The sequence below is a fragment of the Hoplias malabaricus genome, unplaced genomic scaffold (assembly GCF_029633855.1).
Source record: "Hoplias malabaricus isolate fHopMal1 unplaced genomic scaffold, fHopMal1.hap1 scaffold_52, whole genome shotgun sequence".
In the NCBI taxonomy this organism is placed as follows: domain Eukaryota; kingdom Metazoa; phylum Chordata; class Actinopteri; order Characiformes; family Erythrinidae; genus Hoplias; species Hoplias malabaricus.
This window is the reverse complement of record NW_027100972.1, coordinates 5001-109839: the sequence shown is the minus strand read 5'-3', so window position 1 is coordinate 109839 and position 104839 is coordinate 5001. Positions and strand designations below refer to the sequence as shown.

The following is a 104839-nucleotide window of genomic DNA, read 5'->3' as shown; positions in this document are numbered from 1 at the left end:
ACAGCGACACTGACGGTGTGATCCTCTACACGTTTTGTTCATTTTTTAAACATTCATTGGGAGTGGACTTTGTAGAAAATAGTCACACATCTGTATCAGTGAATTTGAAATCACCGAATATTCTTCCTCTCCCTCAAATATAACTTAAGAGTTACACCTTCACAAAGTCCACACACAAAAGAAAAACCTACACAGTTTTGCTACAGTTGCAGCACATTTACACACTCCCAATGAAAAAGAAATTTCTGAAAGAAATGAAGATATGTGAGATATAGTCAGGAAATAAGTGTTTATAGATGTATTTATACAGAAGTGTTTCCAGCCATGACAGTACATTTTATATCTGGTGCTGTTTACATCCCATATTTCATGAAGCTTGCAATGGACTGGCGTCTTGTCCCGAGTGAATGTGTGGCAGTGTCACCAGGTCGGATCCAGACCAGCATATTTTATGAAGTTATTAATAATAACAAGAAAAATAACAACAATGCTGTTAACACTATTATCACCACTAATAATAATCCTTAAAGGTCCCAAAAACTAAATAAAAGAAGATTCAGAATGCAGTGCATTGGTTTGATTTTATTTATTGAATTAGCTTTTAAAAAGAAAACTGGTGCCATGTTGTAGTTTAAAGCATTGTTTGATCTACGCAGTGGTCTTCCTCATCCTCATCCTCCTCCACCTCGGACAGTGCTGGAGAGCTGGACACACGCAGAGGGGGCATCGGTGTTCGAAATAACTTCAAGTTGACACCGAGCGTCCCACAGCGCTCCGCCATTGACCTGCAACAGAGTCTCCTTCTGCGGCCCATCTGCAGGGACTCAGGCAACGTCACCTCAAACACTAGTGGAGCAATTTAAATTGAGCTTCAGTGGTCTGGACCCCCACAGAGCAGGTGTGGTTTGGGTGGTAGGGTTGTTCTCAGAGCTGCAGTGACTCTGATGTGATGGTATTATTGAATTACATTAAAACTGCATTACTTCTATCCTCTTCTATTTTTCTATTTTCTATTTTTTGCACTTTTATTCTGTAATGGCACTTTAGTTATTTTCTTTTATTGTATCATTTTAAATTGTTTTAATCATTTAATCATTTTACTCTTTTTACGTAATTGTTTTATTGGACTTTTATGATTTTTATTCTGACTTTTAATTTAACTGTTTTTTTCTTCTGTAAAGCACATTGAATTGCTTTTGTTTGAAAGGTGCTCCATAAATAAACTTGCCTGGCCTTGCCTTCTTTTCATGCACTGTATATTAAAGTAGCACTAGGCAACAATGTTGATTTAAAACATAAAATATTAAAAAGTGAAAATCAAAGACACATAAACGTGTTGTATCAAGTATATCGATTATTTTCATTACACATTATCATCAGTACTAATACTACATTCTCTGGCCATTGGGGCAATGTTTTTCACTTTCCCCACCAGGGGGCAGTAAAAGGACATTAAAACAACATTTATATTCCAAAGCTAAGCTTTAATTGGCCATACACGGACAGGTCAGTAGACTGCTTTTTCCAGATTATAACAGAGATTAGGGAGTAGTGAGAGAGGAATGACAAGTACTTAGTTGGGAGTAATGAATAGGAAGGGAGTAGTGATCAGTGAGTACAGAAATGATTAAGATGAACTGAGCAAGCAGTGGTATGTAGAAAGCAGTGAGCCCAGAGTGGTGAATAGGGAATACTGAGTAGTTAGCACAGGGTAGTGATTAAGCTGTGAAATGTAATACATAGTGAGTAATAAGTGGTGAATAGTGAGGTAGAGGAATGTGTAATAGTGAGTAGCAGGGTGTAGTAAGGTGTATTGAGTAGTATGTAGTGACAGTGTAGTAGGGTGTAGTGAGTACTAAATAGGATGTAGTGAGGGTGTAGTGAGTACTAAGTAGGGTGTAGTGAGTAGTATCTAGTGTGTAGTGACAGTGTAGTAGGGTGTAGTGAGTAATAAATAGGGTGTAGTGAGTAATAAATAGGGTGTAGTGAGTACTAAGTAGGGTGTAGTGAGTAGTATCTAGTGTGTAGTGACAGTGTAGTAGGGTGTAGTGAGTACTAAATATGGTGTAGTGAGTACTAAGTAGGGTGTAGTATGGTGTAGTGAGTAGTATCTAGTGTGTAATGACAGTGTAGTACGGTGTAGTGAATACTAAGTAGGGTGTAGTATGGTGTAGTGAGTAGTATCTAGTGTGTAGTGACAGTGTAGTAGGGTGTAGTGAGAAGTAAGTAGTGTTTAGTGAGGGTGTAGTAGGGTATAGTGAGTAGCATGTAGTGATTGATATGTAAGATGTAGTGAGGGGTATGCAAGGTGTAGTAGGGTGTGAGTAGTGAGGTAGTGATAGTGTGTACTAAGTAGTGAGTAGTATGTAGGGTGTAGTGAGTAGTGAGGTAGTGATAATGTGTACTAAGTAGTGAGTAGTATGTAGGGTGTAGTAGGGATTAGTAAGTAGGGTTTAGTGAGGGTGTAGTAGGGTATAGTGATTAGTATGTAGGTTGTAGTAAGTAGCATGTAGTGATTAATATGTAGGATGTAGTGAGGGGTATGCAGGGTGTAGTAGGGTATAGTGTGTAGTGAGTGTGTAGTAGTGAGTGGTAAACACAGGTTTTTATAAATACAGTGAATAGTCTGTAGGGGGTAGTAAGTAGTGAGGTAGTGATAGTGTGTACTAAGTAGTGAGTAGGGCACGGCCAGTAGTGACTCTTGAATAGACATTATCTCACTGAGCCTTGATGGGCGGGGTTTGTTTGGGAGGTGTCCTATAAAAAGGCCTGCCCCCACCCCCTCCTCACTGCAGCAGGTAGACAGGAGGAACCCGCAGCTCGCCTGTCTCTCTCTCTCTCTTTCTCTCTCTCTCTCAGTCTCTCTCACTGCTCTCTCTGAGTGTGAGTGTGTGTGTGAGTGTGAGGAACATGTCTCTCAGTATGAACTCCTTCTCCAGTACGGGATTGCCCGGCTCTCCCTGGGGGTCTGTCTCTGGAGGGGACAGTAAGGAAAACCTCAGGGGTCTGAACTCACGCTTGGCTCTTTACCTGGAGCAGGTGAGAGAGCTGCAGGATGCCAACAGCAAACTGGAGGCACAGATCCGAGAGCGAGCGAGCAGCAGGAGCTCAGAGAGGAGAGACTGGAGTCAGTACGAGAAGACCATCGCACACCTGAGGGAACAGGTCAGTATTATTATTATTATTATTATTATTATTATTATTACTGGTGCTGATGTTGGATTATTAGTTCTGGATCACAAACCCCACTCCAGCTCATCCCAACGAAACTAGATGGAGCTCCATCACTTTAGAGAACACAGTTCCACTGTACACAACAAGCAGGGACTCTCGGAGTGAGTGTTCTGCCACACCCTAACAAACCTCATACGAATGTGTGGGGGCAGTTTCATCTTTACATATTAATACAGGGACAAAGTCTAATTAAACAATCAAACAAAAGGCAATGGAAATACACTAGGGCTGAACGACTTGGGAAAATATCTAATTGAGATTTTTCTGACCAAACTGCAATTGTGTTTTTTTTATAAATGAAGGTCCAGGCTTGTGTCTATAACCAAGACGACCAACAATATCAGCTGTGTGCTGAATACATGGTGTCAGGCTGTCACTCAGTTGTGGCTATGTCCAGAGCACAGTGCCCAGCTGCCTCTGATTGGCCTAACTCTGCTAGAGAAGCTGTAAATCCCCATGTAAAATGTGTAAAGATATTGTTCCTGATAATGCAGACTATAGTTAAACTTGCAGCTCTGTCAAACTGTGATTTTCCTATGAAAACTGTTCATAATGAAAGGCACACCAGATTATTGAGGTCCAGTTGTACACCTTTTATTTAAAAATAAAAGTAGGGTGTCCGGAGTTAATGGAACGCTGCATGGTACAGTTGTTTCGTACCGAAGATCTCAAGGTCACTGTGATGGTATTCTTGATTTAATGTTTGCAAGAGACAGTTTGATTGTGTCCTGAAATGCACAGTATATAAATTTAACTTTTCATTGCCCACTGTCCAGTTGAAAGATCTAATGATGGACAACGCCCAGCTCATGCTACAGATCGATAACGCCAGGCTGGCTGCTGACGACTTTAAAAATAAGTAAGATGATTTGTTTATTCCTTATTGATGTATTAATTATAAATGTAGTCTGTTTAAATCAGAGAAAGTACATTATTATTGAATTATATATAAGTAAATAAATATATATAATGAAAAAAATGTAAAGTGAAAGTAAAAGAAAAAAATGGTGTGTGGGGGGAGATGGAAAGCTGTGGTTGTGTACTTTCTTCTAGCGCTCCTATAGGATTCCAATTGTGTGTTAGCATTGAGCTAACAGTGATTTACATGAACACGTTTTGCTCATTCAAGACCAAACACTGATGTAGGAAGGTTTTAAAATAGGTCTCATGCTTTATTCTGAGATTATAACATAAAATAACATATATTTGATGGTGTTGCAGTTTAACAGTGACTCCTTCAGTAAAGTGGCCAGAAATACAGCTTAAGGCACTGGTTTACATTTCTAACAATGGCCAGAAACCTAGGTTACACTTTGGGTCCTGTCCACATTCAGTGAAGTATCTAGAACTTCAAGAAGACCTGGAGTGATGTTTTATCCCAGAATTGTGGTCACACTCACTGTAAATCAAAATGTGATTGGTTGATACCAGTGTCAGTTAATTGTCTGGTTGGTAGTTAATATAATGTGTAAGGCCTTCTGTTCGGCTCCTGAAGGCCTGAGTAACGGGAGTTCTCACTTAGCTGTATCTCTCAAAATATTCCAAACAAACAAACAAATAAAAATACTGAATGCAGGACTTAATCTGTTTGCTCCCATTCAAAATGAACAGGGAAATGAGTGTTTACTACAATACTTGCATCTTTAAAAAAAAGAGATGTACGCTTTGTTTCCACAGAAATCCTTAGACCTGTTCTGAAAGCCTTAAATCTCAGTGAAGATCTGGGAATTCACATGAAGCTCTGTGGTTTTGAGGACAGTTGAGTCATATCTGTAATATCTGTTTGTAGATTGTGCCGCACGGACAGGAGGCGGTGTGCTCAGACTGAGATTAGTCCCAGATGAACTAAAAGGGGATTGTAAATTGAAGACCCACACAGACAGTGTAATTAAGCCCAGTCCAGGGTTCAATCTGTCTGGACAGGCCTGTAATTACACCTGCCCCCGGGTTACCTGCCCCTGAGGCAAACGCAGAGTTAGATACAGATGGATGATTGTGGGGAATTGAAGTGCCTTTGTGTTTGTTGTATTTGTTTTTTATTGTTAGGTTTGAAGCAGAGCATGCCGTGTGGCAGGGCGTGGACCAGGACGTAGCCAATCTCCGGAGGCTGATCGACGAAACCAACATGAGTCGCATGCAGCTGGAGAGTGAGATCGAGTCCTTAAAACAGGAGCTGATCTTCCTTCATAAAAACCACGAAGAGGTAACGTGTAAAAACCTCAGAGCTACAACCACACTGTGGTTAAAAGGCAGAGAATGATCTGAGTACTACAACTACAGCCTCGCTGCCCCAACACAGGCCCCCAGGGCTTTGGGAGAAGATAAATAATAAAAACACTGTACGTTTGAGCTGGAGTTAATAGAAAAACCTTAACTCATGCTGAGTTATTTTGGACGTTTTTTTTTGGTCACTGAAATTCAAGCAGAATATAAACACCGCCCTAATTTCACACAGAAACTTCAAATATGGAGATACAAGGTTTTGTTCTATCCACTCACTGGCCACTTTATTAGAAACCCATCTGAATTTGCAGAGCTTCTTTGGGTCTTAAAGAGGTTGTTCAGCTTAGAATCTCTGCTTTAGAAAAAGTTTACAGAAGTGAAAACCATCCACTGACTTCCATCCCAGTTCCAGACCATCTAAATCTACTTATCGCACCTTTAACCACTGTCCTAGAGTGTGTGCAGAATATCGCCACTGTCAGAACAAAGCCTTGTATCTCCATGTTTGAGATTTCTATAAGAATTTAGGGCGGTGTGCCCTTTATATTCTGCTTGAATTTTAGGTTGAAGTGACTAACAAAAACCGTCCAAAATGACTCAGCATGAGTTAAGGTTTTTCTTCACTGAGCTGTAAAAGGGAGAACAGAGCCTCTGTCGCTGCTACTCTGGGCTCAGCACTGCAGAAACCGCACTATGCAACTTTGGGAGGAGGGTAGGAAACCACACGCCCTCCCCTCCCCCCTCACTGATTTAGTATAATGCAGTATGAATTACAATGAAGGGGAATTACAGAAGAAACAACCGAATCTTACCTAGTATTCCTTTAAGGACAAGACCGGACATGTCCTGTTGTCCAGCTCTGTCTTTGATTTTAATTCTTAAAATCTCTAATAATGTCATGTGTTTGTGTAGTTTTGTTTATCTTACCTTTAATTGTAGTTTAATACCTGATGACTTAAGTTTTCTACGTAACTGTAAACGTAAGTGTGATTTAATAGTTAATACACAGCAGTCCAACTAAACTGTTCACACACCTACAAGTGTAGACACACACACAAACACACTAGTGCACTAGGTGCAGTAAACACACATATACACTCAGAGCAGCAGACAGTTATCCATTGTACACAGATACGTTATTTACTGACCACACTCAGCAGGTTTGCTGTAGATGAGTCATTATTATTAAGAGACTCACCTGCTCTGACCTTGTGTGTCCTCTGAAAGGACTTGGCGAACCTACAGGGCCAGATCCAAGGCTCCAGTGTCGATGTGCAGATGGAAGCGAGGCAGGGAGACGACCTCAGCGAGACCATCGGGAAAATCCGGCAGCAGTACGAGAAAGCTACGCAGAAGAGCCGGGAAGACATGGACGCCTGGTACCAAACCAAGGTCAGGGAAAAGAATCCTAGGTCTGGACGATATACATATTTGCAATCTCACTTTGTGAAGTGGCTACAGATTATGAATGAATGAATGAATGAATGAATGAATGAATGAATGAAAACGCTAAACCAGGAATTTACTAAATAAATACCGTTACAGCGCCATGTAATGGACAACCACTAAGAGTTTGACACCACCATCAAGGTTGTGATGTCACAACTAAAAACACATTTGCAGATTTGCTAATGTAGCCCCACCCTTTGCTGCCAAAGTGATACGGAGTGTTGCTCCTGCGGGCAGTGCCAGAGTTACTGGAGCAGAAGGTGTAAATGTTGTGCTGATGTCAAGAAGCATATGGGTGATTGCAGCTTTACAACCTTAACAAATGATTCTACACTTCAGCATGGGTTGCTTAAGTCTATTTAAGAACAAAGCTCATTTACATATATTGGTCTTAAAGGTACAGTCAGTTTAACTGTCAGAGAAAAAGAGAGGTTGCAAAATGGAAAAATTATTTATGCCCATTTTTCTCAAAAAATAGATACAAAAAGATATGTGCAGATTTTGTCTGTGTTTGTGCCCTTGTGTCCTCATCTGTTTATGTCTTTATTTGTCCTCTGGAGCAGTTTGACACTATGACGTCGGAGGTGAGCAAGAGCACGGAGTCTCTGCAGCAGGGGAAGAGCGAGGTGAATGACCTCCGCAGAGAGAGACAGGCGTTAGAGATCGACCTCCAGGCCCTGAGAAGCATGGTAAACTACTCACATTGCACCTCTGAAACACACACTGCCATCCCTCCCAGAACTCACAGCAGTAAAGCCCCCGCACCACAGAAACGTTTACCTGACTCATGCCCCGCCCATCTTTACTTACACACCTGGGGCTCATTCAGATCTTCTCCAGCCTCCGGAAACAAGATTACAGACTGAAACATTAGATTAGGACTTGGATTCACTCTTCGGGGGAAAACACACATTGGATCCTTCCACAGTGACGTCACTGCCATTGTTCGAGTGTTTGATTTAAAAAAAAAGACCAGATGCACTAAATAACACTGCACAAGTCAACTAAAAAATGTTGCACAAAGTGCACAAATCTAGATAAAACAAATAGTGCTTTAGCCTCAATGAATGCCTTTTCATGAACAATATGGCGACAAATTATAATGAGCAACATTAATGCCGCAGCTGAGAGGGGTATGTGATATGTGTGTAATATGGATGTTGCAACTCAGCTGAGTCCAATCGCAAGGCTTTATTTGAATTTGTTTAACAAATCGTCCGAGTAATTTTACAGAAGGATAAAAAAATCTATTTACCTTTCAGTGGAAGTCAATGTAAAAAGTCATTGTCATTCCATGTAAATTTGGAGCATTTCTATTGGTCCATTCATCAAGAAATGTTCACAATGTAAAGGACACCTGCTGCGTTCAAATGATGTAATAAGCAAGAAATTACACAAAAAAAACATTTTCATATAACGTCCTGAACCCTGGCGACGAAGAGGGTGAGCTCAGGTTGGCGTTGTCAGTTTCGGCCGGCTGTAACTGGATGAGGGCAGTGAGGTTTTATTTGACCAGTGGAAGCCTGGAGGTTATGTTATTGTGTTTATAAACCAGCGAGACCTGCACAACAGGTTTAAGATTAAAGAGATCCAGACCACATTCAGAGAGAGAGCTTTCATTTCCTGAACACAGTGTGTTACATCGGTGAACACAGGTCAGAAAGCATTATTCATCCCAAAGTGTGTAGAACCCCCGTGTAATTAGCACCATGGGGTGACTAAGGCCACCACACCCAATGCCAAGTGTTGGCAAGAGAGCCATGGAGCTGTGTTCTCTCTACCCAACATCTCTGAGATGCATTTCACAACAATCCACTCTGATAACTGTGTTTACATTTCAGCCATTATGTGGGACATCTTGTTAACTCTGTAGTAACCAAAGTGCAGATGTCCTTTATGGTGTGCCGGTGCAGTTAGTAACTTCACACCACTGTGGAGATGAGGGTTTGTGTCCTTCGGGCTGTAACAGGTCAAGTGCTGTTGATATATCTGCCCTGAGTGTCCTGAGGGTTAGGATTGATATGGAAACCTGAGCACTCGTCCAAACACAGCCCACATTTATTCCAGCTGGCTTTTTATTTCCTCGTTCCGCTTAAACAAAAAACTGTGGATGAACATCATGACATCAGCCTTGGGTTATACCACATCCCTGTAATAACTAGTGTAGTTATACATTAACAACAATTAAAGTAATGTTACAGTTACTGACAGAATTCTGTAGTACAATTTATGCAGACACACACACACACACACACACACACACACACACACACAGATACATATGTCAGCTTCAAGTTTAACTTGTAATCACATGTAATCACATTAACTTGTAATCATATGACAAATATAATCATAGCTAATTACACAAACAAGTAATAATATTATTTTTAATGTAATTACACACAATACATATTCTATAAATACATGTAATTACAGACAGAAAGTGTATAGAAAATTATATGTAATTACACATAATGTGTATAAAATAATTACATGTAACTACACACAATATACGTTTTCTAGCTGCATATAATTACACACTATATGTATTAGAAATTACATGTAATTACTCTGTATCTGACACATGTAATTACAGACAATGGGGTAACAGTTATATGTGATTATACACTATAAGTGTAACATAGTTACATGTAATTAGATCAGCACTTCATAATTACATGTAATTACACACAAAATGTATAACATAATTACATGAGTAAGAACTGAATTGATGCATATGTGTAGTTACCTGAGCTGTATATCCTTGTTTCTACTCACTGTCCATTCTCTAAGCTCCACTGACCATTGTCTGTTGCTCTGCATACTTTTTGTGGAGTACATCACATGCAGAGCAACAGACAAAGAGTACAGTCTGTAACTGTAGAACTACAGAGTGCTCCTGTGTGGTCAGTGGAGCTGAGAGAGTGGGACATGAGTGCAGAAACAACAGGGTGGCTGTAATGTTTTGGCTGATTGGTGTATATGAAAACGTGATTTTTAAAATGCATTTCAAATACTTTTTCTTGAAACTAAAGTTCCTCACCCACCAACCCTGCGCTCAATTACTCTAAAGTACATTGTCTGCATAAATGCACAAGGTGTGTCTGGTGTAAACCTATTTTGAAGCTGTTTTCATCCTCTTCCCATGTCACTCTGCAGAACCACACGCTGGAAGACAACCTGAGGGACACGACACGCCGGTACGCCCAAGAAATGAACCACCACAACGCCACCGTCCAGGAGCTGGAGGCGGAGCTGGGGGAGGTTCGCGCACACGTGGCGAGACAAGGCGCGGAGTACCAGGCTCTGCTCAACGTCAAAACCAAACTGGAGCAGGAGATCGCCACCTATCAGCAGCTCCTGGAAGGTTCATGTTTGGAAGGCAGCTTCGGGGACACGGATAATCACAGAGGTGGCAACGTCAGGGACACCGGCACACGTGAAGACACCGACTTCAAAGGCGCCGGCACACGTGAAGACACCAAATTCAAAGGCGCCGGCACACGTGAAGACACCTACTTCAAAGGTGCCGGCACACGTGAAGACACCAACTTCAAAGGCGCCGGCACACGTGAAGACACCGACTTCAAAGGCGCCGGCACCCGTGAAGACACCAAATTCAAAGGCGCCAGCACACGTGAAGACACCGACTTCAAAGGCGCCGGCACACGTGAAGACACCAAATTCAAAGGCGCCGGCACACGTGAAGACACCGACTTCAAAGGCGCCGGCACACGTGAAGACAGCTACTTCAAAGGCGCCGGCACACGTGAAGATGGGAACGTCAAGGATAACAGTGCACCTGAAGATGCTAATGGCAATGTGAGCGACACCGGTGTGCCTGACGATGACTTGTAAGTCAAACACAAATCCTACTCCCATTAATAGCACCACAAAGTCAGCGTAAGCTTACCCCAAGTCGTCAGTGAGTGAGGGAATGCAGTTGGCTTCTTTGGGGCAGAGTGTTTATATTTCCTGTTGCAGTTTACTCAGTTTTTCCCTTCACTTTATTCATTCGCTTCCACCCACTGACTGCAGGCATTTTCACACTCGTCCAGAATAACTGAGTCCACACCCAGGACACATTCTGGACTTGTTTGAGGGAGTGTGTCTCTGTGTGTAGTCCTAGGTCCAGGTGAGAACTGTAGTGTGATAATGCAGCAGCTCGCATGCTTATGCTGTGGACATAAAGTGGTTTTCCACTTGGTACACGCTCAGAAAAAAAGATACATTGTTGATCACTAAAGGTACAAACAGTGTAGTGTATCTCTAAAAGTACAGCAGTGGGGATAGAGTCCATCTGTGTTCCCTAAAGGTTCATTACATTCTCTTCTCCAGAAGGAGAGGGGGATCTCTGTAATCTTTCATTATACAACTGTGGAGAATAAAAAAACACAATAAAAGTCCTGGAGATGAAACAGGGCGCATGTACGAATATTATAATAGAATTAGGTACGATTATGTTCCCTAAGTTAAGTTACAGAATATGAACCCTTGAGGATGCCACCGCTGAGACAGTTTTTCTGACAGTGTATCGACTCAATGCAATTTTCCCTGTTTTGTTTTCCACTCCCACAGCTCTCACTCCTGAAATATATTGGGTGACGTCTCTAAACCCTGTCTCTAACAGTGGGCTTTAGCAACGGTAACATTAAGCGGTGTTTACTCATGGTGTATTGGCGAGTTGTTGTTGTTTGGGACTGAACACAGCTCCGTCATCAGTTCAGACAGATCAGTAGAGTTTGTTCCTTCCTTGTTGCAGCGTCCAGCTCTCGCTGGATTCTTTCGTCGGCCACCGATCCGAGGAGCGTTTGAACCTCTTCAAAAAACCACGGCGTCATTTTACGAGCTGCCGTCGTGAGTCGGATAAAAACAAATGTGATCTCCGCTGCAGCTGGAGATTTTACAGATGGAGAGTTGGTGCTGGTCGTCTGACCAATCAACGCTCGGCAGGGTTTACACCGGTAGGGAAAAGATTTTTCTAGTTGAAATGAAATAAAGCCAAGCTGAGCAGGTACCATTTAGTGGAAAAGCACCAGTCTGAAGAGCAGCAGTCTGATGTTACCCCTAGAGCAGCCATTGCTTTAATGTTAGAGAAGAGGGCGTGGGGACTGAAAGTCACTGGTTTGGCCCCTAGGAGAAGCAGGAAAAATGGGAGGGGAATGACAGAACAGTGCGTTCTGCTCCCTCAACATTCACAGCTGAAGTGCTCTTGAGCACGGCAACTAACCCCCAGGTGCTATGGCTGGCTGCTCTGGGTGTGTGTGGGTGTTTGTTAGCTTTTTGTTTGTTTTTGTTTGTTAGCTAGGTGGTTAAATTCAGAAACACAGTATTGTGGAGGTTTCCATGAGGTGTGTAAGTGAATGTAAGAAGGAAATGTAAGTTAAGGAACTTGAATAAAGTAAGTTGATTTAAATTCACCTAACACTGACCTGCCGTTTCATGTGTAAAGTGTGAGAGTGACGGCTGGATGAATAATGACCCAAGGGGCTGGAGGCTGGTCCATTCAGCCCTGTCCACACTCACAGGACTGGAGATAAAAGCAGAGGATGGTACAAAGAAAGATGAGCTAGATTTTATCTCTGAAATAAATACCTGAGGAAAACAAGCTACAGCGTGTCCGACCTGTCACTGCAGATTAAGACCAACGGACCACAAACAACCACAAACACACACACACTCACACACACCTAAATCTATGTTTGTTCCCATGCATTGCAAGAACATAATATTGACTTCCTTTCATTGTGTGGAGACGTCTCCTGACCCTGAGTCTGTCCCTGACCTGGACATTAACACACCTTCAACTTAGAGTTTAATGATTTACAGTGTGGGGACCTGCTTTCGTTTCTTATATGGAAAAGAAGAACTTATAACATGAGGATACCAGTAGATTTTGTTCCCCACATCATGGTTAAAACACACACACACACACACACACACACACACACACATAAAAAAACCACCACCACCACACAGAAAACTAAAGGGAAAATGACATATCTGAATACCTCAGCAAGTAACGGGGGAGGGGCCTATCTTTTACCCTATGTCCAGAATATGGCCGCCATCTTGAAAGCTGCCATATTGGGTCAAGGGCAAGTTTTTCCAATGGGAAGGTGGTCATGTAGCATACCAATAAATAAAAGGGTGTCCTGCAACATTTGACTCACCCTGTGTTTATACAAATAGACATTATTGTCTTTAAAGGTATAACAAGTCCATTTCTGAAATAAACCTAATATAATAAAAGTCCTGGAGATGAAGTAATGCATATGAAATGAACACAACTTTATAATCTACTATTAATTCAGAACATGGCACAGTAATGAAAAGTAAAAGTACTGAATATGTTCCCTTCAGTTCCCGCAGTGAGTTTTTCTCAGTGTGTATTTGGCCAAAAGTTTGTAGATACTGGAACATTGTTGTAGGATTTCAGCGGCACTCAAACATCACTCAGGTGACTGATGACGGACGATTAGTTCAGGATCACAAACACACAAAAGGATGCACACTGAATTATCGGGATTCACAAGTTATAAAAGGTGTCTACAAAGTCTTACATGTGCATCTCTCTCTCTCTCAGTGTGGCGTTTTCTCTGGAGGAGGCTCTGAATGCGGGTGAGTATTCGTTTCTGTCATGATACATTTCCCTTGCTGTTTCTCTCTCTCTTGTTGAACTTGTCTCTCTGCCAAACATTCCTCTTGATTTCTGCACCCAGTTAAAATCTTGCGGTTAAACCCCTGATTAAAACGTATAATTAACATTTTTCTCATGCTCCAGCTCACACCTCTGTATCAGGTCGTTAGAGTCTGTCTGATTATTAAAGCTTCAGGAATCATTAAAGCTGTCATCTCTGCACTGATTGATGTTGACGGCAGTGTGCTGTTCCTCTGAAGCAGAAGCCAAACTCATGACAAATGATTAGCAGCATGAGATTCGTTTGATAATAACAGATTTATGGAAATTTATCAAAGCATTAACCACAGTGTACCTTTGATTTTTTTACTTCTGACCACTACTGTTGGGAGTAATGTGGAACAAAGAAAATGTGACAGTAACAGTACATTCTCCTGTAGTTAAATATTATAATGCATTGTGTAGTCACATTAACTGAGGTGACATGAATGAAATATATAGTTAGACTACATGCAGTGCTTTTGGAGACCCCCAGAACGTCAAACTGTACAGTCTTTGGGATGTCACCTCATCCACCTGGATGCTCAACATGAGCAAATCTGCTCCAGACCCCTCTTTACATTCCATCTATGAGGCAGAGAGGAGGCCAGAGGGAGCGACGGAGCAGGTTTATTGAAGATGAGGATGATCAGGAGGCCAGAAGTAACCACAGTGGCAGATTTAGCTGGTCACTGGGGTCACACGAACTGCCCCAGGGGTCTATAAAGACCTCAGAGAGTCAGGTTTCCAACCTCAGTTGGAGCTATTTTACACCCAGGCACTGGGATCCACTCAGCTCCCAGGTACAGCGCCCCCTTCTGGCCTCATTGACACCTCCTCTTAGGAAAGCTTGGGTTGCTTCTGTATGTGGCCCCCCACCCACGTATCCATGTACTGGCCAGGCCCAGACCTGCTTACCGGTTTGATCCCAGGTGATGTCTCAACTGTCCGAGGCCAGAAGTGGGATTCAACTCCTCACCCATGGGTGTCTCATCTGATGTGACAGATTTGGCCAGTTTGCATTCTCCTCCACCGAGTTAAGCTGTCAGTGGTGTTGCATAAAAGGCAGTTTGAAAAGAACCAGAGCGTAAACAGTGGATAAACCATGAGTCTGTCCTGATTCAGTACATTTATCCATGGCTCTGACACTACGCAGGGAGAGGAAGAGTTATTATTAGTGTCAATAAAAGTACCCCATCACGGTTTGATGGAAATAAATAGGAAATTAAAATGTATTAACAACTCCACCATCCTAATTCTGACTAATCTCTTGTCCTGCCCCTCTAGAGCGCCCCGCCCCGACTCCTGAGCAGATTCAGATCATCACTGAAGAGGTGGAGGTGGAGTCTCACGCTGAGCTGAAGCTGAACGCAGCTAATGGCACCGTGGAGGAGCAGGAGAAGGGGAGGGATAGAGGAGAAGGTGAGGAAGGAGAAGTAACTGCAGAGAAAGAGTCCCCTGCAGTGGAGAACGAGGGGGGAAAAGTGGAGGAAGAAAAAGAAGAGGTGAAAGAGGAGAAAAATGGAGACGTGATAGCAGAAGTGGAGGTGAATAACGAAGTGGTAGTTGAATTACAAGTGGGTAAAGAATTGATGGCAGAAGTGGAGGTGAAAAAAGAAGTGATAGCTGAAATGGAGGATAATAAAGAAGTGATAGTAGTGGAGGAGCAAAAAGAAGAAGTGATAGCAGAGGTAGAAGTGAATAAAGCGGTGATAGCTGAAGTGGAGGTGAAACAGGGCGGTGAAGTGGAACATGAGGAGGTGGTGCTTGAGGAATTGGAGGTGAAAGCTTCCCCCAAAGAGGAGTGAAGGAGAATGTCCCACTGCCTGCAGGTCTTTATAGTCCTCTGAAGTCAAGTCATCACTCTGCGGTTGTCGTCATGCCCATATGAGGAGTTCTGGGTCTAAGCTGCTTTTCTCTGGGAGAGAAATGAATATTGCTTTCTAAAACTGCTGCTGAATCAAACCTGATACAGTTTGCCGTATGAACAGTTCTACACCTCACTGTCAGAAATAAGTGTCATGAACTGATACGGTGTTGTTCCCTGAAAGTACAGACAGCGTAAATGTCCGTTCTAAGGTAGAGCAGGGGCCTTAAAGTCCTGTTGTGTTCCTTGAAGGTCCAAGGGACACCACAGGGACAGTTTTCTAAGAGTCAAGGAGGACACACCCAATAAACCTTCTTTTTGGAGTGACCTTGTTAAACCTTTCACTGTCCGAAGTATCACCTCGTATCAAATTGGTTTAACGGCATTATTTGGCATTAGCTCGCCTACCAGCTACTGCAGGCTCTGCCCTCTCCGTGTGCTTTCAGTGAAGAGAAAAGCATGGAGAAAGGTGAGGAATCATCTGTGCAGATAATTCAGTGACACTCGAAAATATGAACCATTTCACCGTTGTGATTATTTAAAAAAAAAATAATTTTTCCATAGACTTTTCAGCCTGGACCCAGAGTTCCTAATATGGGCATGACCAGACAACAGGACGGATTTGAGTCTGATCACTGCCCCAGGGAGAGCTACTTCTCTTTACGCCTGTCTCATTAAGAAGAGCATGCTTTCTTTACCAGTTTGCCATTTACTCAACTCTGAACATGAATCTGTTGTGACAGACAAGTTAATAACATGAATCTGAACGCTGAAGAGCAACAAACGCCAAGGATTAGCGCTCAGCTGTACTTTAAGCAAACAGCACATACACAGGGACTCATTGATACTGAGAGAATTGTAACACTGCAGTGTTTGAGCAGAAGTTTAACAATGAATTTCAAATTTAAGAAGCAACTATTGGCTCAAGAACCTCAGAACTTGCCTTATGTAAACTGTATGTAAATGAGGCACTGGTAGCTGATTCATCAACTGGGCTCAAGCTTCCACTTGCTTCCACATCCAGGTTAAAGGTTCACAAATTGATGAAGAGTTCATCTGTCATTCAGTGCAGGCTGAACTCTGATTTATAAGAGCCATTTGTCCCCAAACTTTACCCAATGTCCTCTCTTTCTCTCCCTCTTTTCCTCTTGTCTACAGTCTGCAATAAAACAAGTGCCAATCTGAGTATGTCGTAGTGTTGTGTTTTTCCCACAATGTCCAAACTATGTTTTTAATAGTAACCCCTAAAATAACTCCACTATTGCTCTTTGTGAATAATTTCACATTTACAGTTTTACTGTTAGGTCTCAAGACCTTCTAGAGCTACAAGGCTAATGTGGCTAATTAAAAAAGGAAGTCAAAATATTATTATCTTGAGGCATTAAAATGATTTGTACAGTTCACACAATGCTAAAAGCTACCAATAAGTGTTTTACAATTACTATATTTCTACTGGAACTTTGAGGCTAACACATAGCTAAAAAAGAACGAAAACACTTCTCTGGATTTAGATTCCACCAACACCTAACGGTAGTTTATTGTTTATAAGCGTGATTAAAAGCCTTATAAGTCCATACAGGCTATTTCCAGTAGGCGACAATTGTGATAGCACTGATTACAGACATTTGACAAATGATGCTTGTTGGAAACAGCCTTTATAGAGATTTATCTGAAGTTAGTTTGTATCTGTTAACTGAGGGCTAATGTGTCATGTAGCCTTGAAGGGTGACTTACGGAAAAATGGGGCTTGAAGTTGGTTGCTACATCTGCTTTTAGCCATCATCAGTCTTTAGTGATTTCCTTTTTTTAGACGCAGTGTTGCAATTCACACAGTGCTAATAGCTTCCATTAGCTGTTAGCTCAACTGCTAAGTATAAAGAAGCAGACATCAGACATCAAGTATGACACAATGGTAGGGTCAAGCATATAACCCAAGTCTAAATTTCAGTACTGGCCAATACATTACGTTTTAACTTGAACAATCATCATCTTGACTCTGGGCTTTGGTTTTCTGGCTAAACTGGCAAACCCTATAAAATTGGATTTTCTAAACAACAGTACTTTGAAATGAAGAAGTGAAGAGCTCTTTTGTAGAAGACTGGTTTATTGACAACCCTTTTCAGACAGACCTGTAATTGCAGACATTGAGGAATACTGCAGAAACCGTTCTCAGACAAAGCTCATCGGATACAGACAAGGCAAGGGAAAAAGAAACAAACTTCCAATTCTATGGGAGACATGTTAGCACGTAAAAATGATTATTTTTCTTTGTTCCAGGTAATGATTTGTCTTAAAGGAGCAATAAGTCATTGTTTACCACCAAACATTAGCCATTAATATGTATAAAAGGGATTTTTATTTATTTTATTTTTTTTTACCATTTTTCTATAAAGTGCAACCCACATGAGATGATGAAGAAACAAATTACTGCAGTCCCTGACTGAAGCCGTTTATACTACATGGACTGGGTCCCCCAGATGGGGGAGGCCATGATAAAATTAGGGATTAGTACATAATCTCTGACACATCCAGGCCACTGTGTGTCAGTGTGAGGGCTGTTTCACTGGAGTAAAATGACTGATTGCTCCTTAAACTGAGTGAAGTAAGGAATTTCTTATTGTCCACTGGTGGTTTTGTGGATGTTTTGAAGGAGACACTGGAGCACTGTGCGGCTGTTTGCTGTTCCACGAGCATTCAGTTAACACCGGCTGGTCTCAACGTGGTCCTGTAGATATGTTTGGTCTCAGCGTTACGTTAACGTGAAAATGTCTTGCCCCTGGAAAAAGAGAGTTAGAGTCAAATTTGAAAAATAATGGCTACAAATAACAAACGTTTATAAAAATTGAGTGAATGAATGCAAATGAAACTGTGCTTCATTTACATTCATTCATTCAACCATTTTCTGTAACAGCTTCATCCTGATCACGGTCGCTGTCGTCCTTTATGTCGTGTTAAAGTTTCCCGATGAATGGACCAAGCGAAACAGCCCAGAATTACTTAGAAATAAGCAATAACAGATCGCCCAGTTCTCTAAGGGTTACTTTTTCATTCTCATCAAGTGATATTTGGACACGTTATGTGATCAATCAAATAACATGTTGGTACTCAACTGTGGTCCATATAATCAGTTTATCCAGCAGCAATGATTGCACCATGTGGCTCTTCCCAGAGTCCGCTGTGTGAGTGTGAATACGGCCTGGAGGCGCTGCTGTTAATAAGCTGTTTGCCACAAAGCCGCAGGGAGTTTTTGAGAGGATGCCAGCGGTAAATCACTGCCAAAAGCAACACGCCCCGTACACTTCGAGGAAAATGTCTTTTACTCGTCCTCAGCCAGTTGGGCTGCTGTGCAGTAAGAACTTTGAGTGTGTTTTTAAAGCCTTTTAACGGCTGAACAAAATGAACGATGAGGAATTTTACCAGACAACAGCACAAATAAGGCCTGGATTAACATTGTATGTCACTGTATGTCAGCGATTTCAGAACTAAATCTTCAATCTCCTTATTTCTTGGTTTTTTGCTACCCTTCCATTCAAATTTAAGAATGTTTTTACTCTTCTCCTGTAAGAGAACACAGCAGGAAGAGTGTAATGTTTATAGCATTGTGCACACAATCAGAGCCCTCACACGTTAATCTCTCTCTCACACAGACACACATTTGCTTAAATCTGAGGAGTAACGCACCGTCAGCTTTAAAGAGCCCAAAGAGGAAGTGCTTTTACGCTCAGTCGGATTCCAGTGTGGAGGGGAGTTTCCCTGAGTGTTAATATTTACTCAGTAAAAAGACCCACTTCACAAACACACATTCCTCCGCATGAGGGTCTTACACCTGAGAGCTTCATTTCAGCTGTTTCTAAAGTCTCTGAGCAGGAGTTACACATTAACACTGAATAACAGTGTGACTCGTCAAGTAAAGGTGGATAGTAACTCTTTTAACTTAACAAGGACATCATATGAAAAATGGCTCATGCATTGTCTCTCCCCCTTCGGTCCTTACCTGTGTGTAACGTGACGCTGTTGTGTTGTTCCTGTGCCACTTTCTGTGTGGCATCACTGACCTTGGAGCATTTAATATGATTTGCAGCTCCTCCAGAGCGTCCAATTCAATTAGTCAGTGCTTTTCTACTGAGGAACATCTTAAATCCTGCATACTTTAGAAATGTGCTGTATTTTGGTTTAATCTTTGCTCTAATTCCGCACTAAAAGTGTTCCCTCAGATACTCACGAGATTGTCTTCATCTCTTTCTTTTCGGCGTCGGGACGGGCACGGTTCAGGACCTTCAGGAAGTCGGAGGTTTTGGCTCTCATGCGGGTGTGGATGTAGGCCTATCACAGATCACAGAATGATTTTAAAACAAAGTAGAAGCCACCTACACTCCCTACAGATTATTAATAATCAGTCAGAATTAAATACATTGGACTTAGAGCACTTTGTATATGAAACAACAGAAGGCACATCGCCCCCTACACTTCCTGTAGTGAATAGCAATCTGTCAGAAATAAAGTTCTTGATAATATTAACATTTTAAAATAAATAAATAAATAAATACAGAATACAGAAGTCACATCTCCCCCTCCGTGTCCTTTAGTGCTGTCGGAAACACCCAAATGAATATGAACATTATAAATCACTTTCTATATATAGGAGTTAGGAATGAGTAATTTGCCTATTTTTAATCTCATTTACAAGTTTGGCTTCCAAACAAGATATGATTAGAACAATAGCTCTGAATAAGGGAGATGTTGCCAAAGTCTATGAGAAACTGTGTTAAATCACAGGCTCTGAGTACTGACCAAAATAGACATTACGGTTTTTGTCATAATCCAACAGAGCTCTAGTAAAGATATGAGTCACATCACTCTTTGAATCCTGCAGTGTAACACAACCTGATTGACACTGTGGATAATAAATACATCACGGAGCATATCAAAGTTTTACCCCCAAAACTCATAACCGATGCCCCAACAACCGTCATTTTGAATAACTGGTGTTTGCAGCTACACACATAGGTCTGAAAAGTGGCCTCCCCAGTGCTCAACCGATACTGTACCCACCTTCACAAACATCCCAGAGATTACACATTAACTGCTCTTCCTCTCTGAACTCCCAAACCCACACACTGGCTACATCAGAGTGCAGTAAATACAAGGTGTGTGGAGGAAGCAGGAGAATCCAGAACTGATTTAAAAGCTTTAACAGCATCGTGTGTTGACGGAGAATTAAAATGAGAGGCTGTGTGTGCGGTGAGCTGACCTTGGAGCACTTTATGTGGTAGTGCAGGTAGTCCCTGAAGGTGTGGATGAGGTTGATGGTGTTGTCTCTGGCGTTGGCATTTGTATGGCGAGGGAACAGGACTGTGGAAGACAAAGATATATCATCACTGCATCGTATTTGGTTGATTTTCAGGTTGGCACATCCTCCACAGGACATTTGAATATGATGTGCATTGGCTTTACACTGAAGACACTTGCATATGAACGTTAAATAATAGTCATACAATAATAATATGGTTAGTGTAGTACTGTACAGTCTTCTAACTGTAGTAATAATAGTAATACTACATGTTTTTCCATTGTGCTTTGTGATCCAAGCAAATATGGCACGTTAATAATAAATAAACCAGAGGACCACCTTAATCAAGTCATCCATAGACTGTGTGTTATTCAGGACACCGTAATTGCAATCAAAATATTAACATTACAGTACGAAACAGCTTGTAATGATTCACAATGGCTGCGTAAACAGCATCCGAACTGTGCACATATTTGCAGTGACAATAAGAACAGAAGCTGGAGATTGTTGGCTTATTAAGGCGTGCCCCTGTGTTCATTAAAGTACGAAGACGGTTCACAGGGGAACGCCCACAGTGCACCTGTCTCAGGTGAGGCTCTGGTTAACATACATTCACAGAACTCAGGGGTGATGGACACTAAATAAAACCAGAAAAACAAAAATACTCCCCTGGCACAGGTACTGAACGAGGAGCTTCCTGAGCAGTGCTGTAGGTATTGGGCTCAAACTAGTGTTCTCCCTGTGTCTGTGTGGGTTTCCCAACACTGTGCTCCCACAGTCCAGGTAGATGGGGTCAAAGTGAGTGAATGACTGGGTGAGTGTGTGATGCCCGGTGTTGGACTGGCACCCTGCCCTGGGTGTGTTCCTGCCTGGCGCCCCAGCCCTGGGTAGGCACCGGACTGACCGTGGACCTTGATCAGCATGAAGGTGTTACAGACGGTCAATGAATGAATGAATAAATAAATAATGTGGGCGTAATTATTCATTCATTGTCTGTAACCCTTATCCAGTTCAGGGTCACGGTGGGTCCAGAGCCTACCTGGAATCATTGGGCGCAAGGCGGGAATACACCCTGGAGGGGGCGCAAGTCCTTCACAGGGCAACACACACACACTCACTCACACATCTACGGACACTTTTGAGTCACCAATCCACCCACCAACGTGTGTTTTTGGACTGTGGGAGGAAACCCATGCAGACACAGGGAGAACACACCACACTCCTCATAGACAGTCACCCGGAGCGGGAATCGAACCCACAACCTCCCCTGGAGCTGTGTGATTACGACACTACCTGCTGTGCCCTAGGCGTAATTACAATCAGTCAAATCATTCACGGTTAGTGAATGCGTAAATAAACGCAGACATTAGACGTGGTTTTACCGTCTTCATTTTACTTTATGAAAGGTAGGATATAGAGCAGTCAGAGGCAGGATACAAACGGCTACATTTCATTTTGCATTAAAAGAGCTCAGTGTTTTTGTCCGAATTGCTTCAGCTGTCCAAAAAAAGTAGTTGTAGAGATGTGCTGCATTTTAAAGAGCCCTGGGACTGCAGGAAGTAAGAGATATACATATTGTTTGCGACTGAATAATCTGCTGGTTGTTACCGAAGGTGATGTATCCGATGTTGTCTCCGACAGCAGCATCTGTGTCCTTCAGCTCCAGGGGAGGCTCTCTGTGACTGAACAGCACCTGAGGAGCAGTGTGACTCGCCCTTCTCCCCTCCTTAAACTCCTGCACACACACAAACACACACAGAGTTCAATCCAGTACATATCTGTAGTGTGTAGTTTTCATAGTCTGACAGTGATGAATGTAGAGCGATTATAGTCCAGTATGAATCCTCAGTGTGAGTGTTTTCAGTCCAGTTTTACACAGCTGTCACAGTCATCCAGGCTTGGACTTCTCAATCAAAGGTTTCTGTAGGATTTTTAGGAAAAATGCACCAGTACTTTATTCCAAATTACCAGCCCAATCACACTCTAATGAACTACACAACACAAGCTCCTCTGGGAAACCGTATAAACCTCCGATAGCTCTGTACTAAAACCAATACAAACAGGTTTAACAAGGTACAATTATCATGATCACAAAGAGCTCAGGGGCCCACTATTTTAACTCAAGGTACTAATTATTTTTAAGCTCAAAAGGTTTAAGCTCTTCGTGTAAACGGTTGTATGTTAAAAGGCGAGTTTCTCAGGAATGAACAGTATTCCTTCCAAGGGTTCAGTTCTGATTGCTGAGGCTGAACCTGCACTTAATACCTAGTATGACACCTTAACGAACATTAAGGGTCCTGAAGATACACACACACATGGTCATTAAAATATTATATTAAAAGGAAAAGAAATAAATATCATTGGACAGAGAATCTCAATAGAAACCAAACTTTCGATGCACAGGTTGGAGTGGAGCTTCCAGGTAAAAGCTATCCTTCCTCCAGCTCCAACCGCACCTGAGTCAGGTAAATATTTGTAATAGTGTATTATATTATATATATATTTTATTATTATTGTAATTATTATTCACCTGCTTCATGTAAACCCTGTCCTTCTTCAATTTCCCTCCTCAGTGCTGCCTATAAATCATGATAAACCCGTTTCTGTAAATGCACTATAAACCTGTTACTATGCTCTCATTTTTCATTTAATTATTATATATTAAGTTTATATTCAGTTAAGCATAGCTGTCTCATCAAAAGCTCATCATTACAGATCTATTTGTTTGTCTAAGGTGTGTATTTGGACCAAGAACTGAACAGAGATGCGCCCTGGTTAAGGAACATCTCACAATCAAGATTCTGTCACCTGTCACACTCTCACAGTGCATTACTCCGGGCTTCATTCCAGAAGAACAAACCCGAAAGGGTTCATCAGGGAGAGACACATGCCCTCATTCTCATCGTGGCCTTTCCAGTGTTGTATAACGTAGCCACTATTTATAATCTCCTCTTTACAAAAACACAAGCCAATTCAGCTCAGCCTCTTCAAAGGCGGACTTGTTATTCAGTTACTTACATTAAAGGCGACATATTCTCTCACGTCTCCACAGTGGAACACAGTTCCAGTTCTTAATGGAGTATGCGACCCTCTTTCTCACAGCAGTGTTCTCCCCCTGTGTAAACAGCCCCTGTTCAGAACGCCTGCTTTCAGATAATGAGCCGCTCGCTGTTCACCCTGACCCTGAGCGCACAGCAGTGAGGAGCGAGGAGCAGAAGCTCTGGTTTTTAGCCGTTTTCACTCTGTTCTCTTTCTTCCCCTTTTTTACTCAGTGCTCTTATTTATCCGCGCTCGTTGTGTTTGTTTTGTTGAGTTTAACCTCGCCTTTGCGCTCTCACATTAATGCAGGTCCAGCGCTGTGATTGGACAGACCCAGACGAAGGGGCGGGGTCATTCTAAAGTCTCTGCAGATCACAGGGGGGGGGGGGGGTATGGTGTCTTGATTCACAGTGTGTGGGTTGGAAGGCTACAGAATAACACAATGTGCACAGATACTAGTGATTTCTTCATGTCCCCTTTAGGGCTTATTTTTCAGTGTAATTGAAAGACAATGACAGTAAACAATGACAGTAATTATCCAGTTATTTCCATGGAACTACTGCTTGTTGTGAAGTTACTAGAATGGAGGAATTAATTCTAGCAAATCAGGATTCAGAAACTGAAAGAAGGGGGTAAACAAGTGAAAAGGTAAACAATCTACATGAGCTTACATGCTTTCCATCTGTTTAAATGACAGTTTAAATGTTTTGATAAAAAAATAAATCCAACCAAAAAAAAAAAAAAACATCTGACTCATTCCCACTACAGAAAAGAGAGCTGGGTCACGCCCGTTATAACTCACACAATCACACAATCTAGAACCGTGAAAGGGTCCAGAGCACTGGAATGGTTCTGTATGTGACAGTATCAAAGGGGCAACAAGCAGAGACATGAAGTAGAAGAAGAAGAAATGCAGTGATCTACTTAACTGGAAGAGAAATGGCAAAACCCTGCTAAGAGCCTGTGTGTGTGTGTGTGTGTGATGTTGATAATCTCCACAGGGACAAACCTGCATGAACACTTTTCCAATGATGACGTCGTCGTCATCTTTAAACACAGTGCTGAACACCACCGTCACGCGGTCCTTCTTCGCCTCCACGTACCTGAAACCACAGGACACCACCCAAAACCCTGTTGTAGTAATGGAACAGTGCTTGTGAAAAACAGCTAGAATTTTCACTCACTGAGATAAAGCCACTCTGAGATAAAAAGCCCTTCAGTAACCAACAACAATGTGTTTCTCTATAAAAAGAGCTAAACAAAATACTCTATGTATCTAGGATCCCAGGGACACAGAGAAGCAAGGAAACATAACAGTATATATCTTATATATCTACCTACAATTAACCTCTGTGTGTGTGTGTGTGTGTGCGCCATTAAAAAAAAGAAACAGCAACCAATGCACCAAAGATTTACACTTTATAGCACACTATATGGGCAAAAGTATTGGAACACACCAACTAATCTTTGAATTCAGGTGTTTTATTCAGTCCCACTGCAACAGGTGTACAAAACCGAGCACCTATTCATGTCTGTCTTATAAAATATTTGTGGAAGAATGGGTCGTCCCCAAAGACCTCACTGAATTTGAGTGTGGATGCCACTGTTGCAAGAAGCCAGTTTGTGAAATATCTTCCTTCCATTATCAACTGTGAGTTGTGTTACTGAAAAGCAGAAATATTTAGGAACCACAGCAACTCGGCCACAGAGTGGCAGATGACATCAAGTTACAGAATGGGTTGCACGATTGCTGAGAGCCACCACGAGTAAAAGTCATAAACGCTCTGCTGCCTGTGTATTTACAATTAAATGTGTGTCCCAATGCATTTTTTCATATTGTGTATTATTAATTACGCATTTTAATTTAAAAATTCCAGTTAGCTTAATTACTTGGCCAGTAAATACAGTCCTAAACATTTTAGACACGGCAAAGACTAATTCAAGTGGACTTCAGTAAGAGACAGTGGGATAAAAACTGAAAGAAACCGAAGATGAGTAGTGACTGAGTAATCACCATCATACATAATGTAACGAGACATAAGACGTCCGTTTAAGGGTCAGTACAAGGTCAAAACCAAGTCACTCACATGGACTCGTCATCTCTGTAGTGGACGACTGCTCGCTGCTCGCCCTCGCGGCCTTCCTCCTGGAACTTGAAGTATTTCTCGAACACAGAAGCGAAGCAGTTCCTCTTCAGCATGCCAGCCTGGTGGACCACTTCCTCCCTGTTGGCAGGCAACGAGTCCAGGTCATACAGCAGAGAGACGTTGTAGCCTGAAACAAAAAAAGAAACAGCTTAATCTGAATCACGATTCTTTCCTGCTGGATATTATCAACCTGGCAGGAGTTTAAGGACAGATGCAAAATACAGCCATAGCTCAGGAATATAATACAAGTTCTCTTTACCCCAAATGCCAGTCTGTTTCTGACGTTCTGGTGTTCAGGAGCCCAATTCGAGCCTCGAGTCTCCTATAGTTTTAAAGCATGAATGCCACCTGCGCTGCCCATAACACTGCACTGCTATTTCTTATGAGTTTAAAGCATGTACTGCACTGTCGTCTATTAGCGGAGTGCTGTATCAAAACTGATCAACTGTATGATCACTTCTTTAGAAATATTTGTTTCAAGTTAACAACAGTTTTTTACCATTTTTGAGTTTTTCCAAATGACTTTGTGTGTGATGAGGTGCCTGACGCAATTCAACGTTGTTGATGTCGTCCTGCCTCATTTATTCTGAATATTCTGAAACCCCTGCCATGATCAATGTAGTTTTATCATCTGTTGCTGCATGTATGCGTTGTGTTGCGCATGGCAAGGGAGGAAGATAAGTCTGAAGCCACTGTTTGAGAAACTTAAGCGTGACTCAAGCCCTACTCTCTGGTTCGACTTGACTATGAAGGAGAAGTTGGAGCTAGAAATTGTGTTATTTTCCCCAAAATGGCGGGCAAACCAAAACCACATCGCTGAAGGGCCGTGCTGTTTGCAGCAACCTGGTCAATATCTATGATGCATTTATATTTTGGAATTTGGCAGACGCTCCAATCCAGATTTGTGATTCAATCTTACTACAAATCATATTACAGATAGTGGAGAGTACAGCGCTGAGTCTTGCCCTTATTGTTATAGGACAGTGTTTCCACTATCTGTAATAAGATTTGTAGTAAGATTAAGTAAAAAAATATCTGGATTTGAGCATCTGCCAAATTCCAAAATGTAATCGCATCATAGATATTGAGCAGGTTGCTGCAAACAGTACGCCCCTTCAACGATGTGGTTTTGGTTTGCCCGCCATTTTGGGGAAAATAACAATTTCTAGCTCCAACTTGGCACGGTGGTGCAGCAGGTTAGTGTCGCAGTCACACAGCTCCAGGGACCTGGAGGTTGTGGGTTCGATTCCCGCTCCAGGTGACTGTCTGTGAGGAGTGTGGTGTGTTCTCCCTGTGTCCGCGTGGGTTTCCTCCGGGTGACTGTCTGTGAGGAGTGTGGTGTGTTCTCTCTGTCTGCGTGGGTTTCCTCCGGGTGACTGTCTGTGAGGAGTGTGGTGTGTTCTCTCTGTGTCTGCGTGGGTTTCCTCCGGGTGCTCCGGTTTCCTCCAACAGTCCAAAAACACACGTTGGTAGGTGGATTGGCGACTCAAAATCGTCCGTAGGTGTGAATGTGTGTTTGTCTGTGTTGCCCTGTGAAGGACTGGCGCCCCCTCCAGGGTGTATTCCCGCCTTGCCCCCGGTGATTCCAGGTAGGCTCTGGACCCACCGCAACCCTGAACTAGATAAGGGTTACAGACAATGAATGAATGAATGAATAGCTCCAACTTCTCCTTCATAGTCAAGTAGAACCAGAGAGTAGGGCTTGAGTCACGCTTAAGTTTCTCAAGCAGTGGCTTCAGACTTATCTTCCTCCCTTGCCATGCGCAACATTACGCATACATGCAGCAACAGATGATACAGATGAGAACAGCCTTCTGCATTTCTTCCACACTTTCCGAGTAGGAACATTCCCGGTCGAGGAGATATTGGCTTTTTCTCAGTGTGCATTTCTGTGTATCCTTCCGTTCCCCTGCTCTCACCTGGCATCATCTTCCACAGCTCAAATTACATTCCATTACCAACAGCAAGACCTGTTAAAAGTAGCTGGACGTTGCTGTTGATCCTCCCCAAATAACGAGGATGAGTCAGTTCATGACTTACCAGCAAGAAGCACCTAAATGTTTCTCATCATTAACTGTGTCTTTACAAATCTGCTCTTGCAAAGTGAATTCTCAAGAACGTTATCTACAGAAAACAAGTCCATTCTTCACACATTCTTGCTGTTGAGACACAGCCACTGTACCCTGTGATTTATCCAACTCTTCAGATCCCAGGGTGTCATACATTGAGAAGAACCTGAGACAAAATGAGAAAAGGACAGAATTTCTTCTTACCATCCTCAGCTGGAACCAAGTAATTTCCGTACACTCTCTTCAGCAGCTGAAACCAAACACAGCACAGGCGTCAGAACACCACCGTACTACAGTATCATTCACACACAGTGTTACTGTGTTTAATGAGATAAATATAGTATAATAAATAGATATAAATAGTATAAAAAAAGAATGCAATATTAATAAGCAAAGTAACAAAGCCTAAATTAACAGTAAATGACAAAAAGTAAATAGAGAGACGTCGGGAAGAACAACATCTTAAAAATATATCATGAAGCCTATTGACATTAATACAATAAACAATGTGTGTTGCAATAATCTGACACAGAGGGCTCTGATAGTGCTCTGATAGGGGGTCATGGGGGATGCTGGTCTGATCGCACTACCACAGATACAGACCCCTAAATAACTAAACTAGTGCAAATATGTCTGTTCTAAAAGAAAACTTAGATGAAGGGAACCCCTGGTAAAGGGAGCTCCAACCTGGAGAAAGAGGGCAGCCTTGCCCTTAAGAGAGGGAGTGCCTCACATCCTGCGCAACCCAAACACAGCATGTGAACGAGGTCTTCCTCCACACACAGTGAACCAAAGCTTTGCTAACTGAGCAAACCTGGTGCATATTCCACCTCTGGAGACTGGACAGCTGTCTCGGGTGTTTGAGTTTCACAGGATGAGAGGTGCTCCAAGGTCACCCCAAGGTCACCAGCACATTTTCTATATTTCAGCACATATTAATTACAGCATCTGCACTCAATTTTAAAGCTAGTTTAAAAATATTAATATTGATAAAGCTAAGAGGCTGTTGTTTGATGATGTCGTCATGTTGCTTTTAGTTCTTGGCTGTTTTTCTGTGGCTTCATTTATTTTTCATATCGATATCGGAATCGATATCGTATCGACCGAAATTAAGAAATATATCGCGATATAATCTGGCCGCATCGTCCAGCTCTCTGCTCGCCTATATGGAAGTGCACATAGACTCATGATGATCCTCGAAACAGAACCAGAATAATCTGTGAATGATGAATTACAACATCTCGAGGAAATCCACTGAAACACTTCACAAGGCTTTAAAAGCAGATGTGTGAGAGTTGATCTCCTTGTGTCTCTCAGCAGCTGAGAGTGTGATGGTGTTTGTCTCTGACACTCAAGAGCGGAAGCTGTTTCCTCTGAATTTGCACATGCTGCACATGTGACTACTTTGCTTGTGAAAACAAAGAAGCGTGGTTTTGAACATTTGTTTTCCTTGTCCATTTACAGCACACCTCCCTCAGGCCAGTTCCGGACCCACAACTCAAAAAAAAAAGACACGAAACAGTGGCTCTGGTGCTGTTATATATCTCTGCTGTCCAGTGAAAAACGTGTCTCTGTGGTCACGTGGTGTATTTATGTATTTAAAAGGCTTGGTGTGGTTTGTTACTGTTCAGTTAAATTATATTGTTTATCGTCTGGCTTTTTATAGAAGAAAATCAAGAGAGAAACAACAAAATAAAAACTCTAACCTCTGGGATTTTAAAATAAATTGATTTAAAACACTTTAAGGGCTTTAATATCACAAATTCCCAGCCTTTTATCAATCACCTTTATAACATTTCATCTTTAATGTTGTTTTAAACATTGTTTATTGTGTTTCCTGTTTGGTTTTTTCATTTCTTTTCTTTTGGACAGTGGAGATACTCAGTGGTGACAGTTTTGCTCAAAGAAAGTCACCATATCGAGGAGACGATCATATCGAGGTAATACAAGCGGTTTAAAACTCTGACTGTTCTTTAGGTTCACAGGCAGCTCTTGTAAATTAAAATGATATAACTTCCTCTATCAGCAGTGAGTCAGAGGCATTTCCCCTTTAAGAAAAACACCTCCGTCCTGAGGTCGACTGCGATCATCAGACACTGTCCATCAGCGGCGTGAAGGAAAACAAGTGACAGAAAATATTTACTCCCCGTTGCTAAATGAAATCATCTGCTGAGAATGAGCTCACATCTGATTGGCTGTGACATCGACCTCAGCAGATGTCCTATCACTTGAGGTGTAGGTTTTGGGGAAAATAACTGATTGCGATATTTTGGGGAAAATAATTGCAAGTGCGTTTTAAAATAGTGATGTGCGTTCGAGGAGACGTTATTAAAGACGCTACATTAAGGGATAGTTTTAAAGAACATATCGTTAAGGAGAATATATTTCTCTGATGAACGTGCTCCACATTCTCCAGCGAGGACGGAGGTTTTTAAACGGCAGGTGCAACATCAGGGCTGTCACTTTAAAACATAAGTCTGCAGCCCTACATTAATCCTTACCCTTTATTTAGTGTTTGTATGTTTCGTTGTCATGCTGTTTATTAACTGTTTATTAACACTTCAATTTAATAATAGTCAGAAACAATTGGTAACTTGTCGTACCTCATCTGTGCCGTGCTCCTGCAGCTCTTTGTAGAACTTGAGGGAGATACTGACCATCACCTTGGACTTGTCACCGTTCGGATTAGAGATGTGGTACAACACACCGTCAAAATCTACAACGTGAGGGGGGGAAAAAATCATTTTAGACATTTTTGGATGGTAAACTAGTGTCAAACTACATATATCAGACATTTTAAATAATAAACCTTAACTAATGTCACCCCTGTTACCTCACACACACACACACACACTCCTATGACCAGTGAGGGTGAAGTGCACATGCTTCTTTCGAAACGTGTGAAGACAAGTACTGCTTCTTCTCAAACTACTACTAACACAATGTCACTGGGCGGCTCAACACGCTCGGAGGAGAATGCTAAAGGGTTTTGCTAACAGGGGGGAAAGGGGAAAGATACGCTCCCACACAGAGAGTGAGGCCAATCAACTCATTCTCTAGGGAACAAATTTTATTGTGAGTTTTTGGAGAAAGAACACCACCACGTGTAGAACGTGCAGTACCATTTGCATGGGCACCGTGTGTGGTTTTATTATTCCCCAATGTTATATATTATAAACAATACAATTAGCAGTGAAATGCTTTCATGAACTAGTTAAGTCTATAGGTTAAGAAGAATTAATGACCAGTGAAAAGACAGCCAAAGTGTGGTGGGTGTGTGATAAAAGCCCTTAAACCCTCCACTCTCTGTTCATCAAACTGGCAGATTTACAAGCTACAAGAAAGAAAATATCCTGCTTCAAAATATGCCTTTGCCTTCATTCCGTAGGCTATGAATAAGCAAGTCCACTCCTCTGGCTCCACCCACACAAACACTGCTCGTCTGCACCTCTAAAGCGCTGCCCCACAAGTTCACAAGTGGTTCTGACGAGTGGTTCCTGCCTGTGGGAATCTGTGCTTTTTTTTTGACACTGAAGTTTCAAAACAGAAACACTCCACTTTTGTTTCGCTGACAACCTCATATTTGACTCACCACCCCTCACACCAACACACAAAGAGTTAAACATCCCTGAGATGCTCCTTAAAAAGAGTCTTTACTGGATTCGTCATGATCTGCTTCTGTAAAACACTATTTTCACATAAAACTTACCAGCAAACGTCACTTCTACGGCTTCAGGCTTGTTTCTGAAAAACAACAGAAAGAGGAAATGTATCAACAAGAATCCCAGCCATAAAAGTGCCTCGGCTGGAGAAGCTACTCTTAATGGAAGTGTACAAGCTTGGGATTGATTGTCTGACTCATGATTTTCAATATCATAACTACAGCTGTCACAGTAACTCAATATTGAACACTACACACTCCCCTAATAAACCAGCGGTTGTTTTAAATGAATAATGCACTTTCTAGCACTTACAGGCTTCCAGAATAGTTTGTTATTGTCACTAAGCACTGTGTCCACTTTAACCACAGCCACAGGATACTGGATCAAACTGACACTGTGATACTATGCTTTGACAAAACAGTGCAGGTTTTCTGCGGGGAGGGCATCTGCACAGAAATATATTTATATAATAAAACATATCTGAAACCTGAGTTGCGAATCGTCCTGAGCTGAGCTTTAACGCTATGCAGCACCGTCCACGCTGAAGCAGAGGAGAGTGGGGCTTTGCTGTTCAAGCAGAGCCTGAGCCGGCCGCTCACGTTCCTCAAACCAGAGTGAATGAAGTTCCACCGGACGTGGAAAATGAGAAACATGTGATTTTTCTTTTTTGCTTCAAACAGCAAACTGCTGTAACCCCTAATTGTCTGCTTCAATTCATCATAAGAGAGGTCTACAACATTCACACACTGTTTGAAAGCCCAAGAACACTTTGCAACAGTAATGACACACACGGTATTATATTAAGACAGCAATCTGGAGGTCTGTAAAAGTGAAATGTACACACTTCGAAAGCACAAGGAGAGACCAATGTAAAAGTGCAACCTAAGGCTAGAGGGTAAACTACTAAATATAACAACCACTGCAGGTGTTCCGGGCTGGTTTTGTTGTGGCTTTTGAGGAGGTTTTAAGGCGGAAGTCAGAAGCTGCATTTAGGGCGGGATCAAACATGCAGAGCAAAGCAGTGCAGCCCAGCCTTATAAGGAAAGGAAGTCTGAGCAACTAGTCATCAGCTTATTCCCCTTAAACAGACCAACTCTACAGAAGTCTGCAAAACTCCACGGCCCTGGTCCAAAGAGTTAACGCATCGTTTCTGCATTGTTTCAATATTAACATACTTTAAAATAATAAAACATGATGTAACTTGAAGGAGTGTGTTCTCTGGGGATTTTCTTAGAAGGTTTTTGACCCCCTACATTTGCATGTATCTGTACATTCTGCAGAAATGACTTTGGCATATATCCATCCATCCTCTGTAAGAGCTTCCTCCTCATCACAGTGGGATGGGTCTGGAGAATACCCATGAATCAATGGGCTAAAGCAGGAACACATCCTGGACTGGGGTGGGGGTGTCAACCTACTTCAAGGCAAAGGCTAAATGTCTCTATACAGTTTGTTTTATAGGTTAAAAAAACACTTGTGACAGTGGTCTTTAGTCACCTGTGAAACTGGGGGCTGACATTTCTGCACACCACTGTAAATAATTAATTACATTAGCAAGAATATGTGTTTAAAGTGTCCTTCAAGTAATGCTTACTGCTGGTGACAACACTTCAAAATAAATGAAGGCGGGCACACGACTTAATAATGGGTTGAAACCACTCAAATATATTGTTGTTGTTATTCTTAACGCATTGAATATTTCGTTCCCATGTCTTATTGTGTCTTTCAGGACTCCCCAAACAATCCCAGGGAGCTGTGTATGTCGTGGTGGCCTTACAACAAATGACAGAATCTTTTGTATTTTCGATTACAGGTTTGAATGAGCTTGCTTTTGGAACTCTCCGTTCCACCTTAAACGGTACAGCAGTTACATACTGGCGTCAGGCTCCAGGCTGTAACTGCCGTACCATTTAAGGTGGAACGGGTAATTGAAACGAGAGGCTACAATGCGTTTTGTACACTTTAAGTCCATTAATAATACACAAACTCGTGTTTTAAAGACACAAATAATGACATAAGACACTATTAGACAGATAACGCACAACATTTAAGACCGAAATCGGCATTTTGTCCTGTTTGTAGCTGATGATTTCTCTGCTCACCCGCTGGCAGCGCTCTCGAATTTCAGCCCCAGCGTTTCCTCAATGATCCGGTTGTTTATTTCCAGTAGAATCATGATGACCAATAATAAAGGCTAAAGTGCGGGTTAAAATATAAAAATAAGCTTTAAATGTTTTTATTTCTATCTCCTCAACACTACAACAGCTGCCGGGCTACTCTCTCAGGCCTTCCGCATTGAGGTGGAGGCTTTAGGACCGCCCTGAAAGTTCTCGCTCAGCCAATCAGATCACAGGATGAGATTTTTTTATTAACATAGTTCAACACTGGACCTACACTACGTGTCCAAAAGTGTGTGGACACACTATTGAATAGTAGACACAGATGCTGAATAGTGCACAGAAAGTGTTTCTAGCCTGATCTCACAGTAGGAAATAAGCAAATAAAACGAGACGCTCTGGAGCAGCTGCACATGAGCCCGAGGTCACCATGCTCAGTGCCAAGCGTCAGCTAGAGGTGCATGAAGCCCATCGGAATTGGAGCAGTGGAACTCTGTTCTCTAGAGTGCCTTTAGTATGAGCTAGAATGGAGGGTGTGATCCAGAACAAATTTTCCAGCAGCAGTATGTGACCTGGTTAGAGATGTAGGTTTAAGATTGGAATGTGTGTGTGTGTGTGTGTGTGTGTAGCAAGAATATATCACATCGTGAGGACTTCCTTGTGGAAGACATGTTTTAAGGTTGTGTTAAAGTTAGGATTAAGATAGTAGTAGGTATTTATAGAAAAGTTTATGGCAAGTCTCCACAAAATGAATGGAAGTCTAGGTAATGTCCCCACAATTCACAAACACAAGATTGTGTGTGTGTGTGTGTGTGTGTGAGAGAGAGAGAGAGAGAGATTAATGAACTATTACTTCTTTTTATCGTCTTCTTTTCTTATACTTCCTCTTCTTCTCACTAATGCTCTGGTGGCTGAGAGCCATCATATCCTCACAGAAATGTTCAAAGATCTAATTAAAGAAGTAATTCCCTGTAAACACTCCTTTTAGAAGAAATCCTGGGCGAGCTTGTGTCTGCACACATTTGGCCATGTAGTGTATATGGAAATAACATGCGTGGAAAAAAAACACAGATTAATCCAGACCCTCCACCCTTCAGTCAGAGGCCTGAACTGGCTCTGATCTTAAATAAACCTAATGTGATGTAAATCAGAGGTTAAAGTCATAGTGGGGTATAGGTTTAGTCCAGTTAAATGGTTAATTGACTCATTGAGACGATGCCTGCTGCACAGGTGTAAAACCCAGCCCTCTGTGATGCTGTAGGTGTTTGGTGTTGATTTGCTGATGCTGATGGAGCCCTGGGGTCTGGGTGGTTCAGATATACGTTTGGTTTAATGAGCAGCGTGGGAAGAGTAGCTGCCTTTGCACCAGTGACAGTGTTTCCCACTCCCTGTCTTTATCATACAGGCAGAAATGTGGAACTGCACGAAACACAGCACCGATTAGTTATTATGTCTGCTGACTCAGAAGAGGTTCAAAATCATACTGCATTTAATAGATAATTGAGTGATGTGTTGATGTGATCATTAACAGAGGACTGTTGTTTGGAGAGATATATAAGGAACACAAAGCTGGTGAATATTTAAATTAATTCAAAATTTTAATAACAGAGCAGCACGGTGGTGCAGCAGCTCCAGGGTCCTGGAGGTTGTGGGTTCGAGTGCCGCTCCGGGTGACTGTCTGTGAGGAGTGTGGTGTGTTCTCCCTGTGTCCGCGTGGGTTTCCTCCGGGTGACTCTCTGTGAGGAGTGTGGTGTGTTCTCCCTGTGTCTGCGTAGATTTCCACCGGGTGACTGTCTGTGAGGAGTGTGGTGTGTTCTCCCTGTGTCCGCATGGGTTTCCTCCAGGTGACTCTCTGTGAGGAGTGTGGTGTGTTCTCCCTGTGTCTGCGTAGGTTTCCACCGGGTGACTGTCTGTGAGGAGTGTGGTGTGTTCTCCCTGTGTCTGCGTAGGTTTCCTCCGGGTGGCTGTCTGTGAGGGGTGTGGTGTGTTCTCCCTGTGTCTGCGTGGGTTTCCTCTGGGTGGCTGTCTGTGAGGGGTGTGGTGTGTTCTCCCTGTGTCTGCGTGGGTTTCCTCCGGGTGGCTGTCTGTGAGGGGTGTGGTGTGTTCTCCCTGTGTCTGCGTGGGTTTCCTCCGGGTGACTGTCTGTGAGGAGTGTGGTGTGTTCTCCCTGTGTCTGCGTGGGTTTCCTCCGGGTGGCTGTCTGTGAGGGGTGTGGTGTGTTCTCCCTGTGTCTGCGTGGGTTTCCTCCGGGTGACTCTCTGTGAGGAGTGTGGTGTGTTCTCCCTGTGTCTGCGTGGGTTTCCTCCGGGTGCTCCGGTTTCCTCTCATGCTCCAAAAACACACGTTAGTAGGTGGATTGGCGACTCAAAAGTGTCCGTATGTGTGAGTATGTGTCACCCTGTGAAGGACTGGCACCCCCTCCAGGGTATGTTCCTACATTGCTCCCATTGATTCCGTGTAGGCTTCGGACCCATTGCGACCCTGAACTGGATAAGGGTATCCTTATAAGGGTATCCAGAATATCACCTGATACAACGAGTAACCTGCATTTAAAGTGTGCTTTGAGCAGACACATGAGTAAATAAAGGTCTCTGAGTTTGCAGTAGTGTTGTACAAAATATCTGAAGACTGAACGAGATGAATACTTTTCTGTGGTTGAAGCTGAAAGGGTTAATGGAGGGATAAGCTGTGAATGTAAGTCACTGTATATTTCAGCACTCTTGTGTAATGCAGTGATTTCACAGGGGCCTTTTGTTTGCTGTTGGTTTCAACAACATTCCTCTCAGTGTTTCGTTCAGACAACAGGCACGTTTGCACCTGTCTGATGGAGTGAGGGTCATGCTTTATTCCAAACTCTTCATACTCTTAAGTACCTACAGCTGAAATACTGATAAATATCAATGCACTGATGATATGGAAGAGAAAGTTCTAGATCAGACCCTCCCTGGGATGTGTCACTCTGGGTTTTTTCCCCCGGTGCGCTTCATATCTTAAAGAATGCTAATATAAACTGCCTGGCCACTTTATCAGAAACCCCTCTCTTGCTGATGTATGATTAATTCATTCATTCATCTGCTGTAACCACTTCATCCTAATCAGGGTTGTGGTGGGCCCTAAGCCACAGTCACTCCACCTACCAACATGTGTGTGTTTAGCGTGTGTTTGGGAGGAAAGCAGAGTATCCGGAGGAAACCCACACCGACAAGAAGAGAACACACCACACTCCTCAAAGACAGTGACCAGAGGAGAGGATCCCACCCAGGATCCCACACGGACTAATTAAATTGTTTACTGAAACAATGACATGTACTCTTTCATTTCATTCAAAAGCAGTCATGTGATCAGAGACCGACCAGTGCTGAATGGAGCAGAGGGGGCTGTAAAAACAGTTGAGTCACAGTCTGTAAACAAACATCTGTAGAGTGCAGGGATCGGACAGGTGTTTCTAATAAAGTGGCCTGGTAGCAGAAGTACACAGGAAGTGTTTGTAATAAAATGGCCATTGCGTTGAAAGAATAATGGTGGTGTTTCTACTAAAGTGGCCAGTGGGTGAAAGCACAAAGTTGGTGTTTCCATGTAAGAGTTTAAAATCAGCTCGATGCTAGAACCAGTCTAGAGCGCGCGGCTCATTATCATTTAAAGGAACAGGTGCTGAAAGCGGGCGTTCTGAACAGGGCTGTTTACACAGGGGGAGAACACTGCTGTGGGGCTTGGACCATAGCAGGTCACAGGCGTTTGTACTGATGCTTACTCACCATGATCTGTGCCATTATGACTGTGGCTGTGATCGATGGTAAACATGTTATTTGTTTACTGAGTCATGTGCTCAGTGTAATATTTACTTTTTCTTCTCCTTTCAATAAACCTGTGTGTTGCAGTGGTGTCGAGTCTGAATCTACTTTCATTTACGCCTTGAAAAGGGAACCACGTGAAGCAAATACACATACAACAACTTACATTTCATTAAAAACACTGTCAGCACAGTGTCAGGTCTCGCAGTCTGAGTCCTTCAGTCTAGAAAACTCCACTTCTCACTGATCAGGGTTTTGTGTTTTAGGGCTAATGTTCTTCTTTTGTGTCTGCTTCTTTTTGTCTGTCATTTGAAGCTCCACATCCTTGCAGATCCAAGGGGTTTCTCTTCTCACAGCAGAAGGATGGACAGTGATAATTTCTCTTGTTGTTTAAACATGAAAGACGTCCGTTATATTTCTCTTGAAGACCCTATGTCTAATGCAAGTGGGATCTCTTTAGTAATTTCCGAGAATGGCTGTTTTCACTTGAACAGTGAATGCATTCAGAAAATTTCTCTAATATAAATAAAGGGCTCCTAATGAATAATTTATTAAAATGAGAACATATTTCACTAATTTTTAATTAGACTTGGAAATATTTTTCAATGAACTAATTATTAAAAAAATAAAAAATAAACCCATAAGACACCAGACAAATTTATTATAAAGCTGAATTCATTCATTGTCTGTAACCCTTATCCAGTTCAGGGTTGCATTGGGTCCGGAGCCAACTCGGAATCACTGGGCACAAGGACGGAACACACTCTGGAGGGGGCGACACACACTCACACATTTACTCACACACTCACACCTACGGACACTTTTGAGTCTCCAATCCACCTACCAACGTGTGTTTTTGGAGCGTGGGAGGAAACCGGAGCACCCGGAGGAAACCCACGCAGACACAGGGAGAACACACCACACTCCTCACAGACAGTCACCCGGAGGAAACCCACACAGACACAGGGAGAACACACCACACTCCTCACAGACAGTCACCCGGAGGAACCCCACGCAGACACAGAGAGAACACACCACACTCCTCACAGACAGTCACCCGGAGGAAACCCACGCAGACACAGAGAGGACACACCACACTCCTCACAGACAGTCACCCGGAGGAAACCCACGCAGACACAGAAAGAACACACCACACTCCTCACAGACAGTCACCTGGAGGAAACCCACACAGACACAGAGAGAACACACCACACTCCTCACAGACAGTCACCTGGAGGAAACCCACACAGACACAGAAAGAACACACCACACTCCTCACAGACAGTCACCTGGAGGAAACCCACACAGACACAGAGAGAACACACCACACTCCTCACAGACAGTCACCTGGAGGAAACCCACACAGACACAGAGAGAACACACCACACTCCTCACAGACAGTCACCTGGAGAGGGACTTGAACCCACAACCTCACGAACCCTGTGTGACAGGGATACCACCTGCTACAGTGATGCCCTAAAGCCAAATCATGAGAAATATAAAACAGACCAAAAAAACATGGAACATGGATTTTTTTCTCACATTTCTTGCCGTATTCTGTAATAATGTTTTGGTTAAAGTCCCACTGTAATTTAAACATAATAACAACCATAACTTGCATTCCATCATTTAGGTCTTGAAGTGGGGTCAGAGGGGGTCGTATGTGACAAAATGCAGGTCACAAAAGAATTTTAATGGTTAAAAATGTTGAAACACACTTTAGAAACAAAGAATGCTTTTACAGTAAGTGTGTCTCTGGTCTCTATGTCCTCACCAATCACACAGTCATCCTGTAAATGACGTCACACATTCACAAGCTCACTCACTGCCATGTGACTGCATTCAAGAGGTTCAGTACATGTCACTTAGGGTCATCATGATTTAAAATGAAGAATAAAGCTGTGTAGGGAAATTCCAGACCTCATAAAGAGGCCTCTTTCTCTTTAAACTTACGCAAACACACTCTCTATACACTCATTAGCCACAAGACTAAAGCCACTGACAAAGTGAAGAGGATAACACTGACGATCTGGTTACAGTGCCCCCTGTTGGGGGAGGGATATATCAGGCAGTGAGTGAACAGTCAGCAACTGAATTTGAGCTGGAAATATATGCGAGTGAAAGGATCTGAGTCACTCTGATGGTCACACTGTGATGGTCATAATGTTTTGGTCAGAGCCTCCTAGTGTGTGGTGGTGAGTACTGACAAAAAAGTGGTCCAAGCAAAGGCAGCCTTGGGAGCCCAGGACCCTGCCTCTGTTTCACTGGTTGTCCTCCCGTGATCTACTTTTGGTCGGTACTTACCACTGCACACTGGGAACACCCCACTGGACCCGCCAGCTTGAAGTATTCTGACCAAAACAGACCTCCAATGTTATTCATTTCACATGTCAGTGGTTTTAAAGGAACACTAAGTAAGATTTGAGGAGAGGTGGTAGTTTTCCTACCCTCCTTCAAATGTTACATAGTGCAGTTTCTGCAGTGCTGACCCCAGAGTAGCAATGACAAAGGCTCTGTTCCCTTTATTACAGATTGGTGAAACATCACAGCGATTTTGAAGCTGTAATTTTAAGTTAAACATGGGGAAGGGGGTAGTTTCCTACCCTCTCTCAAAAGTTACATAGTGCAATTTCTGCAGTGCTGAGCCCAGAGTAGCAATGACAGAGGCTCTGTTCCCTTTATTACAGGTCAGTGAAACGTCACAGTGATTTTGAAGCTGTAATTTTAAGTTAAACATGGGGAAGGGGGTAGTTTCCTACCCTCCTTCAAAAGTTACATAGTGCAAATTCTGCAGTGCTGAGCCCAGAGTAGCAATTACAGAGGCTCTATTCTCCTTATTACACATCATTGAAGCATCACTGTGATTTTGAAGCTGTAATTGTAAGTTAAACATGGGAAGGGGGGTAGTTTCCTACCCGCCCTCAAAAGTTACATAGTGCAGTTTCTGCAGTGCTGAGCCCAGAGTAGCAATGACAGAGGCTCTATTCTACTTATTACATGTCATTGAAGCATGGCTGTGATTTTGAAGCTGTAATTGTAAGTTAAAAATACAACGTGGTGTTCCTTTAATGTTGTGGCTAGTTGTGTAAATATAAATAGAGGTTTGTTTTGACATCTTTGTTAAAGTCATACGCTCAGTGTGACACTTGGTTTTGCTTTCAACGTTCTGGTCACACTGGTACCGCATAGAGGACACGAGTGACCGTCTTGTGACCAGATGATGGTTTAAAACTTCCCCAGAGAGCTCTCCTCATCACCTTCTGCTTTTCGCTTCTGACAAAACATCCTCCACCATCCACAAACTTGACATTTCACCAGTGTCATCTGTCACCACTCACACAGCTGGACACAGAGCTGGGAGTGAACTGGACACATCTCTTCACAGATCACGGGTCTGAATCAGAGGCTCGTATAGATCTGGGAGGGTTATATACCTCAGTGGCCAAGGCTTTTGGAGCTGAGTAAGCAGCAAATAACATCACCACTGGCTTTGTGTTCATCTACATCTTCTTCTCTTCCCTGCCGAGATTTACACTGAGTGACCTGTAAGAATACTACAGCCACCATGGACGGTAAGAGACCCATACATTTAATAATTAAATCATTAGTTAATGAGGTTTAATGATCATGCATTTCATTTTATAAAACCCTACTTAAAAATATTTATTTTACCAATAATTTGAGCCCATTTGATGTCGATGGAATTGTAATATTCTTGTATTTAATAATTACTTTATTGCCCTTATATCAATATTATATTGTTTTTATTCTTGGAAGTTGTTAAAGCCAGATTCATAAAGCCACGTTCACATCATAAGCTCACAGTACCAGCACTAACAGGACACTTTGGATGTTTCTGAAAACCGTGGAATCAAATATCATTAACTGTGTTCATTAATAACTCACACACTGTTCATTAGACATCAGCTCACAGACCAGTTATTCATCTACAGTTTAAAGTATATTTAGTGTATTTAGATACATCTGAAATTATATTTTTCATATTGACTCCTAGGCAAGGGTTGGTCTTATAAGTTTTATTCATTTTACTGTGGTTTTATAGTCATTTCTTTCCTAAATCTGGCTGTATATCAGTTTTTTTCATAGCTATTTCTCAAATAGACAGTCGTAGCCAAGAAATTACACTTACAAATATAGTTAAATAAGTCATTTACTCACCGTGACCCTGAACAGAGATCACAGACGATAAATGAATGAATGAAACATAGATAAAGTCATGGACAACATTTGGGACTTAATTTTCATTATGTTTCTTCATCTGAATAAATATTCTAATATAAAAAAAATCAATAAAAACTTTATAGGAAAGTTTTTATTTATTTTTTATTTTTTTAAAACAACATTTCTAGGATGATTCTATGAAGAACTTTTGTTGTTTGTGTGTGTTTTAAGCAAACACCCACCCAAGACAACGGTTCCTGAGGGTGCACAGTGGTGCAGCAGGTCATGTCTCTGTCACAGCTCCAGGGACCTGGAGGTTTTGGGTTCGAGTCCCGGTCCGGGTGACTGTCTGTGAGGAGTGTGGTGTGTTCTCTCTGTGTCAGCGTGGGTTTCCTCTGGGTGACTGTCTGTGAGGAGTGTGGTGTGTTCTCTCTGTGTCTGTGTGGGTTTCCTCTGGGTGACTTTCTGTGAGGAGTGTGGTGTGTTCTCTCTGTGTCAGAGTGGATTTCCTCCGGGTGACTGTCTGTGAGGAGTGTGGTGTGTTCTCTCTGTGTCTGCGTGGGTTTCCTCTGGGTGACTGTCTGTGAGGAGTGTGGTGTGTTCTCCCTTTGTCTGTGTGGGTTTCCTCCCGGTGACTGTCTGTGAGGAGTGTGGTGTGTTCTCTCTATGTCAGCGTGGGTTTCCTCCGGGTGACTGTCTGTGAGGAGTGTGGTGTGTTCTCCCTGTGTCTGTGTGGGTTTCCTCCGGGTGCTCCGGTTTCCTCCCACGGTCCAAAAACACACGTTGGTAGGTGGATTGGGGACTCAAAAGTGTCCGTATGTGTGAGGGCAAAAGTGTCCATAGGTGTGAGGGTGTGAGTGAATATGTGAGTGTGTGTTGCCCTGTGAAGGACTGGAGCCCCCTGCAGGGTGTGTTCCTGCCTTGCGCCCAGTGATTCCAAGTAGGCTCCGGACCCACCACGACCCTGAACTGGATAAGGGTCACAGACAATGAATGAATGAATGAACAGTTCCTGGTTCAAATGTAGTTTTAGGAAAAATACATATTTTAACTTTCAGTTGTTTATAAAGGTTCTTCACATTCACATCTCACTCACAAACACAGTTACTGAAAGAACTATGGAAATCAGAAATTAATAATCCTCATGTTACTTCTGCACTAATCCTGTGCCTATTGTTTTCACTGTAGATCCAAACACCTCCCGCGACTTGCGTGAAATTTTTGAGCTTTTACAAGCTGAGTTCAACGACTCCCTCATCAACTCAACATTTACATTGAATCCGATGACCATCCCGTGCGAAGCAGTGGCCATTTCAGACACCATCAACATCGGCATGTGTGTTTTCTACACTGTGGTTTTCCTGCTGGCGATCCCAGGGAATCTGATCGTGTGGCTCATGATCGGCTTGAATCGTCAGTCCCTCTCTTCGTCAGATGTCTATCTGTTCCACCTGATGCTGGCCGATATGCTGCTGGCCCTGGTCCTTCCGTTCTACGCTATTTCTATGGTGAACGGATGGCTGTTTGGAGACTTCATGTGCAAATTAGTGAGCCTGGTGAGGGAGGCCAACTTCTATACCAGCATACTGTTCTTGGCGTGCATCAGCGTGGACCGCTATATGGTCATTGTGAAGGCTTTGGAGACACAGAAGGCCCAAAGGAGGCTGTGCAGTTGCGCTGTATGTGTTGGCATTTGGTTTCTGGGCTTTTTATTCTCTTTGCCTTCTCTCTACCACGAAGCATTCACCCAGAAATATGGAGAACCCATCGTCTGTGCCGAGCGTTTTAAAATGGACGAAGCAGACGAATGGAGACTGGCTACTCGCATCATGCGGCACGTGCTAGGCTTCTTCCTACCGCTAGTTATCATGCTAATCTGCTACAGCATCACTATAGCCAGGCTGCTGCGCACTCGAAGCAGTTGCCCAAGGAAGAAGGCCATGAGGGTTATCGTGGTGGTGGTAGTGGCCTTCCTCTTGTGCTGGACGCCGTTCCATGTGGCGACTATCGTCGACACGCTGCTGAGAGTCAAGCTTCTGGAGAACAGCTGCGCTAGGAGGAACGTTGTGGACATAGTTATGTTCGCTATGCAGAGCCTGGGTCTTCTGCACTGCTGTGTTAACCCCGTGGTGTACGCCTTTGTGGGAAGAAAATTCAGGGAGAGGTTCCTGCAGATCCTCCAGAAGAAAGGACTGCTGAAGAATAGCCACCATGTCCAGCTGGCAGTCCTCAGGGCCTCCAGGTCCAGCCCACAGTCCTCAGAGGCTACATCCAACTTCCTCTGAGTATGGATTATAACATAAAAGTCCTGTTTGTTGATGTTTGAATGCTAATGGCCAGTGTATGATGGGTAGAGTAGCCTTAATCCCTACTCAGTCTACTGGAGCAGCTACACATGGCTACAGGGGTGTAAAGTTCCCATGGATGGAGCAATGGAACTGGGTTTTCTGGAGTGATTCCGCTGGGATAAGTCGGAGTAGTGTTTGTGATCCAGACCTAATCACTCCCTGACCTCTCTAAGGTTCTCATGGCTACCTGCCATCAGATTTGCACTGTAATGTTCTAACATCTAGTTCAAGGTCTTCCTGAGCGGAGCAGAGACTGTTACTGCACCAATAAAGGGAGACACACTACTGACTTATATCCATATTTTTTTGGGATGTGTGAAGCCTTACTGATGAACAGAAGATTGCAATGAAATGAAAAGGGGACACACTGCACTGCGTATGCAGAATGTAAACAGACTGCTGTGGATTGTGTGAATTTTTGTAGAGAATTGTACAACTTTATGTGATAATTGTTGATAATTTATCTGAAAAAAAAAAAAACACCTCACTCCTTTTGCTGTGGCTCAGCATTGCCCTCTAGTGCCCTAGATCTAGATTACAGGCCAAGTTCAACTTCCTCTGAGAACGTAGAAATGCTTGTGGAATTACAAACGGCACATCAAAGGAACACGAATACATTAAATATCTGATCCAAAATGTATCATATTAATGTGGCTTCACTGTTTAGCATCACAATATACGAGTACGGACAACAGGTTTTGACCCAGGAAGCGGTAGCAGTGTTTTAAGTTTTGTCAGTGTTCAGTGTTGTTGACTGTTGTAAAAGGAGTAAGTTTAGCAAAAAAGATATATATATATATATATATGTAATTAGACACCTGTTGCTATTAACAACAATTGAAAGGTCGACAGTGTAAATCAGAGGAATTCTGAGGAGTCCATCGGTGAGATTTCAAAAAACATTTTATCCTCACTCTGATATTTTCTTATTTTCCACAGTCTAGTACAGTAATGTTGTTTGATATTGTTTAATTTTGTGTCAATATAAATTATAAATTATATAACGCCAGCTGAGAACTGTAGCACCACGGATATGATTGTGTACCCAGTTAATAATACACAATAAAAGTCCTGGACAAATGGCATGATCTAACAGACGCTGCTGTAGTTTACACACTGACACCTGACAACTTTGTTTTAATCGAGTTCTTAAAAATAACCGTCAAAGTCGGGCTCCAGAGGGAAAAGGTTTGAATTCCTCTGATATAAAGCACGAAGTAGAGCATAACTATAGCTTTAGCTAGCTTTTTAAAATAAAAGACACTAAGCTTAAGAGTAAGAAAAGCTCATCTCATTATACCCTTTTATTTATTTCAAATTTGGCTTTTAAATGTTTGCTAGGTCTGCTATTAATGACACTGTAGCCAAACATGAGCTGTTTCTTAATCTAAAGGCACTTTAATTGACCTACTCATAGGAAAGAATTAACCCATACCCAGAGGAAAGAAAGAGTCAAAATAGAGAACTCCTTAACATCTCTGTAGTAACATCTCTGAGACGCCAGTGAGATCAGACTGACATTTAAAGGAGGTGCCAACAAAGTATACACAACATCCTGGAACATCATTGTCTTTTTGAGAGCAAGCAACTGACAGAGGAAAGTGTGCACAAACATGACAGTGATAGAGACCCTTCTCTGGACCTGGTCACAGGTCATCGTCCACAGAGAAACAGCCAACAATGTTTAATAAACAAAAGCCAGCATCATGGGCACAGTGGGGCATTTGCTCAAGTCTCTGACCTGGAATTATAACTTCAGGGATTACTTCATTACAAACTTCTGAGATTCCCACACTCCAGTTACAGCTGATAGCAGCATTTTAACTCATAGCCAAGCTGCATTAAACAGTTGGGTCTGGCCACACAGTTTGATTGGTGGAGAAGCCGCCTTTTAACCGTGCAGTTATTTCGCCATAACACAAACCACAAACCACTGTATGAGTAACAACTTTGAGCTCTCCTCCTTCACCAGTAAAATGGCCTTCAGCTCATGTTTCACAGCAGTCCGTTGTATTTAAGTTGATATTAGTACAGATTAAAAACGTACAAATTACATTTGTTTCACTTTTTAAAATAATATACGGTTTTGTTGTTTGTTTGTTTTTTAATAAATGGAGACTGAGACCAGTGAATGGCATTAAAGTTTTGTTTTTTACAATAAAACATTAATCATGTATTTTTTTCTGACAAAATATAATGAACCACATATTATCCCTAATATGAATGTGAAAATGTAAACAAGAAAACAAACAAGAAATAAATCTCTTTAATCTGACAGAGCATGTAGTCTATTGTGGAAAAAAGATGCGAACTTAAATGATGATATTTTGGAAACACTAATGTTTACTAAATCACTACTAATGAGTAATTTATATTTATAAAATATAATATAATTTTATATATAAAAAATATATATATTTATATTTATATTTATATTATATATATATATATATATATATATATATATATATATATATATACCCTTCTAATACGACTGAAATATATTTCTTTGGTTACTACTGTAGTATGAGTCATATGTCATATACTTCCAATGTACATAACTGTAATCTGTAACGCTACTGTCATTTTATAAGTTGCTATTTTGACACTGTTCATTTGTATTAATTATTTTTTATTTCATTTTATATTTTATAAGTAATTTTCACATGCTTCATATACTTCAACTGCATAAGAAAAATGCGGTGAAAATAACATATGACTACTATAATTAGTGCATTTTAAATATAACTTAAATAAATTTTAATAGCGATTTAGTGCAAATACTTAATTAATTCATTCATTATCTGTAACCCTTATCCAGTTCAGGGTCACGGTGGGTCCAGAGCCTACCTGGAATCATTGGGCACAAGGCAGGAACACACCCTGGAGGGTGACACACACTCACACATTCACTCACACACTCACAATTTTGAGTCTCCAATCCACCTACCAACGTGTGTTTTTGGACTGTGGGACACTCCTCACAGACAGTCACCCAGAGGAAACCCACGCAGACACAGGGAGAACACACCACACTCCTCACAGACAGTCACCCGGAGGAAACACACACAGACACAGGGAGAACACACCACACTCCTCACAGACAGTCACCCAGAGGAAACCCACGCAGACACAGGGAGAACACACCACACTCCTCACAGACAGTCACCCGGAGCAGGACTAGAACCCACAACTTCTAGGACCCAGGAGCTGTGACTGCGACACTAACCTGCTGCACCACCGTGCCGCCCAGTTTAGAGACATTTCCACCATAAGTGATCAGAAACAGCAAAAATAAGTCCCACCTATGGAGCAGAATTAGAGCAACAAACTGCTTTTCAAACTGCAGGCATGTTACTGTTTGAACAGGATTAGTTTTTATTACGTTGTGCCAGCTGCTTTAGCAGCGCGCAATATATTGTTATCCGAAAGTCATATTATTATGTTGCGCAAGCTGCTTCAGCAGCGCGCAATATATTGTTCTTCTTAAGTCATATTATTATGTTGCGCAAGCTGCTTCAGCAGCGCGCAATATATTGTTCTTCTTAAGTCATATTATTATTATTATTTTTATTTTGTTGCGCCTGCTGCTTTAAGCAGCAGCGCGCAATATATTGTTCTTCGAAAGTCATATATATATTTTTTTTATTATGTTGCGCAAGCTGCTTCAGCAGCACGCAATATATTGTTATCCGAAAGTCATATTATTATTATGTTTTATATTGTTCTTCAAAAGTCATATATTTTTTTTTTTTTATTATTATTCTTATTATTCCGGATTTCCTTGTCCGCTTAAATAGTCCCGTTTTCGAGCTATCGACTCCGTTCCGAAATCGTGCGTCCTATAGCGATGATGTGGGCTTGTATACAGCTTTCCGATACCCGCACTCGTTTTTTCGCTACACTCGTTTTTCGCTCTGTTTTTCCCCAGTCATTTCTATGGAATTAATTTTCAAAGTGCTTTAACTCTGTCATTTTTCAAGCTACAGACACGGGATTTCAGACGGTCGGACCCGGGCGTACCGGGTCCCATCACATCCGTTTTCGGAATTTTTGCACTCATCCTTCCCTTTCTATCCCTCCTTCAAAATCCCTCCATTCATTTCAATGGGAGGCCCTTAGAGTGGGGTGATGTCATACACTGTAGGTTCACTGGCCAAAAGCCATTTTTTTGCTTTTCAGCCGAACAAATCACCATAACTTCCTCATACTTTCACCTAGAAACTTCATTTAAATTTTAAATGGTAGAGAAACTTGTCCTTTCTAGGACTTGTAAATGTGAACATTATTGAAAATACGGTTTTTGAGTTATGAATTTTTGTTCGGCACTAGGGACGGTTTCGGCTCCCATAGAGTTCAATGTATTTTTGGAGCAGCTCAGAGTGCGGTTTCTAAAACTTTCTCCTGTTTTTAACTCATCATAACATGCTCAATTCTCACTTAATCTGCATATTATATTTTATATATATTTTATACCCTATATTTTATACCCTATCGATCCCCAGACTCTCCTTGTCACAACGGTATATACGTTTAAGTGATGTGGGGAAATCTTTCCGAGCTATAAGCATTTGTTCAGAGGGTGGGTACGCTCCCATAGGAACGCATTGAAATTATTTTTTTTCTTTTTCAATTTTCTGCCGAACATTTCACCATAACTTCCTTATACTTTCACCTACAGACCGTTTGAGAATACCGTTCTTGAGTTATGGATTTTTGTTTGACACTTGGGAGGGTTTTCCTCCCATAGAGCTCAATGTATTTTAAGAGCGGGTCGGCGCGCAGATTTTCAAAACTTTGCCTGTTTTTAACTCGTAATTACACCATCAATTCTCACTCAAAGTCCAAACATTTTTACACCATCTCGAGCACCAGACTCTCCTTGTCGCTACGGTATGCTTCGTTCATTTTTGGACCTGGAAAATTTTTTGAGATATTTGAGGTTTTTTGGAGGGTCCCCCCCCCTGGTCGAAATTCATTGAATCATGAGTCTGTCAGTTGTATTCTGTGAGCGTGCGTGTGTGAGAGGGGGGGGCAGAGGCAGAGACAGAGGAGGAGAGCTGTGAGCGAAACAGAAATACATAGGCACTCTCACTTTAAAGGTCGTTTTTAAGGTGGACGTCTTAATGGTCCAGGGTTTCTTAAGGTGGAATTTTTTAATACCTCATTCATAATATACTGTCTTTTCAACATTTTAAACTTTATTTAAAGTGGTCATTTTTAAAGGTGGACATCTCAATACAATTGTGGGTTTCTTAAGGTGGAATTGTTTTTAAAGGTGGAATTCTAAATCTATCGTTTTCCATTCACGGCCTACAGAGGTCCATAGAGTCCAATGTAAACTGCTGTGTGAGACTGCTCTCTTAACATACCACTACCAACAGCTTAGCAGTCAACTCCTTGTTTGTACGCAGTCTCTAAGACTTTAAAGGTCATTTTTTAAGGTGGAAGTCTTAATTATCTACGGTTTCTTAAGGTGGAATTTTTTTAGAAAACCTCATTCAAAATATACTGCCTGTCTTTTCAGCATTTTAACCTTTATTTCAAGTGCTCATTTTTAACGGTGGATCTCTCAATACAATTGTGGGTTTTTTAAGGTGGTATTTAAAATGTATTGGCCGTGGTTTTATGCTTTTAAGACTCCTTTGGCCTGCGAGGAACGGGGGGAGGGGGCGGTTCTTAAGTTATGAAGGTTTGTTCCGCACTAGGAGGGTTTCAGCTCCCATAGACTTCAATGTATTTTCAGAAAGCACAATTTTTACACATTTCTCTTGTTTTCAACTCATCCTTACACCATTCATTCTCACTGAAACTTAATTTTTTTTTACACCATCTTGATCACCAGACTTTCCTTGTTGCTACAGTATGTTTGGTTCATTTTTGAACCCAGGAAAGTTTTTGAGCTACGGACCAAATTCATTGAATCATGAGTCTGTCAATTGTATTCTGTGAGCGTGCATGTGAGAGATGGGGGGGAGGGGGGGACATAGTCTGGAGGGGAGGGGGGACTGACACAGATAACACCAAGTGTTTTAACTATGATTGCTAGTATGCCTGTATGCTGTATATCCTTAAGCCACTTTTTTCTCCTGTCTGACTTAGGCTTCGAGAAAATCTGTTCCTGCTCCTGTCCCTGATGTTGTCCTGATCCAGCTCCACTCTATGAATTCTCTACAAGATCTTGGCCTTGTTTCTTCTACAGCATCATGCATGGCCATGCAAGGATGTTATCTAAGCCCTAACGGACTCTGTACCTATATTTACTCTCACACACAATGACTTACCACATCCTGCTCCCTCTTACGTCCATCTTCTTCACTAGTTTTCTAAATTCATATTATATATAACTTTGTTTATCTTTGCCACTGTCACCCCTGGCTTGCTCTTAGGAGGCTTGGTTCCACATCTGTGTAAAACTGCTTTGTAATGACTTCTAATATGAAAAGCTCTATACAAATAAAATGTGATTGATTGATATTCAATGGGATTTCTCTACCTGTCATCATATATACCACAAAACTCTACACTACTGATATGGTCATAATACTTAGCACCAGAACTCTACATTGATTGTGGCTAGGCTCCGGACCTGCCGTGACCCTGAACTTAATAAGCGGTTTACACACAATAAGTGACATAGTCTTCAAATTCTTTATATTTTTTTACCAAAACAATTTTAAAAATTCTACTTATTTTGTAACAAACCTATAATGACCCAGCTGGTGACTTAAGGTAATGGGATTTACCATCACTACATTTTCTGAATTTTACAAATTGAATTCTGTATATAGGCTGCAATTTTGTTTAGAAATGACACACTCTTAAGTCCATGTTGTACAGCAGGCAACATGTTACTTCCACATTTGCTCTGGCACAACTTATAAATTAACAATAAATTGATGTACTTTTTTAATATTTGCATATAATGCTGGGTGAATACACAAAGAAATGATAAATATCCCTTTAAACATTTATGTGAACTGACAAATCACAGACCACGGTTGAAGGCAAATTTGTATCCATTAAACAGATGCTTTGTTTTATTAACATATTGTCAGTTTTTGGGGAACTGCATACTACATAAAATCACTTCAGGGCAGTAAGGTATTGGGTCCTTAAAGTGTTGATGGCTACATTTGTACATCAGTCAGTGGAACCTTAAAACAGGTGTGTAACAGTGTAACAGTCAGGAACTTCATTACTGCAGGTACAGGGGGAGAGGGTTACAGATTCCATCCACCAATGGATGCTGGCTGTTGGATGGCACTGTGGGAAGCATATGATGTTCTGTTGAAAAACAAAACAACATTAAAAAATTAATAAATATTAGGTGACAATATTAAAATCATCAGCATATCTCAGTTAAAAGTAGGTTTAATTGTAGAGGCTTGTGTCCTGCTTACTAGTTATGTTGCGCAAGCTGCTTCAGCAGCGCGCAATATATTGTTATCCGTAAGTCATATTATTATTATGTTTGTTATGAATTTTTGTTCGGCACTAAGGACGGTTTCGGCTCCCATAGAGTTCAATGTATTTTTAGAGCGGCTCAGAGAGAAAATTTTTCTCCTGTTTTTAACTCGTCATAACATGCTCAATTCTCACTCAATCTGCATATTTTTTATACCATATTGATCCTTGTCGCAACGGTATATACGGTTAAGTGATGTGGGGAAATCTTTCCGAGCTATAAGCATTTGTTCGGAGGGTGGGTACGCTCCCATAGGAACGCATTGAAATGATTTTTTTGTCTTTTTCAATTTTCTGCCGAACATTTCACCATAACTTCCTTATACTTTCACCTACACACTTCATTTAAATTTTAAATGCTGGAGAAATTAGCCCTTTCTCAAACCTGTAAGTATCAGACCGTTTGAGAATACCGTTCTTGAGTTATGGATTTTTGTTTGACACTTGGGAGGGTTTTCCTCCCATAGAGCTCAATGTATTTTAAGAGCGGGTCGGCGCGCAGATTTTCAAAACTTTGCCTGTTTTTAATTCGTAATTACACCATCAATTCTCGCTCAAAATGCAAAAATGTTTACACCATCTCGAGCACCAGATTCTCCTTGTCGCTACGGTATGCTTCGTTCATTTTTGGACCTGGAAAAGTTTTTGAGATATTTGAGGATTTTTGGAGGGTCCCCCCCCCCTGGTCGAAATTCATCGAATCATGAGTCTGTCAGTTGTATTCTGTGAGCGTGCGTGTGTGAGAGAGAGAGGGGGGAAGGGGGAGGGGGAGGGGCAGAGGCAATGACTGAGGGGGGAGAGCTGTGAAGGACATAAGCAGTCTCTAACACTTTAAAGGTCATTTTTAAGGGGGACGTCTTAAATATCCAGGGTTTGTTAAGGTGGATTTTTTTAGAGTACCGCCTTGTAATATATTAGCTACCTTTCTACATATTAACCTTTCTTTCAAGTGATCATTTTTAAAGGTGGACGTCTCCATAGAACTGTGGGTTTCTTAAGGTGGAATTTTTCTTAAGGTGGTATTTAAAATGTATTGGCCATATTTTTTTGCTTTTAAGACTCTTTTGGCCTGCGATGTGGACATCTCAATACAATTCTGGGTTTCTTAAGGTGGAAATGTTTTTTAAGGTGGAATTCAAAATGTATCGTTTTCCATTCACGCCCTACTGAGCTACATATGTAAACTGAGTCCAATGTAAACTGCTGTGGAAGAGTGCTCTCTTAACATCCCACTACCAACAGCTTAGCAGACAACTCCTTCAGCATAGCGTGGCCTAGTGACCCACGCGGGTTTCCCTACCGACGACCTCGCTTTAAATGGAAAAAGACGCGGATCGGGGGACGGGAGGTTCGGCGGCGCAACATCTCGCGTTTCCTCCTGGAAATGCAGACCTCTAGTTAATGACCAGTTTGTATGGGCTAATAATTCTCAGCATATCTTACACAGACAGAACTAATCATCCACCATTAGTGCTTGACTTCACTACTGTTTATGCGGCTGGATGCCATCAGATTGCACAGCTATATTCTATTATCTAGTGTAAATCCAAACAACAGGTGAAAACCTTTAAATTCAGGAGAAACATTGGGCAAAACCTTCATTCATGGATTATACAGAGCAGTATCTCTTAAGAACAGATACAAGCACTGTTCCAACATTCAGCACCACAAGTCCCCTCCACAGTTTTTTCTTTGAAGTTGTGAAACTGCTGATATTATCTCTGCGGGTGTGTGTTTTGAGAGTGTGTGTGTGTGAGTACGTGTGCCTAATATACTGTGGTAAACGCACAGTCAGAATAATACCATAGTCATATCTTCCTGCCTGAAGTGAACATCTTCATTCTGCCTGCAGCCCCCGAGGATAACGCTGTTGAGGACCGAAAGGAGCTGAGCAGACATCTCTGAGCATCTCCAGACCAAGGACACTGTAACATGGTAAGAGCCCTGGAGACAGGCATTAGATTAAAAACATATGCATTTGCTGTAAGTAATTTTTACCAGAAAAAAATGACTTAAAATTAAATACCTTAAAATTAAACCACTTTCACTGTGGGAAATGATCAAGACGCCAAGCTGAATAATTATGCTTTTATCATCATTGCACAGCAGTACCCAAAAATGTGGACACGGGTACACACACATCTATCTGTGAATTGTGGGGACATTATATAGACTTCCATTCATTTTCTGGAGTGCTAGTTTAACCCTGGACCTTCCCTTCACACTGCTCTGATTTTCCTCAAACAGTGCAGTGACCTCTCGGTCTTATCCCCACTTTTCTAACCTTTGGGTCATAGCTGACCCTGATGAGGAACATTTAAAAGTATTGTCCAGATTTAAGAGGACATCACTTGCGCTCTTTGTGTGATCTCTGACGGTTTGTGACTGACGACAGAAACATATTCAGTACAAACCTTAAGCATTTAACATTTAACTGTTGCCATTTATACACTGTTCTGTTTTCTGGGGCATGTGAAGTGAAGGTGTGTTCTGGTGATACATCTATCACAGGAAAACTATAAATATGTTTTAAGAAGTGTTCTCATTCCTAGTTTTGTTTGAACACTGCAGCTCAGTCTTTACATTCTGCTGATGGTCCACTGGGAGATCTCTGTTTTGGTCAAATACACGGCACTGTGCGAATATCAGAGACCAGCCTTTAATTATTTTAATCTCTATTTAGAATTTTTGGACTCAGTCGTTGGGGAAGCCCTGCAGGGTATTTTTTAATACGTTTGACATTTTGGTCATTGTTTGTGTTCTACCCACATCTTGAGAGGGACTTCTCTTTATCTCTGAATCATTTTCCACCTTTGATTCCCCTTTGACATTTCCCTGACTTATGCAAATGCATTGTCTTATACACTCACAAACTACTGGCACTTTTCCACTTCATGGTTCCTGCTCGACTCGACTCGGCTCCGCTGTACTTGGCTTTTTTCTATTTCATTAGCTACGTTTGGATTCAACACGGATGGGACATGTTATGTACCTTTAGTTAGAGAACATAATTGTACCTTAATCTCTTATAACTGTAGATTTTAAATGTGTGTTTGACACAGTTCTATAATGAAAGATTACAGAGATCCCTCTCTCCTTCTGGAGAAGAGAATGTAGTGAACCTTTAGGGAACTGGACTCTATCACCACTGCTGTACCTTTAAAGATACACTACACTGTTTGTACCTTTAGTGACAGTAATGTAGTGTAGGGACAAAACCGTGGTGTGTAAACCTGATTGTCCAGAGAGAGCCCAGCACCAACTCTCCATCTGTAAAATCTCCAGCTGCAGCAGAGATCACGTTTGTTTTTATCCGACGCACGACGGCAGCTTGTAAAATGACGCCGTGGTCTTTTGAAGAGGTTCAAACGCTCCTTGGATCGGTGGCCGACGAAAGAATCCAGCAAGAGCTGGACGCTGCAACAAGGAAGGAACAAACTCTACTGATCTGTCTGAACTGATGACGGAGCTGTGTTCAGTCCCAAACAACAACCACAACGCCAATTTAATGTTACCGCCGCCCTTGTGGTTTCCAAAGCCCGCTGTTCACGTTAGAGACAGGGCCTTTCGTGGGGGAGCTGTGGTGGTGGAGTCCAGAAGAGACCAGTAGAGTAGGTACCATGCAGTGGAAAAGTGCCATTTGTGGCCAAAAGGTTGTGGACACCTGCTCATCCAGCAATTGCTTTACAGCAGAGCTAATGCTCCAGAGCACTGCATGTAATTTCATTGGTTTCTATGTGCATTAATTGACTAAGAACTAAAGCAAACAAAGGTCTTTACAAAGAAATTATAGCTTGAGAAGCTCCACTGAACTGCAATAGGAAGAATAGGGCCTCTTTTGTTGCTTCTCCAGGCTCAGTACTGCAGAAACTGCACTATGTACTACATTTGGAGACGGGTAGGGCAGAGTTCCTTTAAACCAACACTCGCTCAGATTTAGTATTTTTGCTCCTGAGCTCCCCCTACAGTTGCAGTAATCAATGGGGAGGGAAGGGGGGATTGAGGCTTGGTTTCCTACCCTCGTCCAAAAGTTACATAGTGCAGTTTCTGCAGTGCTGTGCCCAGAGTAGAAACGACAGAGGCTCTATTCTTCCTATTACAAGTCAGTGGAGCATCATAATGATTTTGAAGCAGTGATATAAAAGTAAAAAATATATGTTCCTTTAAGTTCCTTTAATATCCTTTTCCTCAGAAACAAAAACATGAACATTTTTTCCCATGGTGATGTATTTTCAGGAAGGTTTTCGATTTCAGTTCCTTCAAATACACTTTTTCAGCTGATTAAGAAACTGCGGTAAAGCCATTGTTTTTCTTTTTGTAATTTGCCCAGTCAAACTCCACCATCATGGACGAAGACCTCTTCACCGAGTACAACTTTGCTACGCCATGCCCTAACACTTTGGAAATGCTGGACAGCACTGCGGTTGCAGCCAGCTACATAGTGGTGTTCGTCCTGAGTCTGCTGGGCAACAGCGTGGTGATCTACGTCGTGTGTACGATGGAGAGCCGCAGGACTTCGACGGACGTGTATCTGATGAACCTAGCCCTGGCCGACCTGTTCTTCTCCCTGTCGTTGCCGTTCTGGGCGGTGTACATCCAGACGTCTAACTGGCAGTTTGGCACCTTCCTCTGTAAAGTGGTCTCCGGCGTCCAGGAGGTCACCTTTTACACCTGCGTCTTCCTCCTGGCCTGCATCAGCGTGGACCGCTACATTGCCATCGTCAAGGCCACTCAGTTCATCTCCAAACAGCGCCACCTAGTGTGGGTGGTGTGCTTGCTGATGTGGCTGGTGGCTGCTCTGCTGTCCCTGCCTGTGGTACGTAACATAACTTATGGTCTCTTGCTAAATTGCTGAACTGTATGTTTTATAAACATTAGTCGACACCTACTGTTTCAAACTTTCTCCTGATGCTAGGGGTATCAAAGGTGCAATCAATAATTTTCATAACCAAAAAAGTAGCAAAGATACAACTCTACATTGCCTGCTAGAGGAGTTTGTGGTAAGACATCTCAGTCCCTACGAGTATAAAACCATTACGCTAGATGCCAAATGGGGGCAAGCATGTTTAAAGGGGACATATTAATGAAAAACTCACTTGTTCATTGTTGCACATTAATGTGAGGATGTGGAGTCAACCAACCCACACACTGTGAAACAAGACCACAACTTGATAAGACAAGAACAAAAGTTAATCTGAAAACATGAGATAAAACAAGTTGTGCTGATTCTGCTCCTCATCTGAGGTTAAGTGCAGAATTGTCCCGCCCCCTCGTCTAAGTCTGTCCAATCACAACACTGGACCCGTGTTTGTGAGAGTGCAAAGATGAGATTAAATGCAGCAGAACAGACACAACATGCGCAGAGAAATAAGAGCACTGAGTAAAAACGGATAAAACGAGAACAGAGAAGAAAGAGAACTGAGCGAAAACAGCTAAAATCCTGAGCTTTGGCTCCTGCTGTGCACTTGGGGATGGGGTGAACAGTGAGCGGCTCATTATCATTTAAAGGAACAGGCGCTGAAAACAGCTGCTCTGAACAGGGCTGTTTAGATGTTGTGGGGTTTGAAATTAAAATGTCTGACTGCTCTTTTAAGGCGGCATTGTCTAATTTTGTTGTCGTAGGTGGTGCAGCGAGAAGCCTTGTATATCGAGTCCTACACAGTGATGTGTTATGAGAACGTGACTGTGGAGCTGATGGATGAATGGAGGTTGGCTCTGAGGGTCCTCCGCCACACTGTGGGCTTCTTCCTGCCTCTGATGGTCATGCTGTTCTGCTACGGCTCGACAGCGGCCACGCTTTACCACTCCAGAAGCAGCCAGAAACAAAAGGCCATGAGAGTGATCCTGTGTGTGGTGCTGGCCTTTGTGTTGTGCTGGCTGCCCAACAACATCACGGAGCTGATCGACACACTGATGAGGGGGAACCTGCTGGAGGACACCTGCAGGAGCAGGGACAACTTGGAAGTGGCCATGTATGTGACCCAGGTCCTGGCCTTCATTCACTGTGCCATCAACCCCATCCTCTATGCCTTCATTGGCAAGAAGTTCAGGAACCACCTCCTCATGTCCTTCTTCAAGAAGGGCCTAGTGTCCAGGAACGTTCTCTCACGCTACAGAATCGGCTCGCTCTACAGCTCTGCGAGCTCCAGGCACACCTCTGTCACGCTGTAGGACGTCAGGAATGGACAGACCCTAATGGCTTTGAATAAGAGTGGATGTGCGAGTAGTAATTTTAGGGGTCTGAGCACTTTTGGAAGCCACGTCCCACTTTGCAGTTACTGTTATGACATTTACAGCATTTGACAGATGCTCATGTTTCAGATTCAGATAAATACAGTGTCACAAGTCTTACCTAAGGACTCTGGTGGTCATGCTGGTGTAGCATGGTGTTCATGTATAAGTCAGGAATCAAACCCTGTGAAGGGCAGCAGAGTTATTCACAGTGCCACCCAATCCATAACCAAATAACTTCCCAATATAGTTCTTATGATTACCACCTGACACAATTAAACTGTAGGAATTGGAACTAGGTACAAAATCAATCAAAAGATTAGAGTTCAAATCTTATTACTTGGATCCCAACATGCATTTACCATTATAAACAACAATACCCCAGTCACCTTGAACCCAGATAGCCCATGGTCAACCCATGTAACCCCACTTAGGTGTGCTGCCTGGCCAAACACCTGACTCGGGAAGCCTGGACATGGCTGATACCAAACAAAGCAAAACATTTTCACAGGAGTATTCAGAGAAATGTGGAGGAAATGATGAGCTGGCAGCCTGCAGATACCGATTGTTACCATCATAGAACATGTGGCACAGTTAGGGTTTATAATGTGTACCTTATTAAACCAAAAAAGAAACCATTACAGTTCAAGAACATTTTGGAAACGGTGTGCAGTAACCCACATCTGCAGTATGTAGCTAACATCCAGTGAAGAAGACAAAGAAGGAAAACGTGGAGTGATGGGCAAACTGAAAATCTGAAAGTGCATGCAGCAAATGGGATCCAAGCACTTAGGAAATTAACCAAAAATAGCACAAAATTGGTAAGAAACAAATACAAACAATAGACAAAAGGCACATTTTGGAAATGAGGACAAATCTAAAATCTGGAAAACTTCAATTTTATCACCCTGACTGATACAGTGCAGTAAAAACAGGACTCTGTGGTGAGTGATTCCTCTTGAAGCTTTGCAGGTATCGGGATGTGGACACCACTTTGGTGAGACCTTTGTGAGAGAATAGGCAAAGAGTTTAAACTGGACAAGATCACAAAGAGTTTAGGCCATTCACCGTCTACCGTCCGTAACACTGGGGAAGATTGAGGAACTGCAGAGAAACCTCATTCTGTCGGGACATGGCTGGACACCACTGCTGAATGACCGTGAGCCCTCAGATAGCATCCATGCTACTGTGATAAATATAGCCACATGGGCTGAGGAGCACTTAGAAACTGTGGTAAACATGGTCTGCAACTGCACTGAGAAATGCAACATAAAACTTTATCCAAACATCAGCCCTATGCAGGAAATCTGCTGAGTTTTCTGGTCCAGGCCCATCTCAAGTTGTCTGAAGGAGAGTGGAAATGTGTGCTGTGATCAGATGAGTTCACACTTTATCTTGTATTCTGAAAAGTTCTCAAGTCAATGTATGGGGGAGTGGGGTGTGTGTGTGTTTGTCTATTTGTTCTTTTAATTTTTTTTTGTGGGTGGTAGGGTGGGTATACAGTACATATGCCTAGATATAACCTAGATGTGGAGGTGTACATGTAAAATAGCAACAATTGGTATCCTCAGTTCCCAAACACTTAAAGTGTGCCATTAAAAGAAAGGTCATTAAAAGGAACTTTGTTGTAGTGTGTTGTAGTCGTTGAATTTGAATGTGTTTGTATTCACAAAATGCAATTTTTTTTAGTTTTTCAGTAAAAACATTGGAAATATTTTCTTTGTTTGTATTTTCTTAAATACGACTTTTTACAGTACGTCCCAACTTTTCCAAATCCAGGTTTCTGTGAGCTGGAACACATTAGGAACTCAAATAAATCAATTAATCAAAAAAATAATAGCAGTATTCAATTGTTCTTATAACAGCAACAAAATGACACAGAAGGTGAAGTACGAGGTGGACTCTGGTGTGAAATGAGAACCAAAACAAAGGGTAAGTAAAAGCAAAGAAACTAAAAGATCACAGAAATGGAATTAAAACTGAAGTCAGCAATAACGGGGTCCAAGCACTGGACAATAATCTAAATTTGCAATAACTGTTAAAAAATACAAACCACTGTAGTAAAGTCAATAAAATGTTTACATAAAATGTTTAGAAAAAATACAAAAATAAACATATTTGAACAGGACAGTTCCTTTAATTTACTGCATTAAAAATGCCATTATTGTTACAAGTGCAGTTTTAAAACAAAACGCAGGTATGACACCCATTCAGAGCAAACCCCAGGTTCATAAAAGGCCTTATCTCTTATCGATTAGTGAAAACAACCTTATCTGGTTTTGCAAACGGAACTGAGGTGGTGGTGTTACTGAAAGAACGTGTACCTTATGTGTGCAGGACATGACCTAAACTTGATTAGACAGTGGTTCTGTTTGTCTGAGTTATTTTGTCATATTTTATGTTGAGAAAAGAGTTTTTGTGTGGTCACGTTATGATGCAGTAGAGCGTTGCACCATAGACCTGTTTTTTTTCTTTCTCGGGAAGGTTTCATAATGTGTGCCGTTCTGTCAAAAAACAACAAGAATGAACAACAAAATACAACAGAAAAAGATATTTTTGTTTATTGCTATTTCTTATCAGTCGAGCTGTGTCTCCACGTCCAGTGGCTTTGTATTATGTGTCGTGTAAGTGTCCTGAAATGAGCAGAGCTCGTGCTTGAGGCTGCAGGCTGTATGTACTAGAGCTAAATAAACAGACCAGTAAAATGGATTCAATGAAACTGAGTTTTTTTTTCTTTTTCTTACTTTCTTTTGATTTTCTTTTCAGACAAAAACATTTGTGGGAGGTAAGTGTCAGACGTAAGTGATAACAATCTGCCCTTTGCATGTGACTCTCCTTTTTACCCAGAATCTAACACCATCCTTTTTTTTCTATTCCTTTATTCTATTAAATAAGATTTAGACAAAGTGATGGAGAGTGTTTGACTCGGTGAGGGTCTGAAACTGTCCCGGGACGATTCTACGATCAGTTTTAGGGGAATATTTGTTTGTTTGTATATATTTTTTTGTATACATACAATTGCTAACAAGCATTTACCAACAACTAAGACACTTTGTCTGAACTCACACAGCAACATAACTACATCACGCAAATGGCCAAATAGCTATGTTCTGCTCCAAACCACATTTTGTTCTAAAAAATACCAACTCTACATTTCAAAATGCACACAATACTCCTCCTACACACACCACAGGTACAAATTAACTATTTGCCTCCTTGCGTGATGTAGTTGTGTTGCTGTGTTAAGAGTTTAGAAAAAGTATCTTGGGTGATTTGCCAATTTTCCACTGCATGGTACTGATGGAGAATTAGGAAAAAAGTGAGCATATGAAAAATATATGAATCCACTTATTCATAGATCAGGCATTGGACATTTCCACAGAGGCAAGAATATAGAGACATGTGACTGTAATAAACAAATAATACAGAGATAAACATATCAATATATGGTCAAAGGGATACTGGAGTTTATAACTCAGGCCTGAACTCTGTAGAAAAAAAAGGAGAGTGCCGTAGCATGAGATTGTCTGGTACAGTATGAAATACGACTTCCTTAGAAGACAAGAATACTTTTTAATTGGGCTCCTATGATATACTGCGTCCTTGAGGAGATAAGGGTACCATTTTGTGTCCTATGGAATGCAACCTAATAAAAAAAAAAAAGGAGGGGCGAGATGATCTCACCCTAAAAAGGTGACTATGTAAGCTGATGTTGTGGCTTGTGTCTTTGTGAGTGAGTCCACGGGGGACTGCTCCCCAACGCTTTAAGAAAATAAAGAACCTGCTGATCTTCCAAGAGGTCGTCTTATGTGCATATGGACATGCGCCTAGACTCATGTCTTATTTAACCTGAAGACAGGAACACTGACTCAATAATTTCCAGGTACATGTACAGAGATAAGAAGGAAATTGTATTCAGGATTGCTGCAGAAATACAGAACACTTCACAAAAACAGGCACTACATTTCCCATAATACCCCAATGTCCTTTCAAAAGCTTTAGCAGCTTTCAGTCAGAATTAGTAGGCTATTGGTTCATGTTCAGGTGGCAGGTAGTGTGACAGTCACACAGCTCCAGAGACCTGGACGTTGTGGGTTCGAGTCCCGCTCTGGGTGACTATCGTTGAGGAGTGTGGTGTGTTCTCCCTGTGTCTGCGTGAGTTTCCTCCAGGTGACTGTCTGTGAGGATTGTGGTGTTTTCTCCCTGTGTCCGTGTGGGTTTCTTCTGGGTGACTGTCTGTGAGGAGTGTGGTGTGTTCTCCCTGTGTCTGCGTGGGTTTCCTCCGGGTGACTGTCTGTGAGGAGTGTGGTGTGTTCTCCCTGTGTCTGCGTGGGTTTCCTCCGGGTGACTGTCTGTGAGGAGTGTGGTGTGTTCTCCCTGTGTCTGCGTGAGTTTCCTCCAGGTGACTGTCTGTGAGGATTGTGGTGTTTTCTCCCTGTGTCCGTGTGGGTTTCTTCTGGGTGACTGTCTGTGAGGAGTGTGGTGTGTTCTCCCTGTGTCTGCGTGGGTTTCCTCCGGGTGACTGTCTGTGAGGAGTGTGGTGTGTTCTCCCTGTGTCTGCGTGGGTTTCCTCCGGGTGACTGTCTGTGAGGAGTGTGGTGTGTCCTCCCTGTGTCTGCGTAGGTTTCCTCCGGGTGACTGTCTGTGAGGAGTGTGGTGTGTTCTCCCTGTGCCTGCTTGTGTTTCCTCCGGGTGACTGTCTGTGAGGAGTGTGGTGTGTTCTCCCTGTGTCTGCGTGGGTTTCCTTTGGGTGACTGTCTGAGGAGTTTGGTGTGTTCTCCCTGTATATGTGTGGGTTTCCTCCGGGTGACTGTCTGTGAGGAGTGTGGTGTGTTCTCCCTGTGTCTGCGTGGGTTTCCTCCGGGTGACTGTCTGTGAGGAGTGTGATGTGTTCTCCCTGTGTCTGTGTGGGTTTCCTCTGGGTGACTGTCTGTGAGGAGTGTGGTGTGTTCTCCCTGCGTCTGCGTGGGTTTCCTCTGGGTGCTCTGGTGTCTCCCATGCTCCAAAAACACACGTTGGTAGGTGGATTGGCGATTCAAAAGTGTTCAAAGGTGTGAGTGTGTGAGTGTGTGTGTTGGCCTGTGAAGGACCTAAAGGGTGTGTTTATGCCTTGCACCCAGTGATTCCGTGTAGGCTCTGGACCCACCGCCGCCCTGAACTGAATAAGGGTTACAGACAATGAATGAATGAATGGTTCACATTGTTGGTGTTCAAAGAATAACATGTATTTTTTATTTTTAGATTACTACATCATTTGAACACTGCAGCTGTTCTTCACACTGTGTGAAACATTCATGATGAATAGAGCAATAGAATTGCTCCAAAATAATAATAAAATATTTTGTTACTGAATGCTTAGAGGGGCGGCACGGTGGCGCAGCAGGTAGTGTCGCAGTCACACAGCTCCAGGAACCTGGAGGTTGTGGGTTCGATTCCCGCTCCGGGTGACTGTCTGTGAGGAGTTGGTGTGTTCTCCCCGTGTCCGCGTGGGTTTCCTCCGGGTGCTCCGGTTTCCTCCCACAGTCCAAAAACACACGTTGCAGGTGGATTGGCGACTCGAAAGTGTCCGTAGGTGTGAATGTGTGTGTCTGTGTTGCCCTGTGAAGGACTGGCGTCCCCTCCAGGGTGTATTCCCGCCTTGCGCCCGATGATTCCAGGTAGGCTCTGGACCCCCCGCGACCCTAAATTGGATAAGCGGTTACAGATAATGGATGGATGGATGGATGAATGCTTAGAAGGTTTTTCACTTGCTCTATGAAGTTAGTATAAATATATGTTTTCTGTACATGGACAAAAAAATTTAAAAGATAATCAACCATGGCACAGACAATTATAGCTCCTAGCAATATGTTTGTGTTATCATTTTTTTCTCTATAACCCACCAAAAATGTTACACCACTAAAGCAATGGTATTTAAATTAAATTAGCAAAGGCATCAGTTATGTTAGCATAAATGCTAACATACACAAGTGCGGGAAGGGAGTAAGGGAATGGGCAGCTTGGGCTTGGTTGTGTTGTGAGATTCATTTACACCACACGCCAGCGAACACCCTTCACCCTGATGATTAGTCCCCAACAAACAATGCATCTCACTACACGCCAATCCCAAACACACACAAACAACATGAAACATCAACCACCCTGAAACACAAACCCCAAAATAAAGGTATATTCATGTCATTAATTAGTTTTTGCTTAATAATAATAATAATAATAATAATAATAATAGTAGTAGTAAATGAATTTGTTTTTATAAATATTGTGTATTAGGGAAAATGTATCTCTTCATTTATTGGAAGAAACAGACGTGGCGCTCAGTGAGCGTCATTGCGTCAGAGACACCACGATGACGTCACGCCGAGGGCTTTGGGGTGCAGGGTGTGGTGGGCCCTAGAATCCCGCAGGACACAAACTACTGCTCAGAAAACTTTCCCACGGATTGTCAAAGCGTCTGAAATGATGCCATCCCTCATAAACCCGCAGACTTGTCGCCTAAAGTGGGAATTTTATCTTTAAATGTGAAAACAGCAACCGTCTCTTTCCCCTTTTCAGTCCAAGAGACATCTGTAAACATACCACGATTTGCTAAATAAATCACAAAATTATTTAAGCTGTTATTTCAAATTGTAATTATGTATTAAATACATAATTAATTAATCTTTTAATTGATTAGTTCTTTATTAATTTAATTATATAATATTGTCACACAAAAAAAACATAATTAGCTGGGTGTATTTATGAAAATGTCCATAACTGTGAGTGAAAGATTGGGATGAATGGGTTACAAAAACAAACGAATGAATACATTATTAAACGTTATGCCTGGCTCTGTGGCTGGATTTCAACGTAGTGATCTTAATGATTCACTTACAAATACATTTTTAAAAAAATAATTCCGTGTAATCGACGCGGTGTGTTTTTAAATCAGGCGTGTCCCGGACAGCCGCTAATGGGTCCTTGCGTGCAGGATTTGTCCTGTGACGTGTTTGGGCGCAGCAAGGTGCCGGGTCCGGTTTCTAGAGGAGCAGCGCTGTCTGTTTACTGCAGGTAATCCACTCCTCACTAGTTTTGGTTCTGAATTAAGACTTTAACCGTGGATTAAACACTGTTTTAACACGTCTAGCTCTGGGATAACGTCAGTCTTTCATTTTTAACCGCTTAACTAAATGTTATAGTAAGTCAATGAACACAACATTGGAGAATAAACCCCGTTTATATCTGAAATAAACCGGATTGAACAGAGGTTTCTGTTGTAAACGTATCTGCTCTTTACGTTCTCACAGCGTTTGTGTTACAGGAAGAAACTCCTCTCCAGTAGATTCTGGAACATTCCTGTGAGCATCTGATGGCATTCAGCCACGTAAACCTTAGTGAGGTCAGGTGTTGAGGTTGGGCGATTAGTTTTGGGTCACAAACACCACTCCAGCTCATCTCCTCCAGTGCTGGCTCATGTGCAGCTGCTCCAGAGCATCCCCTTTCCTTCCATGCTTCTGTGTGTACAGGGGCTGAACCTTAAAGAAGTTGTGTTCACTCTTTATGGGGTGTCTCCAAACCTTTGGGCGTGTCCTGTACAGTGTCAGTCACTGGACGCTACGCCTTAGATTTCATTCACTTTGCTGTGGGGAAACAGCATTTGTGAGATTTAACTGTGTCATATAGAAAGAGAGGGACAGGTGGTGTCTCTTTCACACCGCTCTAGGGTCACTGTGTGTGAATGAACCTGGTGTGTCTCCCGCAGTCCAAACACACATGTCGTTAGGTGGATTGGTCGTGTGAAATTGTGATGTCCAGGGTGTTTTTTACTTTGCACAAAAGGATTCTGGGTAGACTCTGGACCCACTGCGACCCTGATCACGATGAAGTGGACCTCTATGAATTCTCAGTTTTTAATACGTAAAATCAGTGAAGTGTGGCACTACACTGATCCTGAAGGTCTGATTTTTGTGTGAACCTGTCTAGTGCTGGTGATTAGTACTCTGAGAGTTTCTGGGAGTGTGGTAAAACGTGGTGCAAGTCTCTGACGTCCTGCTGCATCCAGGATCCAGGCCGGCTGTGTAGCACACTCCGCCTTCTGTAAACATGGACTGTAAATGCCAGCGTGTTATCTACATATAAACCCTCTAACAATTCATTCGCCTCTGTGCTTACAGAGTCCCTCTTAAAGAGTCGTTATTAAAAAAAAAAACACCTTCAACAATGAGCCCTGCGAAATCAAGCTCAGAGATGATCAAGAATGGTCTGAAACCTTCAGGGAAAACCCTGCTGTTCCTCTTCGTCCTCACATGGCTGGTGGTCACCAGTCACTCTGCTGATGATTACTACAAGTTGCTGGAGATTTCGCGAGACGCCAGCACTCGGGAGATCCGACAGGCTTTTAAGAAGCTCGCTCTGACCATGCACCCGGACAAGAACCCAGTGAGTACCTTTTAACTCCATCTCTTTATTGTTCATGTCACTGTGGGGACCAGTGCACTGACTGTGTTACTGCAGATCCAGCGTGGGGGCACCTGCTGAGGAGAGACTACCACCCCGGTGGACAGGGAGGCCTTGCCCTGAAGCGAGGGAGTGCCTTGCCAAGAGTCTTGAGTTTCTTGTAGTCAGAGTTAATCTGAGTTCAGGATCTGTGGTAGCACAAACAGACTTTTGGGGTCCCTGTGAGAGCCGAAGTGTCCGCTGTGATTTCTGCTGATTTTGTTGCCTAAAAGTTTGATGTGTATTTATATTGTGATATATTGTGGTGGGAACACCCACCAAGTATTGAATCTGGGGGTTTTCATCCCAGTGGAAACTCTGTTCTGTTTTTAAATTGTTCGTTAAACCATAGGAACCAGCTCCGATGTTGGAGTTGTTGATGTAAGTTCATTAAGATTCCCATGGGTTGTAAGAGAGAGGTAGTTTGTTAAAGTGCCTGGCAGGGGTCGAGGAAGAGCCTGGAGGATTGTAGAGGGACAGCGTGGCGGGTCGAGGGACAGCGTGGTGGGTCGAGGGAGAGCGTGGTGGGTCGAGGGACAGACTGGCGGGTCAAAGGAGAGACCGGCGGGTCGAGGGACAGACCGGCGGGTCGAGGGACAGACCGGCGGGTCGAGGGACAGACCGGCGGGTCGAGGGACAGACCGGCGGGTCGAGGGACAGACAGGCGGGTCGAGGGACAGACAGGCGGGTCGAGGGACAGACTGGCGGGTCGAGGGACAGACTGGCGGGTCGAGGGACAGACTGGCGGGTCGAGGAAGACCGTGGCGGGTCGAGGGACACACTGGCGGGTCGAGGGAGAGCGTGGCGGGTCGAGGGAGAGCGTGGCGGGTCGAGGGAGAGCGTGGCGGGTCGAGGGAGAGCGTGGCGGGTCGAGGGAGAGCGTGGCGGGTCGAGGGACAGACTGGCGGGTCGAGGGACAGACTGGCGGGTCGAGGAAGACCGTGGCGGGTCGAGGGACACACTGGCGGGTCGAGGGAGAGCGTGGCGGGTCGAGGGAGAGCGTGGCGGGTCGAGGGAGAGCGTGGCGGGTCGAGGGACAGACCGGCGGGTCGAGGGACAGACCGGCGGGTCGAGGGACAGACTGGCGGGTCGAGGGACAGACTGGCGGGTCGAGGGACAGACTGGCGGGTCGAGGGAGAGCGTGGTGGGTCGAGGGAGAGAGTGGTGGGTCGAGGGACAGACTGGCGAGTCGAAGGACAGACTGGCGGGTCGAGGGAGAGCGTGGCGGGTCGAGGGACAGACTGGCGGGTCGAGGGAGAGCGTGGCGGGTCAAGGGACAGACTGGTGGGTCGAGGGACAGACTGGCGGGTCAAGGGAGAGCGTGGCGGGACGAGGGACAGACTGGTGGGTCGAGGGAGAGTGTGGCGAGACGAGGGACAGACTGGCGGATCGAGGAGGAGCGTGGCGGGTCGAGGGAGAGCGTGGCGGGTCGAGGGACAGACTGGCGAGTGGGGAAGAGCTTGGTGGGGCATCAAAGGTAAATCCGGTGGGTCGTGTAAGTGCATGATCGACCGAAAGAGAGTCTGGTGGGTCCTGAGGAAGTCCGGTGGAGGTGAGGGAGTCTGATCTGTTGTAAAGAAGTTTACAGGGTTATAAAAGTGTCGTACTGTGCCAAGAACCACTTACTTCTGCAAGACAGCGACCTCAGACTAACACAAACCAAGCTGTGGTACGTTATTGGGTTTGTGTGATTTAAACTGTGTTTATCAATGCATTGATTGCATTGAGCTCTGTTTGTAGAGTGGGCCACTTCCTGTAAACGTATGTTTTCCATTGAACTGTTTCAGGGGAGTGTTTACACTCTGACATGTGAATAGAAGTTATGGGACCTTTATTAAATCCATATTATTTAAAAATCCATATTATTTCTCGTGATCTAATAGTTACGTTACTTGAATAAAGTGCAGTATCCGATGTCAGTATTAAAGCATGGATCTGTACTGCTGTGACTTTAACTGATTACTATTCTAATCACTATGGGGTGGTATCCGAGACGGAGATTAAGCCTAGTGCTGGACTACACAGTAATTTGAACCTGTGTCTGGGAGACCACCCTAGCGACTCAACCCCTCGCCTCACACCTTTTTTTAATCTCTTTATCTAGAACGATGAGACGGCCCACGAGAAGTTCTTGAAGATCAACCGTGCGTATGAGGTGCTGAAGGACGAAGACCTGAGGAAGAAATATGACAAATATGGAGAGAAAGGGCTTCAGGATGAACAGCAGGGAGGACGATACGAAAGCTGGAACTATTACAGATATGATTTTGGTACAGTGTGGGAACTCGAGATGGTGCTCTATTTGAAAACTTGAACTATATGTAATTGCTATGACTTTAGTGCAGCTGTTTACTAATAACTTCTGTTTTACAGGAATCTATGACGATGATCCAGAAGTTATAACTCTAGACAGAGGAGACTTCGGTAAGTTCTTATCCGACAACCACCACTGAACCTGCTCAGTCTAAAGAGCTTCGTATGGAGTGTCTCGGGCATCAGGCAGTGTGTTCCTAAACCTCGCAGTTCCATTTCCTAGATCATGATCAAGGTTAAGTTTCCCAGTAGGATTTCCAGTGCTGAACCCACTGAGGGGGGCTTGTCACCACTGTGATCACTTTTGAGTGTTTTTTGCCAAAGAGTGACGTCGTGGTGGTCCTGTTTAAGCCCGGCCCAGCCCGCATGGTTCTTGTCCAGTGTGACATGCTGCAAAATGAAGGCGAATGTATTTTATTGCAGTTGATTAGGTAGTGTAGGTAGTGTTGCAGTCACACAGCTCCAGGGGCCTGGAGGTTGTGGGTTCGATTCCCGCTCCGAGTGACTGTCTGTGAGGAGTGTGGTGTGTTCTCCCCGGGTGACTGTCTGTGAGGAGTGTGGTGGGTTCTCCCTGTGTCTGCGTGGGTTTTCTCCGGGTGACTGTCTGTGAGGAGTGTGGTGTGTTCTCCCTGTGTCTGCGTGGGTTTTCTCCGGGTGACTGTCTGTGAGGAGTGTGGTGTGTTCTCCCTGTGTCTGCGTGGGTTTCCTCCGGGTGACTGTCTGTGAGGAGTGTGGTGTGTTCTCTCTGTGTCTGCGTGGGTTTCCTCCGGGTGACTGTCTGTGAGGAGTGTGGTGTGTTCTCTCTGTGTCTGCGTGGGTTTCCTCCGGGTGCTCCGGTTTCCTCCCACAGTCCAAAAACACACGTTGGTAGGTGGATTGGCGACTCAAAAAGTGTCCGTAGGTGTGAGTGAATGTGTGTGTGTGTCTGTGTTGCCCTGTGAAGGACTGGCGCCCACTCCAGGGTGTATTCCCACCTTGCGCCCAATGATTCCAGGTAGGCTCTGGACCCACCGCGACCCTGAACTGGATAAGCGCTTACAGATAATGAATGAATGAATGAATGATATTACCAAGCGTAGATAAATATAAATGTACACACACCTCCCGCGTGACTTTTAGTTTGACATTTTGCCGGGGATAGCCTGTGATATCAGAACCAGCTTCACCCTGAGCTCACAGCAGTGAGGAGCAGAAGCTCGTCATTGTAGCCGTTTTGACTCTGTTCTCTTTCTTCTCCGTTCTCATTTTCTCTGTTTTTACTCAGTGCTCTTAATTCTCCGCGCTCTTGTGTTTGTTCTTCCGACTTTAACCTTGTCTTTGCGCTCTCACATACTTTTTTTTTTCCACAATTAAAATGATTAATGGTCAGTGGACGTAAATTTTAAGCTTTGACTCTTGTTTCAAACACACATTTCCTGATGTGTTCGATCAGCTGATACTGATCAGCGCCTGCTCACAGCTCCCGTATCTGCACATATCTACGTGTTTTCTGCTCTTATCTCTTGAATAGATGCAGCGGTGAACTCTGGAGAAGTTTGGTTTGTGAATTTCTACTTTCCCCGATGCTCACACTGCCATGACCTGGCTCCGACGGTGAGATTTTTATGTTAGAAGTAAAAACAAACGTTTTTGACATTCCTTACTCTCTCTCTTTCACTTTACTGTTTTTTTTAATGTTTTAATGTCGGGCATCAGGCAGTGTGTTCATTAACCTTGCAGTTCCATGTCTCCACGTAGGATTTCCAGAGCTGAACCCACTGCAGTGTAGTCTAAGTCTCTGTCTGATGCCTGTAAACTTGCTCTTTATGTAATCTGCTGTCTGTGGGGGTATGGTAGAGGCAGACGTCTGGTTCCTATCACCACCACTGTGAACACTTTTGAGCGACGTTATAAGAGTAACGTCGTGGTGGTCCCCTTTAAGCCCGGCCCGGCCCACATGGTTCTTTTCTTTTTTTAAAAAGAATCTGCTTCATTTGAAAGCTGTAGGGATTTAAAACTGTTGTAATCGGTTTCTTCTTCTGTGTAAACTCACAGTGGAGAGAGTTCGCTAAAGAGATGGATGGAGTGATACGGATCGGAGCAGTGAACTGTGGAGATAACAGCAGACTCTGTCGCAGTAAAGGAATCAACAGCTATCCCAGTCTGTTTGTCTTTAGAGCCGGCATGGTGAGAAACACACACACACACACACACACACACACACAGGTGTTGTCATTGACGTGTAAAGGGCTGTGATGCTCAGTGATCATTTTTGTTATCAGTCGTTTTTATGTTGGTGGAGTGTTTTCTGCTGGCCCTGTGCAGGTCATAGTAAAGATGCTCTAACGACGTGTGACTGCGTCTTTCTCTCTCTGTCAGAATCCAGAGAAATATTATGGAGACAGGTCCAAGGCTGGTCTCACCAAGTTCGCCATGCGATTTGTGACGAGTAAAGTGACAGAGCTGTGGCAAGGTACGGTCCTCCATCGGAACATCACTAACACCTCGCTTATGTTTGGACAAAATATAAATGGTTTCAAATTCAATGGTTTTAAAACAATTAGAGATTTATTTCCTCACAGTTGATGAAATCAGCAGCAGCCCTTTACACTTGTGGATACTTCATGACGTTATTATAGGCATCATTTATGCTAGGGATCCTGGGGCCGTGTCTCCACCACATTCTAAAAAAATGTCCTCTGCTTCAGAGACATGTCCAAACAGTCTGTGGAAAGGGTATTAAGACTGTGTGTGTGTGTGTGTGTGTGCGTGTATGTGTGTGTGTGTGGTCAGCTCACCCCTCTGATACTGATTAATATCAGTGAGCAGGTGTGTCCTCCTGGTGGACAGGGCTGTGGAGCAGTGCTACATCCTGGAAGAGGAATAGATCTGTATTTCTGGTTCCTTCTTCATTAATTCAATAACATCTTCAGTAATAATAATAATTAGTGCGAGTATTTTATGTCACATGATGCTGAGATACCAAACGTAGCACAGCGGAGATTCCCTGGAATGAAACAGATTAGTGTTTCATCAAAATAATAAATTAAAAATCATTAATCAAAAACAGAAAATCATACTGTAATATACAACTACAGGGTGGGACATTTATACGGATACACCTTAATAAAATGGGAATGGTTGGTGATATTAACTTCCTGTTTGTGGCACATTAGTATATGGGAGGGGGGGAAAGTTTTCAAGATGGGTGGTGACCATGGTGACCAGAAACTTGTAAATAACTAATGAAAGGAAATAAATTCCCAATAAGTTTGATGTGTCACATGACCCTCTTCCCATTGAAAAAACAGAAGTTGGATCCAAAATGGCCGACTTCAAAATGGCCGCCACGGTCACCACCCATCTTTAAAAGTTTCCCCCCTCCCATATACTAATGTACCAAAAACAGGAAGTTAAACACAACACCCGGACCGCATTTGTGTCTCCAGCTAGTTTTTAAAACACCAAAAAAAAGAGCAGTAGAGATCATTATAAAAGGACACTGGCATAAAATCTTAAATAATAACTTTTCATTTGCTGTGAATCTTTATCTAATTTTTTAAACCTACACCTAAGTTAATAGAAATAATTGTTGAACATGTTGTTCACTGTGTTTTTATTGTATTTCATTATAAATTAAATAGGACCTGGCACTCTGTGGGTTAACCTGCCTATAATACAAATCAGGATTTAAGTGCATTTATAAAATACACTGCTTTTTTTACACTTTTATTTTAGGAAATGTGTTCACAGAGATCGAGCGGGCCTTTGCGAACAGAGTCGGATGGCTCATCACCTTCTGCGCTGACACTGGAGGTGAGATAAACACAAAGTTTGATTTTCTGACTTGCTGTAGATAAACAGGAAACACTGAATGATATATTTACAGAGAGAGAGACACTCTGACTCTTATCCTCTTTTATTCATCTCTTTAATTTCCCTTTTATCTTTATCTCTCTCTTGCTCTCGCTCTCTTCACCCTCTCATGCTCCCTTTCTCTCTCCAAATGTGTCTGAGGATTCAGGCAGATTTTCAGGTGCAGCTCGTACTCTGCGATAGAAAGTAATCTTATAAAGACTGCTGTGGGCCCTCTGTGTTTACCAGGCCTTAGTCAGTATATTTCACAAGTAAAGAATGTAAGGGATGTTTATGTTGTTTCCCACAGACTGTCTGGAGTCTCAGACAAGACAGAAGCTCGCTGGGATGTTGGTGGGAAATTCTCTTTTTTTGATACTTCTACATAGTCTGAGATTTATAGCGGTAGGTGCTGTTGCACTTCTTGTTAAGGCTGTGTGTGTGTATCTCTCGGCAGGAAGGTGTGGTGAAGGTGGGCTGGATGGACTGTACAATGCATTCTGAGCTGTGTGAGAGCTTTGAAGTGACCAGCAGCGTCACGGCCCTGTTTCCCCCCGGCAGCTCCCTGGCTCAGGAGGGCAGTGTTCTGGTGAGATACAGGATGGTGCTTTGTTGATGTCAGGGACAGATGTATTATTACATTCACTATTATAGTAACTATCATTTATATCAGTGTTCTCCAAGGATTTGAAGCCGTATGTGGAATGAAACCAATCAAAACCCAGTGAAAATGTTGCTAACATTAAATGCAGTTTTGCAAAGTAATATTTTTAATTCATTTTAATTTATTCCTTAAACCTTTAAGAAATGCAGTTATGTCAGTGCATCTTTCTCCTTCTGGACATGTTTTCCCCGTCTCTGAATGCATTCGTGTTAATTGCTGTTGCAGTTTCTGAAGACTCTGGACGCCCGAGAGATTTACGGCCTGGTGATGCGGCGCATGCCTGACCTGGAGAGCCTCACCAAGTTCAGCTTTGAGGTAATGATGTGAGGAATGTGCTGTAACCTGTATGTGGAGGAAGTGTGTCTGCATTTTTGAAATTAACACCCTCCTACAGTCTGTCAGCTCAGTGCTAACGCGGCGGTGTTTGCTCAGTGTTACATTTGTGACTAATGCAGGACAGAAACAAGCAGAATGATGGGAACATAGAGGTTTTTCTGTTTGAACGTAATGGTGAACATCTTTAATGACGATTACGTTCAGTATGAATATACCAGGTAACTGTTGCAGTTCTTGTTTTGTCAACTGTGATGTGCAGAGAGCACATTTAGTCAAGTCAAGAGAGTTTTATTGTCAACTCTACATATGTACAGGACATAAAAAGGATTGAAATTACGTTACTCTCCTCTGAAAGATGCAGTAACATTTAACAAAAAATAGACTAAATTCAACTAAGCTAAGTATATAAATATATGAAAGTGAACAAACAGAAGACAAGTGCAGGACATACGATACCAGCAGCTCACTGATAGACATACATGAGTCAATGGGACACTGACTGAAGACAATAACCTGATTTGGAGGTAGGATACTGTATGTACAGGGCAGAGTAAACAGTTGTGCAAAATAATCGTAATAGAAGGAGGTAGGATACTGGATGTACAGGGCAGTGTAAACAGTAGTGCAAGATAATTGTGATAGGAGAAAGTAGGATACTGTATGTACAGGGCAGAATAAACAATAGTGCAAGATAATTGTGATAGGAGGAGGTAGGATATTGGATGTACTGGGCAGAGTAAACAGTAGTGCAAGATAATTGTGATAGGAGGAGGTAGGATACTGTATGTACAGGGCAGAGTAAACAGTAGTGCAAGATAATTGTGATAGGAGGAGGTAGGATACTGGATGTACTGGGCAGAGTAAACAATAGTGCAAGATAATCATAATAGGAGGAGGTAGGATACTGTATGTACAGGGCAGTGTAAACAGTAGTGCAAGATAATTGTGATAGGAGAAAGTAGGATACTGTATGTACAGGGCAGAATAAACAAAAGTGCAAGATAATTGTGATAGGAGGAGGTAGGATATTGGATGTACTGGGCAGAGTAAACAGTAGTGCAAGATAATTGTGATAGGAGGAGGTAGGATATTGGATGTACTGGGCAGAGTAAACAGTAGTGCAAGATAATTGTGATAGGAGGAGGTAGGATACTGTATGTACAGGGCAGAGTAAACAGTAGTGCAAGATAATCATAATAGGAGGAGGTAGGATACTGGATGTACAGGGCAGAATAAACAATAGTGCAAGATAATCATAATAGGAGGAGGTAGGATACTGGATGTACAGGGCAGATTAAACAGTAGTGCAAAATAATCATAATAGGAGGAGGTAGGATACTGGATGTACAGGGCAGAGTAAACAGTAGTGCAAGATAATCATAATAGGAGGAGGTAGGATACTGGATGTACAGGGCAGAATAAACAATAGTGCAAGATAATCATAATAGGAGGAGGTAGGATACTGTATGTACAGGGCAGATTAAACAGTAGTGCAAGATAATCATAATAGGAGGAGGTAGGATACTGTATGTACAGGGCAGATTAAACAGTAGTGCAAGATAATCATAATAGGAGGAGGTAGGATACTGGATGTACAGGGCAGAATAAACAATAGTGCAAGATAATCATAATAGGAGGTAGGATACTGGATGTACAGGGCAGATTAAACAGTAGTGCAAGATAATCATAATAGGAGGAGGTAGGATACTGGATGTACAGGGCAGAGTAAACAATAGTGCAAGATAATCATAATAGGAGGAGGTAGGATACTGGATGTACAGGGCAGATTAAACAGTAGTGCAAGATAATCATATCAGTCTGTCAGCTCAGTGCTAACGCGGTGGTGTTTGCTCAGTGTTACATTTGTGACTAATGCAGGACAGAAACAAGCAGAGTGATGGGAACATAGAGGTTTTTCTGTTTGAACGTAATGGTGAACATCTTTAATGACGATTACGTTCAGTATGAATATACCAGGTAACTGTTGCAGTTCTTGTTTTGTCAACTGTGATGTGCAGAGAACACATTTAATCAAGTCAAGAGAGTTTTATTGTCAACTCTACATATGTACAGGACATAAAAAGGATTGAAATTACGTTACTCTCCTCTGCAAGATGCAGTACCATTTAACAAAAATAGACTAAATTCAACTAAGCTAAGTTTATAAATATATGAAAGTGAACAAACAGAAGACAAGTGCAGGACATACGATACCAGCAGCTCACTGATAGACATACATGAGTCAATGGGACACTGACTGAAGACAATAACCTGATTTGGAGGTAGGATACTGGAGGTACAGGGCAGAGTAAACAGTAGTGCAAGATAATCATAATAAGAGGAGGTAGGATACTATATGTACAGGGCAGAGTAAACAATAGTGCAAGATAATCGTAATAGAAGGAGGTAGGATACTGGATGTACAGGGCAGAATAAACAATAGTGCAAGATAATCATAATAGGAGGAGGTAGGATACTGGATGTACAGGGCAGAATAAACAATAGTGCAAGATAATCATAATAGGAGGAGGTAGGATACTGGATGTGCAAGGCAGAATAAACAATAGTGCAAGATAATCATAATAGGAGGAGGTAGGATACTGGATGTACAGGGCAGAATAAACAATAGTGCAAGATAATCATAATAGGAGGAGGTAGGATACTGGATGTACAGGACAGAGTAAACAGTAGTGCAAGATAATCGTAATAGAAGGAGGTAGGATACTGGATGTACAGGGCAGAGTAAACAATAGTGCAAGATTATCGTAATAGGAGGAGGTAGGATACTGGATGTACAGGGCAGAGTAAACAATAGTGCAAGATAATTGTGATAGGAGGAGGTAGGATACTGGATGTACAGGGCAGAGTAAACAGTAGTGCAAGATAATCATAATAGGAGGAGGTAGGATACTGGATGTACAAGGCAGAGTAAACAATAGTGCAAGATAATCGTAATAGAAGGAGGTAGGATACTGGATGTACAGGGCAGAGTAAACAGTAGTGCAAGATAATCGTAATAGAAGGAGGTAGGATACTGGATGTACAGGGCAGAGTAAACAATAGTGCAAGATAATTGTGATAGGAGGAGGTAGGATACTGGATGTACAGGGCAGAGTAAACAGTAGTGCAAGATAATTGTGATAGGAGGAGGTAGGATACTGGATGTACAGGGCAGAGTAAACAGTAGTGCAAGATAATCATAATAGGAGGAGGTAGGATACTGGATGTACAAGGCAGAGTAAACAATAGTGCAAGATAATCGTAATAGAAGGAGGTAGGATACTGGATGTACAGGGCAGAGTAAACAGTAGTGCAAAATAGTCATAATAGGAGGAGGTAGGATACTGGATGTACAGGGCAGAGTAAACAATAGTGCAAGATAATTGTGATAGGAGGAGGTAGGATACTGGATGTACAGGGCAGAGTAAACAGTAGTGCAAGATAATTGTAATAGAAGGAGGTAGGATACTGGATGTACAAGGAAGAGTAAACAATAGTGCAAGATAATCATAATAGGAGGAGGTAGGATACTGGATGTACAAGGCAGAGTAAACAATAGTGCAAGATAATTGTAATAGAAGGAGGTAGGATACTGTATGTACAGGGCAGAGTAAACAGTAGTGCAAGATAATCATAATAGGAGGAGGTAGGATACTGGATGTACAAGGCAGAGTAAACAATAGTGCAAGATAATTGTAATAGAAGGAGGTAGGATACTGGATGTACAGGGCAGAGTAAACAATAGTGCAAGATAATTGTGATAGGAGGAGGTAGGATACTATATGTACAGGGCAGAGTAAACAATAGTGCAAGATAATCGTAATAGAAGGAGGTAGGATACTGGATGTACAGGGCAGAATAAACAATAGTGCAAGATAGTCATAATAGGAGGAGGTAGGATACTGGATGTACAGGGCAGAGTAAACAATAGTGCAAGATAATTGTGATAGGAGGAGGTAGGATACTGGATGTACAGGGCAGAGTAAACAATAGTGCAAGATAATCGTAAGAGAAGGAGATAGGATACTGGATGTACAGGGCAGAGTAAACAGTAGTGCAAAATAGTTGTAATAGGAGGGGGTAGGATACTGGCTGTACAAGGCAGAGTAGACAATAGTGCAAGATAATCGTATAACAACTAAATAAAGTGAACAAGTGCAAACCGATTCTATTGAAAAAGTCACAGTTAGGTCTGATGGGGAGCTTAAGTGACAGTACCAATATAAACACAACCGGTGTCAACAGTAGTGCAAATACAGGGATATGAAGCGTGGAGGCTGGTTAAAGTGGTTGAGTGCCTGCCTGATTTTCAAAGTCACAGTTGGGTATTGGTGGTAATTGATGAGGTTGCTGAGTAGTGTGTGTGGGGGGGGCAGAAGTGGGAAGGTTCTGCAGCAGGATGCTGTGCAGGCTCCGTACCACGCAGTGAAGTGGAGAGCAGTCGTGGGTTAGCAGAGTGAACAGAAGGGGGCTCAGCACACATCCTTGGGGAGCCCCCGTGTTCAGAGTGATTATGGTAGACGAGTTACTGCCAAACCCGTACTGCCTGTGGTCTTCCAGTCAGGAAGTCAAGCAGCCAGTTGCACAGTGATGTGTTTAGCCTCGTTTCTGGGTGGGTAGGATGGCTCCAGCTCTCGCCACATCTTTCTGCCTGTATTGTTAGCTTGCCTGGGTGTCTGTCAGCTAATGTGATAGATCTGGGCCGTTTGCTTTCTCAACCTCTGCATTAAGACGTTCACTGTTGAAGCGTTAGCATCAGTTTGAAAAGAAAGAAAGAGTGTCTCATTGGGGAGTTGGAGATGAATTATATTTGAGGAGAAAACAGGAAATAAACAACAATTAAAGAGAGACGTGCAATGTGTCTAAGAATCGATTCCTTTCATTCATTTGTCGTCTGTAACCACAGGTGAGGGTCATTGTGGGTCCGAGGCCTACCTTGAATTATTGGTTGCTAGGCAGGAACGCGTCCTGGGTATCAGTCCATCACAGGGCATCATGTATTTTGTATTTCTAGACTTCTGATAACTGGATTAATAATAATAAAATATTTCTTTTCAGGATAAGTTGGCTCGGCACCGTTGGCTGGTCAGTTTCAGCTTCGGGGAGAACAGTGCGGTCACTGACGAGTACAAAAAGCTCAGCGCACTTCTCAAAGGTTCACACATACAGGTTGGTCCTTTATTTTACAGTCGTCTCATGTAACACACAAACATCTTAGGAGTCACAGAACATCTGAGTTTAACCTGATATAGTCTTATTTTTACCAGGGGATGAAACTTGAATAACTACAACTGAAGATAAATACAATAAAACATGTCAAAACATTTTTTTAGAAAGGTTATAGATATATATCAAGAGAGATCAAGCATAACATTAGGACCACTTCCTTGTCACCTCCACAGTGCTGCAGTGACACTGACGTGGTGGTGGTGGTGTGTTAGTGTGTGCTGCACTGGTGCGAATGGATCAGACACAGCAGTGCTGCTGGAGTTTTTAAACCCTGTGTCCACTCTCTGTCCACTTAGATTATTAAAAACAGCCTGGCTCAGTTGGGTATGCTAGTTTTTCTTTCTCTGCTCATGGCAGAAGCATCTGGAGTTTTTTTTAGACAACAGAGAGAACTCCAAACGGTGAAAAGCACGAACTCAAATTAGGACTTATTTCTTTTGGCTTATTATATTCCACCTAAAGTGGAAATGTCTCTAAACTCAGGAGACAACTAACTGCATTACAGACTACTGCTGCTACAGAACTAAGCAACTCCAGTTACAAACAACAGTCAGTTTTTCTTCCCCTCAAACACACCGTTCCTCTTTAAAATACACTTAGCTTCGGGATGTAAACAACCAGAGAGAAGTGAGATTGCCCACAATTGTAGACGTTCACTATAACCACTGGCCGTGGTTTTAATCTTGTGGCTGATCAATCTATGATTCCATATGTGTTTCCTGTTTTTTACTGCAGTGTGTTTCTGTTTCCGCCGTGTGTGTGTGTGTGTGTGTGTGTGTGTGTGCGCGCAGGTAGGGAAGGTGGACTGTGTGTCAGAGGCAGAACTGTGTACCTCTCTCTACATCCAGAAGCCCTGCGTGGCTGTGTTTAAAGGCCTGGGGATTCACGACTTTGAGATTCATCACGGTGGGTTCTCGCAATCTGCACAGTGTATTATCTACATCAGTGGAGCTCACACTTTTCAGAGTACTACCCCTTATCAAACCATATAAGTGGGGCATAAGGCAAAGTCTTGGTTTAAATGTTTGCCTGTTTCTGTTGCCTTTTTACTGCGTTCTTTACACAAAAGCGTTGTAAAATAAATACAAACATTTATGAAATGCGTTTTTTTGGCCATGGTATTAAACGTTTTTAAAGAATTAAAAGGGAGAGACAGGTAAATTCAGTATCAGTCGCGTGTTTAACAGGCTGTAGGTGCTCTGTAGGAGCTGGAGCTCACAGCGGCTCTCTGCGCTTGTATCAGGAGGTCAAGGAGGTGCAGTGTTAAACAGTGTTTTAGGATTCTAATGAAGATCGGCCATGTGGTTTTCCTTCAGTACAGAATTCTCCCTCATGCTCACATCTGTCTCTAGCCACTGCTTCCATCCAGTAAGGAGCTGAAACAGGTCTTTCCTTACAACCGATTCCTCCCTCTTTCGGTGGAAAACGTGGGTGGGGAACACTTGTAAAAACCATAAATGGAAGTGTAAGCTATGTACTGAAGGTTGAGAAATCAGTGATGCATTAACTATGTGTTAACAAAAAATAATTTAGAAATAGTCCGAGGTCCTCATCAGTCTTCTGTCAAACCAGATCTAGCACTTGGCAGGAGAGGATGCTGTAGTTTGATGTTCTTTTATAGCTGCTCTCCTTTATCCTCAGGTAAAGACGCCCTGTACAACATTGTGGCATTTGCCAAGGAGAGTGTGAGCGCTCATGTTACGACTCTACGACCGGAGAATTTCCCCCGAGACGAGAAGGAGCCCTGGCTGGTGGACTTCTTCGCTCCTGTGAGAAATTACACCCCACTCCAGACTCAACAGTATGATTGTGTCGTGTGAAACAAGAACACGTGGAGTCATTGATGCGAAGATCTGAATGGTGCCCCTTGTGGGGCATTTTGTTAACATGGGGGAGGAGTGTTTGTTGCCTTTAGAAAATGATTTTTGATAGATCTAGATGTGCTTGTGTATGCTTTTTAACATTATATTTATTGGTGATTACATTCAGTGTTGAAGGCGACGTTCACGACTGTAATTCAGATGTTTCCTCACCATTTGCTGATCTCCAGTCGATTTGCACTGGGAACCAGTCTGATGTGTTTACGAACCCCCAGTGTCTGTAAAAAAACAAACTCTCTCAGTCCGGAATGATAGGCTTTCTCTCTCTGTTCATGGGAGAGGAAAGGCATCTGTTGTTATTTTAGACAAAGGAGAGAACTCTTTTCACGTTATGTGAGTAATATTGGCTTATTTCTGCTGTTTCACGTCACTTAAGGTGGAAATATCTCCAAATTCGGGAGACGGCTTGCTGCATTAGCGACAGTGCTACAAACCTAAACAACTCCAGTTACAAATGAGTCTCTGTGGGAATTCACACGTTGAATAAAATCTTACAGATCAGTTACACTTCAGCTAATTTTTCCCCTCAAATGCACCTTAAACCTGATCTTTTCTCACAGTGCTGCTTTAACACTGATCACAGGTGTGTAATAGGTGTGCCTTATATTAAGTGTGTGTGTGTTTTCTGTTGCTGTGTTTAGTGGTGTCCTCCATGTCGTGCTCTTTTGCCTGAACTGAGAAAAGCCTCTATTCAGCTGCATGGACAGCTGAAGTTTGGCACTCTGGACTGCACCATACATGAGGGTCTCTGCAGCATGGTGAGACACACACACACCCACACACACACACACACACATTTATTAACATTAACATTTCATGGTTAAAAATAATATCAGGATAGAAACAATATTGTCTTTTTATTTTAGTCTACAATTAAAACATAAATCTGTATTTAATAATAATAATAATAATAATACATTACATTTATACAGCGCTTTTCAAGAACCCAAAGATGCTTACAAGTTACAGGTAATGTATTACAATTTCCGAGCAGCTGTCCAAGGCTGAGAGACCTATAGAGCCCAGCTGCCTTTGATTTCTAGATGGGTTGGATGGCACATGCCTCTACACCCGTCATATTTCACACAGTGCAAGCAGAAACAGGTGTGTGTCGGCTGATGTGTAGGGTCGGATCAGATGGTGCTCTCCTCCAGTGTGTTAAACTGTCCAGTAATGGTGCATTAGCATCCGTTCAAAAAGAAACAGTGGCTGGTATCTTAGGGGAAGCACGCGTTCGCAGTTTGTGGCATTGTGTTTGATTGGTGGAATATTAAAACGGAGCTTAACCTTGTTTGTTTTCTTAGATCTGCAGCCCAGCTCAGAGCCACAGTTTCTACACCTCCATCAGCACAACCCACACGACACAGGAAACTCTGATTTCTACCATGATTTCTGATTTTACTCTGCACTAATCAGTCTCTCTCTCTCTCAAACACACACACACACACACTTTCTCATTTGCCTCTCTGTATGTGTATTGCCTGTAGAATGTAAAATGTGGCCTATGCAACATTTAATTGCACAATTTATGCTTTATGACTTTCACACTGGCAGAAAAATGCCTTCATTTTTTTCTTATTGTGGGGGATGATTGAGTGGGGGACATCTACTGAGAAGGAACACTCACACTTTTACAGAGGACTGTAGGCTGTGGTAGAGGCTGCTCTTTACACATTTCATCCTATAGATCAGGGGTTCTCGGGGTTCAAGCTCTGTTTGGCAACTACTGCTTCTGACCAATCAGAATGAGGCATTCTCATGAATGTACATTTTTTCCCCTGCTTTTAACTGAGTTTTTAAAACGCTTCTAAATTATTCTCCAGTTGAATGTTTCTGAATATTTTATGTGAAAAAATCTCTATATTTATTACTATCATATTTATTAATGCATTAGTGTGTGTGCTTCTTCTTACCGCTCATTAATGAGAGCTCCCCTCATGTGTTGAGCAGATAAAGATGAGGCTTTTTGGCACCAGCTGCTTCCTGTTGAGTTTGAACTGTGTGCTAATTTAAAGCTGATGTCTATCTCAGCCACTTTCTAAAGGAAACTGAAGCAATCATCTGATAATTCCTCTGTTTTTTATCCTTTTAATGACATTATCTCAGTTTGCGTTCCGTTTAAACTGACGGTTGGAGACTGTTCTCTGTGGATATGGCTGGTTTTTGAAAGTGAAGGTCCACTGTTGACAGTTAATGCATCTCGTTTTGTTTTTTTTCGCAGTACAACATTAACGCCTACCCAACCACTGTCATCTTCAACAAGTCCAGCATCCACGAGTATGAGGGACACCACTCTGCTGATGGTATTCTGGAGTTTATCCAGGTACGTTTGTGGCAAATCCAGGGCCTCTTAGAGAGGGGTTTATGGACTTTTTCTTGTTTCCACAGCTTCTGGTTCTTTGTTAGTTAAAGGAACACTTTTACAGCATTTTTACCTAAAAATTACAGCTTAAAAAGCATTGTAAAGTGTGTGTATGTGTGTGTGAGAGAGAGAGATTGGTTTCATGACATTACTGTAAATGTGAATTACACTCAGCAACAGTTAGGGGGAGCTCAGGAGACAAAAAACTTATTTACATAGTATTCCTGTGAAATACGTTATTTTTTTTTAACCAAAAATAAAAGTAAGAATAGTTTGTGTGTTTTTCCTCAATGTGCAGCTCATGAGACAATGAAGGATGCAATTTTTTTAGTCCCTGAATGAACCCATTTTTGCTCCATAGAGTGGGTCCCTCACATGGGGGCAGCTCTGTTTAAAATGGGCTTAGCACTAAATCACAATATACACCCAGGCCTCTCTGTGTCAGGGGGTCGGGGGGCGGGGGGCTAACAGATCAGCGCCATCCTAAATACGTGCACATCACAGTGTAATGAATGAGATATCAACACCTCACTACTTCAGTTTCCTTCATTTCACAATTATCTCATTAATCGTGGCTCATTCTGTAGATCTCCAAATCTGGCCTTCTCCCGTTCTGCAAAAATCAGCCACTTCTGTTTCACCACTGAAAATGATAGCATCTCTGTCACATGATCACAATTAAAGGCCATGGTTCGTTTATCACTGCTGTGAGATCTGCAATTTATGTTATTTTCACTTCTGTGACATGAGAATGACCCAAGAACCTCAGTAATGAACCGGAGGTGTGAGTGTGTGTGTGTGTGTGTGTGTGTGTGTGTGTGTGTGTGTGTGTGTTAGTGGGTCCACACGGCTTGCGCACTGACTCTCAGACAGAAATGTGCCTCACTCACGAGGATCTGAAAATGCATTTCATTTCACACGCCATACATTTGAAAAGCAGAAGGGTTCACGTTTCAGGGGGTGTGTTTATTAGGTTTTTGGGGCAAAACCCAAAGAGTTATCTGTGTTTTGGCATAATTTAGATTTCATCCCACCCTCAGGAGCACAGCCTCCTGGAGTTAACGTGCTCCTCGCACCTACACCAATGGAAATGTGAGGAATCTGATCACAAGCGGTCACAGGAGAAGCATTTAAATGCCAGGTGTGAACTGCTATGCACTTTGGCAGTCGTTTGTGAACTGATTCCCTCGAGGCACACATTAATGCCAGGTGTTAATGGGGTCTATGGGTCGGAAATGAGCTTCTAAAATGTTGACTTGTGAAGAAACAGACTTTCAAAGCCACGTTTGTTGAAAAGACTGGTCCTTCTTTAGAGTCAAACTTGTCAGGGGACAGTACAGAGGACGCCCAGGATGTAGGCCCCTGTTTGAGGCTCTTTATTAAAGGGGGAATATGCAGGCAGAGGGCACACGCAACACACAGGGAATGAATGATTGCAAATATATGGCTAAGATGGTGTTTGAAGCACTAACATCAGTCACCAGTAATGAGTTACAAGGCTAATGTAGCTAATGGAATGGAGGGTACAACCCCATAGAATTGTGTAGAAATGAACGCAAACTCCTCTCTACCTGCGTACAATGTTTTGCCCATATTTATGTTTCAGGACCTGGTGAATCCAGCTGTGGTGACTCTGACCCCAGACACGTTTCAACAGCTGGTGAAGAAGAGGAGGCAGGACGAGGTGTGGATGGTGGATTTTTACGCTCCGTGGTGCGGCCCGTGCCAGGCCCTGCTGCCCGAGTGGAGGAGAATGGCTCGGGTAACACACAACACCATCCAGGCTCCAAACAGTGTCCATGGTTTTAGGCCCAGTACATATTTTCCTTAATAACTAGTAATACGTCGTTCTCTTTTCACCCCGCACTGTTTCACTAGGATTGAGAAGCGGTGGTTAAACTGTTTTAGAAACGTTAACATGACCGTACTGACGATTTCTGCGGATAGTGTTTCGTCGTTGTCTTCCAGGGCTGTGTTCTCATCGGTCTTGTCCACTGTGTGCAGATGCTGACTGGGATGATAAACGTGGGATCGGTGGACTGTCAGAAATATCACTCCTTCTGTCAGGGTGAGAGCGTGAGAGCGTATCCTGAGATCCGCCTCTTCCCCCAGAACAGCAACCGGAAAGACCAGTTCCAGTACGAGCATTCATACACGCACTGTAACACTTTAACCACGACCTTCCCATGACAATTTTACCCATAACAACCAGTAACAGTACGACGATTCATAAATGCTTTATCATTATTGTTGTTATTATTATGTTTTCACATGGGCGGCACAGTGGTGCAGCAGGTTAGTGTCGCAGTCACACAGCTCCAGGGACCTTGAGGTTGTGGGTTTGATTCCTGCTCCGGGTGACTGTCTGTGAGGAGTGTGGTGTATTCTCCCCGTGTCTGCGTGGGTTTCCTCCGGGTGACTCTCTGTGAGGAGTGTGGTGTGTTCTTCCTGTGTCTGTGAGGAGTGTGGTGTGTTCTCCCTGTGTCTGTATGGGTTTCCTCCGGGTGACTGTCTGTGAGGAGTGTGATGTGTTCTCTCTGTGTCTGCGTGGGTTTCCTCCGGGTGACTGTCTGTGAGGAGTGTGGTGTGTTCTCTCTGTGTCTGCGTGGGTTACCTCCGGGTGACTGTCTGTGAGGAGTGTGGTGTGTTCTCCCTGTGTCTGCGTGGGTTTCCTCTGGGTGACTGTCTGTGAGGAGTGTGGTGTGTTCTTTCTGTGTCTGCATGGGTTTCCTCCGGGTGACTGTCTGTGAGGAGTGTGGTGTGTTCTCTTTGTGTCTGCGTGGGTTTCCTCTGGGTGACTGTTTGTGGGGAGTGTGGTGTGTTCTCCCTGTGTCTGTGTGGGTTTCCTCCGGGTGCTCCGGTTTCCTTCCACGCTCCAAAAACACACGTTGGTAGGTGGATTGGTAACTCAAAACTGTCCGTAGGTGTGAGTGAATGTGTGTGTTGCCCTGTGAAGGACTAGCGCCCCCTCCAGGGTGTATTCCCTCCTTGCGCCCAATGATTCCATGTATGCTCTGGACCCACCACGACCCTGAACTGGATAAGGGTTACATGATGAATGAATGATGTTTTCACACAACAGTCCGCTGCACAGACAAGTACAACACTGGGGGAAAAACCTTCAATCCTCAAACAGCAGCATCATTACCAACATTTTCTCCCTCACCCTTTTATTTATATTCATTTTATTCTGCATCAAAGACCCACATGAACATTTAGAAACATGCTATTACAACATGATTGTTGTCACGTCTATGTGAGCGCGCAAAAACAAATTTAAACTGAACAGAGCTGCTGAGGCAAAGGGAGAACACGGCTGTTGATATTTTGACCAAAGCAGGTCAAAGATACGTCACAAAGACCTCAGAACTGTGTTCCTTTGTGGAAAAGGGGTAGAACATGTTCACTTTAATGTCCAGTTAACACCGTGTTAAAATGATCACCAGAGATCAGAACAGTTGTTGACACATGGACAGGTTAGAAGTGTGCGCAGAGAAATTCAGGTTCCAACATGAGCCTTTCTCCATGACTCTTTAACACCATAACACCGTTTCACATTCATGTTTCTCTTGCAACACCACTCTCCTCGTGTCATGTTACACAATCTACACATTTCTACACATGCAACCTTCGTGTAGAAATGTCATCACAGCCCTTAAAGGAGCAATCTGTGATTTCTGCTGCCAAAACATTGCAAAACCTTTTTTTTTTTAAATAAAAGTGGTTATTTATTTTGTACTTCCTTTCTTTTGAGTGCAACTCACATGTAAAGAAACAAACAGCTTTTCCATTCCTAACTTTAACCAGATAATTCTACATAGATTGGGCCCTCCACATACAGACAGCTCTGTTAAAAACAGGCTCAGTATCCAGCTGCTGATACCTCCAGACCATTGGGTGTCACTATTATGTTTGTTTCATAACTTGAAGTAGAATCGCTGGAGAAAATGACTGCGTGCTCCTTTAATACTAGACACATTCTCTTCTAATGCTAATAATACTGGAATATCACTCCATTTAAGTGCATCTCAAGTGATTCTTATTTTTGTTTTTGTCCCACAGTAGCTTTAACGGCTGGAACAGGGACGCTTACTCCCTCAGGACCTGGGCCCTCAGGTAAGTGTCGTACAGGGATGTTTTCAGCAAAAACTCCATATTTCCTATCCCTAATACTGCAAGCTTCATATAAAGCATGTCTACAACAATCAGCCATCACATTAAAGCTACTAGTACTAGCGGATCAGACACAGCAGGTGCTGCTGGAGTTTTTAAACCCTGTGTCCACTCTCTGTCCACTCTGAGACACTCCTCCCTCGTTGGTCCACCTTGTAGATGTAAAGTCAGAGACAGTAGCTCATCTGTCGCTGCACAGTGTGTGTCGCTCGTCCTCTAGTCCTTCATCAGTGACACAGGACGCTGTCGGCTGGATGTTTTTGGTCGGTGGACTGTTCTCAGTCCAGACACTGAGGGGTTTGAAAACTCCAGCAGCACTGCTGTGTCTGATCCACTCTACACCAGCACAACACACACTAACACACCACCACCACGTCAGTGTCACTGCAGCGCTGAGAATGATCCACCACCACATCATACCTGCTCTGTGGGGGTCCTGAGCGCTGAAGAACAGGGGGAAAGGGGGCTAGCAAAGTACGCAGAGCAACAGATAGACTACAGTCTGTAACTGTAGAACTACAAAGTTCTCCTCTAGGGTCAATGGACCAAATGGAGAGTGAATGTAAAAACAAAGAAGTGGCTTATTAGTGTATGTTTAGGCAGAAAGTGTGCGGTGATTGTGTTCTCAGCTCTATTCTTGTTTTCCTCAGCTCTCTGCCACGTGCCTCTGTGGATCTGACGCCTGAAGATTTTAAGAGGAAAGTTCTGGAAGGGAAGGAGCACTGGGTGCTGGATTTCTACGCTCCATGGTGCGGACCCTGCCAGCACTTTGCTCCAGAGTTTGAAATTCTCGCTCGGGTACAACTGTCTTTATTTACCATTCAAGTCTCTGTTTGTTTTTCTGTTTTAATATCTATTTAAATGTTCGTGTATGGCTTTATTGTTAAGTTCCTGCTTCAGCTGGAAAACTTTTGGGTCCACAGCAGTCGTTTAAAATGCCATATTAATAAAGGACAGGATTGATAGGACAGAAACACACCCTGGACTTTGTGCTAGTCCGTCGCAAACCAAAGCATCTTGGGATCTTTAAGGTGAAATATTCAGTTATGAAACTTAGGTTCTGCTTAAGTCAAACTACCAAAAGGAACAAACCCCACCCACTGTCTCAACAGACATGTTCAGCCGGGTTTCAGCGCCTGTTCCTTTAAATGATAATGAGCCGCTCGCTGTTCACCCCGACCCCGAGCGCACAGCAGTGAGGAGCGAGGAGCAGAAGCTCTGGTTTTTAGCCGTTTTCGCTCTGTTCTCTTTCCTCTCCGTTTTTACTTAGTGCTCTTATCTGTCTGTTTTGCTGCATTTAACCACGTCTTTGCGCTCTCACGTTAACAAGGGTCCGGCGCTGTGATCAGACAGACGCAGATGTGGCTGTGGGGCAATCCTAAAGTCTCTGGACTTGACGTCAGAAGCGGAGCAGAAGCGGAACGGCTCGTTTTATGTCATGTTTTCTGACTGCCCACAAACACCGATTTTCACAGTGCATCTGCTTTTAAAGATGCTTCTCTAGATTTGTACTGAAGCTGTTTGATCTGATCCTGTCTGAACAGTAGGCACAGGCCAAATTCAGACACCAAACATGTCTAGGTGTTTAAGACCTGCATCAGGTTTGTGAAATAGTCCCATGTTCCTTTGTCCAGTCACCAGATATAATCTTTGAACAACTGTTCTGTGACCGTTTGATTGAGCAAGTGCTTGTCATTGTGACGGCGATGATGAAGCTGCTTTTCTTCTTTCCACACGGACCCACAGTGACAGTGCGCTTTTATAAGTGTGTATCGAGGCTTCCCCTTTCTTCACTAACTGTCAGCGCAGCAGTGCAGGAAACTGACCTCTGATGTTTGAGTGATAATCACTAACTCAGTACACTGTTTTTTAAAGAAATTTCATTGTATGCGGCTTCCTTGTGGGTGGATTGTAAATCAAATTTAAAAATGGTCGTAACCCCTTTTATAATGAGTGCACAGCCATTGTGGACGTTTCACCGTATTCCCGGTTTTTAAAACATATATAGAAAAGCATAAAAGGCATAGAGCTCTGGAGCTTCTTAATAAGGCCTAAGGATACAAAGCTCAGTGCCAGGTGATATATGAATATGATTTGAAATTAACCTTTTCTGAGGTTTTAAATCTGTAGATTATGACTATTTTCCAAAGAGCTGTGGGAGGAACAGGTGTCTGTAAACACAGACGATGTGGTTTACCACAAACTGTTGTTAAGGAAGCTCTGACAGACTTGTCTGCTGTCCCTTAGACTTAGATTTGCCATTTTGTATTACACTGGCGCCCTCTACTCTTAGGGGTACTCACACTTGGCCCGGTTGCCTCTTACTGTGCCTGAGCACGATTGTCCCCTCCACGCTCCACTGCTGACCTGCGCTCAGAGCACACTTATGTCGTCAGACTGTGGCTTTTAGTTTTACCAGATAAGTCGGTATACACTTGCACCAAATCCGGGTGACTGTCTGTGAGGAGTGTGGTGTGTTCTCTGTGTCTGCGTGGGTTTCCTCCGGGTGACTGTCTGTGAGGAGTGTGGTGTGTTCTCTCTGTGTCTGCGTGGGTTTCCTCCGGGTGACTGTCTGTGAGGAGTGTGGCGTGTTCTCCCTGTGTCTGCGTGGGTTTCCTCCGGGTGACTGTCTGTGAGGAGTGTGGTGTGTTCTCCCTGTGTCTGCGTGGGTTTCCTCCGGGTGACTGTCTGGGAGGAATGTGGTGTGTTTTCTCTGTGTCTGCGTGGGTTTCCTCCGGGTGACTGTCTGTGAGGAGTGTGGTGTGTTCTCCCTGTGTCTGCGTGGGTTTCCTCCGGGTGAGGAGTGTGGTGTGTTCTCCCTGTGTCTGCGTGGGTTTCCTCCGGGTGACTGTCTGTGAGGAGTGTGGTGTGTTCTGTCTGTGTCTGCGTGGGTTTCCTCCGGGTGACTGTCTGTGAGGAGTGTGGTGTGTTCTCCCTGTGTCTGCGTGGGTTTCCTCTGGGTGCTCCAGTTTCCTCCCATGCTCCAAAAACACACGTTGGTAGGTGGATTGGAGACTCAAAAGTGTTCGTAGGTGTGTGTGTGAGTGTGTGTCTCCCTGTGAAGGACTGGCGCCCCCTCCAGGGTGAGTTCCTGCCTTGCACACAGTGATTCCGGGTAGGATCTGGACCCACCGCGACCCTGAACTGGATAAGGGTTACAGACAATGAATGAATTAATGTAAAAAAGACTCCACAAAAACTTGTTTACTATATATTTTTTTTAAAAATGTGTTTTAATAATTTAAAGTAATTCCACCATATTAAGACTTACAAGTGCGCCCCACCGGTGTTACTTTTATTCTTCTATGTGTAGTCATGTCAAGTCACAGTCTGCAAGTGTTTCTGACCGATACCATGCTGTTGAGTGTGTTGTTCACCTCTGTGCCGTGTCCTCCAGATGCTGAAGGGAGAGGTGAGGGCAGGGAAGGTGGACTGTCAAACTCATTATCAGATCTGTCAGAGCGCAGGCATCAATGCGTACCCCACGGTCCGCTTCTACGCACACCTGACCACACCACGGGTAAGAAAAAGAAAACACACACTCGGATCATGAAAGACAGCTACTGTTACAGTATGTGGATTTTAAAATGTACTTGTACAGACCACACAGGTGAAGATATACTCTTAGGAAACCCAGTAAGGTATAAACATAATGCAGAAATGATTTGTGTAAAACTGTTCTGGATTTTATACTTATTTAATTGTTCTCGATTTCTCAGAGACCACAGAGCGGGGAGTACATTAACAGTCGAGACTCCAGTGTCATCACTGACATCATCCGTCAGAGGCTCCAACAGCTCAATCTCAAGAACAAATCTACACCTAAGGTACAGATCAGCTTCATTTCTGTCTTTTAACACAAACTTGGCGCTTAACTCACAACTGCAGTGGGCTACTGGGCTTGTGTTCCCCCCCTCCCCCACCCATTTGTTCAGTGTGACATCAGCAGTCAGTGAGCTCCCACCTCCACAGCACCCCCTCCCTGTGGCTCTGCTAAACGCACATGAATGAACTCTTTAGCCTTGTTCTTAAAGACAGAACAGGAATTTGACCCACCACACACACACAGTCACCTACTCATTCACACGTTCGCTTCCACACACTAACACAGGGTGCGCTCTTTCTCACACACACACTGACCTTTAAACACAACTGTTACTGCGATTTAAAATGACAACAATCACAGTGTTTGTTTCATGTTTTTTAGGATGAACTGTAAACCTTCGCTTTACTTCGAACGCAAATCTCCACTGAATCTTCGGCCCGTTGTTAATGAGGCGAGGGGCTGGATGAACTCTCGCACAGAGGAATATAAAGACTGACTTGGACGGAGGTTTGCTGCCACCGTGCAAACGTTTTCCAAGCATTTTAACCTTCACTTCGTGTCAAGACGAGGACGTCTGGATGGACAGCGTCCTGGACTCTCTCTAAGCACCTCCAGTGAAAGCGTTACTGAATCTGTTTGTGATTTTCCTGATGATGAATGTACTGATTTGTACAGTTTGCTGTGTACAGGCTGTATTCACACTGTGTCTTTGACTGATGCAGCAATGCTCCATGCACAATTCTACTGCTCTTTTCCTCCCGTAAACTCCCCCTCCACTGTCCAATGGAAATGGAGTTTATTCGTCACGTGGAGACAGTGACTTTTCTGTATTTTGACACGTTTGTGTCGGGTGTTTCTAAGAAGCGCTGTAAGTGTTTGAGTGCAGTGCAGTTTCTGTGGTATTACATATTGTAATAATGCCTTAGGTTATAAAGGAACTGACGACCAAGTGTATAATAAACTGCTCATTTATGGTTTTTGATTCGGGATCATCAGCCTCTTCATGTAAAGGTTCCTTAAGGGTTCTTCGCTTGGAAATCTAGTTCTAGGACAAACATTTAATGTGTGGAGAATTTACTACTAATGCAGAGGTTATTAAGAACCTTCACTCGATCACGTCTTGTTTCAAACAACCAGTGTTTTAAGGTCCACACGGGACCAGATGTGTTTCTTCTCTGTAGTTTCAGTTGAGGAACCTTTTTTTGGGGACCGTTTTATTTGTAAGATTTGAGTATCTGTAGCTGGGATGTTTTAGGATCTGTTTTTTTATTTCATCTTTTCAGACCCTCGTCAGTCGCCGGTTAAGAGCTGATTTGCACAGACACACGTTGTAAAATAAAACCTTTTTTTAGAAATGTCCTTTTGCTGATGTTGATCCATTGAATTCAGCTGCTTTAAAGGAACACTAAGCAGGATTAGGGTTATTTTTTTGCTCTTGGGGCTCCCCCTAGTGTAAATAATTTTCACAGCACTGTATTGAAATCAACAGGAAGAGCAGTGGGAGTTGGTGGTGGTTTGCTACCCTCCTCCAGAAGTTGCATAGTGCTGTTTCTTCTGTGCTGAGCCCAGAGTAAAAACGACAGAAGCCCTGTTCTTCGTTTTGCTACTCAGAAGCAACACAGCAGTTTTGAAGATGTAATTTAAAGGTACAAATATTACATAGTGTTGCTTTAAGGTGGTATATAAAATAAAGCACTGATGCAATAACAGATACCCTACAGACCTCATACTCAGTGCTCGGTGTGAGCCCCTGTCGCTGGACCAATGCAGTTTCACTCATTTCCTTACGGATGAACTGGAGCGTCTTTTCTGATCCAAAAGAAATTGTCCAACATCAGCACCTGGAGGCAGTAACGCTCTTGCAGCTGCAGCCATATTCTCACAGCAATGTTCAGAGTCTAGTGTAAAGCCTTCCCAGAGAAGAGCAGAAGCTGTATCTTCAGCGATGAGGGAACACACTGTGGACGTACGGTGCTGGGTAAAAGTCTAAGACACCTAAGAAAATCCAATTGAATAAAAAGCTATTCTGAGCAGAAATAAATAGCTGTATTTAAGTGTGTGATATTTGTGTTTGAATGTATTATTTTAAAGCTTTCCGCATCTTTCCTTTTGTCAGTTTATTTGAGGTAATCATTCAGTTCCTATTTTAGTGGTTAATAAACTGTTCTTTATGTTAAATCAAGTGTGCTGCTACAGTTAGTGTCTCAATCACACCGCTCCAGGGTCCTGTAGGTTGTGGGTTTGAGTACTGCTCCGGGTGACTGTCTGTGAGGAGTGTGGTGTGTTCTCCCTGTGTCTGTGTGGGTTTCCTCCGGGTGACTGTCTGTGAGGAGTGTGGTGTGTTCTCCCTGTGTCTGCGTGGGCTTCCTCCGGGTGACTGTCTGTGAGGAGTGTGGTGTGTTCTCCCTGTGTCTGCGTGGGTTTCCTCCGGGTGACTGTCTGAGAGGAGTGTGGTGTGTTCTCCCTGTGTCTGCGTGGGTTTCTTCCGGGTGACTGTGAGGAGTGTGGTGTGTTCTCCCTGTGTCTGCGTGGGTTTCCTCCGGGTGACTGTCTGAGAGGAGTGTGGTGTGTTCTCCCTGTGTCTGCGTGGGTTTCTTCCGGGTGTCTGTGAGGAGTGTGGTGTGTTCTCCCTGTGTCTGCGTGGGTTTCCTCCGGGTGACTGTCTGTGAGGAGTGTGGTGTGTTCTCTCTGTGTCTGCGTGGGTTTCCTCTGGGTGACTGTCTGTGAGGAGTGTGGTGTGTTCTCCCTGTGTCCGTGTGGGTTTCCTCCGGGTGCTCAGTTTTTCTTCCACAGTCCAAAAACACACGTTAGTAGGTGGACTAGCAACTCAAAAGTGTCCGTAGGTGTGAGTGTGTGAGTGAATGTGTGTGTGTGTGTGTTGCCCTGTGAAGGACTGGCGCCCCCTCCGGGGTGTGTTCCCGCCTTGTGCCCAATGATTCCAGGTAGGCTCTGGACCCACCGCGACCCTGAACTGGATAAGGGTTACAGATAATGAATGAATGTAATTATATATATATATATATATATATATATATATATATATATATATATATATATATATATATATATATATATAAGCCTTATATACCCTTGTATATTAGAAATAAAAATTATTTGAAATAATAACAGTGCTCAAGACTTTTGCACAGTTCTTTACAAGGCACTTCCTTTTAAAGTGTCTGAATTTCAGCATGTTGTGGTTTCTCCAGATGAACTCTAGGTGGCAGTCGAGGAGCATCAGCTAATCAGAGACTTCACCACTCTTTTACTTGTGTTAATGAATATAAGAAATGTGTAACAGAGGACAGAAGACAGACGGTGGTAAAGGAAGTGAACAGAAGGGTTCAGAGAGAGAAGAGAAGATAAGTGACAGATAAAAAGCAGTAGAGAGGAGATGGTGATGTGTTTTGGTTCTCCTTGGTGTTTCTAGTTCCCAGTGCTCTCACACAGAGATGCTGGAAAAAGCCAAGCTGCTTTGAGAGCTTTGTGGCAGGAGATCAGACTCTCTCTGATCTCTCTCTTTTTTCCCCTCATCCTCCGCTTCACATGAGCGCTTCACACACGCTCAGTGTGTGTCCTGGCCTCAGCGCTGGAACTGGACACACCCCATAGCCTCAGGGATGACCCCGGGGTTCCTAGACAGGACAAGAGCTTTAACAGCATCTCACACACACAGGAGGGTATTAACTAGTTATATACCACTTTGTAGTAATTTGATGACACAGTTTATGCTCCACAGAGCGGGTCACCACTCGGTCATTACTTTACTGAGAGAAAAAAGAAGGTTTACTTTGTCTTCCCACTAACTTCCACAGGCCTGGACATGTTAAGGTGATCTCTTACTTGTGTTTTCTTGCCTAAGGGATCCCTCAGTGAGGATGACCTCACTGCACCTCATGGGCCAGCTCTGACCACCTGAACGCTAGCCACACACTCCAGAGCTCTCCAAATTACACCCCCACTGGCCAATAAGCGTTCTGGGTCATTCTGAGCTGTGGAGAGGCCTGGACGGGCATCAGGAGGAGTATATGGCGTGTGTACGAGTGGCCGGGCTCCAGTAGCTGTGGTTCCCTGGTCATGGCGGTCTTCAGGGGGCACTGAGGGATTGGTGTGTGTTTATTTTCCTGCCCATCGTCCAGGTCTGGCGTCAGCGGCCTGTAACACCTTGTAACCACCCTGCGGCTTTTTACGAGGGGAACACTAGAGTTCACGGAAAACACACAATATACTTTTAAAAAGCGCACGTCATTTGAAACAGTCGTAAAAGGGCAGTTCTGAAATTTAATGTTGTGATTAAAGTTTTATACTTTTTTTATTAACACGCTGGACAAGGGATTCTGTTTTTATTCCACGTTTGATTGGGGAGTTTACTGCTGTGTTTGTGGAAAACAAGCTGCTCATATTAAAGCCATTGTTTAATATCATGGGCAGTTGCTCCAGCGAATCTGATAAGGTGGTACATTTATGGCACAGCGGGGCAGCTGAGGCTGATTAGAGAAGCTGGCTTGGGACCAGAAGGGGCAACGGTACAATCCACACGACCAGAAGGAAAAATGTTAACAGTGTTGTTCTCCTCCCTCAATGTCCACAATCAGAGCAAGGCACCTGACCCCCAACTGCTCACCCGGCGCTGGGATGGCTGCCCGCTGCTCAGGGGGTGTGTGTGCTCACTGCCCCTAGTGCACTAGTGTGTCTTTGTCCAATGCCACTAAAGTGTCTAAACTGGTTTATGCTGGTGTAAGTTGGTATATGCTCGTTTACATGGGTATAAACTGGTTTATGCTGGTGTAAGTTGGTATATGATAGTTTACATGGGTATAAACTGGTTTATGCTGGTGTAAGTTGGTATATGCTAGTTTACATGGGTATAAACTGGTTTATGCTGGTGTAAGTTGGTATATGCTAGTTTACATGGGTATAAACTGGTTTATGCTGGTGTAAGTTGGTATATGCTCGTTTACATGGGTATAAACTGGTTTATGCTGGTGTAAGTTGGTATATGCTCATTTACATGGGTATAAACTGGTTTATGCTGGTGTAAGTTGGTATATGCTCATTTACATGGGTATAAACTGGTTTATGCTGGTGTATGGTGGTATATGCTCGTTTACATGGGTATAAACTGGTTTATGCTGGTGTATGGTGGTATATGCTCGTTTACATGGGTATAAATTGGTTTATGCTGGTGTATGGTGGTATATGCTCGTTTACATGGGTATAAACCGGTTTATGCTGGTGTAAGTTGGTATATGCTCGTTTACATGGGTATAAACCGGTTTATGCTGGTGTAAGTTGGTATATGCTCGTTTACATGGGTATAAATTGGTTTATGCTGGTGTAAGTTGGTATATGCTCGTTTACATGGGTATAAATTGGTTTATGCTGGTGTAAGTTGGTATATGATAGTTTACATGGGTATAAACTGGTTTATGCTGGTGTAAGTTGGTATATGCTCGTTTACATGGTTATAAATTGGTTTATGCTGGTGTAAGTTGGTATATGCTCGTTTACATGGGTATAAATTGGTTTATGCTGGTGTAAGTTGGTATATGATAGTTTACATGGGTATAAACCGGTTTATGCTGGTGTAAGTTGGTATATGCTCGTTTACATGGGTATAAACTGGTTTATGCTGGTGTAAGTTGGTATATGCTCGTTTACATGGGTATAAACCGGTTTATGCTGGTGTAAGTTGGCATATGCTCGTTTACATGGGTATAAACCGGTTTATGCTGGTGTAAGTTGGTATATGCTCGTTTACATGGGTATAAATTGGTTTATGCTGGTGTAAGTTGGTCCCCTCCAGGGTGTATTCCCGCCTTGCGCCCGATGATTCCAGGTAGGCTCTGGACCCCCCGCGACCCTAAATTGGATAAGCGGTTACAGATAATGGATGGATGGATGGATGGTGTAAGTTGGTATATGCTCGTTTACATGGGTATAAATTGGTTTATGCTGGTGTAAGTTGGTATATGCTTGTTTACATGGGTATAAATTGGTTTATGCTGGTGTACGTTGGTATATGCTCGTTTACATGGGTATAAATTGGTTTATGCTGGTGTAAGTTGGTATATGATAGTTTACATGGGTATAAATTGGTTTATGCTGGTGTAAGTTGGTATATGCTCGTTTACATGGGTATAAATTGGTTTATGCTGGTGTAAGTTGGTATATGATAGTTTACATGGGTATAAACTGGTATATGCTGGTGTAAGTTGGTATATGCTTGTTTACATGGGTATAAACCGGTTTATGCTGGTGTAAGTTGGTATATGCTCGTTTACATGGGTATAAACTGGTTTATGCTGGTGTAAGTTGGTATATGCTAGTTTACATGGGTATAAACTGGTTTATGCTGGTGTAAGTTGGTATATGCTAGTTTACATGGGTATAAACTGGTTTAAGCTGGTGTAAGTTGGTATATGCTTGTTTACATGGGTATAAACTGGTTTATGCTAGTGTAATTTGGTATATGATAGTTTACATGGGTATAATCTGGTTTATGCTGGTGTAAGTTGGTATATGCTAGTTTACATGGGTATAAACCGGTTTATGCTGGTGTAAGTTGGTATATGCTCGTTTACATGGGTATAAATTGGTTTATGCTGGTGTAAGTTGGTATATGATAGTTTACATGGGTATAAACTGGTATATGCTGGTGTAAGTTGGTATATGCTTGTTTACATGGGTATAAACCGGTTTATGCTGGTGTAAGTTGGTATATGCTCGTTTACATGGGTATAAACTGGTTTATGCTGGTGTAAGTTGGTATATGCTAGTTTACATGGGTATAAACTGGTTTATGCTGGTGTAAGTTGGTATATGCTAGTTTACATGGGTATAAACTGGTTTAAGCTGGTGTAAGTTGGTATATGCTTGTTTACATGGGTATAAACTGGTTTATGCTAGTGTAATTTGGTATATGATAGTTTACATGGGTATAATCTGGTTTATGCTGGTGTAAGTTGGTATATGCTAGTTTACATGGGTATAAACCGGTTTATGCTGGTGTAAGTTGGTATATGCTCGTTTACATGGGTATAAATTGGTTTATGCTGGTGTAAATTGGTATATGATAGTTTACATGGGTATAAACTGGTATATGCTGGTGTAAGTTGGTATATGCTTGTTTACATGGGTATAAACCGGTTTATGCTGGTGTAAGTTGGTATATGCTCGTTTACATGGGTATAAACTGGTTTATGCTGGTGTAAGTTGGTATATGCTAGTTTACATGGGTATAAACTGGTTTATGCTGGTGTAAGTTGGTATATGCTAGTTTACATGGGTATAAACTGGTTTAAGCTGGTGTAAGTTGGTATATGCTTGTTTACATGGGTATAAACTGGTTTATGCTAGTGTAATTTGGTATATGATAGTTTACATGGGTATAATCTGGTTTATGCTGGTGTAAGTTGATATATGCTAGTTTACATGGGTATAAACCGGTTTATGCTGGTGTAAGTTGGTATATGCTCGTTTACATGGGTATAAATTGGTTTATGCTGGTGTAAGTTGGTATATGCTTGTTTACATGGGTATAAACCGGTTTATGCTGGTGTAAGTTGGTATATGATAGTTTACATGGGTATAAACTGGTTTATGCTGGTGTAAGTTGGTATATGCTTGTTTACATGGGTATAAACCGGTTTATGCTGGTGTAAGTTGGTATATGCTAGTTTACATGGGTATAAACTGGTTTATGCTGGTGTATGGTGGTATATGCTCGTTTACATGGGTATAAACTGGTATATGCTGGTGTAAGTTGGTATATACTTGTTTACATGGGTATAAACTGGTTTATGCTGGTGTAAGTTGGTATATGCTAGTTTACATGGGTATAAACCGGTTTATGCTGGTGTAAGTTGGTATATGCTAGTTTACATGGGTATAAACCGGTTTATGCTGATGTAAGTTGGTATATGCTAGTTTACATGGGTATAAACCGGTTTATGCTGGTGTAAGTTGGTATATGCTAGTTTACATGGGTATAAACTGGTTTATGCTGGTGTAAGTTGGTATATGCTAGTTTACATGGGTATAAACTGGTTTATGCTGGTGTAAGTTGGTATATGCTAGTTTACATGGGTATAAACTGGTATATGCTGGTGTAAGTTGGTATATACTTGTTTACATGGGTATAAACTGGTTTATGCTGGTGTAAGTTGGTATATGCTAGTTTACATGGGTATAAACCGGTTTATGCTGGTGTAAGTTGGTATATGCTAGTTTACATGGGTATAAACCGGTTTATGCTGGTGTAATTTGATTTATGCTCGTTTACATGGGTATAAACTGGTTTATGCTGGTGTACGTTGGTATATGCTCGTTTACATGGGTATAAACTGGTTTATGCTGGTGTACGTTGGTATATGCTCGTTTACATGGGTATAAATTGGTTTATGCTGGTGTAAGTTGGTATATGCTCGTTTACATGGGTATAAATTGGTTTATGCTGGTGTAAGTTGGTATATGCTTGTTTACATGGGTATAAACTGGTTTATGCTGGTGTACGTTGGTATATGCTCGTTTACATGGGTATAAATTGGTTTATGCTGGTGTAAGTTGGTATATGCTAGTTTACATGGGTCTAAACTGGTTTATGCTGGTGCACGTTGGTATATGCTCGTTTACATGGGTATAAACCGGTTTATGCTGGTGTAATTTGATTTATGCTCGTTTACATTGGTCTAAACTGGTTTATGGTTTATAGTGGTCTAAGTAGTTTTAGGCTGGTTTATGCTGGTCTGTTGTTGTTTTAGCTAGTCAGGGAACATGGCCCTGCTGGTTGACCAAAATACCACTATGCAAATCACAACACATGCTCGTTTTCCTTGAAGCTTGTCTGTGCTGTTTTTATTAGCAGGATTGTCACAGGTGATTGACTATATTTGGGTAAAGAGGGAACATTTAGGGCTAAACTACTGGTTTAAATGTCAGAAAGGAGCTGAAAAAATGCTGGGCAACAGCAGAGGGAAGGCCCAGGCAGCTCCTGTTTATACGTTTCAGTACCTTCTCCCGCAAGGGCCTTCTAGCAATCCTAATGATTTTCCTCTGACAGGTGCTTGACTCGCAGCCGCAGTTTAAAAAGGCTGTAAAGCTGCATGCGAACATTAAGCTCAGAGTGGGCTACTTCAGCTGTAAATTTCCGCACTGCAGTAAACTCGGAGTTGTGTTCTGCGGCTGTAAACGTCCTCGTGAACAGTAGTGTGTGGTGTTTAGGGGATAAAGGGGTGTACTGTTTCCTCTTCTTCTGGTATAATGTCCAGTTATGACATTTATTAGCCCCCATTATTGAGATAAACGGGTAATATCTGACCACATAGAGCTATAGTAAAATACGGTTCGGCTCATCCAAGTTTTCTTTGGAAAGGGTATTAACCAGGATTTTGTTCTTCTTTTGCTGCAATAACAGCTGCTACTCTTTTTTGGGACCAGTGCTCTGAGAATTTAATAGCATTTAATAGTCTTATGAGTGTAGTGCCTTGTTCTGATGTTGGATGATTCATTCGGGATCACAAACACCACACCAACTCATCCCAGAGGTAGAACAGACTGGGGTGACCATGTTTTGGTTGTCTAAAGAGAACAGTTTTGTAAAACATAGAGCAGTAAAAATGAAAGCTTTGTGGGTCACAGAAACAACGTATGAATAATGGATTAAGATCAATTTTCTCAACAAGATTCAACACATTTTTGGTTCAAGACTCCAGTAAAACACTAAAGTGGTTCCCAGTTTGACCTCAGTGACTGCTGTTTAAGCCGTAGTGATATACACAGCTGAAAGAGCCTGAGGCAAAGTGCATCCCAGTGCTGCTCTCAACTCTCCGACCCCTTGAACACTTAAACTCTTGACCCCCCTCAATGATCCCTTTTGCTCACCCATCAAACATTATCAAAGTGTCAAAGAAAAGAGGATGTATGGTCACCCTAGAATTAGAACTGCACACTACTGCAGGGGAAGACAATTTGACAATTTTGGCAGGACGTGTAGAAAGAAGCAGTCTTTACGATACACGTGGGAACAGTGAGAGCCACGACAAGAGGAAGTGTGTATATGTGGATGTACAGAGAGTCAATCAGAATGCAACTGGCAGAATCCTGACAGTGAGGCTATCATCAGCTTGTGGCTAAGACTACCCTAGAACCTCCTACACTCCACAGAGCATAGTTCTACTGCTACACAGCTCAGTGCTGAAGGGCCTCCTGCCAGTACTTGGCACTGAGTATGGTGACCCTAGTCTAATGTGCAGCTGTTCCATGATTTCTATGTAGATCATATACAAACTGTGGGTAGTTGAACACCTGTGTCCACACCTTAAAGCAGCTGAGTTCAATATAAACAGACATATGGACATATAGTGCACCATTGACCATGATTTAAAGCCTCCACTTCTTTAAAATTCAGGTTGCTCTGGTTTAGCCTCATGCCTGCAGCGTTAATGACTGAGCAAATGTTGTGGGGGTGAAATGTTTTTGCAAATCCTGAGACGGCAGACCCCAGTAAACACTGTAATTAGTGCAGGGTAAACAGGCAAAGCCACAGAAGCTCAGTGTGTTCACCCAGTGACTCTGCAGAGTCCACCATTATTGCTGATGCCTGTTTATCTCAGCCCCAGGCCTTATCTAACACACAACAATCCCTCCCCAATACACAATTCACAATACACATCACGCAAAGCCTCACCACTGGGGCCCACTCACTCTAACACTCTGCCAGCGTTGTTTCTTTTTCCCTGAAATGAGCTCCAAGTTGATTCCAGATAAACAATCAACTGGTAAACAAAGCTTCAGGCTCAGACGGAGCGATAGCTTAAAGGTTAATCCCCATGGTCAACAAGAGAGACAGGGGGGATGGAGGGAGGGAGAAGGGGTAGAGAAAGATGATGCTGGGCCTGTGGAACTATGACAAATTCTAAACACATTCCAAAAGCGCTGGGACAAAGGTGAGTTTCCCACTGTGTTACGTCACCTTTCCTTTTAATGACACTGTTTAAGTGTTTGGGAACTGAGGATAACAATGGTTGCACTTTTTTAAATGGAAATTTTAACCATTCTCACTTTACACTTAGCCCACAGTCATCTTCATGATGTACCATAGGAACCAGATGTGAACCACAGGGAGGTCAGTCAAGCACACACACTTTGTGCTTCCCACAAGTCCCCAAAATTCATTTATTGCCAGTATCCGCTTATCCAGTTCAGTGCCTACTAGGAATCACTGGGCGCAAGATGAGTCCCCACAATGAGAGTGTGTAAACAGATTTTTGTCCCCATAATGTGACTGAAACCTAACACACACTATTAAATTTTATACTATAATAACAACACTGTAAAATAATTTACAGATACTAGAGGGTAACCCTAATCATTCCTGCTCTGTGATTGTCTTATGGGGGTCCAGGCTGAAACATGGCTAATAAGTATTCAGAACAACAGACAGACTGCAGTCTGTAACTACTGTAACTACACGATCTACATATTGTACACGCAGTCCATTGCTACCTATTTCTATTTAATAATTTGGTGTAGATAATAATAATTCATTCATTCATTCATTGTCTGTAACCCTACATGGAATCATTGGGCACAAGGTGGGAATACATCCTGGAGGGGGCGCCAGTCCTTCACAGGGCAACACACTCACACATTCACACCTACAGACACTTTTTTGAAGTGTTTTTGAAATGTGGGAGGAAACCGGAGCACCCGGAGGAAACCCACACAGACACAGGGAGAACAAACCACACTCCTCACAGACAGTCACCCGGAGGAAACCCACGCAGACACAGGGAGAACACACCACACTCCTCACAGACAGTCACCCGGAGGAAACCCACGCAGACACAGAGAGAACACACCACACTCCTCACAGACAGTCACCCGGAGGAAACCCACACAGACACAAGGAGAACACACCACACTCCTCACAAACAGTCACCCGGAGGAAACCCACGCAGACACAGGGAGAACACACCACACTCCTCACAGACAGTCACCCGGAGGAAACCCACACAGACACAAGGAGAACACACCACACTCCTCACAAACAGTCACCCGGAGCAGGAATCCCACCGCTAATCAGAGATTCTTTTATATATATTATATTATATAAAGGCTTATCGATCTGTGCTGAACACGGCTGTAACAATATGGTGACCCACTCTATGCAGTATAAGCTGGTTCATTCAGGATGTCAATTTGTCTGTTAGTCTGGTGTGAGCTGGTGGGTCCAGAGCGTGCCCAGTGATTCCACTGTGACCCTGAACAATATGAAGATGTAACAGACGATGAAAGATTAATAAATAATCACTGTCATGGTAATTGTTTGCCTCATTTTAGTGTTAAAAATGACTGATAGCCTCAGTAAAGTCCTGGCTGGATTTCCCTGTTCTTTCCTCAGCTTGGTGCGTGCAAGGTTTAATTAGCCTGAGCTGAAGTGTGTGTGTATGTGTGTGTGTGTTGGCTGTTAAATACATGTGAGTTAAAGACTGAGCCAGAGTTTAAAAAGGCGCAAATAAAGTTTTCGACCTTGGGGTCATAGAGAATTATAAAAAACAAACACAAACAAACACAATGCAACACTACCCAGCTTTTCACCCATATCTTGCTCACAGGTTGCTCGTTGATGTCTCAGGAGTTCTCCTAAAAACAGAAGCTCTGGTTTTAAGCTGTTTTTGCTCAGTTCTCTTTCTTCACCATTCTCGATTTCTCCGTTTTTACTCAGTGCTTTAATTTCTCCGCGCTCGTTGTGTCTGTTTTGTTGTGTTTAACCTCGTCTTTGCTCTTTCACATAAACAAGGGTGCAGCACTGTGATTGGACAGACTCAGACAAGGGGGCGGGGCCATTCTAAGGTCTCTACAAACGACGTCAGAAGCGGAGCAGAATCAGAACGACTCGTTTTTTCAGACTGAAAAAAGAAAGGCCAGGGAAATGAAACCTCAGTGAAGCTTTTACATTTGACAGAAGATGTGCTTTAAATAAAAAGTGACTTTCTGCAGGCGTGCACCAGAAACATGCTCAGGGAAAGCTGTCCAGAAACTTGAAGGTAATGAAACCTCACTAGAAAGGCCTTCGCTGAAATGTCGTTATCGAGCAATTACAGATGTTCTGAACCTGAACAGTAGCCCAGACATTTCCTCTGTGCCTCGTTAATGTACAGAGGGAGTGAAGGCGAGTCCATCTGCTTCGATCCCAGAGACGACCTACTGCAGCACACACTGCTGAGACTGGCCACAGGTGTGTGTGAGTGACTGGACGAGTGTGTGTTAGTGTATGCGGGTGACTGATTGAGTGAGTGGATGACATGGTTTTTAAAAAACAAAACTGGACACACCTCTATTTTCATGAGCTCATTCTGAGTCATGGATTGGCCAGCTGACCAGGGTCTGGGGTTCGAGGGGAGTGTGTGATGATTTAGGCACAGAACATCTGTGTGATCTACACTCTTCCATCATCTGATAGAATCATAGCCCCGGTGCAAAACTAAAGCAACAAACTTCTCAGTCTAAACGTGTCCTGATCGGGGGACAGCATTCAGTGGGTGTTGTTTTTTACACACACCTCAGGTTCCCGTCATCCTGAGTTTATTTCACAGGTCAGAGACGGTATCGGCTCCGTTCACAGCAGAGGTCATTTTGAAAGTATTAATTAGACAGAGATTTATTAATTCATTTGTTTCTCGAGTTTCTGTATCACTATTACACACTGGACAGGGCACCAGTCCATTACAGGCGTCACAACCTCACCCAGTCACTCTCTCTCTCTCTCTCTCTCTCTCCCTCACACACACACACACACACACACACACACACACACACACACAGACTGTTTCACACTCTCACTCAATCATTCACTCACTCTCTCTCTCTCTCACACACACACACACACACACACACACACAGACAGTTTCACACTCTCACACTATCACTCACTCACTCACTCTCACACACAC

General features: G+C 42.9%; 5 protein-coding genes across 10 annotated transcripts; 4 read left to right on the top strand and 1 right to left on the bottom strand.

The window, feature by feature from the left end:
- Positions 1–2779: 2779 nt before the first annotated feature.
- LOC136682486 (keratin, type I cytoskeletal 18-like) lies at positions 2780–16631 on the top strand. The gene is made up of 8 exons (XM_066658917.1): positions 2780–3165; positions 4011–4093; positions 5281–5437; positions 6685–6849; positions 7470–7595; positions 10066–10760; positions 13493–13527; positions 14873–16631. The coding sequence occupies exons 1-8, from the start codon at positions 2911–2913 to the stop codon at positions 15391–15393; spliced, it is 2037 nt and encodes a 678-aa protein (XP_066515014.1). The 5' UTR covers positions 2780–2910; the 3' UTR covers positions 15394–16631.
- Positions 16632–17814: 1183 nt separating this feature from the next.
- Positions 17815–33983, bottom strand: LOC136682484 (actin-related protein 2/3 complex subunit 2-A-like). The gene is made up of 10 exons (XM_066658915.1): positions 33762–33983; positions 31707–31741; positions 30601–30713; positions 28202–28247; positions 25869–26055; positions 24791–24884; positions 22351–22477; positions 20704–20804; positions 19675–19775; positions 17815–18228 (listed from the first exon to the last, which is right to left on the bottom strand). Exons 1-10 carry the CDS (start codon positions 33833–33835, stop codon positions 18207–18209), a joined length of 900 nt encoding a protein of 299 aa, XP_066515012.1. The 5' UTR covers positions 33836–33983; the 3' UTR covers positions 17815–18206.
- A 6954-nt stretch (positions 33984–40937) lies between these two features.
- Positions 40938–46228, top strand: LOC136682487 (C-X-C chemokine receptor type 1). The gene is made up of 2 exons (XM_066658918.1): positions 40938–41139; positions 42938–46228. The coding sequence occupies exons 1-2, from the start codon at positions 41133–41135 to the stop codon at positions 44032–44034; spliced, it is 1104 nt and encodes a 367-aa protein (XP_066515015.1). The 5' UTR covers positions 40938–41132; the 3' UTR covers positions 44035–46228.
- Positions 46229–52356: 6128 nt separating this feature from the next.
- On the top strand, positions 52357–60433 carry cxcr2 (chemokine (C-X-C motif) receptor 2). Of its 6 annotated transcripts, none has more exons than XM_066658921.1 (4): positions 52357–52401; positions 53417–53499; positions 55895–56380; positions 57187–60433. In XM_066658921.1, exons 2-4 carry the CDS (start codon positions 53497–53499, stop codon positions 57733–57735), a joined length of 1038 nt encoding a protein of 345 aa, XP_066515018.1. In that variant the 5' UTR covers positions 52357–52401; positions 53417–53496; the 3' UTR covers positions 57736–60433. The 6 variants fall into 6 exon arrangements, with proteins under 6 accessions (XP_066515018.1, XP_066515022.1, XP_066515017.1 ...); XM_066658925.1 differs by lacking the exon at positions 52357–52401 and adding an exon at positions 52483–52549; XM_066658920.1 differs by lacking the exon at positions 52357–52401 and adding an exon at positions 52496–52563.
- A 4335-nt stretch (positions 60434–64768) lies between these two features.
- On the top strand, positions 64769–92966 carry dnajc10 (DnaJ (Hsp40) homolog, subfamily C, member 10). Its single transcript, XM_066658916.1, has 23 exons — positions 64769–64842; positions 65946–66210; positions 68372–68537; positions 68641–68691; positions 70091–70173; positions 70615–70746; positions 70939–71032; positions 72298–72375; positions 72725–72768; positions 72872–73003; positions 73304–73393; positions 78473–78583; positions 79435–79549; positions 80285–80412; positions 81165–81281; positions 82745–82846; positions 84492–84647; positions 84890–85023; positions 86948–87001; positions 87709–87856; positions 90456–90578; positions 90778–90885; positions 91266–92966. Exons 2-23 carry the CDS (start codon positions 65992–65994, stop codon positions 91275–91277), a joined length of 2397 nt encoding a protein of 798 aa, XP_066515013.1. The 5' UTR covers positions 64769–64842; positions 65946–65991; the 3' UTR covers positions 91278–92966.
- The last annotated feature ends 11873 nt before the right edge of the window (positions 92967–104839 follow it).

Excerpts from the sequence above, each read along its gene's own strand:
- LOC136682486 (XM_066658917.1), top strand. The coding sequence starts at position 2,911 with ATGTCTCTCAGTATGAACTCCTTCTCCAGTACGGGATTGCCCGGCTCT. Across the intron at positions 5,438-6,684 it reads TTCATAAAAACCACGAAGAG|GACTTGGCGAACCTACAGGG; the intron begins GTAACGTGTAAA and ends GTCCTCTGAAAG. Across the intron at positions 13,528-14,872 it reads GGAGGAGGCTCTGAATGCGG|AGCGCCCCGCCCCGACTCCT; the intron begins GTGAGTATTCGT and ends CTGCCCCTCTAG.
- cxcr2 (XM_066658921.1), top strand. Across the intron at positions 56,381-57,186 it reads CTCTGCTGTCCCTGCCTGTG|GTGGTGCAGCGAGAAGCCTT; the intron begins GTACGTAACATA and ends TTGTTGTCGTAG.
- LOC136682484 (XM_066658915.1), bottom strand. The coding sequence starts at position 33,835 with ATGATTCTACTGGAAATAAACAACCGGATCATTGAGGAAACGCTGGGG. Across the intron at positions 30,714-31,706 it reads CGTAGAAGTGACGTTTGCTG|ATTTTGACGGTGTGTTGTAC; the intron begins GTAAGTTTTATG and ends CTCACGTTGTAG. Across the intron at positions 18,229-19,674 it reads AAAGAGATGAAGACAATCTC|GGGCAAGACATTTTCACGTT; the intron begins GTGAGTATCTGA and ends CTCTTTTTCCAG.
- dnajc10 (XM_066658916.1), top strand. The coding sequence starts at position 65,992 with ATGAGCCCTGCGAAATCAAGCTCAGAGATGATCAAGAATGGTCTGAAA. Across the intron at positions 68,538-68,640 it reads CTATTACAGATATGATTTTG|GAATCTATGACGATGATCCA; the intron begins GTACAGTGTGGG and ends TCTGTTTTACAG. Across the intron at positions 72,376-72,724 it reads CTTCTGCGCTGACACTGGAG|ACTGTCTGGAGTCTCAGACA; the intron begins GTGAGATAAACA and ends TGTTTCCCACAG.